This window comes from Zootermopsis nevadensis, unplaced genomic scaffold (genome assembly GCF_977971745.1).
Source record: "Zootermopsis nevadensis isolate Lab colony 2312 unplaced genomic scaffold, Znev_1.0 Znev_ptg000068l, whole genome shotgun sequence".
In the NCBI taxonomy this organism is placed as follows: domain Eukaryota; kingdom Metazoa; phylum Arthropoda; class Insecta; order Blattodea; family Termopsidae; genus Zootermopsis; species Zootermopsis nevadensis.
Genome location: NW_028259199.1, coordinates 3,607,743 through 3,751,921, shown reverse-complemented (window position 1 = coordinate 3,751,921; position 144,179 = coordinate 3,607,743). Strand labels below are relative to the sequence as shown.

The 144,179-nt window shown below is 35.8% G+C and overlaps 4 protein-coding genes across 29 annotated transcripts; 1 reads left to right on the top strand and 3 right to left on the bottom strand.

Moving 5' to 3' along the window:
* Positions 1–49,442: 49,442 nt before the first annotated feature.
* Positions 49,443–65,016, bottom strand: LOC147871085 (structural maintenance of chromosomes protein 6-like). 7 transcript variants are annotated; one of them, XM_087341350.1, is made up of 8 exons: positions 63,287–65,016; positions 59,185–59,337; positions 55,829–56,815; positions 53,494–53,653; positions 52,867–53,062; positions 52,140–52,298; positions 51,319–51,479; positions 49,443–49,954 (listed from the first exon to the last, which is right to left on the bottom strand). In XM_087341350.1, exons 4-8 carry the CDS (start codon positions 53,638–53,640, stop codon positions 49,913–49,915), a joined length of 705 nt encoding a protein of 234 aa, XP_087197476.1. In that variant the 5' UTR covers positions 53,641–53,653; positions 55,829–56,815; positions 59,185–59,337; positions 63,287–65,016; the 3' UTR covers positions 49,443–49,912. The 7 variants fall into 7 exon arrangements, with proteins under 7 accessions (XP_087197476.1, XP_087197477.1, XP_087197471.1 ...); XM_087341351.1 differs by having other exon boundaries at positions 49,443–49,703; positions 63,287–65,015; XM_087341345.1 differs by lacking the exon at positions 49,443–49,954 and having other exon boundaries at positions 51,082–51,479; positions 63,287–63,390; positions 64,448–65,016.
* Positions 65,017–75,586: 10,570 nt separating this feature from the next.
* Positions 75,587–82,834, top strand: LOC147871084 (uncharacterized). The gene is made up of 3 exons (XM_087341356.1): positions 75,587–75,875; positions 79,870–80,133; positions 81,952–82,834. Exons 1-3 carry the CDS (start codon positions 75,819–75,821, stop codon positions 82,090–82,092), a joined length of 462 nt encoding a protein of 153 aa, XP_087197482.1. The 5' UTR covers positions 75,587–75,818; the 3' UTR covers positions 82,093–82,834.
* On the bottom strand, positions 81,040–90,049 carry LOC147871083 (uncharacterized). 4 transcript variants are annotated; one of them, XM_087341353.1, is made up of 5 exons: positions 89,870–90,049; positions 85,836–89,722; positions 84,666–84,762; positions 82,680–82,754; positions 81,040–81,648 (listed from the first exon to the last, which is right to left on the bottom strand). In XM_087341353.1, exon 2 carries the CDS (start codon positions 88,250–88,252, stop codon positions 87,581–87,583), a length of 672 nt encoding a protein of 223 aa, XP_087197479.1. In that variant the 5' UTR covers positions 88,253–89,722; positions 89,870–90,049; the 3' UTR covers positions 81,040–81,648; positions 82,680–82,754; positions 84,666–84,762; positions 85,836–87,580. The 4 variants fall into 4 exon arrangements, with proteins under 4 accessions (XP_087197479.1, XP_087197481.1, XP_087197478.1 ...); XM_087341355.1 differs by lacking the exon at positions 89,870–90,049 and having other exon boundaries at positions 85,836–86,296; XM_087341352.1 differs by lacking the exon at positions 81,040–81,648 and having other exon boundaries at positions 82,119–82,754.
* Positions 90,050–95,758: 5,709 nt separating this feature from the next.
* LOC147871082 (structural maintenance of chromosomes protein 6-like) lies at positions 95,759–143,084 on the bottom strand. 17 transcript variants are annotated; one of them, XR_015532832.1, is made up of 20 exons: positions 138,531–138,866; positions 137,771–137,909; positions 133,104–133,197; positions 130,377–130,480; positions 125,653–125,805; positions 122,281–123,287; positions 119,955–120,114; positions 119,328–119,523; positions 118,612–118,770; positions 117,791–117,951; positions 115,879–115,968; positions 114,599–114,721; positions 111,128–111,288; positions 109,475–109,619; positions 108,327–108,387; positions 106,870–107,015; positions 105,458–105,643; positions 101,361–101,424; positions 100,565–100,680; positions 95,759–97,814 (listed from the first exon to the last, which is right to left on the bottom strand). XR_015532832.1 is itself a non-coding variant. In XM_087341307.1 (16 exons), exons 12-16 carry the CDS (start codon positions 119,476–119,478, stop codon positions 115,392–115,394), a joined length of 747 nt encoding a protein of 248 aa, XP_087197433.1. In that variant the 5' UTR covers positions 119,479–119,523; positions 119,955–120,114; positions 122,281–123,287; positions 125,653–125,805; positions 130,377–130,480; positions 133,104–133,197; positions 137,771–137,909; positions 138,531–138,831; positions 139,508–139,776; positions 140,551–140,714; positions 141,911–142,010; positions 142,964–143,084; the 3' UTR covers positions 114,732–115,391. The 17 variants fall into 17 exon arrangements, 11 of the variants coding, with proteins under 11 accessions (XP_087197442.1, XP_087197443.1, XP_087197444.1 ...); XR_015532827.1 differs by lacking the exon at positions 95,759–97,814 and adding an exon at positions 97,870–99,637; XR_015532828.1 differs by lacking the exon at positions 95,759–97,814 and adding an exon at positions 97,870–99,632.
* Between the last annotated feature and the right edge of the window lie 1,095 nt (positions 143,085–144,179).

Below are 144,179 nucleotides of genomic sequence, written 5' to 3'. Positions count from 1 at the left end.
GTATTTTTTTTTATATAAAACGTATATAAGATAAGACGTCTTCAAACAACCATCAAAACTCAAGTCTCTCTTTAAATAACTTTGCATTGTATATATTCACAAACAGCTTTGTTGTTGGGATAATTCCAGACGAACTCTGTAGTCGCTGCACGCCGATGTTATTTGATACAGAATTGTCTGCTATTCAGAGCTGAAAACTCGTATTATGACAATACAATACTTATGCCTGTAACTTAAATACTATTAATCGGACAAAAGTGCTACTTTAAAGAAATGAATATCTAACCCTAATGTACATTTTATAATAATTAGAAACATTTCCCTTCAACTTTATGGACCATCATTTCTGACAGTCTTTGTATTACGTGTAAATGTATGGTTGGATTATTTGTTTGATTTTTGCGTTCAGAGATGTGTGCCACTAAATGCTGTTTGTATTTTAACGTGTCTAACTAATTTAGGTAGGATAACGAGGTTCGAGAAACATCATGCTCGAAAATCTCATAAGAGTATTTTTTTTTATATAAAACGTATATAAGATAAGACGTCTTCAAACAACCATCAAAACTCAAGTCTGTCTGTAAATAACTTTGCATTGTATATATTCACACACAGCTTTGATGTTGCGATGATTCCCGACGAATTCTGTAGTCACTGCACGCCGATGTTATTTGATACAGAATTGTCTGCTATTCAGAGCTGAAAACTCGTATTATGACAATACAATATTTATTGCCTGTATTGGTCAAGTCATTTCCTACAAACATATATCAGTAGATGTATGGACTAGTTTGCTTATGACTGTGTATGGTAAAAGGAACCGGACAAAAGTGCTACTTTAAAGACATGAATATCTATCCCTAATGTACATGTTTATAATAGTTGGAAACATTTCCCTTTAACTTTATGGATCATCATTTCTAACAGTCTTTGTACGACCTGTAATTTATGTGTGGATTAATACTTTGATTTCTGCGATCTGAGCCGTGTGCCACTAAATGCTGTTTTTTATTTTAACGTGTCTAACTAAAATTGGTATGATAAAAGGTTCGAGGTACATCATGCTCGAAAATCTCAAAAGAGTATTTATTTTAATATAAAACATATATAAGATAAGACTTCTTCAAACAACCATCAAAACTCAAGTCTCTCTGTAAATAACTTTGCATTGTATATATTCACACACAGCTTTGATGTAGCGATGATTCCCGACGAACTCTGTAGTCACTGCACGCCGATGTTATTTGATACAGAATTGTCTGCTATTCAGAGCTGAAAACTCGTATTATGACAATACAATACTTATGCCTGTAACTTAAATACTATTAATCGGACAAAAGTGCTACTTTAAAGAAATGAATATCTAACCCTAATGTACATTTTATAATAATTAGAAACATTTCCCTTCAACTTTATGGATTATCATTTCTCTCAGACTTTGTACGACGTGTAAATGTATGGTTGGATTAATACTTTGATTTCTGCGTTCAGAGACGTGTGCCTCTAAATGCTGTTTGTATTTTAACGTGTGTAACTAATTTAGGTATGATAACGAGTTTCGAGATTCATGATGCTCGAAAATCTCAAAAGAGTATTTTTTTTTATATAAAATGTATATAAGATAAGACGTCTTTAAACAACCATCAAAACTCAAGTCTCTCTTTAAATAACTTTGCATTGTATATATTCACAAACAGCTTTGTTGTTGCGATAATTCCAGACGAACTCTGTAGTCGCTGCACACCGATGTTATTTGATACAGAATTGTCTGCTATTCAGAGCTGAAAACTCGTATTATGACAATACAATATTTATGCCTGTAACTTAAATACTATTAACCGGACAAAAGTGCTACTTTAAAGAAATGAATATCTAACCCTAATGTACATGTTTATAAAATTTGGAAACATTTCCCTTCAACTTTATGGATGATCATTTCTGACAATCTTTGTACGACCTGTAATATATGTGTGGATTAATACTTTGATTTCTGCGTTCAGAGCCGTGTGCTACTAAATGCTTTTTGTAATACAACGTGTCTAACTAATTTAGGCAAGATAACGAGGTTCGAGAAACATCATGCTCGAAAATCTCAAAAGAGTAGTTTTTTTAATATAAAATATATATATCAGATAAGACGTCTTCAAACAATCATCAACACTCAAGTCTGTCTGTAAATAACTTTGCATTGTATATATTCACACACAGCTTTGATGTAGCGATGATTCCCGACGAACTCTGTAGTCACTGCACGCCGATGTTATTTGATACAGAATTGTCTGCTATTCAGAGCTGAAAACTCGTATTATGACAATACAATACTTATGCCTGTAACTTAAATACTATTAATCGAACAAAAGTGCTACTTTAAAGAAATGAATATCTAACCCTAATGTACATTTTATAATAAATAGAAACATTTCCCTTCAACTTTATGGATGATCAATTCTGACAGTCTTTGTATGACATGTAAATGTATGGTTGGATTAATACTTTGATTTCTGCGTTCAGAGCCGTGTGCCACTAAATGCTGTTTGTATTTTAACGTGTCTAACTAATTTAGGTAGGATATCGAGGTTCGAGAAACATCATGCTCGAAAATCTCAAAAGAGTGGTTTTTTGTTATATAAAACGTATATAAGATACGACGTCTCAAACAACCATCAAAATTCAAGTCTGTCTGTAAATAACTTTGCATTGTATATATTCACACACAGCTTTGATGTTGCGATGATTCCCGACGAAGTCTGTAGTAGTTGCACGCCGATGTTATTTGATACAGAATTGTCTGCTATTCAGATCTGAAAACTCGTATTATGACAATACAATACATTTGCCTGTAACTTAAATACTATTAATCGGACAAAAGTGCTACTTTAAAGAAATGAATATCTAACCCTAATGTACATGTTTATAATAATTGGAAACAGTTCCCTTCAACTTTATGGATCATCATTTCAAACATTCTTTGTACGACCTGTAATGTATGTGTGGATTAATACTTTGTTTTCTGCGATCTGAGCCGTGTGCCACTAAATGCTGTTTGTATTTTAACGTGTCTAACTAATATTGGTATAATAATAGGTTCGATGTACATGATTCTCTAAAATCTCAAAAGAGTATTTTTTTTAATATAAAATATATATATGTTAAGACGTCTTTAAACAATCATCAACACTCAAGTCTGCTGTAAATAACTTTGCATTGTATATATTCACACACAGCTTTTTTGCTGCGATAATTCCCGTCGAAAACTGTGGTCGATGAATTCCGATGATCGTTGATACAGAATTGTCTGCTATTCAGAGCTGAAAACTCGTATTTTGACAATACATTACTTATGCCTGTAACTTAAATACTATTAATCGGATAATAGTGCTACTTTAAAGAAATGAATATCTATCCCTAATGTACATGTTTATAATAATTAGAAACATTTCCCTTCAACTTTATGGATTATCAATTCTGACAGTCTTTGTATGACATGTAAATGTATGGTTGGATTAATACTTTGATTTCTGCGTTCAGAGCCGTGTGCCACTGAATGCTTTTTGTAATAAACGTGTCTAACTAATTTAGGTAAGATAACGAGGTTCGAGATACATCATGCTCGAAAATCTCAAAAGAGTATTTTTTTTATATAAAACGTATATAAGATAAGACGTCTTCAAACAACCATCAAAACTCGAGTCTCTCCTTAAATAACTTAGCATTGTATATATTCACACACAGCTTTGATGTTGCGATGATTCCCGACGATATCTGTGGTCGGTGCACGCCGATGTTATTTGATACAGAATTGTCTGCTTTTCAGAGCTGAAAACTCGTATTATGACAATTCGATACTTACACCTGTAACTTAAATACTATTAATCGAACAAAAGTGCTACTTTAAAGAAATGAATATCTAAACCTAATGTACATGTTTATAATAATTAGAAACATTTCCCTTCAATTTTATGGATTATCATTTCTCTCAGACTTTGTACGACGTGTAAATGTATGGTTGGATTAATACTTTGATTTCTGCGTTCAGAGACGTGTGCCTCTAAATGCTGTTTGTATTTTAACGTGTGTAACTAATTTAGGTATGATAACGAGTTTCGAGATACATGATGCTCGAAAATCTCAAAAGAGTATTTTTTTTTATATAAAACGTATATAAGTTAAGACGTCTTCAAACAACCATCAAAACTAAAGTCTCTCTTTATATAACTTTGTATTGTATATATTCAGAAACAGCTTTGATGTTGCGATAATTCCAGACGAACTCTGTAGTCGCTGCACGCCGATGTTATTTGATACAGAATTGTCTGCTATTCAGAGCTGAAGACTCGTATTATGACAATACAATATTTATGCTTGTAACTTAAATACTATTAATCGGACAAAAATGCTACTTTAAAGAAATGAATATCTAACCCTAATGTACATGTTTATAAAATTTGGAAACATTTCCCTTCAACTTTATGGATCATCATTTCTGACAATCTTTGTACGACCTGTAATGTATGTGTGGATTAATACTTTGATTTCTGCGATCTGAGCCGTGTGCCACTAAATGCTGTTTTTTATTTTAACGTGTCTAACTAATTTAGGCAAGATAACGAGGTTCGAGAAACATCATGCTCGAAAATCACAAAAGAGTAGTTTTTTTTAATATAAAATATATATATCAGATAAGACGTCTTCAAACAATCATCAACACTCAAGTCTGTCTGTAAATAACTTTGCATTGTATATATTCACACACAGCTTTGATGTAGCGATGATTCCCGACGAACTCTGTAGTCACTGCACGCCGATGTTATTTGATACAGAATTGTCTGCTATTCAGAGCTGAAAACTCGTATTATGACAATACAATACTTATGCCTGTAACTTAAATACTATTAATCGGACAAAAGTGCTACTTTAAAGAAATGAATATCTAACCCTAATGTACATTTTATTATAATTAGAAACATTTCCCTTCAACTTTATGGATCATCATTTCTGACAGACTTTGTATTACGTGTAAATGTATGTGTGGATTAATACTTTGATTTCTGCGATCTGAGCCGTGTGCCACTAAATGCTGTTTTTTATTTTAACGTGTCTAACTAATTTAGGCAAGATAACGAGGTTCGAGAAACATCATGCTCGAAAATCTCAAAAGAGTATTTTTTTTTATATAAAACGTATATAAGATAAGACGTCTTCAAACAACCATCAAAACTCAAGTCTGTCTGTAAATAACTTTGCATTGTATATATTCACACACAGCTTTGATGTTGCGATGATTCCCGACTAACTCTGTAGTAGCTGCACGCCGATGTTATTTGATACAGAATTGAATGCTATTCAGAGCTGAAAACTCGTATTATGACAATACAATACATTTGCCTGTAACTTAAATACTATTAATCGGACAAATGTGCTACTTTAAAGAAATGAATATCTAACCCTAATGTACATGTTTATAATAATTGGAAACATTTCCCTTCAACTTTATGGATCATCATTTCAAACATTCTTTGTACGACCTGTAATGTATGTGTGGATTAATACTTTGTTTTCTGCGATCTGAGCCGTGTGCCACTAAATGCTGTTTGTATTTTAACGTGTCTAACTAATATTGGTATGATAATAGGTTCGAGGTACATGATTCTCTAAAATCTCAAAAGAGTATTTTTTTAATATAAAATATATATATGTTAAGACGTCTTCAAACAATCATCAACACTCAAGTCTGCTGTAAATAACTTTGCATTGTATATATTCACACACACCTTTTTTGCTGCGATAATTCCCGTCGAAAACTGTGGTCGATGAATTCCGATGTTCGTTGATACAGAATTGTCTGCTATTCAGAGCTGAAAACTCGTATTTTGACAATACATTACTTATGCCTGTAACTTAAATACTATTAATCGGACAATAGTGCTACTTTAAAGAAATGAATATCTATCCCTAATGTACATGTTTATAATAATTAGAAACATTTCCCTTCAACTTTATGGATGATCTATTCTGACAGTCTTTGTATGACATGTAAATGTATGGTTGGATTAATACTTTGATTTCTGCGTTCAGAGCCGTGTGCCACTAAATGCTGTTTGTATTTTAACGTGTCTAACTAATTTAGGTAGGATAACGAGGTTCGAGAAACATCATGCTCGAAAATCTCAAAAGAGTGTTGTTTTTTTTATAAAACGTATATAAGATAAGACGTCTTCAAACAACCATCAAAACTCAAGTCTGTCTGTAAATAACTTTGCATTGTATATATTCACACACAGCTTTGATGTTGCGATGATTCCCGACGAACTCTGTAGTAGCTGCACGCCGATTTTATTTGATACAGAATTGTCTGCTATTCAGATCTGAAAACTCGTATTATGACAATACAATACATTTGCCTGTAACTTAAATACTATTAATCGGACAAAGGGCTACTTTAAAGAAATGAATATCTAACCCTAATGTACATGTTTATAATAATTGGAAACAGTTCCCTTCAACTTTATGGATCATCATTTCTAACAGTCTTTGTACGACCTGTAATTTATGTGTGGATTAATACTTTGATTTCTGCGATCTGAGCCGTGTGCCACTAAATGCTGTTTTTTATTTTAACGTGTCTAACTAATATTGGTATGATAAAAGGTTCGAGGTACATCATGCTCGAAAATCTCAAAAGAGTATTTATTTTAATATAAAACATATATAAGATAAGACGTCTTCAAACAACCATCAAAACTCAAGTCTCTCTGTAAATAACTTTGCATTGTATATATTCACACACAGCTTTGATGTTGCGATGATTCCCGACGATCTCTGTTTTGGCTGCAGGCCGATGTTCGTTAATACAGAATTGTCTGATATTCAGAGCTGAAAACGCGTATTATGACAATACAATACTTATGAATGTAACTTAAATACTATTAATCGGACAAAAATGCTACTTTAAAGAAATGAATATCTAACCCTAATGTACATGTTTATAAAATTTGGAAACATTTCCCTTCAACTTTATGGATGATCATTTCTGACAATCTTTGTACGACCTGTAATGTATGTGTGGATTAAAACTTTGATTTCTGCGTTCAGAGCCGTGTGCTACTAAATGCTTTTTGTAATATAACGTGTCTAACTAATTTAGGCAAGATAACGAGGTTCGAGAAACATCATTCTCGAAAATCTCAAAAGAGTAGTTTTTTTTAATATAAAATATATATATCAGATAAGACGTCTTCAAACAATCATCAACACTCAAGTCTGTCTGTAAATAACTTTGGATTGTATATATTCACACACAGCTTTGATGTAGCGATGATTCCCGACGAACTCTGTAGTCTCTGCACGCCGATGTTATTTGATACAGAATTCTCTGCTATTTAGAGCTGAAAACTCGTATTATGACAATACAATACTTATGCCTGTAACTTAAATACTATTAATCGAACAAAAGTGCTACTTTAAAGAAATGAATATCTAACCCTAATGTACATTTTATAATAATTAGAAACATTTCCCTTCAACTTTATGGATCATCATTTCTGACAGTCTTTGTATTACGTGTAAATGTATGGTTGGATTAATAGTTTGATTTTTGCGTTCAGAGATGTGTGCCACTAAATGCTGTTTGTATTTCAACGTGTCTAACTAATTTAGGTAGGATAACGAGGTTCGAGAAACATCATGCTCGAAAATCTCAAAAGAGTATTTTTTTTTTATATAAAACGTATATAAGATAAGACGTCTTCAAACAACCATCAAAACTCAAGTCTGTCTGTAAATAACTTTGCATGTATGTGTGGATTAATACTTTGTTTTCTGCGATCTGAGCCGTGTGCCACTAAATGCTGTTTGTATTTTAACGTGTCTAACTAATATTGGTATGATAATAGGTTCGAGGTACAAGATTCTCTAAAATCTCAAAAGAGTATTTTTTTTAATATAAAATATATATATGTTAAGACGTCTTCAAACAACCATCCAAACTCAAATCTCTCTGTAAAAAACTTTGCACTGTATATATTCACACACACCTTTGATGTTGCGATGATTCCCGACGAACTCCGTGGGCGATGCATGCCGATGTTCGTTGATACAGAATTGACTGCTATTCAGAGCTGAAAACGCGTATTATGAAAATACATTACTGATACCTGTAACTCAAATACTATTAATCGGACAAAAGAGCTACTTTAAAGAAATGAATATCTAACCCTAATGTACCTGTTTATGATAATTGTAAACCTTTCCCTTCAACTTTATGGATCATCATTTCTAAAAGTCTTTGAACGACCTGTAATGTATGTGTGGATTAATACTTTGATTTCTGCGTTCAGAGCCGTGTGCTTTTAAATGCTTTTTGTAATATAACGTGTCTAACTAATTTAGGTAGGATAACGAGGTTCGAGAAACATCATGCTCGAAAATATCAAAAGAGTAGTTTTTTTTAATATAAAATATATATAAGATAAGACGTCTTCAAACAATCATCAACACTCAAGTCTGTCTGTAAATAACTTTGCATTGTATATATTCACACACAGCTTTGATGTTGCGATAATTCCCGTCGAACTCTGTAGTCACTGCACGCCGTTGTTATTTGATACAGAATTGTCTGCTATTCAGAGCTGAAAACTCGTATTATGACAATACAATACTTATGCCTGTAACTTAAATACTATTAATCGGACAAATGTGCTAATTTAAAGAAATGAATATCTAACCCTAATGTACATTTTATAATAATTAGAAACATTTCCCTTCAACTTTATGGATCATCATTTCTGACAGTCTTTGCATTACGTGTAAATGTATGGTTGGATTAATAGTTTGATTTTTGCGTTCAGAGATGTGTGCCACTAAATGCTGTTTGTATTTTTACGTGTCTAACTAATTTAGGTAGGATAACGAGGTTCGAGAAACATCATGCTCGAAAATCTCAAAAGAGTATTTTTTTTATATAAAACGTATATAAGATAAGACGTCTTCAAACAACCATCAAAACTCAAGTCTGTCTGTAAATAACTTTGCATTGTATATATCCACACACAGCTTTGATGTTGCGATGATTCCCGACTAACTCTGTAGTAGCTGCACGCCGATGTTATTTGATACAGAATTGTATGCTATTCAGAGCTGAAAACTCGTATTATGACAATACAATACATTTGCCTGTAACTTAAATACTATTAATCGGACAAAAGTGCTACTTTAAAGAAATGAATATCTAACCCTAATGTACATGTTTATAATAATTGGAAACATTTCCCTTCAACTTTATGGATCATCATTTCAAACATTCTTTGTACGACCTGTAATGTATGTGTGGATTAATACTTTGTTTTCTGCGATCTGAGCCGTGTGCCACTAAATGCTGTTTGTATTTTAACGTGTCTAACTAATATTGGTATGATAATAGGTTCGAGGTACATGATTCTCTAAAATCTCAAAAGAGTATTTTTTTAATATAAAATATATATATATGTTAAGACGTCTTCAAAAAATCATCAACACTCAAGTCTGCTGTAAATAACTTTGCATTGTATATATTCACACACAGCTTTTTTGCTGCGATAATTCCAGTCGAAAACTGTGGTCGATGAATTCCGATGTTAGTTGATACAGAATTGTCTGCTATTCAGAGCTGAAAACTCGTATTTTGACAATACATTACTTATGCCTGTAACTTAAATACTATTAATCGGATAATAGTGCTACTTTAAAGAAATGAATATCTATCCCTAATGTACATGTTTATAATAATTAGAAACATTTCCCTTCAACTTTATGGATGATCAATTCTGACAGTCTTTGTACGACCTGTAATGTATGTGTGGATTAATACTTTGATTTCTGCGATCTGAGCCGTGTGCCACTAAATGCTGTTTTTTATTTTAACGTGTCTAACTAATATTGGTATGATAAAAGGTTCGAGGTACATCATGCTCGAAAATCTCAAAAGAGTATTTATTTTAATATAAAACATATATAAGATAAGACGTCTTCAAACAACCATCAAAACTAAAGTCTCTCTTTATATAACTTTGCATTGTATATATTCAGAAACAGCTTTGATGTTGCGATAATTCCAGACGAACTCTGTAGTCGCTGCACGCCGATGTTATTTGATACAGAATTGTCTGCTATTCATAGCTGAAAACTCGTATTATGACAATACAATATTTATGCTTGTAACTTAAATACTATTAATCGGACAAAAATGCTACTTTAAAGAAATGAATATCTAACCCTAATGTACATGTTTATAAAATTTGGAAACATTTCCCTTCCACTATATGGATCATCATTTCTGACAATCTTTGTACGACCTGTAATGTATGTGTGGATTAATACTTTGATTTCTGCGATCTGAGCAGTGTGCCACTAAATGCTGTTTTTTATTTTAACGTGTCTAACTAATTTAGGCAAGATAACGAGGTTCGAGAAACATCATGCTCGAAAATCACAAAAGAGTAGTTTTTTTTAATATAAAATATATATATCAGATAAGACGTCTTCAAACAATCATCAACACTCAAGTCTGTCTGTAAATAACTTTGCATTGTATATATTCACACACAGCTTTGATGTAGCGATGATCCCCGACGAACTCTGTAGTCACTGCACGCCGATGTTATTTGATACAGAATTGTCTGCTATTCAGAGCTGAAAACTCGTATTATGACAATACAATATTTATGCCTGTAACTTAAATACTATTAATCGGACAAAAGTGCTACTTTAAAGAAATGAATATCTAACCCTAATGTACATTTTAAAATAATTAGAAACATTTCCCTTCAACTTTATGGATCATCATTTCTGACAGTCTTTGTATTACCTGTAAATGTATGGTTGGATTAATAGTTTGATTTTTGCGTTCAGAGATGTGTGCCACTAAATGCTGTTTGTATTTCAACGTGTCTAACTAATTTAGGTAGGATAACGAGGTTCGAGAAACATCATGCTCGAAAATCTCAAAAGAGTATTTTTTTTTATATAAAACGTATATAAGATAAGACGTCTTCAAACAACCATCAAAACTCAAGTCTGTCTGTAAATAACTTTGCATTGTATATATTCACACACAGCTTTGATGTTGCGATGATTCCCGACGAACTCTGTAGTAGCTGCACGCCGATGTTATTTGATACAGAATTGTCTGCTATTGAGAGCTGAAAACTCGTATTATGACAATACAATACATTTGCCTGTAACTTAAATACTATTAATCGGACTAAAGTGCTACTTTAAAGAAATGAATATCTAACCCTAATGTACATGTTTATAATAATTGGAAACATTTCCCTTCAACTTTATGGATCATCATTTCAAACATTCTTTGTACGACCTGTAATTTATGTGTGGATTAATACTTTGTTTTCTGCGATCTGAGCCGTGTGCCACTAAATGCTGTTTGTATTTTAACGTGTCTAACTAATATTGGTATGATAAAAGGTTAGAGGTACATGATTCTCTAAATTCTCAAAAGAGTATTTTTTTTAATATAAAATATATATAAGATAAGACGTCTTCAAACAATCATCAACACTAAAGTCTGCTGTAAATAACTTTGCATTTGCATTTGCTGCGATAATTCCCGTCGTACTCTGTGGTCGATGAATTCCGATGTTCGTTGATACAGAATTGTCTGCTATTCAGAGCTGAAAACTCGTATTTTGACAATACATTACTTATGCCTGTAACTTAAATACTATTAATCGGACAATAGTGCTACTTTAAAGAAATGAATATCTATCCCTAATGTACATGTTTATAATAATTAGAAACATTTCCCTTCAACTTTATGGATGATCAATTCTGACAGTCTTTGTATGACAAGTAACTGTATGGTTGGATTAATACTTTGATTTCTGCGTTCAGAGCCGTGTGCCACTAAATGCTTTTTGTAATATAACGTGTCTAACTAATTTAGGTAAGATAACGAGGTTCGAGAAACATCATGCTCGAAAATCTCAAAAGAGTATTTTTTTTTATATAAAACGTATATAAGATAAGACGTCTTCAAACAACCATCAAAACTCAAGTCTGTCTGTAAATAACTTTGCATTGTATATATTCACACACAGCTTTGATGTTGCGATGATTCCCGACGAACTCTGTAGTAGCTGCACGCCGATGTTATTTGATACAGAATTGTCTGCTATTGAGAGCTGAAAACTCGTATTATGACAATACAATACATTTGCCTGTAACTTAAATACTATTAATCGGACTAAAGTGCTACTTTAAAGAAATGAATATCTAACCCTAATGTACATGTTTATAATAATTGGAAACATTTCCCTTCAACTTTATGGATCATCATTTCAAACATTCTTTGTACGACCTGTAATTTATGTGTGGATTAATACTTTGTTTTCTGCGATCTGAGCCGTGTGCCACTAAATGCTGTTTGTATTTTAACGTGTCTAACTAATATTGGTATGATAAAAGGTTAGAGGTACATGATTCTCTAAATTCTCAAAAGAGTATTTTTTTTAATATAAAATATATATAAGATAAGACGTCTTCAAACAATCATCAACACTAAAGTCTGCTGTAAATAACTTTGCATTTGCATTTGCTGCGATAATTCCCGTCGTACTCTGTGGTCGATGAATTCCGATGTTCGTTGATACAGAATTGTCAGCTATTCAGAGCTGAAAACTCGTATTTTGACAATACATTACTTATGCCTGTAACTTAAATACTATTAATCGGACAATAGTGCTACTTTAAAGAAATGAATATCTATCCCTAATGTACATGTTTATAATAATTAGAAACATTTCCCTTCAACTTTATGGATGATCAATTCTGACAGTCTTTGTATGACAAGTAACTGTATGGTTGGATTAATACTTTGATTTCTGCGTTCAGAGCCGTGTGCCACTAAATGCTTTTTGTAATATAACGTGTCTAACTAATTTAGGTAAGATAACGAGGTTCGAGATACATCATGCTCGAAAATCTCAAAAGAGAATTTTTTTTATATAAAACGTATATACGATAAGACGTCTTCAAACAACCATCAAAACTCAAGTCTCTCTTTAAATAACTTTGCATTGTATATATTCACACACAGCTTTGATGTTTCGATGATTCCCGACGAACTCTGTAGTCACTGCACGCCGAAGTTATTTGATACAGAATTGTCTGCTATTCAGAGCTGAAAACTCGTATTATGACAATACAATACTTATGCCTGTAACTTAAATACTATTAATCGGACAAAAGTGCTACTTTAAAGAAATTCATATCTAACTCTAATGTACATGTTTATGATAATTGGAAACATTTCCCTTCAACTTTATGGATCATCATTACTAAAAGTCTTTGTACGACCTGTAATGTATGTGTGGATTAATACTTTGATTTCTGCGTTCAGAGCCGTGTGCTACTAAATGCTTTTTGTAATATAACGTGTCTAACTAATTTAGGTAGGATAACGAGGTTCGAGAAACATCATGCTCGAAAATATCAAAAGAGCAGTTTTTTTTAATATAAAATATATATAAGATAAGACGTCTTCAAACAATCATCAACACTCAAGTCTGTCTGTAAATAACTTTGCATTGTATATATTCACACACAGCTTTGTTGATTCGATAATTCCCGTCGAACTCTGTGGTCAATGCATTCCGATGTTCGTTGATACAGAATTGTCTGCTTTCAGAGCTGAAAACTCGTATTATGACAATACGATACTTACACCTGTAACTTAAATACTATTAATCGAACAAACGTGCTACTTTAAAGAAATGAATATCTAAGCCTAATGTACATGTTTATAATAACTAGAAACATTTCCCTTCAACTTTATTGATTATCATTTCTCTCAGACTTTGTACGACGTGTAAATGTATGGTTGGATTAATACTTTGATTTCTGCGTTCAGAGACGTGTGCCTCTAAATGCTGTTTGTATTTTAACGTGTGTAACTAATTTAGATATGATAACGAGTTTCGAGATTCATGATGCTCGAAAATCTCAAAAGAGTATTTTTTTTATATAAAATGTATATAAGATAAGACGTCTTCAAACAACCATCAAAACTCAAGTCTCTCTTTAAATAACTTTGCATTGTATATATTCACAAACAGCTTTGTTGTTGCGATAATTCCAGACGAACTCTGTAGTCGCTGCACGCCGATGTTATTTGATACAGAATTGTCTGCTATTCAGAGCTGAAAACTCGTATTATGACAATACAATATTTATGCCTGTAACTTAAATACTATTAACCGGACAAAAGTGCTACTTTAAAGAAATGAATATCTATCCCTAATGTACATGTTTATAATAGTTGGAAACATTTCCCTTTAACTTTATGGATCATCATTACTAACAGTCTTTGTACGACCTGTAATTTATGTGTGGATTAATACTTTGATTTCTGCGATCTGAGCCGTGTGCCACTAAATGCTGTTTTTTATTTTAACGTGTCTAACTAATATTGGTATGATAGAAGGTTCGAGGTACATCATGCTCGAAAATCTCAAAAGAGTATTTATTTTAATATAAAACATATATAAGATAAGACGTCTTCAAACAACCATAAAAACTCAAGTCTCTCTGTAAATAACTTTGCATTGTATATATTCACACACAGCTTTGATGTTGCGATGATTCCCGACGATCTCTGTGGTGGCTGCACGCCGATGTTCGTTAATACAGAATTGTCTGCTATTCAGAGCTGAAAACGCGTATTATGACAATACAATACTTATGAATGTAACTTAAATACTATTAATCGGACAAAAATGCTACTTTAAAGAAATGAATATCTAACCCTAATGTACATGTTTATAAAATTTGGAAATATTTCCCTTCAACTTTATGGATGATCATTTCTGACAATCTTTGTACGACCTGTAATGTATGTGTGGATTAATACTTTGATTTCTGCGTTCAGAGCCGTGTGCTACTAAATGCTTTTTGTAATACAACGTGTCTAACTAATTTAGGCAAGATAACGAGGTACGAGAAACATCATGCTCGAAAATCTCAAAAGAGTAGTTTTTTTAATATAAAATATATATATCAGATAAGACGTTTTCAAACAATCATCAACACTCAAGTCTGTCTGTAAATAACTTTGCATTGTATATATTCATACACAGCTTTGATGTAGCGATGATTCCCGACGAACTCTGTAGTCACTGCACGCCGATGTTATTTGATACAGAATTGTCTGCTATTCAGAGCTGAAAACTCGTATTATGACAATACAATACTTATGCCTGTAACTTAAATACTATTAATCGAACAAAAGTGCTACTTTAAAGAAATGAATATCTAACCCTAATGTACATTTTATAATAATTAGAAACATTTCCCTTTCAATTTATTGATGATCAATTCTGACAGTCTTTGTATGACATGTAAATGTATGGTTGGATTAATACTTTGATTTCTGCGTTCAGAGCCGTGTGCCACTAAATGCTGTTTGTATTTTAACGTGTCTAACTAATTTAGGTAGGATAACGAGGTTCGAGAAACATCATGCTCGAAAATCTCAAAAGAGTGTTTTTTTTTATATAAAACGTATATAAGATAAGACGTCTTCAAACAACCATCAAAATTCAAGTCTGTCTGTAAATAACTTTGCATTGTATATATTCACACACAGCTTTGATGTTGCGATGATTCCCGACGTACTCTGTAGTAGCTGCACGCCGATGTTATTTGATACAGAATTGTCTGCTATTCAGATCTGAAAACTCGTATTATGACAATACAATACATTTGCCTGTAACTTAAATACTATTAATCGGACAAAAGTGCTACTTTAAAGAAATGAATATCTAACCCTAATGTACATGTTTATAATAATTGGAAACAGTTCCCTTCAACATTATGGATCATCATTTCAAACATTCTTTGTACGACCTGTAATGTATGTGTGGATTAATACTTTGTTTTCTGCGATCTGAGCCGTGTGCCACTAAATGCTGTTTGTATTTTAACGTGTCTAACTAATATTGGTATGATAATAGGTTCGAGGTACATGATTCTCTAAAATCTCAAAAGAGTATTTTTTTTAATATAAAATATATATATGTTAAGACGTCTTCAAACAATCATCAACACTCAAGTCTGCTGTAAATAACTTTGCATTGTATATATTCACACACAGCTTTTTTGCTGCGATAATTCCCGTCGAAAACTGTGGTCGATGAATTCCGATGATCGTTGATACAGAATTGTCTGCTATTCAGAGCTGAAAACTCGTATTTTGACAATACATTACTTATGCCTGTAACTTAAATACTATTAATCGGATAATAGTGCTACTTTAAAGAAATGAATATCTATCCCTAATGTACATGTTTATAATAATTAGAAACATTTCCCTTCAACTTTATGGATGATCAATTCTGACAGTCTTTGTATGACATGTAAATGTATGGTTTTATTAATACTTTGATTTCTGCGTTCAGAGCCGTGTGCCACTGAAAGCTTTTTGTAATAAACGTGTCTAATTAATTTAGGTAAGATAACGAGGTTCAAGATACATCATGCTCGAAAATCTCAAAAGAGTATTTTTTTTTTTAAAACGTATATAAGATAAGACGTCTTCAAACAACCATCAAAACTCGAGTCTCTCCTTAAATAACTTAGCATTGTATATATTCACACACAGCTTTGATGTTGCGATGATTCCCGACGAAATCTGTGGTCGGTGCACGCCGATGTTATTTGATACAGAATTGTCTGCTTTTCAGAGCTGAAAACTCGTATTATGACAATACGATACTTACACCTGTAACTTAAATACTATTAATCGAACAAAAGTGCTACTTTAAAGAAATGAATATCTAAACCTAATGTACATGTTTATAATAATTAGAAACATTTCCCTTCAATTTTATGGATTATCATTTCTCTCAGACTTTGTACGACGTGTAAATGTTTGGTTGGATTAATACTTTGATTTCTGCGTTCAGAGACGTGTGCCTCTAAATGCTGTTTGTATTTTAACGTGTGTAACTAATTTAGGTATGATAACGAGTTTCGAGATACATGATGCTCGAAAATCTCAAAAGAGTATTTTTTTTTATATAAAACGTATATAAGATAAGACGTCTTCAAACAACCATCAAAACTAAAGTCTCTCTTTATATAACTTTGCATTGTATATATTCAGAAACAGCTTTGATGTTGCGATAATTCCAGACGAACTCTGTAGTCGCTGCACGCCGATGTTATTTGATACAGAATTGTCTGCTATTCAGAGCTGAAGACTCGTATTATGACAATACAATATTTATGCTTGTAACTTAAATACTATTAATCGGACAAAAATGCTACTTTAAAGAAATGAATATGTAACCCTAATGTACATGTTTATAAAATTTGGAAACATTTCCCTTCAACTTTATGGATCATCATTTCTGACAATCTTTGTACGACCTGTAATGTATGTGTGGATTAATACTTTGATTTCTGCGATCTGAGCCGTGTGCCACTAAATGCTGTTTTTTATTTTAACGTGTCTAACTAATTTAGGCAAGATAACGAGGTTCGAGAAACATCATGCTCGAAAATCACAAAAGAGTAGTTTTTTTTAATATAAAATATATATATCAGATAAGACGTCTTCAAACAATCATCAACACTCAAGTCTGTCTGTAAATAACGTTGCATTGTATATATTCACACACAGCTTTGATGTAGCGATGATTCCCGACGAACTCTGTAGTCACTGCACGCCGATGTTATTTGATACAGAATTGTCTCCTATTCAGAGCTGAAAACTCGTATTATGACAATACAATACTTATGCCTGTAACTTAAATACTATTAATCGGACAAAAGTGCTACTTTAAAGAAATGTATATCTAACCCTAATGTACATTTTATAATAATTAGAAACATTTCCCTTCAACTTTATGGATCATCATTTCTGACAGTCTTTGTATTACGTGTAAATGTATGGTTGGATTAATATTTTGATTTTTGCGTTCAGAGATGTGTGCCACTAAATGCTGTTTGTATTTCAACGTGTCTAACTAATTTAGGTAGGATAACGAGGTTCGAGAAACATCATGCTCGAAAATCTCAAAAGAGTATTTTTTTTATATAAAACGTATATAAGATAAGACGTCTTCAAACAACCATCAAAATTCAAGTCTGTCTGTAAATAACTTTGCATTGTATATATTCACACACAGCTTTGATGTTGCGATGATTCCCGACGAAGTCTGTAATAGTTGCACGCCGATGTTATTTGATACAGAATTGTCTGCTATTCAGATCTGAAAACTCGTATTATGACAATACAATACATTTGCCTGTAACTTAAATACTATTAATCGGACAAAAGTGCTACTTTAAAGAAATGAATATCTAACCCTAATGTACATGTTTATAATAATTGGAAACAGTTCCCTTCAACTTTATGGATCATCATTTCAAACATTCTTTGTACGACCTGTAATATATGTGTGGATTAATACTTTGTTTTCTGCGATCTGAGCCGTGTGCCACTAAATGCTGTTTGTATTTTAACGTGTCTAACTAATATTGGTATGATAATAGGTTCGAGGTACATGATTCTCTAAAATCCCAAAAGAGTATTTTTTTTAATATAAAATATATATATGTTAAGACGTCTTCAAACAATCATCAACACTCAAGTCTGCTGTAAATAACTTTGCATTGTATATATTCACACACAGCTTTTTTGCTGCGATAATTCCCGTCGAAAACTGTGGTCGATGAATTCCGATGTTCGTTGATACAGAATTGTCTGCTATTCAGAGCTGAAAACTCGTATTTTGACAATACATTACTTATGCCTGTAACTTAAATACTATTAATCGGATAATAGTGCTACTTTAAAGAAATGAATATCTATCCCTAATGTACATGTTTATAATAATTAGAAACATTTCCCTTCAACTTTATGGATGATCAATTCTGACAGTCTTTGTATGACATGTAAATGTATGGTTGGATTAATACTTTGATTTCTGCGTTCAGAGCCGTGTGCCACTGAATGCTTTTTGTAATAAACGTGTCTAACTAATTTAGGTAAGATAACGAGGTTCGAGATACATCATGCTCGAAAATCTCAAAAGAGTATTTTTTTTATATAAAACGTATATAAGATAAGACGTCTTCAAACAACCATCAAAACTCGAGTCTCTCCTTAAATAACTTAGCATTGTATATATTCACACACAGCCTTGATGTTGCGATGATTCCCGACGAAATCTGTGGTCGGTGCACGCCGATGTTATTTGATACAGAATTGTCTGCTTTTCAGAGCTGAAAACTCGTATTATGACAATACGATACTTACACCTGTAACTTAAATACTATTAATCGAACAAAAGTGCTACTTTAAAGAAATGAATATCTAAACCTAATGTACATGTTTATAATAATTAGAAACATTTCCCTTCAATTTTATGGATTATCATTTCTCTCAGACTTTGTACGACGTGTAAATGTATGGTTGGATTAATACTTTGATTTCTGCGTTCAGAGACGTGTGCCTCTAAATGCTGTTTGTATTTTAACGTGTGTAACTAATTTAGGTATGATAACGAGTTTCGAGATACATGATACTCGAAAATCTCAAAAGAGTATTTTTTTTTATATAAAACGTATATAAGATAAGACGTCTTCAAACAACCATCAAAACTAAAGTCTGTCTGTAAATAACTTTGCATTGTATATATTCACACACAGCTTTGATGTTGCGATGATTCCCGACTAACTCTGTAGTAGCTGCACGCCGATGTTATTTGATACAGAATTGTATGCTATTCAGAGCTGAAAACTCGTATTATGACAATACAATACATTTGCCTGTAACTTAAATACTATTAATCGGACAAAAGTGCTACTTTAAAGAAATGAATATCTAACCCTAATGTACATGTTTATAATAATTGGAAACATTTCCCTTCAACTTTATGGATCATCATTTCAAACATTCTTTGTACGACCTGTAATGTATGTGTGGATTAATACTTTGTTTTTTGCGATCTGAGCCGTGTCCCACTAAATGCTGTTTGTATTTTAACGTGTCTAACTAATATTGGTATGATAATAGGTTCGAGATACATGATTCTCTAAAATCTCTAAAGATTATTTTTTTTATATAAAATATATATATGTTAAGACGTCTTCAAACAATCATCAACACTCAAGTCTGCTGTAAATAACTTTGCATTGTATATATTCACACACAGCTTTTTTGCTGCGATAATTCCCGTCGAAAACTGTGGTCGATGAATTCCGATGTTCGTTGATACAGAATTGTCTGCTATTCAGAGCTGAAAACTCGTATTTTGACAATACATTACTCATGCCTGTAACTTAAATACTATTAATCGGACAATAGTGCTACTTTAAAGAAATGAATATCTAACCCTAATGTACATGTTTATAATAATTAGAAACATTTCCCTTCAACTTTATGGATGATCAATTCTGACAGTCTTTGTATGACATGTAAATGTATGGTTGGATTAATACTTTGATTTCTGCGTTCAGAGACGTGTGCCACTAAATGCTGTTTGTATTTTAACGTGTCTAACTAATTTAGGTAGGATAACGAGGTTCGAGAAACATCATGCTCGAAAATCTCAAAAGAGTGTTTTTTTTTATATAAAACGTATATAAGATAAGACGTCTTCAAACAACCATCAAAACTCAAGTCTATCTTTTTAATAACTTTGCATTGTATATATTCACACACAGCTTTGATGTTGCGATGATTCCCGACGAACTCTGTAGTAGCTGCACGCCGATGTTATTTGATACAGAATTGTCTGCTATTCAGATCTGAAAACTCGTATTATGACAATACAATACATTTGCCTGTAACTTAAATACTATTAATCGGACAATAGTGCTACTTTAAAGAAATGAATATCTAACCCTAATGTACATGTTTATAATAATTAGAAACATTTCCCTTCAACTTTATGGATGATCAATTCTGACAGTCTTTGTATGACATGTAAATGTATGGTTGGATTAATACTTTGAATTCTGCGTTCAGAGCCGTGTGCCACTGAATGCTTTTTGTAATAAACGTGTTAGGTAAGATAACGAGGTTCGAGATACATCATGCTCGAAAATCTCAAAAGAGTATTTTTTTTATATAAAACATATATAAGATAAGACGTCTTCAAACAACAATCAAAACTCGAGTCTCTCCTTAAATAACTTAGCATTGTATATATTCACACACAGCTTTGATGTTGCGATGATTCCCGACGAAATCTGTGGTCGGTGCACGCCGATGTTATTTGATACAGAATTGTCTGCTTTTCAGAGCTGAAAACTCGTATTATGACAATACGATACTTACACCTGTAACTTAAATACTATTAATCGAACAAAAGTGCTACTTTAAAGAAATGAATATCTAAACCTAATGTACATGTTTATAATAATTAGAAACATTTCCCTTCAATTTTATGGATTATCATTTCTCTCAGACTTTGTACGACGTGTAAATGTATGGTTGGATTAATACTTTGATTTCTGCGTTCAGAGACGTGTGCCTCTAAATGCTGTTTGTATTTTAACGTGTGTAACTAATTTAGGTATGATAACGAGTTTCAAGATACATGATGCACGAAAATCTCAAAAGAGTATTTTTTTTTATATAAAACGTATATAAGATAAGACGTCTTCAAACAACCATCAAAACTAAAGTCTCTCTTTATATAACTTTGCATTGTATATATTCAGAAACAGCTTTGATGTTGCGATAATTCCAGACGAACTCTGTAGTCGCTGCACGCCGATGTTATTTGATACAGAATTGTCTGCTATTCAGAGCTGAAAACTCGTATTATGACAATACAATATTTATGCTTGTAACTTAAATACTATTAATCGGACAAAAATGCTACTTTAAAGAAATGAATATCTAACCCTAATGTACATGTTTATAAAATTTGGAAACATTTCCCTTCAACTATATAGATCATCATTTCTGACAATCTTTGTACGACCTGTAATGTATGTGTGGATTAATACTTTGATTTCTGCGATCTGAGCCGTGTGCCACTAAATGCTGTTTTTTATTTTAACGTGTCTAACTAATTTAGGCAAGATAACGAGGTTCGAGAAACATCATGCTCGAAAATCACAAAAGAGTATTTTTTTTTAATATAAAATATATATATCAGATAAGACGTCTTCCAACAATCATCAACACTCAAGTCTGTCTGTAAATAACTTTGCATTGTATATATTCACACACAGCTTTGATGTAGCGATGATTCCCGACGAACTCTGTAGTCACTGCACGCCGATGTTATTTGATACAGAATTGTCTGCTATTCAGAGCTGAAAACTCGTATTATGACAATACAATACTTATGCCTGTAACTTAAATACTATTAATCGGACAAAAGTGCTACTTTAAAGAAATGAATATCTAACCCTAATGTACATTTTATAATAATTAGAAACATTTCCCTTCAACTTTATGGATCATCATTTCTGACAGTCTTTGTATTACGTGTAAATGTATGGTTGGATTAATAGTTTGATTTTTGCGTTCAGAGATGTGTGCCACTAAATGCTGTTTGTATTTCAACGTGTCTAACTAATTTAGGTAGGATAACGAGGTTCGAGAGACATCATGCTCGAAAATCTCAAAAGAGTATTTTTTTTTATATAAAACGTATATAAGATAAGACGTCTTCAAACAACCATCAAAACTCAAGTCTGTCTGTAAATAACTTTGCATTGTATATATTCACACACAGCTTTGATGTTGCGATGATTCCCGACTAACTCTGTAGTAGCTGCACGCCGATGTTATTTGATACAGAATTGTATGCTATTCAGAGCTGAAAACTCGTATTATGACAATACAATACATTTGCCTGTAACTTAAATACTATTAATCGGACAAAAGTGCTACTTTAAAGAAATGAATATCTAACCCTAATGTACATGTTTATAATAATTGGAAACATTTCCCTTCAACTTTATGGATCATCATTTCAAACATTCTTTGTACGACCTGTAATGTATGTGTGGATTAATACTTTGTTTTCTGCGATCTGAGCCGTGTGCCACTAAATGCTGTTTGTATTTTAACGTGTCTAACTAATATTGATATGATAATAGGTTCGAGGTACATGATTCTCTAAAATCTCAAAAGAGTATTTTTTTTAATATAAAATATATATATGTTAAGACGTCTTCAAACAACATCAACACTCAAGTCTGCTGTAAATAACTTTGCATTGTATATATTCACACACACCTTTTTTGCTGCGATAATTCCCGTCGAAAACTGTGGTCGATGAATTCCGATGTTCGTTGATACAGAATTGTATGCTATTCAGAGCTGAAAACTCGTATTTTGACAATACATTACTTATGCCTGTAACTTAAATACTATTAATCGGATAATAGTGCTACTTTAAAGAAATGAATATCTATCCCTAATGTACATGTTTATAATAATTAGAAACATTTCCCTTCAACTTTATGGATGATCAATTCTGACAGTCTTTGTATGACATGTAAATGTATGGTTGGATTAATACTTTGATTTCTGCGTTCAGAGCCGTGTGCCACTAAATGCTTTTTGTCATAAACGTGTCTAACTAATTTAGGTAAGATAACGAGGTTCGAGATACATCATGCTCGAAAAACTCAAAAGAGTATTTTTTTTTATATAAAACGTATATAAGATAAGACGTCTTCAAACAACCATCAAAACTCGAGTCTCTCCTTAAATAACTTAGCATTGTATATATTCACACACAGCTTTGATGTTGCGATGATTCCCGACGAAATCTGTGGTCGGTGCACGCCGATGTTATTTGATACAGAATTGTCTGCTTTTCAGAGCTGAAAACTCGTATTATGACAATACGATACTTACATCTGTAACTTAAATATTATTAATCGAACAAAAGTGCTACTTTAAAGAAATGAATATCTAAACCTAATGTACATGTTTATAATAATTAGAAACATTTCCCTTCAATTTTATGGATTATCATTTCTCTCAGACTTTGTACGACGTGTAAATGTATGGTTGGATTAAAACTTTGATTTCTGCGTTCAGAGACGTGTGCCTCTAAATGCTGTTTGTATTTTAACGTGTGTAACTAATTTAGGTATGATAACGAGTTTCGAGATACATGATGATCGAAAATCTCAAAAGAGTATTTTTTTTATATAAAACGTATATAAGATAAGACGTCTTCAAACAACCATCAAAACTAAAGTCTCTCTTTAAATAACTTTGCATTGTATATATTCAGAAACAGCTTTGATGTTGCGATAATTCCAGACGAACTCTGTAGTCGCTGCACGCCGATGTTATTTGATACAGAATTGTCTGCTATTCAGAGCTGAAAACTCGTATTATGACAATACAATATTTATGCCTGTAACTTAAATACTATTAACCAGACAAAAGTGCTACTTTAAAGAAATGAATATCTATCCCTAATGTACATGTTTATAATAGTTGGAAACATTTCCCTTTAACTTTATGGATCATCATTTCTAACAGTCTTTGTACGACCTGTAATTTATGTGTGGATTAATACTTTGATTTCTGCGATCTGAGCCGTGTGCCACTAAATGCTGTTTTTTATTTTAACGTGTCTAACTAATATTGGTATGATAAAAGGTTCGAGGTACATCATGCTCGAAAATCTCAAAAGAGTATTTATTTTAATATAAAACATATATAAGATAAGACGTCTTCAAACAACCATCAAAACTCAAGTCTCTCAGTAAATAACTTTGCATTGTATATATTCACACACAGCTTTGATGTTGCGATGATTCCCGACGATCTCTGTTTTGGCTGCAGGCCGATGTTCGTTAATACAGAATTGTCTGATATTCAGAGCTGAAAACGGGTATTATGACAATACAATACTTATGAATGTAACTTAAATACTATTAATCGGACAAAAATGCTACTTTAAAGAAATGAATATCTAACCCTAATGTACATGTTTATAAAATTTGGAAACATTTCCCTTCAACTTTATGGATGATCATTTCTGACAATCTTTGTACGACCTGTAATGTATGTGTGGATTAATACTTTGATTTCTGCGTTCAGAGCCGTGTGCTACTAAATGCTTTTTGTAATATAACGTGTCTAACTAATTTAGGCAAGATAACGAGGTTCGAGAAACATCATGCTCGAAAATCTCAAAAGAGTAGTTTTTTTTAATATAAAATATATATATCAGATAAGACGTCTTCAAACAATCATCAACACTCAAGTCTGTCTGTAAATAACTTTGCATTTTATATATTCACACACAGCTTTGATGTAGCGATGATTCCCGACGAACTCTGTAGTCTCTGCACGCCGATGTTATTTGATACAGAATTCTCTGCTATTTAGAGCTGAAAACTCGTATTATGACAATACAATACTTATGCCTGTAACTTAAATACTATTAATCGAACAAAAGTGCTACTTTAAAGAAATGAATATCTAACCCTAATGTACATTTTATAATAATTAGAAACATTTCCCTTCAACTTTATGGATCATCATTTCTGACAGTCTTTGTATTACGTGTAAATGTGTGGTTGGATTAATAGTTTGATTTTTGCATTCAGAGATGTGTGCCACTAAATGCTGTTTGTATTTCAACGTGTCTAACTAATTTAGGTAGGATAACGAGGTTCGAGAAACATCATGCTCGAAAATCTCAAAAGAGTATTTTTTTTTTATATAAAACGTATATAAGATAAGACGTCTTCAAACAACCATCAAAACTCAAGTCTGTCTGTAAATAACTTTGCATGTATGTGTGGATTAATACTTTGTTTTCTGCGATCTGAGCCGTGTGCCACTAAATGCTGTTTGTATTTTTACGTGTCTAACTAATATTGGTATGATAATAGGTTCGAGGTACAAGATTCTCTAAAATCTCAAAAGAGTATTTTTTTTAATATAAAATATATATATGTTAAGACGTCTTCAAACAATCATCAACACTCAAGTCTGCTGTAAATAACTTTGCATTGTATATATTCACACACAGCTTTTTTGCTGCGATAATTCCCGTCGAAAACTGTGGTCGATGAATTCCGATGTTTGTTGATACAGAATTGTCTGCTATTCAGAGCTGAAAACTCGTATTTTGACAATACATTACTTATGCCTGTAACTTAAATACTATTAATCGGACAATAGTGCTACTTTAAAGAAATGAATATCTATCCCTAATGTACATGTTTATAATAATTAGAAACATTTCATTTCAACTTTATGGATGATCAATTCTGACAGTCTTTGTATGACATGTAAATGTATGGTTGGATTAATACTTTGATTTCTGCGTTCAGAGCCGTGTGCCACTAAATGCTTTTTGTAATAAAACGTGTCTAACTAATTTAGGTAAGATAACGAGGTTCGAGATACATCATGCTCGAAAATCTCAAAAGAGAATTTTTTTTATATAAAACGTATATACGATAAGACGTCTTCAAACAACCATCAAAACTCAAGTCTCTCTTTAAATAACTTTGCATTGTATATATTCACACACAGCTTTGATGTTGCGATGATTCCCGACGAACTCTGTAGTCACTGCACGCCGTTGTTATTTGATACAGAATTGTCTGCTATTCAGAGCTGAAAACTCGTATTATGACAATACAATACTTATGCCTGTAACTTAAATACTATTAATCGGACAAAAGTGCTACTTTAAAGAAATGAATATCTAACCCTAATGTACATTTTATAATAATTAGAAACATTTCCCTTCAACTTTATGGATCATCATTTCTGACAGTCTTTGTATTACGTGTAAATGTATGGTTGGATTAATAGTTTGATTTCTGCGTTCAGAGATGTGTGCCACTAAATGCTGTTTGTATTTTTACGTGTCTAACTAATTTAGGTAAGATAATGAGGTTCGAGATACATCATGCTCGAAAATCTTAAAAGAGTATTTTTTTTTTATATAAAACGTATATAAGATAAGACGTCTTCAAACAACCATCCAAACTCAAATCTCTCTGTAAAAAACTTTGCACTGTATATATTCACACACACCTTTGATGTTGCGATGATTCCCGACGAACTCCGTGGTCGATGCATGCCGATGTTCGTTGATACAGAATTGACTGCTATTCAGAGCTGAACACGCGTATTATGAAAATACATTACTGATACCTGTAACTCAAATACTATTAATCGGACAAAAGAGCTACTTTAAAGAAATGAATATCTAACCCTAATGTACATGTTTATGATAATTGTAAACCTTTCCCTTCAACTTTATGGATCATCATTTCTAACAGTCTTTGAACGACCTGTAATGTATGTGTGGATTAATACTTTGATTTCTGCGTTCAGAGCCGTGTGCTTTTAAATGCTTTTTGTAATATAATGTGTCTAACTAATTTAGGTAGGATAACGAGGTTCGAGAAACATCATGCTCGAAAATATCAAAAGAGTAGTTTTTTTTAATATAAAATATATATAAGATAAGACGTCTTCAAACAATCATCAACACTCAAGTCTGTCTGTAAATAACTTTGCATTGTATATATTCACACACAGCTTTGTTGCTGCGATAATTCCCGTCGAACTCTGTGGTCAATGCATTCCGATGTTCGTTGATACAGAATTGTCTGCTAAACAGAGCTGAAAACTCGTATTATCACAATACATTACTTATGCCTGTAACTTAAATACTATTAATCTGACAAAAGTGCTACTTTAAAGAAATGAATATCTATCCCTAATGTACATGTTTATAATAATTAGAAACATTTGAATTCAACTTTATGGATCATCATTTCTGACAGTCTTTGTACGACGTGTAAATGTGTGGTTGGATTAATACTTTGATTTCTGCGTTCAGAGCTGTGTGCCACTAAATGCTTTTTGTAATAAACGTGTCTAACTAATTTAGGTAAGATAACGAGGTTCGAGATACATCATGCTCGAAAATCTCAAAAGAGTATTTTTTTTTATATAAAACGTATATAAGATAAGACGTCTTCAAACAACCATAAAAACTCGAGTCTCTCCTTAAATAACTTTGCATTGTATATATTCACACACAGCTTTGATGTTGCGATGATTCCCGACGAAATCTGTGGTCGGTGCACGCCGATGTTATTTGATACAGAATTGTCTGCTTTTCAGAGCTGAAAACTCGTATTATGACAATACGATACTTACACCTGTAACTTAAATACTATTAATCGAACAAAAGTGCTACTTTAAAGAAATGAATATCTAAACCTAATGTACATGTTTATAATAACTAGAAACATTTCCCTTCAACTTTATGGATTATCATTTCTCTCAGACTTTGTACGACGTGTAAATGTATGGTTGGATTAATACTTTGATTTCTGCGTTCAGAGACGTGTGCCTCTAAATGCTGTTTGTATTTTAACGTGTGTAACTAATTTAGGTATGATAACGAGTTTCGAGATTCATGATGCTCGAAAATCTCAAAAGAGTATTTTTTTTTATATAAAATGTATATAAGATAAGACGTCTTCAAACAACCATCAAAACTCAAGTCTCTCTTTAAATAACTTTGCATTGTATATATTCACAAACAGCTTTGTTGTTGCGATAATTCCAGACGAACTCTGTAGTCGCTGCACGCCGATGTTATTTGATACAGAATTGTCTGCTATTCAGAGCTGAAAACTCGTATTATGACAATACAATATTTATGCCTGTAACTTAAATACTATTAACCGGACAAAAGTGCTACTTTAAAGAAATGAATATCTATCCCTAATGTACATGTTTATAATAGTTTGAAACATTTCCCTTTAACTTTATGGATCATCATTTCTAACAGTCTTTGTCAGACCTGTAATTTATGTGTGGATTAATACTTTGATTTCTGCGATCTGAGCCGTGTGCCACTAAATGCTGTTTTTTATTTTAACGTGTCTAACTAATATTGGTATGATAAAAGGTTCGAGGTACATCATGCTCGAAAATCTCAAAAGAGTATTTATTTTAATATAAAACATATATAAGATAAGACGTCTTCAAACAACCATAAAAACTCAAGTCTCTCTGTAAATAACTTTGCATTGTATATATTCACACACAGCTTTGATGTTGCGATGATTCCCGACGATCTCTGTGGTGGCTGCACGCCGATGTTCGTTAATACAGAATTGTCTGCTATTCAGAGCTGAAAACGCGTATTATGACAATACAATACTTATGAATGTAACTTAAATACTATTAATCGGACAAAAATGCTACTTTAAAGAAATGAATATCTAACCCTAATGTACATGTTTATAAAATTTGGAAACATTTCCCTTCAACTTTATGGATGATCATTTCTGACAATCTTTGTACGACCTGTAATGTATGTGTGGATTAATACTTTGATTTCTGCGTTCAGAGCCGTGTGCTACTAAATGCTTTTTGTAATACAACGTGTCTAACTAATTTAGGCAAGATAACGAGGTTCGAGAAACATCATGCTCGAAAATCTCAAAAGAGTAGTTTTTTTAATATAAAATATATATATCAGATAAGACGTCTTCAAACAATCATCAACACTCAAGTCTGTCTGTAAATAACTTTGCATTGTATATATTCACACACAGCTTTGATGTAGCGATGATTCCCGACGAACTCTGTAGTCACTGCACGCCGATGTTATTTGATACAGAATTGTCTGCTATTCAGAGCTGAAAACTCGTATTATGACAATACAATACTTATGCCTGTAACTTAAATACTATTAATCGGACAAAAGTGCTACTTTAAAGAAATTCATATCTAACTCTAATGTACATGTTTATGATAATTGGAAACATTTCCCTTCAACTTTATGGATCATCATTACTAAAAGTCTTTGTACGACCTGTAATGTATGTGTGGATTAATACTTTGATTTCTGCGTTCAGAGCCGTGTGCTACTAAATGCTTTTTGTAATATAACGTGTCTAACTAATTTAGGTAGGATAACGAGGTTCGAGAAACATCATGCTCAAAAATATCAAAAGAGCAGTTTTTTTTAATATAAAATATATATAAGATAAGACGTCTTCAAACAATCATCAACACTCAAGTCTGTCTGTAAATAACTTTGCATTGTATATATTCACACACAGCTTTGTTGATTCGATAATTCCCGTCGAACTCTGTGGTCAATGCATTCCGATGTTCGTTGATACAGAATTGTCTGCTTTCAGAGCTGAAAACTCGTATTATGACAATACGATACTTACACCTGTAACTTAAATACTATTAATCGAACAAAAGTGCTACTTTAAAGAAATGAATATCTAAGCCTAATGTACATGTTTATAATAACTAGAAACATTTCCCTTCAACTTTATGGATGATCATTTCTGACAATCTTTGTACGACCTGTAATGTATGTGTGGATTAATACTTTGATTTCTGCGTTCAGAGCCGTGTGCTACTAAATGCTTTTTGTAATATAACGTGTCTAACTAATTTAGGCAAGATAACGAGGTTCGAGAAACATCATGCTCGAAAATCTCAAAAGAGTAGTTTTTTTTAATATAAAATATATATATCAGATAAGACGTCTTCAAACAACCATCAAAACTCAAGTCTGTCTTTTTAATAACTTTGCATTGTATATATTCACACACAGCTTTGATGTTGCGATGATTCCCGACGAACTCTGTAGTCACTGCACGCCGTTGTTATTTGATACAGAATTGTCTGCTATTCAGAGCTGAAAACTCGTATTATGACAATACAATACTTATGCCTGTAACTTAAATACTATTAATCGGACAAAAGTGCTAATTTAAAGAAATGAATATCTAACCCTAATGTACATTTTATAATAATTAGAAACATTTCCCTTCAACTTTATGGATCATCATTTCTGACAGTCTTTGCATTACGTGTAAATGTATGGTTGGATTAATAGTTTGATTTTTGCGTTCAGAGATGTGTGCCACTAAATGCTGTTTGTATTTTTACGTGTCTAACTAATTTAGGTAGGATAACGAGGTTCGAGAAACATCATGCTCGAAAATCTCAAAAGAGTATTTTTTTTATATAAAACGTATATAAGATAAGACGTCTTCAAACAACCATCAAAACTCAAGTCTGTCTGTAAATAACTTTGCATTGTATATATTCACACACAGCTTTGATGTTGCGATGATTCCCGACGAACTCTGTAGTAGCTGCACGCCGATGTTATTTGATACAGAATTGTCTGCTATTCAGAGCTGAAAACTCGTATTATGACAATACAATACATTTGCCTGTAACTTAAATACTATTAATCAGACTAAAGTGCTACTTTAAAGAAATGAATATCTAACCCTAATGTACATGTTTATAATAATTGGAAACATTTCCCTTCAACTTTATGGATCATCATTTCAAACATTCTTTGTACGACCTGTAATTTATGTGTGGATTAATACTTTGTTTTCTGCGATCTGAGCCGTGTGCCACTAAATGCTGTTTGTATTTTAACGTGTCTAACTAATATTGGTATGATAAAAGGTTAGAGGTACATGATTCTCTAAATTCTCAAAAGAGTATTTTTTTTAATATAAAATATATATATGATAAGACGTCTTCAAACAATCATCAACACTATAGTCTGCTGTAAATAACTTTGCATTTGCATTTGCTGCGATAATTCCCGTCGTACTCTGTGGTCGATGAATTCCGATGTTCGTTGATACAGAATTGTCTGCTATTCAGAGCTGAAAACTCGTATTTTGACAATACATTACTTATGCCTGTAACTTAAATACTATTAATCGGACAATAGTGCTACTTTAAAGAAATGAATATCTATCCCTAATGTACATGTTTATAATAATTAGAAACATTTCCCTTCAACTTTATGGATGATCAATTCTGACAGTCTTTGTATGACATGTAACTGTATGGTTGGATTAATACTTTGATTTCTGCGTTCAGAGCCGTGTGCCACTAAATGCTTTTTGTAATATAACGTGTCTAACTAATTTAGGTAAGATAACGAGGTTCGAGATACATCATGCTCGAAAATCTCAAAAGAGAATTTTTTTTATATAAAACGTATATACGATAAGACGTCTTCAAACAACCATCAAAACTCAAGTCTCTCTTTAAATAACTTTGCATTGTATATATTCACACACAGCTTTGATGTTGCGATGATTCCCGACGAACTCTGTAGTCACTGCACGCCGAAGTTATTTGATACAGAATTGTCTCCTATTCAGAGCTGAAAACTCGTATTATGACAATACAATACTTATGCCTGTAACTTAAATACTATTAATCGGACAAAAGTGCTACTTTAAAGAAATTCATATCTAACTCTAATGTACATGTTTATGATAATTGGAAACATTTCCCTTCAACTTTATGGATCATCATTACTAAAAGTCTTTGTACGACCTGTAATGTATGTGTGGATTAATACTTTGATTTCTGCGTTCAGAGCCGTGTGCTACTAAATGCTTTTTGTAATATAACGTGTCTAACTAATTTAGGTAGGATAACGAGGTTCGAGAAACATCATGCTCGAAAATATCAAAAGAGTAGTTTTTTTTAATATAAAATATATATAAGATAAGACGTCTTCAAACAATCATCAACACTCAAGTCTGTCTGTAAATAACTTTGCATTGTATATATTCACACACAGCTTTGTTGATGCGATAATTCCCGTCGAACTCTGTGGTCAATGCATTCCGATGTTCGTTGATACAGAATTGTCTGCTAAACAGAGCTGAAAACTCGTATTATGACAATACATTACTTATGCCTGTAACTTAAATACTATTAATCTGACAAAAGTGCTACTTTAAAGAAATGAATATCTATCCCTAATGTACATGTTTATAATAATTAGAAACATTTCAATTCAACTTTATGGATGAAGATTTCTGACAGTCTTTGTACGACGTGTAAATGTATGGTTGGATTAATACTTTGATTTCTGCGTTCAGAGCCGTGTGCCACTAAATGCTTTATGTAATAAACGTGTCTAACTAATTTAGGTAAGATAACGAGGTTCGAGATACATCATGCTCGAAAATCTCAAAAGAGTATTTTTTTTATATAAAACGTATATAAGATAAGACGTCTTCAAACAACCATCAAAACTCGAGTCTCTCCTTAAATAACTTTGCATTGTATATATTCACACACAGCTTTGATGTTGCGATGATTCCCGACGAAATCTGTGGTCGGTGCATGCCGATGTTATTTGATACAGAAATGTCTGCTTTTCAGAGCTGAAAACTCGTATTATGACAATACGATACTTACACCTGTAACTTAAATACTATTAATCGAACAAAAGTGCTACTTTAAAGAAATGAATATCTAAACCTAATGTACATGTTTATAATAATTAGAAACATTTCCCTTCAACTTTATGGATTATCATTTCTCTCAGACTTTGTACGACGTGTAAATGTATGGTTGGATTAATACTTTGACTTCTGCGTTCAGAGACGTGTGCCTCTAAATGCTGTTTGTATTTTAACGTGTGTAACTAATTTAGGTATGATAACGAGGTTAGAGATACATCATGCTCGAAAATCTCAAAAGAGTGTTTATTTTAATATAAAACATATATAAGATAAGACGTCTTCAAACAACCATCAAAACTTAAGTCTCTCTGTAAATAACTTTGCATTGTATATATTCACACACAGCTTTGATGTTGCGATGATTCCCGACGAACTCTGTGGTGGCTGCACGCCGATGTTCGTTAATACAGAATTGTCTGCTATTCAAAGCTGAAAACGCGTATTATGACAATACAATACTTATGAATGTAACTTAAATACTATTAATCGGACAAAAATGCTACTTTAAAGAATTGAATATCTAACCCTAATGTACATCTTTATAAAATTTGGAAACATTTCCCTTCAACTTTATGGATGATCATTTCTGACAATCTTTTTTCGACCTAAATGTATGGTTGGTTTAATACTTTGATTTCTGCGTTCTAAGCCGTGTGCCACTAAATGCTGTTTGTATTTCAACGTGTCAAACTAATATTGGTATGATAAAAGGTTCGAGGTACATCATGCACGAAAATCTCAAAAAAGTAGTTTTTTAATATAAAACATATATTAGATAAGACGTCTTCAAACAACCATGAAAACTCAAGTCTGTCTGTAAATAACTTTGCATTGTATATATTCACACACAGCTTTGATGTTGCGATGATTCCCGACGAACTCTGTAGTCGCTGCACGCCGATGTTATTTGATACAGAAATGTCTGCTATTTAGAGCTGAAAACTCGTATTATGACAATACAATACATTTGCCTGTAACTTAAATACTATTAATCGGACAAAAGAGCTACTTTAAAGAAATGAATATCTAACCCTAATGTACATGTTTATAATAATTGGAAACATTTCCCTTCAACTTTATGGATCATCATTTCTAACAATCTTTGTACGACCTGTAATGTATGTGTGGATTAATACTTTGTTTTCTGCAATCTGAGCTGTGTGCCACTAAATGCTGTTTGTATTTTAACGTGTCTAACTAATATTGGTATGATAAAAGGTTCGAGGTACATGATTCTCTAAAATCTCAAAAGAGTATTTTTTTTAATATAAAATATATATAAGATAAGACGTCTTCAAACAATCATCAACTCTCAAGTCTGCTGTAAATAACTTTGCATTGTATATATTCACACACAGCTTTGATGTTGCGAAGATTCCCGACGAACTCCGTGGTCGATGCATGCCGATGTTCGTTGATACAGAATTGTCTGCTATTCAGAGCTGAAAACTCGTATTTTGACAATACATTACTTATGCCTGTAACTTAAATACTATTAATCGGACAATAGTGCTACTTTAAAGAAATGAATATCTATCCCTAATGTACATGTTTATAATAATTGGAAACATTTCCCTTCAACTTTATGGATCATCATTTCTGACATTCTTTGTATTACGTGTAAATGTATGGTTGGATTAATACTTTGATTTCTGCGTTCAGAGATGTGTGCCACTAAATGCTGTTTGTATTTTAACGTGTCTAACTAATTTAGGTAGAATAACGAGGTTCGAGAAACATCATGCTCGAAAATCTCAAAAGAGTAGTTTTTTTAATTTAAAACATATATAAGATAAGACGTCTTCAAACAACCATCAAAACTCAAGTCTCTCTGTAAATAACTTTGCATTGTATATATTCACACACAGCTTTGATGTTGCGATGATTCCCGACGAACTCTGTAGTCGCTGCACGCCGATGTTATTTGATACAGAATTGTTTGCTATTCAGAGCTGAAAACTTGTATTATGTCAATACAATACTTATGCGTGTAACTTAAATACTATTAATCGGACAAAAGTGCTACTTTAAAGAAATGAATATCTATCCCTAATGTACATGTTTATAATATTTGGAAACATTTCCCTTCAACTTTATGGATTATCATTTCTAACAGTCTTTGTACGACTTGTAATGTATGTGTGGATTAATACTTTGATTTCTGCGATCTGAGCCGTGTGCCACTAAATGCTGTTTGTATTTTAACGTGTCTAACTAATATTGGTATGATAAAAGGTTCGAGGTACATCATGCTCGAAAATCTCAAAAGAGTATTTATATTAATATATAACATATATAAGATAAGACGTTTTCAAACAACCATCAAAACTCAAGTCTCTCTGTAAATAACTTTGCATTGTATATATTCACACACAGCTTTGATGTTGCGAAGATTCCCGACGAACTCTGTAGTCGCTGCACGCCGATGTTATTTGATACAGAATTGTGTGCTATTCAGAGCTGAATACTCGTATTATGACAATACAATACATTTGCCTGTAACTTAAATACTATTAATCGGACAAAAATGCTACTTTAAAGAAATGAATATCTATCCCTAATGTACATGTTTATAATAATTGGAAACATTTCCCTTCAACTTTATGGATCATCATTTCTAACAGTCTTTGTAAGACCTGTAATGTATGTGTGGATTAATACTTTGATTTCTGCGATCTGAGCCGTGTGCCACTAAATGCTGTTTGTATTTTAATGTGTCTAACTAATATTGGTATGATAAAAGGTTCGAGGAACATCATGCTCGAAAATCTCAAAAGAGTATTTAATTCAATATAAAACATATATAAGATAAGACGTCTTCAAACAACCATCAAAACTCAAGTCTCTCTGTAAATAACTTTGCATTGTATATATTCACACACAGCTTTGATGTTGCGATGATTCGCGACGAACTCCGTGGTCGATGCATGCCGATGTTCGTTGATACAGAATTGTCTGCTATTCTGAGCTGAAAACTCGTATTATGACAATACAATACTTATACCTGTAACTTAAATACTATTAATCGGACAAAAGTGCTAATTTAAAGAAATGAATATCTAACCCTAATGTACATGTTTATAATAATTAGAAACATTTCCCTTCAACTTTATGGATTTTCATTTCTCTCAGTCTTTGTACGATGTGTAAATGTATGGTTGGATTAATACTTTGATTTCTGCGTTCAGAGACGTGTGCCACTAAATGCTGTCAGTATTTTAACGTGTCTAACTAATTTAGGTAGGATAAATAGGTTCGAGAAACATCATGTTCGAAAACCTCAAAAGAGTAGTTTTTTTAATATAAAACATATATAAGATAAGACGTCTTCAAACAACCATCAAAACTCAAGTCTCTCTGTAAATAACTTTGCATTGTATATATTCACACACAGTTTTGATGTTGCGATGATTCCCGACGAACTCCGTGGTCTTTGCATATCGATGTTCGTTGATACAGAATTGTCTGCTATTCAGAGCTGAAAACTGTTATTATGAAAATACAATACTTATGCCTGTAACTTAAATACTATTAATCGGACAAAAGTGCTAATTTAAAGAAATGAATATCTAACCCTAATGTAAATGTTTATAATAATTAGAAACTTTTCCCTTCAACTTTATGGATCATCATTTCTGACAGTCTTCGTACGACGTGTAAATGTATGGTTGGATTAATACTTTGATTTCTGCGTTCAGAGGCGTGTGCCACTGAATGCTGTTTGTATTTTAACGATCTAACTAATTTAGGTAAGATAACGAGGTTCGAGAAACATCATGCTCGAAAATCTCAAAAGAGTAGTTTTTTTAATATAAAACATATATAAGATAAGACGTCTTCAAACAACCATCATAACTCAAGTCTCTCTGTAAATAACTTTGCATTGTATATATTCACACACAGCTTTGATGTTGCGATGATTCCCGACGAAATCTGTGGTCGGTGCACGCCGATGTTATTTGATAGAGAATTGTCAGCTTTTCAGGTCTGAAAACTCGTATTTTGACAATACAATACTTATGAATGTAACTTAAATACTATTAATCGGACAAAAGTGCTATTTTAAAGAAATGATTATCTAACCCTAATGTACATGTTTATAATAATTAGAAACATTTCCCTTCAACTTTATGGATGATCATTTCTGACAGTCTTTGTACGACGTGTAAATGTATGGTTGGATTAATACTTTGATTTCTGCGTTCAGAGCCGTGTGCCACAATATGCTGTTTGTATTTTAATGTGTCTAACTAATTTAGGTAAGATAACGAGGTTCGAGATACATCATGCTCGAAAATCTCAAAAGAGTATTTTTTTTATATAAAAGGTATATAAGATAAGACGTCTTCAAACAACCATCAAAACTCAAGTCTCTCTTTAAATAACTTTGCATTGTATATATTCACACACAGCTTTGATGTTGCGATGATTCCCTACGAACTCCGTGGTCGATGCATGCCGATGTTCGTTGATACACAATTGTCTGCTATTCAGAGCTGAAAACTCGTATTATGACAATACATTAGTTAAGAATGTAACTTAAAAACTATTAATCGGACAAAAGTGCTAATTTAAAGAAATGAATATCTATCCCTAATGTACATGTTTATAATAATTAGAAACATATCCCTTCAACTTTATGGATTATCATTTCTGACAGTCTTTGTACGACGTGTAAATGTATGGTTGGATTAATACTTTGATTTCTGCGTTCAGAGCCGTGTGCCACTAAATGCTTTATGTAATATAACGTGTCTAACTAATTTAGGTAGGATAACGAGGTTCGAGAAACATCATGCTCGAAAATCTCAAAAGAGTAGCTTTTTTAATATAAAACATATATAAGATAAGACGTCTTCAAACAACCATCAAAACTCAAGTCTCTCTATAAATAACTTTGTATTGTATATATTCACACACAGCTTTGTTGTTGCGATGATTCCCGATGAAACTCTGTAGTCGCTGCACGCTGATGTTATTTGATACAGAATTGTCTGCTATTCAGAGCTGAAAACTCGTATTATGACAATTCAATACATTTGCCTGTAACTTAAATACTATTAATCGGACAAAAGTGCTACTTTAAAGAAATGAATATCTAACCCTAACGTACATGTTTATAATAATTGGAAACATTTCCCTTCAACTTTATGGATCATCATTTCTAACAGTCTTTGTACGACGTGTAATGTATGTGTGGATTAATACTTTGTTTTCTGAGATCTGAGCCGTGTGCCACTAAATGCTGTTTGTATTTTAATGTGTCTAACTAATATTGGTATGATAAAAGGTTCGAGGTACATCTAGTTCGAATATCTCAAAAGAGTATTTTTTTTTTTTATAAAATATATATAAGATAAGACGTCTTCAAACAATCATCAACACTCAAGTCTGTCTGTAAATAACTTTGCATTGCATATATTCACACACAGCTTTGTTGCTGCGATAATTACCGTCGAACTCCGTGGTCGATGCATTCCGATGTTCGTTGTTACAGAATTGTCTGCTATTCGGAGCTGAAAACTCGTATTATGACAATACATTACTTAAGAATGTAACTTAAATACTATTAATCGGACAAAAGTGCTAATTTAAAGAAATGAATATCTAACCGTAATGTACATGTTTATAATAATTAGAAACATTTCCCTTCAACTTTAGGGATTATCATTTCTGACAGTCTTTGTACGACGTGTAAATGTATGGTTTGATTAATACTTTGATTTCTGCGTTCAGAGACGTGTGCCACTAAATGCTGTTTGTATTTTAACGTGTCTAACTAATTTAGGTAAGATAACGAGGTTCGAGATACATCATGCTCGAAAATCTCAAAAGAGTATTTTTTTTATATAAAAGGTATATAAGATAAGACGTCTTCAAACAACCATCAAAACTCAAGTCTCTCTTTAAATAACTTTGCATTGTATATATTCACACACAGCTTTGATGTTGCGATGATTCCCTACGAACTCCGTGGTCGATGCATGCCGATGTTCGTTGATACACAATTGTCTGCTATTCAGAGCTGAAAACTCTTGAATAATTGACTTTCGAATATTCTCGAAAAATTAAAATGTATCTATCCTCCAAACCCTTGGACATACATCGACATGACTCTGACATGACGATGACATATACGTTCCCTCAAAGTGACATAAGGTTTGTCTCTGAGATTCCTACAGATCGGGAGATATTTGCCTTTGAATAATTGACTTTCGAATATTCTCGAAAAATTAAAATGTATCTATCCTCCAAACCCTTGGACATACATCGACATGACTCTGACATGACGATGACATATACGTTCCCTCAAAGTGACATAAGATTTGTCTCTGAGATTCCTATAGATCGGGAGATATTTGCCTTTGAATAATTGACTTTCGAATAATCTCGAAAAATTAAAATGTCTCTATCCTCCAAACCCTTGGACATACATCGACATGACTCTGACATGACGATGACATATACGTTCCCTCAAAGTGACATAAGTTTAGTCTCTCAGATTCCTACAGATCGGGAGATATATGCTTTTGAATAATTGACTTTCGAATAATCTCGAAAAATTTAAATGTCTCTATCCTAAAATCAAATCTACATACAGTGACTTGACTCTGACATGTCGATGACATATACGTTCCCTCAAAGTGACATAAGTTTTGCCTCTCAGATTCCTACAGATCGGGAGATATTTGCCTTTGAATAATTGACTTTCGAATAATCTCGAAAAATTTAAATATCTCTATCCTCCAAACCCTTGGTCATACATTGACGTGACTCTGACATGACGATGACATGTATGTTCCCTCAAAGTGACATAAGTTTTGTCTCTCAGATTCCTACAGATCGGGAGATATTTGCCTTTGAATAATTGACTTTCGAATAATCTCGAAAAATTAAAATGTCTCTATCCTCCAAACCCTTGGACATACATTGACGTGACTCTGTTATGAAGTTGACATATACGTTCCCTCAAAGTGACAAGTTTTGTCTCTGAGATTCCTACAGATCGGGAGATATTTGCCTTTGAATAATTGACATTCGAATAATCTCGAAAAATTTAAATATCTCTATCCTCCAAACCATAGGGCATACATTGACGTGACTCTGACATGTTGATGACACATACGTTCCCTCAAAGTGACATAAGTTTTGTCTCTCAGATTCCTACAGATCGGGAGATATTTGCCTTTTCAAAAATTGAATTTCGAATAATCTCGAAAAATTAAAATCTCTCTATCCTCCAAACCCTTGGACATCCATTGACGATAACACTGACATGACGATAACATATACGGTCCCTCAAAGTGACATAAGTTTTGTCTCTCAGATTCATACAGTTCGGGAGATATTTGCCTTTTGAATAATTGACTTTCGAATAATCTCGAAAAATTAAAATGTCTCTATCCTCCAAACCCTTTGACATACATTGACGTGCCTCTGACATGACGATGACATATACGTTCCCTCAAAGTGACATAAGTTTAGTCTCTCAGATTCCTACAGATCGGGAGATATATGCTTTTGAATAATTGACTTTCGAATAATCTCGAAAAATTTAAATGTCTCTATCCTAAAAACCCTTCTACATACATTGACTTGACTCTGACATGTCGATAACATATACGTTCCCTCAAAGTGACATAAGTTTTGCCTCTCAGATTCCTACAGATCGGGAGATATTTGCCTTTGAATAATTGACTTTCGTATAATCTCGAAAAATTAAAATATCTCTATCCTACAAACCCTTGGTCATACATTGACGTGACTCTGACATGACGATGACATATACGTTCCCTCAAATTGACATAAGTTTTGCCTCTCAGATTCCTACAGATTGGGAGATATTTGCCTTTGAATAATTGACTTTCGAATAATCTTGAAAAATTTAAATGTCTCTATCGTCCAAACCCTTGGAAATACATTGACAAGACTCTAACATGACGATGACATGTATGTTCCCTCAAAGTGACATACGTTTTGTCTCTCAGATTCCTACAGATCGGGAGATATTTGCCTTTACAAAAATTGACTTTCGAATAATCTCGAAAAATTAAAATGTCTCTATCCTCCAAACCATTAGACATACATTGACGTGATTCTGACATGACGATAACATATGCGTTCCCTCAAAGTGACATAAGTTTTGTCTCTCAGATTCCTACAGATCGGGAGATATTTGCCTTTTTAAAAATTGACTTTCGATTAATCTCGAATAATTAAAATGTCTCTAACCTCCAAACCCTTGGACATACATTGACGACGACACTGACATGACGATGACATATACGGTCCCTCAAAGTGATATAAGTTTTGTCTCTCAGATTCTTATAGATCGGGAGATATTTGCATTTTCAAAAATTGTCTTTCGAATAATCTCGAAAAATTAAAATGTCTCTATCCTCCAAACTTTTGGACATACAATGACGTGACTCTGACATGACGATGACATATACGTTCCCTCAAAGTGACATTAGTTTTGTCTCTCAGATTCCTACAGATCGGGATATATTTGCCTTTGAATAATTGACTTTCGAATAATCTCGAAAAATTAAAATGTCTCTATCCTCCAAACCCTTGGACATACATTGACGTGACTCTGTTATGAAGTTGACATATACGTTCCCTCAAAGTGACAAGTTTTGTCTCTGAGATTCCTACAGATCGGGAGATATTTGCCTTTGAATAATTGACATTCGAATAATCTCGAAAAATTTAAATATCTCTATCCTCCAAACCATAGGGCATACATTGACGTGACTCTGACATGTTGATGACACATACGTTCCCTCAAAGTGACATAAGTTTTGTCTCTCAGATTCCTACAGATCGGGAGATATTTGCCTTTTCAAAAATTGAATTTCGAATAATCTCGAAAAATTGAAATCTCTCTATCCTCCAAACCCTTGGACATCCATTGACGATAACACTGACATGACGATAACATATACGGTCCCTCAAAGTGACATAAGTTTTGTCTCTCAGATTCATACAGTTCGGGAGATATTTGCCTTTTGAATAATTGACTTTCGAATAATCTCGAAAAATTAAAATGTCTCTATCCTCCAAACCCTTTGACATACATTGACGTGCCTCTGACATGACGATGACATATACGTTCCCTCAAAGTGACATAAGTTTAGTCTCTCAGATTCCTACAGATCGGGAGATATATGCTTTTGAATAATTGACTTTCGAATAATCTCGAAAAATTTAAATGTCTCTATCCTAAAAACCCTTCTACATACATTGACTTGACTCTGACATGTCGATAACATATACGTTCCCTCAAAGTGACATAAGTTTTGCCTCTCAGATTCCTACAGATCGGGAGATATTTGCCTTTGAATAATTGACTTTCGTATAATCTCGAAAAATTAAAATATCTCTATCCTACAAACCCTTGGTCATACATTGACGTGACTCTGACATGACGATGACATATACGTTCCCTCAAATTGACATAAGTTTTGCCTCTCAGATTCCTACAGATTGGGAGATATTTGCCTTTGAATAATTGACTTTCGAATAATCTTGAAAAATTTAAATGTCTCTATCGTCCAAACCCTTGGAAATACATTGACAAGACTCTAACATGACGATGACATGTATGTTCCCTCAAAGTGACATACGTTTTGTCTCTCAGATTCCTACAGATCGGGAGATATTTGCCTTTACAAAAATTGACTTTCGAATAATCTCGAAAAATTAAAATGTCTCTATCCTCCAAACCATTAGACATACATTGACGTGATTCTGACATGACGATAACATATGCGTTCCCTCAAAGTGACATAAGTTTTGTCTCTCAGATTCCTACAGATCGGGAGATATTTGCCTTTTTAAAAATTGACTTTCGATTAATCTCGAATAATTAAAATGTCTCTAACCTCCAAACCCTTGGACATACATTGACGACGACACTGACATGACGATGACATATACGGTCCCTCAAAGTGATATAAGTTTTGTCTCTCAGATTCTTATAGATCGGGAGATATTTGCATTTTCAAAAATTGTCTTTCGAATAATCTCGAAAAATTAAAATGTCTCTATCCTCCAAACTTTTGGACATACAATGACGTGACTCTGACATGACGATGACATATACGTTCCCTCAAAGTGACATTAGTTTTGTCTCTCAGATTCCTACAGATCGGGATATATTTGCCTTTGAATAATTGACTTTCGAATAATCTCGAAAAATTTAAATGTCTCTATCCTAAAAACCATTCTACATACATTGACGTGACTCTGACATGACGATGACATATACGTTCCCTCAAAGTGACATAAGTTTTGTATCTCAGATTCTTATACATCGGGAGATATTATCCTTTTCAAAAATTGACTTTCGAATAATCTCGAAAAATTAAAATTTCTCTATCCTCCAAACCTTTGGACATACATTGACGTGACTCTGACATGACGATGACATATACGTTCCCTCAAAGTGACATAAGTTTTGTTTCTCAGATTCCTACAGATCGGGAGATATTTGCATTTGAATAATTGACTTTCGAATAATCTCGAAAAATTTAAATGTATCTAACCTAAAAACCCTTCTACATACATTGCCGTGACTCTGATATGAAGTTGACATATACGTTCCCTCAAAGTGACAAGTTTTGTCTCTCAGATTCCTACAGATCGGGAGATATTTGCCTTTGAATAATTGACTTTCGAATAATCTCGAAAAATTTAAATATCTCTATCCTCCAAACCCTTGGACATACATTGCCGATAAACTGACATGACGATAACATATACGGTCCCTCAAAGTGACATAAGTTTTGTCTCTCAGATTCTTACAGATCGGGAGATATTTGCCTTTTGAATAATTGACTTTCGAATAATCTCGAAAAATTAAAATGTCTCTATCCTCCAAACCCTTTGACATACATTTACGTGACTCTGACATGACGAAGACAAATACGTTCCCTCAGAGTGACATAAGTTTAGTCTCTCAGATTCCTACAGATCGGTAGATATATGCTTTTGAATAATTGACTTTCGAATAATCTCGAAAAATTTAAATATCTCTATCCTAAAAACCCTTGGACATACATTGAATTGACTCTGACATGACGATGACATATGCGTTCCCTCAAAGTGACATAAGTTTTGTCTCTCAGATTCCTACAGATCGGGAGATATTTGCCTTTGAATAATTGACTTTCGAATAATGTCGAAAAATTTAAATGTCTCTATCCTCCAAACCCTTGGACATACATTGACGTGACTCTGACATGACGATGACATGTATGTTCCCTCAAAGTGACATAAGTTTTGTCTCTCAGATTCCTACAGATCGGGAGATATTTGCCTTTTCAAAAATTGACTTTCGAATAATCTCGAAAAATTAAAATGTCTCTATCCTTCAAACCCTTGGACATACATTGACGTGACTCTGACATGACGATGACATATACGTTCCCTCAAAGTGACATAAGTTTTGTCTCTCAGATTCCTACAGATCGGGAGATATTTGCCTTTTTAAAAATTGACTTTCGAATAATCTCGAAAAATTAAAATGTCTCTAACCTCCAAACCCTTGGGCATACATTGACGACGACACTGACATGACGATGACATATACGGTCCCTCAAAGTGATATAAGTTTTGTCTCTCAGATTCTTATAGATCGGGAGATATTTGCCTTTTCAAAAATTGTCTTTCGAATAATCTCGAAAAATTAAAATGTCTCTATCCTCCAAAGCCATGGACATTCATTGACGTGACTCTGACATGACGATGACATATACGTTCCCTCAAAGTGACATAAGGTTTGTCTCTCAGATTCCTACAGATCGGGAGATATTTGCCTTTGAATAATTGACTTTTGAATAATCTCGAAAAATTAAAATGTCTCTATCCTGCAAACCCTTGGACATACATTGACGTGACTCTGACATGACGTTGACACGTAAGTGACCTCATACTGACATGAGGTTTGTCTCTCAGATTCCTACAGATCGGGAGATATTTGCCTTTGAATAATTGACTTTCGAATAATCTCGAAAAATTTAAATGTCTCTATCCTCCAAACCCTTGGACATACATTGACGTGACTCTGACATGACGATGACATGTATGTTCCCTCAAAGTGACATAAGTTTTGTCTCTCAGATTCCTACAGATCGGGAGATATTTGCCTTTTCAAAAATTGACTTTCGAATAATCTCGAAAAATTAAAATGTCTCTATCCTCCAAACCCTTGGACATACATTGACGTGACTCTGACATGACGATGACATATACGTTCCCTCAAAGTGACATAAGTTTTGTCTCTCAGATTCCTACAGATCGGGAGATATTTGCCTTTTTAAAAATTGACTTTCGAATAATCTCGAAAAATTAAAATGTCTCTAACCTCCAAACCCTTGGACATACATTGACGACGACACTGACATGACGATGACATATACGGTCCCTCAAAGTGATATAAGTTTTGTCTCTCAGATGCTTATAGATCGGGAGATATTTGCCTTTTCAAAAATTGTCTTTCGAATAATCTCGAAAAATTAAAATGTCTCTATCCTCCAAAGCCATGGACATTCATTGACGTGACTCTGACATGACGATGACATATACGTTCCCTCAGAGTGACATAAGGTTTGTCTCTCAGATTCCTACAGATCGGGAGATATTTGCCTTTGAATAATTGACTTTTGAATAATCTCGAAAAATTAAAATGTCTCTATCCTGCAAACCCTTGGACATACATTGACGTGACTCTGACATGACGTTGACACGTAAGTGACCTCATACTGACATGAGGTTTGTCTCTCAGATTCCTACAGATCGGGAGATATTTGCCTTTGAATAATTGACTTTCGAATAATCTCGAAAAATTTAAATGTCTCTATCCTCCAAACCCTTGGACATACATTGACGTGACTCTGACATGTATGTTCCCTCAAAGTGACATAAGTTTTGTCTCTCAGATTCCTACAGATCGGGAGATATTTGCCTTTTCAAAAATTGACTTTCGAATAATCTCGAAAAATTAAAATGTCTCTATCCTCCAAACCCTTGGACATACATTGACGTGACTCTGACATGACGATGACATATACGTTCCCTCAAAGTGACATAAGTTTTGTCTCTCAGATTCCTACAGATCGGGAGATATTTGCCTTTTTAAAAATTGACTTTCGAATAATCTCGAAAAATTAAAATGTCTCTAACCTCCAAACCCTTGGACATACACTGACGACGACACTGACATGACGATGACATATACGGTCCCTCAAAGTGATATAAGTTTTGTCTCTCAGATGCTTATAGATCGGGAGATATTTGCCTTTTCAAAAATTGTCTTTCGAATAATCTCGAAAAATTAAAATGTCTCTATCCTCCAAAGCCATGGACATTCATTGACGTGACTCTGACATGACGATGACATATACGTTCCCTCAGAGTGACATAAGGTTTGTCTCTCAGATTCCTACAGATCGGGAGATATTTGCCTTTGAATAATTGACTTTTGAATAATCTCGAAAAATTAAAATGTCTCTATCCTGCAAACCCTTGGACATACATTGACGTGACTCTGACATGACGTTGACACGTAAGTGACCTCATACTGACATGAGGTTTGTCTCTCAGATTCCTACAGATCGGGAGATATTTGCCTTTTCAAAGATTGACTTTCAAATAATCTCGAAAAATTTAAATGTCTCTATCCTCCAAACCCTTGGACATACATTGACGTGACTCTGAAATGACGATGACATATACATTCCCTCAAAGTGACATAAGTTTTGATGGTTGTTTGAAGACGTCTTATCTTATATATGTTTTATATTAAAAAAAATACTTTTTTGAGATTTTCGAGCATGATGTACCTCGAACCTTTTATCATACCAATATTAGTTTGACACGTTAAAATACAAACAGCATTTAGTAGAACACGGCTCAGATCGCAGAAATCAAAGTATTAATCCACACATACATTTAGGTCGTACAAAGACTGTCAGAAATGATGATCCATAAAGTTGAAGGGAAATGTTTCCAATTATTATAAACATTTCATTAGGGTTAGATATTCATTTCTTTAAAGTAGCACTTTTGTCCGAATAATAGTATTTTAGTTACAGGCAAATGTATTGTATTGTCATAACACGAGTTTTCAGCTCTGAATAGCAGAGAATTTTGTATCAAATAACATCGGCGTGCAGCGACCACAGAGTTCGTCAGGAATCATCGCAACATCAAAGCTGTGTGTGAATATATACAATGCAAAGTTATCTACAGAGAGACATGAGTTTTGATGGTTGTTTGAAGACGTCTTATTATATATATGTTTTATATTAAAAAAACTACTCTTTTGAGATTTTCGAGTATGATGTTTCTCGAACCTCGTTATCATACCTAAATTAGTTAGACACGTTAAAATACAAACAGCATTTAGTGGCACACGGCTCAGAACGCAGAAATCAAAGTATTAATCCAACCATACATTTACACGTCGTACAAAGACTGTCAGAAATGATGATCCATAAAGTTGAAGGAAAATGTTTCCAATTATTATAAACATGTACATTAGGATTAGATATTCATTTCTTTAAAGTAGCATTTTTGTCCGATTAATAGTATTTAAGTTACAGGTATAAGTATTGTATTGTCATAATACGAGTTTTCAGCTCTGAATAGCAGACAATTCTGTATCAAATAACATCGGCGTGCAGCGACTACAGAGTTCGTCGGGAATCATCGCAACATCAAAGCTGTGTGTGAATATATACAATGCAAAGTTATTTACAGACAGACTTGAGTTTTGATGGTTGTTTGAATATGTCTTATCTTATATATGTTATATATTAAAAAAACTACTCTTTTGAGATTTTCGAGCATGATGTTTCTCGAACCACGATATCTTACTTAAATTAGTTAGACACGTTAAAATACAAACAGCATTTAGTGGCACACGTCTCTGAACGCAGAAATCAAAGTATTAATCCAACCATACATTTACACGTAATACAAAGACTGTCAGAAATGATGATCCATAAAGTAGAAGGGAAATGTTTCCAAATTTTATAAACATGTACATTAGGGTTAGATATTCATTTCTTTAAAGTAGCACTTTTGTCCGATTAATAGTATTTAAGTTACAGGCATAAGTAATGTATTGTCATAATACGCGTTTTCAGCTCTGAATAGCAGACAATTCTGTATTAACGAACATAGGCGTGCAGCCACCACAGAGTTCGTCGGGAATCATCGCAACATCAAAGCTGTGTGTGAATATATACAATGCAAAGTTATTTACAGAGAGACTTGAGTTTTGATGGTTGTTTGAAGACGTCTTATCTTATATATGTTTTATATTAAAAAATCTACCCTTTTGAGATTTTCGAGGATGATGTTTCTCGAACTTCGTTATCTTACCTAAATTAGTTAGACACGTTAAAATACAAACAGCATTTAGTGGCACACGTCTCTGAACGCAGAAATCAAAGTATTAATCCAACCATACATTTACACGTAATACAAAGACTGTCAGAAATGATGATCCATAAAGTTGAAGGGAAATGTTTCTAATTATTATAAGCATGTACATTAGGGTTCAAATTCCTATAACATTAGACAACAGCTACTACAGTCTTCAAAAACGCAAATCAAAATACCTGGTAGGGCAGGAGTACCTGAACAGCTGCATTTTCACCTTATCCAGCGAAAAATTATTAGCCACAGCTACTAGGATTCATACTACTCACGTAACAAATATCAACAATTCAGAGGAACATACTGCCTCAATATTTTCAGCCCTAAAGATGGAAGCAGGACGTTCCTCAGGAATGTTGGTATTTACATACAAATCCACATGGATTTACAACCCACAAGACCAATATTTACGGATTAACAACAACGGCTTCATGAATTCATATTTAACATCTTAAACAAATGTTTAACGAGCTAAGAAATGTATGCACAGCGTAACAGTGATGGTCCAATGTCTGTGATGTGAGTTGTCTGGAATCAGTAACAATTGATCCATAACCACTGTGCCCCTGCCAGCAGCTTCCAAAGTCTGATTTCTCACTCAAATGAAAGTAGCATTTTTTAAAAAATGTGCATTTCTCATTTATAGTACCACACCAAAGGAGTTGCACAGAAGTGGCACTTAATCATTGATTGCAAATGACACCGAGTTTATTACTTTCACTTACGCCAAAACTTGATGTAGCAACTTCCAGTACAAAATTTACAAGTGTAACTCATACTATTACAAAGATTTAACAAAATGTAAGCAAGCACGATAAATATGAAGTTGATGCAATGTTGCAATGTGTAGTCTGGCAGAGGCGCTTAATGCCTCCGAAACGTTGGTAAATTTCTACCATAACCTAGAGGACAAGTCACCTGATTTCTTGCTGCTTGCACATTACAATCTGCACAAATATAAAACATTCAAATACAATCTTATTCTTCTTCAGTATCTCGTCATCAGAAGACAGGCGGGCAAAATTATCTTAGGGTGGCTAATAAATCCTTTGAAAGGGTTACAAAGTTCAAATATTTGGGAACAACAATAACAAATCAAAATGATACTTGTGAGGAAGTTAGGAGGAGACTAAATTCCGGAAATGCTTGCTACTTCTCAGTCCAAAATATTTTGTCTTCCCGTCTGATTTCTAAGAACCTGAAAATTAAAGTATACAAAACAATAATCTTGCCTGTTGTTTTGTATGGGTGCGAAACATGGTCTCTCACTCAGAGGGAGGAACACAGATTGCAGGTGTTTGAGAATCGGGTGTTGAGGAGGATATTTGGGCCTAAGAGGGAAGACGATGGGGCGTGGAGAAAACTGCACAATGACGAGCTTAAAAATCTGTACTACTCCCCCAGTATTGTGAGGGTGATTAAGTCGAGAAGAGTGAGATGGGCGGAACATGTAGCGCGCATGGATGGGACAAGAGGTGTGCACCGGGTACTGGTTGGGAAACCTGAAGGGAAGAGACCGCTGGGGAGACCTAGACGTAGATGGGAGGATAATTTCAGGCAGGATCTATGGGAGATAGGAGTTGACGGAGACTGGATTTTGTTGGTCCGGTGGAGGGTTTTGGTTAATTCGGTGATGAACCTTTGGGTTCCGTAAGCCATCTAGTTAGTTAGTTAGTAGTTATTCTTCTTCAGTTGGTGGACCCTGGCTTCCTTACATACAATACAAAATTTCCCTGCCTTCTTTTACTTCCCCTGAGTATTACAATTTTTAATAGTAAATGAGTAGTAATTTTTCTGGAATAAACACAGCATAAAACAAACAACCATTGCAGCAGTGTAGTTACCATGTGCTTTATACACAGGAGGTCCCTGGTTCAAATTTCAGCCTGGAGACCTATTATCCTGAGACTTCCCTCAGTCCCTCCAGGCACATCCTGGGTCAGTACCTTAAATTAGGTGAGGACACACCCTTTCCCATCCATTATATATCATCTAATGCCATAAAGTCTTAACTAGTAGCTAATGACAGTGGCAAAAATAAACCACAGACAAATAAAAATATAATTTTCAAAGCAAGTGACTTCCACAAAATCCGTCACCAACGGCGTATTTCCCGAAAGGATAAACAGAAAGTGGGGATGAAGTTCGAGTTTCTCACAGAGAACAGGTGAGTATCAAAGTCATGGAAGAACATATTTCCTCCAGTATGTTCCTCCAAGACAAAAGGTACCCACATGGCATTACAACTAGCAAGATCAACATCGACAGAAAATTGGGATCTCAAGCCAAGTTAATTGTAAATTTGTCTGAATAAAATAAAACTGGTACTGCTGTTCAGTCTGATATGCATTCACTACAGCGCAGATGCAAATAAGTGCATTACACAATTTAATCATTTAAAGAGAAAATGACAGCCATCTGAATTGTAAAAAAGGTTGTAACATAAAACTCATTCTATTGTAAACATTAATCAACATTTGAACAGAATAACAACCTCTTTCTTAGAGTTTAAAATGGTAGTGACCTTTCGTTTATGTGACATCGACTCTGCACATGTCCTACCTTCCTTGCTTCCATAAAGAATTTGTACTTCTGAGAACTGCTACTGTTTAGGAATTCCCGGACATCTTCCCGATTCAGAATTGTTACAGGATTGTCAATTTGTATGTTGAATGCTGAAACAATTTTGTCCAGTTCTTCTTTTTTCCTGGAAATTACTTCACCTGCAACAGGAAACAAGTGAGAAATGATATATACACAGTAATGTAACCCACTGACCCAAATGTGATCAACTGCTACTCCAAACAAACTATTTCATTGAGACGGTCGGGACCTGCTGCCAATTTAACGTAGATGAAATGATAGGCAATGTGCCACTTACAGAAATCTTCAATATTTAAAAGCTGTAAATTTTGTAATATAGTAGAGTCAATCGAGACTATTAGTTTGAATGGAGTACAGTACATAAATTTTGTAAATCAACCTTCACCCAAGTTATTAATTCAATACATCAAGTAACGCGAGTTGAAATAAACTGAAACTTCCTATATAATGCTGTATATGGAGGAAGACCAACAGGACTCTCAGAAAAGAAGAAGCCTGATATGACACTTTTACGCAATTTCAGTAAAATGGGCCTGAAATCTGCGCATCTTTTTAAACAGCCAAAAACAGAACATATTTGAAACAAATATGATGAAACAGACATTTACACATAATCAGTGTGCATGGTAAAATGCCCTCTTAAAACACATATACAATCAGGAAGGGGACAAGTCATATTTTATTTATAAAAAACTAATTGTTTAAAGATAACAAATTTCTTGTTGAGAGCATCCAATATCTGAGATGAAGGAAAAGCAGAGGGAAAGAAAGCCCAGTACCTTCTTCTGACTTTATTTCGTATGTGCCGCGACCAGTTGCATCGAAGCGTCTCCTTACAATTATATGGTAACCATATTGTTCTCTCTCGTAATTAAGGTGACCAGTATTCTTCAATGTCACTTCGATGGTAGCAGTGACTTTACCCTTCTTTATAAATTCTGGAAGAAACAGGAACAATTCTAAAATTCTGATACACACACTTAATCTTCCTTCCAGTATCATATGAAATAAAATTAAAGTTTTGGACCAAATCCACTGTTCATTCAGTATTAGGTTAACTGAGAGGATCCTTCGCAATTCTCATGTTCTCTAATTCAGTCATTTGGGCTTGATGATATTAAACATCACGATCTTACAAAATCTACTTAATGGGTTGGTAATAAATACCATGGTATAATTTTTAACATCAGTGCAGGAATGGTAAGTCATGGTAGGAGAATATCCAGCGCACAATATCTTATCTGCCTCCTGAGTTACCAAGCTCACACACGTACACACTATGAATTATTTTATATAATCAGATTAAAGAAATTTAAAAACATAAATTATATGTACTGGGAAATTAGTTTTAAGGGAAGATAAGAGATGACAAATTTCAGTTCATAACCTGTGTAAACTGTACACTCAGACTTTGAAAAATGATAAAGTATTTCAGACTGGACTAAATTCAAGCTGGATAAGCAAAGACTAAACCTATGACCTTAGCAACTTGTTACAATATGTTACCTTTCAAAGAGGTTCCTCTCTTAATAGCTCTTGGGTTACCTCCCAAACCAAGTACAAGAGCATAAACTATCGCAGTTTTGCCACTGCCATTCCTCCCAACAATAAAATTGCCTCTTCGGTTCAGAGGAACCTCCATCGATGAATGGCACATGAAATCTTTCATGTATATTTTTTCAATGATCCCAGATTTTGGTTCCTGTAATGTCAATATTCTTTTAAAATAAAATTGCAGTAAACTCTACAAATAAGACAAACTTGTCCCTGAGCACCAGCACCATGCTAGTTCAGTTGCAACACATCAATCACATCTATAATAACCAATCTTCAGGGGCTCCTATAATGTACAAAGTTCCACACTTTTCTGTCAATTTATGACACACAGATTGAAACTTCAATCTGCAGTACAACAAAAGTGGAACTCCAAGATCCAAATTCTTAAAATGTTCACACATGAATACACGACTTAGAAGAAACCCAGGCACCAAAACAAATATTTAGTAACATGGCAACCTGGTACATATTATAATTTATGCTCTGCGTGTGTAATCATGTGCCTATAAATAAGGACTCATATACAGTATATATTCACGCATGTACGCGCGCACACACCAGTTACATAGAACTCACATTTGAGGGGTGTCCACTAGAACTGGATTCGTCTCCGTCATCATCTCTTCGGAATTTAGAGGTGCTCGGTGCATCGTCTGATTCTCGAACTCGCTCATCTCGACTGCCAGAGTTCTTTTGTTCAAGTGAAGCTCCTTTCACATTCATTTTTAAAGATGACCTACAGAATCAGAAACATGTGAGAACTACATCTTTACTTCTTAGATAATTTCATAAAAATGTAACAAACTTAATTTCACAGACTTCAACACAACTTACATGCATAATACCTTGTCTCATATAAAACGTACTTCTTGAATGAATTATCCTAGGAATAAGATAGAACTTTCTTTCTGCTGTTACGTCCTCCCTTACATCCACACTAAGTAACCACATCTAAACAATTACTCACAAAACACACAAAATATGTAGCTTAAACTCAAATTTTAAATATTTCACGATACTGTATCACATCACTACTCTCTTACACAGGCCCACCTGACTCAATTCTCATTCAGCTAGACACTAGATGTACGTAATTTTTAATAGGTCTTATTTCATAAGGAATTCAAGAATAAACAAATATGCAATTTCCACATTTACTTCTAGTCAATCAACAAAATCTGGACATGTGAAGGCCAGAGTGAGCGAGCAATTTCACATGAGATACGGGTCAAATGCCATTTTTAGATCAATGAAATCTAAAATCCTACAATGAGCTGGGTTTATGGCTTGAAATAGAAACCTAAGGAATTCACACTGAATTTCTTGGTAAACATCAATTTGGAAGGCACGTACTTGGAGGAGCTGGTAATTATATACTTCTCCGTGTTACATGAAAACCGAAAGTTTACTGGAGTTCACTCGACTCGCCACCAAAGTCAATTTCCATTTATGCCTGTGTCCTGCCAGCGGTCTCCTTACTTCAAACATGAGGTACACATTTCATATACCTCCAATGCGCGCTACATGTCTCCTCCATCAAGCCCTCCTAGATTTTATTATCGTAACAATATTTTTGAATACACTGGATACTACGTGCAGAACGGAAAGCCTTTGTGTTTGCATTTCTGTACAAAAAGTGCTCAAAATCGTTTATATCGAGGGGAAAGTATGGAATTTGACATAAACCGACCAGTCCAAAAAAGGAATATTAATTAAGAAGAAACAGAACAAGGGGGAACAAATTACAAAATATTCTATCAACTGGTTTCAAGGCACACATTTCTTTCTACTCGGATCCCAAATACATCCATCCACACTCAATTCGACTCGAATGTAGAGAAGTTTACACAGCCCTGTTTTAGTTGCAAAGAATAACAACGTACTAGGTCTCTCTTCACACACGAACATGTTTTGGTCATTTAAAATTACGTAACTTCAGTATCGCAAACCAGACAGCGTCGAATGACAGAATAATTAGTTAATAATTAACCGGAAAGTATTCAGGATGGACGGCCAGTGGCGTAGTTTAAGGTACCATCCAGGCATCTTCCTGGAGATACTGAGGAAAATCATGAAATACCTCCATCAGAAAACACGGTCTTTGGGCTGAGAACAGAGCCTCACAAATACGAAACCCGAACTGTAATTATGTGACTGCGATGATGTTCTTTGTCACTGAACAAGTAGACCTATTTTCTATACGTGTTTGAGGATTCTTACGTTAGTTAGGGAAAATTGACTGCATAAAAACGTAACAAATGGCTGCTCAGTCAATATGTTCTTGAAGAAAGGTACATTTATCATTAATTATATTACAAAAATAACGTTATATAAATCAATAATAGACTGAATCGTTTCCTTGGCTTTATAAACTCGTCATTAAAGAAAAACTAAGATGATTTTGGTAAGATCTGAGTTCCCCACGGCGACGAGTATGATGATGGGGGCACAAGGATCTGAAACGGCGGTCAATATCTACCAAACTATAAACGGCTTCCGTACAGACTAAACTTTTAGACGACTAATAGTGCCTTCCACTGACGTTAAATTGTTTCGACGGGTAAGATCGAGCGAGTTCACCCGGTGACTGCCACGACTGCACACTGGCCGGCAGAAAAGCAGCTCATTCATTACAATTGCAGTGCCTAATTGGGCACCTCCAAATACAAATTAGAGAAAAATCCGGGCCAGCCTTGTGACATATTCTGGCCTCCTGACGATAACTGACAGATACAATGACCTGAATGTTAACGCCATCCGCAAGTTAAATATGAACTCGGACACGCTGTCAAAAATGTATCCCCTTTTAAACCGTTGCTCTAACACTTTTAAGTTTTTCATTCGGGCTACTACGGCAACCGCTGCTCGTTGTTGTCCCCATTTTAAAGAAGAACAATTAGGATTCTCTTACCTCGAATGTGACTCCGATGCAGTTCGAAGAGCCTCACACAACAGTTAAATGGAGTATTCTAATAGTGACTGCGCGTGGTACGTGCAGCGCGTCCTTCGTTCGCGGATGAAAACGGCACCTGATGTGGAGGGCAGCTGCTAATACTTTAAAGGTTGCTGTGTATGCGAGTGGAAATGTATATGGATTCTGAAAGACTAAATATAATTAATTCATCAACACAAATTACAGGACAGAATTTAGCAATTAGTAAAACTCTTACTGGTGAATACCATAACATAAGTGTAAAAGTTTCAACCTGTAGTTAATATCACCTTAGCTGTACACGCAGCCACGTTGTTCACGATATCGCAGTTTAACAGCTTTCAGTAGAGGGACAAAAATGTTTGGTACTGGTGAACAGTTGTAATTACAACTACTACTTTTGCTGCAATGTCATTGACAATTAAAAAAACTGGCACAAGAACAAATATAAATAAAAGCTTTCTTACTCAGACTAGTGACAGAGTCCTCAAGCAATACGGTACGATCCCTAACTCACAAAGCAAGATGCAATCAAGCCATGGCCAGTGCATGCCTTTCAAATTCCAATGCAATGCCAAATGTAGAATGACTTTCAATAAAAGATAATCATCACAAGGCACAGAAAGTATGATCCCAAAATCCTAACAAGCTGTCTTTTTATACTAAAACACATAAGCTCCATTAGGCCCTCATGCTATTGTCATTAAAGAAAAAGTAACCATATTTATTCCTCTGTTAATTTAATAATGCTTTGTCATTTCCGAGGAACACTTATCATAAACTGGCAGGAACATTGTAAATTGTAAAGAATACAGCAATACCCAGAGGAACTGAGGAAAATAATGAAAACTGAAAAGTTTGGGTATCAGATTTGAATCCTGAGACTACGGTGAACTGGAAAGAGAGTAAAACAAAGCAGCTGTGGCATATTTCGTTGGAATGATGAGAAAACCTCAGTCTTGACACCTGTAACCAATTTCAGGATGTAAGCCACATACAGCGGTATAAATTTTTCCTATTAATTATAGTTAATACATTCATTCATCAATTTTTAAAGGCAGATATTCCTTTTTTATTGCTACATATGTAAAAATTAATTTCATACTCATTTAGAGAAAAATTATTATCGATATGGTAACATGATACATTCACATACTAAATAAAACCTACAAGTAAATATGTAATACATACACATTTAATAAAATGAACACTGCTAATTTGATACTAATTAAAACAAATTATATAAACAACAAAATTGTTATTCTTTAACCCACTGCTCCTCAGACTGTACAAGAAGAAAAACACAGTGAAATGTCACCTGTAATTTTAAACTGGGTTTAAGGCCCCACAAACTACTGTTTAAAATGTTTTAAAAATAAATTAAAATGGTGGCATTTGACATCAATATATGACGATTCACTTGTGGTTACAAGTCGATTGCTGAGGTACTAACTGAGAAGCTACAGAATTAAATATGCTATCTTGTTATTTCTGTTTCATAGAGATCCTTGTAACAGCAAAGAGCATTCTCAGATTTTTTTGTTCAATATTTGGACCAAATACGTATGCTGCAGGACCCTTGTAAGGGGGGGAGACATTTAGACAGGGGTAGGGGTGATTTGACTGAAGAGTATCAATGGGATTAGCAGAGCAAGGTTATCACCTGCCTCGAAAGAGTAGTAAACTATAGCACGTCCCACAGTACTGCAGTATGATACAGCTTGCTTTTATGATATATAAAGAGTTCAATTTCTTCCCAATAAAAAATGACAATCTCATAAACTCATGGGTATTTTAAGTATAGAGCAGAAGTCTGAACTTCACTCCCTCAAATATATACACAGAGTCATAATGATATAAACAGGGACATTTCAAACTGCCTTTAGACTGTTTTGTCTGATTTTGACATTCTGCAGGAAAACAAAATTCCTTTTAATTATTCCAAATTGTTTGAAAATTTCAAGTCAATCTTAGTTAGAGAATCCTTTCCTTAAAGTGGATGATTAGGTTAAAAATTAATCTTTGACGTACTGTTAAGCCTTAGAAGCATTTTGGACATACACTGTGCTATTTGTCTGAATATATAAACATTATAACAATATCACGACACAACAGGACCATATAGTCCTATTCAACAAACCACACACACACAAATTAATGGGACACTCAACCCTTAAAGCTTAGGAACATTTGTTCACACAGATCAACGCTTTTATCTTCCAGTAACCGAGACCTTCAACAAAATGATGGACACCAAGAGAATTCAATGGACGTCATGGTATTGGCCAAATTTTATTTTAGATTTTAATTGCATTATTCTTATTACCAGCTGCCGTACTGCCACAACAAGCTGGTTCAATTTCACTGTCAAATGAGATTACTTCATCAGAGACACTCTTCAAAATTAGATGTTCTCTATTTCGTTCCTCAAGTTTCAACTAACCGTAACTTCAATACATATGTCAGTTTCTGTAAACACATGATACAGGTCAGCATCTGTATTCAAAACTTTTAATAGTGCCCACTCTAGTCTAACTCCCCCCCATACACATTCACTGTCTCATCTACTACAAAAATCACGCAACTACAAACAATGAATGAAGTATTATTTGTTGTGGCAACATTGCGTGTTTCATCTAGCTTACATTCAGATGTCACTGAATGCACAATATCATCCCCATGTGATCTTTTGGTAAAAATAACCTTCATAGGGTTGGTAATCTTAATTTCAATTTCGGAGTTGTGTGTGTGTTTGCTTACAGTTCAAAAAAAATATATTCTAATTCATATGAAATTTAAAGTGCTTCTTCCTGGAAACCAAGAAGATATTTTAGAAAAGTCAAAAACTCAGTCCTGAATTTGAGTGCTGGTGATGGTGCTTCCTGTTGCTTGGAAACTAGACATGAAAGGACAGTGCCATGACCGAAATTGCTTTTTTCAATGAGCAGACCACAGTAAAAATGGCTGCAACTCCAAAAACAGAGATACGGGTGAGAAATGGCCAATGAATTTTGCTTACAAAACATCTTGTTCATGCTCATAAGGTTCTTTTACATGCCATAAAACTATGACATGAGACCGCCGGCTTTACTTCCCCTCTGAAGGAAGTTTTATCATCCTTAAAAGTCCACCGACCTCGGCTGGGTTTGAACCCGTGAACCTTGGGTCCAGTGGCGAACACGCTAACCACAAGTCCACTGAGGGCAACTTAAAGTACAATAGTCAAAACAAACAGGTAAGCAGATTAATACAGAGCAATCACATTATTACACATTATCAGACTTTCATCTCATCATGCTGACTTAAGAAGTAAGTAATGAATTCCCTATTTCTACCTGCTGACTCAGACGACTCCACCTTGATGTAATAGCCTCCACATCTGATTTCACTGTCTGTGACATGATGCCATCATCCACAAAATGACGTCCAATATCCTGGATCTTGGCCAGGCGAGCTTCTGGATGATTTCGAATGTAGTTTTCAAGGTCCTTCAAAAGAATTGCTAAATCATTTACTTTCACAAAACATAAATGTAGCTATGGTGACTTCGAAAGCGATCCAGGAATGACACTTTTTAGGATATAAGGCAAAAGACTGATCATTTGCAGGAATTCCATAATCTTCAAACACAACTCCATATAAATTGTTTGTTCTTTAATGTGTTTACTCATCAAGGAGACGTGCAGAAGACTGAAATAAAAATGATAACCTTGCAAGCTATCCTGAAAGACCATTTCCTCAGAACTCACTCTGATCCATAAATTTCAACAAGAGATATGAAAAAAAATATAAGCCAGTTCAGAACGTAACTGCTACATCGCTGCAAATATGGAGTCTTCTCAAAGGTTTCAAACTCAGTTATTCTGACCGAGGTTTTTTGTGGGGTCTCCTTAGTATTTTCACATAAATGCAAGAAAACTGCCCTAAAGTAGACTCTCCCCTCAAAACTACCCTACTCCTATTCATTCAGTTACGAGGGAAAAAAAATGTGTTAATGCCTGCACTCGTCATCTTCAGAGTAAATAGTCTACATGCATTATCCTCAGAAGGTAAATTTCAAATTCACTGAATATGTAACATTTGAGGTTTCCACAGTGACAAATCCAAAGACAATGATCACTGGTAAACTTATACCAGACCACAGAAGACAGCCATCTTATGTCTGGTCATCTGACTTCGGTGATTTCCCTAATCGCTTCTCTAGTTTGTCCAACCAATCCATTTCTTGGGCAACCAAAGCTGATTAAGGAAAATTCTCATATTTTATTCAATTACAGAAATTTCAAAAAAACAAAAACAGATGATAGCTGAAAATAAACTATAAACTCTTGCCTGACTTACAACATGACGTAAAGTCACCTGGTAATTAAACAATATCTTACTATTAAATAACACACGTAACATTTATGCACACTGAGTGGAAACATAGTGAGTATGCATATACTGAAAAATGTGAAATGATTCAGCATCTGTGCGTCAGTCACCAAGATCCACTTATCATCTGACTTACTCATCACCCAGATGATGGAGGCTGCAAAGCATCTCAGCAATATTATGGTAAAATTAGGATGAGCGAAGAAACATAACCAGACTTTTCACTAAGTTTGTTGAAGGAATCTGAGCAGTTGTAAGAAATGTGTGTCTTCCAAAACAATTCATCGAAGATGTCAACGGAAGCCCAGTGACACCAGAAACAAAAAGATCACAACATCAAAATGCTGATACGTTTTTCTAATTTCAACAGAAACATCCATTATAAAACTGTTAATATAAAAGTACATAAATCTAAACAGTTCTGTCAGTACAAAGTTCCTCTGTTATGGATGATGGCACAGTACAATCTGTTAAATCATTCTCCATCATTTTAAAATCGCAGGTTGTATCATTTAGAGGTTATGAATCTCGATGTAAGGTCATGTGTCATACTTGCAATTTACATTTCTTAAAAACTAGCAGAACATAAATCAAGTTCTGTATGAAATAAGCAATATTGCTATAGACATCTGCAACATTTCAGAAATATCTTTTGACAGAAGAAACAATTAGCAGACCTCAAATAGGTAAGTGGTTTCAAAAGTTCAAAAAAAAAAAAATGACTTTCATCGAAGATACTGAAATTTTACAGTCCAACAGTAAAGCAGATAAAAAGTTATACAAATTAGGGAACTTGTTTACAAATAAATCAGACATCTCACCAAATGTAAGTTAATAAGGATGGATTCTCATTCTGATACAAAATCTTAAGAACCGACATACTGCTGCAAAATTTGTGTCTCATCTGCTGACTTACAAGCGGAAGTAGAGTCAAGTCGATATGTCGAAACTCCTGGAAAACTTCAGAAAGAACCTTATTTCCTTTCCAGTGATAAAACAATGGTTCATGGGTAACCCCAAAACAAATCTTCAAAATTAACAGGTCTAGTATGATGAATCATAAAAGAGGCCAGACGAGTTCACTCAAATGCAAGGAGCACGTAGAATGCCCTCCTCTTTTGATGTAAACAGAAATCTGTATTGGGAGTTTATTTCATATATAAGTTTTTCTAAATAAAATTTTGTGATTCCTTTCTTCACTCTGTTGTTTGTGCAGAAATTTCTGACAACCATTCTGGCTGCTGTGCATTTCTTAACATATTCCTCCGCATCTAGTATTGCGCGACTTTTCGTTCTTCCAAAAACTCAATTTAGAATTCAAAGCGAAAAGGTTTCGATGACATCAATGAAATAAAGGGGACAATCAAAGACTAGATTTTCAAAATTCCACAGCAACTTACGAAATTACAGAAGCTCGGTATTTGCTGTAACAGGTTTCAAAGGGTACTTCCAGACAGAACAGCATCAAATAGCCAATAAGTACTGAGATAAAATGTCAGTAAGGAAATTTAACTTGTCACATCTCGTGACACTGGCTATTAATGAAACAATAGGAATGTGGTTCCTCACAGCAACTGCAGGATACAGAATGCCAGATCTTAAATGTAACAAAGATAATAAATAATAAATATGAGGACAACATGAAAATAAATGGTTACAACATTTAGGAAGAATGCACGAGAACAGAATTCCAAAGCCACTTTATCAACATAAACCGAAGAGGAGAACAACCCAGGAATGCCTGAAAAAAATACGTGCATGGGGCAGGCCAAAACTTAATCCATAATGTTGATGTTGATCACGATGAGACGAAACACCTTCGAAAACCAACGATGATAGATTCAAGTTTTAGATCCTTTACAGCAACACATTCATAAAAAACAGGCCAAATCTTTGGCAAGATGAGAGGACAGTATTACTTTTGACAACTTATTCCTGTCCGAAAAAACAAATAACAGTGTTCAAACGTTTACCACAAGAAAAAATCTTAAAGAAATTTCATTTTCAATCATCTGGAATAAATTCAGAGCCATGCGATTATAATAGAATTTGTCAGAATATGTAAAGTCATAAGGGGCGTAATTTAAAGCTGACCAATTCATTAAAGCTTTGTAAAAATAATTTTTTTTTTCAGCCTACTTCCCTTTCTCATCTATCTAAATGCTGCTCTACAAACACAGAAATATGGACAACTGTCCCTCCCCTAAACTCGATTGGAGGTTAATTTTTCAATTGCCCTCGTAAAATGATTTCAGTTTCCAGAGTCAGCATCAGAAGCAGGGGATTTTGAATACAATTGATTTTACTGTTCAAAAATGTGTAGGTGAGAGCCATCTGCAAATCACTGCATGGATATATAAAGAAAACAGAAAAGTAGGCTTTATGAGTTCTAACTAGATGGTTCATTATAATGAAAATCAAAGGTTCCTGAACAGCTTACTATGCTAATCATTCCACTACCAAAGGGCACAAGTGACTACTTTATTCCAGCAGAGTTATTAGGATGTCTTCCAACTACCCCTCCACACATGTGCAAATGCACAGAGGTTATATCAGTTATGGTTTCAGGTGGAGACAAACACATACGAAAAGTTAGTCGTATGATAAACAATAGATAAGTACAAGATTTTCATTTGAAAACCAAACACAAGAACACAGGAATACTTAGGAGGAAAGTACTGAAACATTAGGTGAGAATTAATTTTTCTGTAGCTTTCAGGTTGCCCATAATGTTACAGATATTGCAACACATCTACATTTCAAAATTTGGAACCTTCAACTATTTCCAATACTGAAAAAAAATTTGAAGAAGTCTTCATACTTCCTGCTGTGAGAACCTCAAATCTTACAGAAAAAAATATGTAACTAAAATCTGGCACAGAAACAAGAAGCATGTTATTTTTATTTCTAATAATTTCTTAAAAACAATGAATAACAGTTCTAAATCAAATTATTTCAGTAAACAAAATGACCACATTAACTTAGATTGTAAGAAACAGCTGACTCCCTCACGCACTGAGTTAGCGATGCACGATCACTTACAACAGCAATTTCTACACTTACCTCTAAATTCACCATATTCTTGTGAAGTTTCTTTAAGGATCTTAAACTTCCTTGCAACATTCTGAACGCAGTTGCCTCCACTGCTCCGCAAAACAGATCACTTCCTGTGAAACACAAAAATAAGGAGAAACAAAAAAGCTGTACATATAACAGAATTATGATGCCAGTTCAATAAGTTCCAATAATAAAGTTACTGCAGCAGTCGTGGGCAATGAAATGAGAAACTAGTAATTTCTTATATGAAGAAGCATCACTGGGAAACATGTAATGTGCTGCATATGACACATGCTTCACAAGTATGTCCGCTAGACAGTGCCAAAGTATAATGTGGTTAATTTTTATGTCAGTCAGGAATTTTTGTAGTCAGCAGTCAAAATGTCAACATCAGAACTTATGTAAATAAAGAACAACAAACAGTTGTTGCTGGTTCTTAATTGTAGTGAAAATAATGTTAATAAATTGAAAAATTGGTATAAATTTACACAGTTCTTTGTGTGATACATTCCTAAGAAACATGAATGTTTTGTTATAAAGATTTATAAACTTAATGACATGACTGGCTACACATGTGACAGTGAAAAATCTCACTAGGAGAGTAGCAATAAACTTTAAGACTAAAATCTTTTCTCTTCTATGGACTTATGCGGTATCAACTGTCAGTCAGAATCATACGATAATGACAGGGGAACTTTGGTAATTAGACACTAAAACTGAAATGGAGGTGTCTCAACAGCAATGATATCGAAAGGCTAGCAACATGTGAGCATACTAATCCAAGTACATGAAAACAAATTAATATGTTTTGTTAATGGAAATACGTCGCAAACAGCCTGAATAAAATTTATATAGACTCCACTCTATTTTCTGCTTTTGTCTTACTATTCTGTTAAAAAATTCACAGCTACAATAATTAATTTATAAGGGTCTAGGATAGAAATCACCAAAATTCTTCTCTCTGTAATACAGCCTCTTCCTTCAGAAACAGAAACTTGTTCAGCTGATCATAAATTTGATTATTCTTATGAGTTAAATACTCATCACTGTGATCACAAAATCCTGTTATTTATTCTGAGTCACTTCAAAGCAGAAGTCATGTATAATGTATGAAGTCCTGAAGATTATATAAATTGTATGAAATGACACGTTCGAAATTGTTCTTACTTTACGTCCTCCACACAAGGGAAAGATGACACACATAAATTCAACAAACATTCAAATAACGTCGCATTAACTTGCACGCACTCGCAATATATGACAGAAGAAATGCAGTGAACATAAAAGATATACAACAGTTACGCCATTATCTCGTACGCAGGGATGGCAACATCTGAAAAGCAGCGAACACATCCCGCCATCGCGGGAGAATAAGGGATATTCAATTATCATTCTTTGCGTACTGTAACAAACTCTGCTGCCATCTACCGACCACGGATCTGAAGTAGATCTAAGTCGGAGCACACTCCATTGCACTGCTGTTTGAAATGCTACCTGAAATACCTCACATATTGTAATATAGCTGTGTGTTGGTTGTCTTAATAACCTTCCACATTAGCCATTAAACCCCAATATTATGATGCTCAAACCTTATTACACAAGTCTTATAGCATCAAATATTCATGGCAAATGACTATTAACTTACAAAACACAGAAATACACACAGTAAGAAAACAAATTCAACAAGTCAAAAAATCAAAAAAATGCTTGAAATTGTCAAAAAAGCGCACAAAACCAAAAAAATCGAAAAATTTCACTTTAAAATTTTTTTCCGTAATTTTCAAAATGTTTTTTGGTTTTTACGATTTTCAGACAATTTCCAGCATTTTTTATTTTTTTTAAAAAAATCAAAATTTTTCAAAAAATCAAGAAATGCTGGAAATTTTGAAAGAAGCGCACAAAATCAAAAAAAAAATTTTTTTTTGTTTTTACGCTTTTCAGACAATTTCCAGCATTTTTTTTGAAAATTTTTAAAATTTCAAAACTAAAGTTGGCACCTTCCTAATTTGACACAGGGATAATTAAAAAATCTACTGTGTGTTCAGTTACAGACAAAAGCAAGAAACCGCTAGGACTCTGTGGACCACAGTTGGTGAATAGGAAAATTATGATTTTAGTCACAATATTATGTTGTTAAATTATCTCTGTTTACAACTGATCTATCTTCTGCCTGTGAAAGACTAAACAAATAACTGCTAAACTCTGAGACTACACTGGAAAATTTCCAATTGCAGGCACGTAACAGAGGAAAAGTATGTCGTATCTTTCTACACACGGTTGTGACTGTTTAAGCGGAAAGGAACTTAGCTCCCTTGGTACAGTCGAAGCAGCTTCTCTGATCTTACTGACCCTCGTTACAAATTCTGCTGCGCGATCTCCTCCAATATCCTAACAAACGAAACAAAATTCATATTAGGCAATTGCTTGAGATCCCTAACTATCTCTAGATTGCAAAATAAAATAATGAATATAAATATTTAACCAAGTGGATCGAGAAGATGGCAGTCACTCAACAGGTCAATAAATTATACGCCTTTTACGAGTTCAATCCAATCCAATACAACCTATTGTCTGTGATCCATTTCAAGTAACATCCCATCTATACCTGTTCTCCTTAAAAAGGGTTTTTCCTTCATGTTTCATGACTAAAATTTGGGTGCTTTCCCTATCTTCCTCATTTGTGCTGGTGCTCAAAAATTTTAAGTTTCGATTTATCTCATAGTAACCTTGAACCGTGCTCCAAGCCAGTCCATGGGTCCATATTCAACATATTCGGACTAGAGTCGATGAAAAGCCAGAAGATATGGCTTGAAACCCAGGAGTCTTTCATCAACATCAGTCGCCATGAAAGTCTCACTTTATACATATTTGGACTACCCCACCACACCTGGTGGAATACTATGGAACTACGTATATCCTATACAGCAGAATGCTTTAAACCTTTCTGATCATTCGATCTATTTTTCCAAAAGACTTAACAGTCGATTAATGTCAGAAACGATCGCTTATTCAACAGCTGTAAAAACATGCGTTACACTACCCTCTAAGATGAATCTTAAGAATAATATTTGGAGTCGAAACTGGACAAAAACAGATAATAGAGCATTTAATTATGAGATGCTACACACAGACATTTAAATAAATAAACAAAATCTCCAACAGAATTTCCACAAGTAGACACTTTGCCGTCATGAACAATCTTCTCCTTAGAGTCTTTCTGGAAATGTTGAAACTGTCCACGTACATCGTTTATTTTTGTAACTGTACGCTCAGTATCACCACAACCAATTTTCAATCTCTGAAGTTCTGTACATTTCTCATTCAGTCTTGCAATCTCTTTTCCCTTTCTTTTAAAACTCCTCCTCGAAAGCCTACAAAATGGCATACATTGAAGAACAGTGTCGTATGTTTTGAACTCGGCAAACGATTACAGCGCTATAAAGAATAGGTACTACCTCCATCTGCTTGTTCCAACCTTCTTTTGGCATCCTTTAACCACATCCTTAATTCAGCCACTAACTTGTACTCTTTTGATTCATTCTCACATTGCCGAGCCCCCACTTTCCTTGCCTACAGACAAAAATAAAATGCCCAATTTTCTCCTACTGATTCACTCCTACAAAAAACACGCCCTGAGATCAAACGTACGTGTCCGTGTGCATGCGTGTGATTAAGTGTGTATGTATATATTTATTTATGTACATACAGTACACAGAGTGTCTCACCTAACTTTGAAACTTCAAATATTTATCTAATTTTAACACGTACAGGAAAAATTTTCAAATAAAATGTGACACAGTGTCCAATGGGGTATACATTAATCAATAAAATATTAATTATGGAAGTGCTCTTAAGATGTTATTAAGGTTACATTCCTTTCCTTTAAATAGAAACCTTTTAATTTTTAAGCCAGATTTGAGATGAATTCATGTTTGATGATGTCACCACTCAAAGTATGAGACAAATGCATCAATACATGCCTACATTGAAAGTTGGAATGTTCATACAAAAATTTACAGTAATAACTATTCAAAATTGTAACTATTGTTATAAATACACTTTCAGATGCATTAAGGCTTTGACCGGGATGTTCTTTTGTTAAATCTTATGTGGTACCGCCTGATTCGACTTCTAATGGTTAAGTGAAGTGTTTTCTTCGCGGTACGGTCTGGATTCGTAAATATTATGAAGACGAGCTTCGACTTCAAAGGGTTAAATTAACGAGGAATTCACAGACAGCTGAGTTTAGAGGCACGTCACACAAATACAACTATTTAGAGATTTAGAGAGTTACAACTTTAATAAAATTTTATCAATTATAAAGTTAAAACAATGAAATTCCTAAATTTTTCGATACAAAATAACTACATCCTTTTCAAGAGTCCATGTGGCAGGAGAAGAGGTCAATCACCCTGATTATGTACACAGCAAGTACCTATCAAACAATGGTAAACTTCTACCAGACTACACAGTGCTACAGCCCAGAACACGGACATCTTAATTCTTTTGCGTCTGTTTGATTGTACTTTAACACGAGCCCAAATTTTTTTTACTTTTTATGGAGCCACAAACTACCTACGTCTGCAACAAATTAATCTTGTTTGGAGGGGAAAATCAATTCCATGCATTCACATTCGTCAGTGCAAGTGAGAGATGCAAGAAAACTTTTTCGAAACCTCAGACAGGTTAATAAAATGCTGTACTTCCGAACAATTCATGTATCACGTTATTGCAGGTACTGACTTCAACACCAAATCATCGATAAATTAAATTTAAATATGGGTGGAAGAGGACAAAGGAATTTGAGTGGGCATCAAACAAATATCGTATTCAGATTATTAAAATGCGATTACAGAGAACACATCTGTAATTCCTTTCTAATGCTGCCAATCCTCTTTTCATATTTGACTGTAACTCCTGCTATTAATCGACATGATATAACAACTCATGTTTACTATAAGGAACATTCCGATTTCGCCATAACTACTTTTCACAAACGTATCAAGAAAGTAAGTCAGTTTACTAGGTTTTTCAATGGATATTTCAAAATGGATGGTCCAGAAGCAAGAGCGAGCCAGGATTCAGTTTGTGCATAATGTGTTTTATATTAACTAAGAATATTTTATATTAACAAAAATTAAGCAAATAAAGTATTTTTGTGTTTACCTTTGACATTTACTTCACGGGGCCAAATTAATAAGAACCTGAGATTTTCTGTGAGTTTCATAATAATTGAGTCTCAGATGTCCATATCATTACGATATTTAAAGTAGTAATGAAACTTAGAATCCAACATCAAAGTGAGTCCCAATCACTGCCTTACCTTATGTGTAGGTCCTCGACCAAGTGGCGGCTCTCCTGTACCAGCCTGGTGAATACAACACACCATGATCTCTATGAGACTGGTTTCCTCTCAGCCATCCAATGCTTCTTCTGACGGTCCTGGTTCCTCTAGCAGCAAGTCTGTCATACACTCCCAATCTTTCATCATCTCATTTGATTTCAATGAGGGAATCCACCAGATATGCACCATGCTCATGCAGCTGTGGAAAAATTGGTTACAAAACTTATTATAACAAAGATCACTGACTTCAGAAAAATGTTCATTAGTGTGAATTTGCACTAATACGAAAAACTGAGAACATCAATACAATAAAAGTAGTGCTCTATCAAAATTTTGTGTATTAAAATGACATCAAAGTCTTTATAAACCAACCAAATACATCCACTTTCATTTAAAAGAAAGAAAAAACAACATAAAAACAGATTCTTGGTACACAGATCTGCACATACATGACAAGTAATAAATACACATGGTCAAAACTTATCACTGTACTGCTAATGTAAGAGGCTTCCTTATATCCAAGACCTTGAATTATATAATAAACCAATAAATAGCCACGTAATTAATTTGTTGTTAATGGAGGCCTTCAAGGTTATGATTTTATGAGGATTTGTAGGTGGGAACCAATGATTCATAGGAACATCCTGTCATCACCATCATCCTTCGAAGATGGGGGCAGTAGGTTGTTCCAAAACATGGTACTCACCTACAAGTCCACACGGCATCATAAAGACCACCCAAGACATCTTTAATATCATAAGAACCCCAATATTATTCTGTTATTTAACGATTCTTTGAGATGCATCTCGCAAGGTCCCAGTATTTTGTTTTGTCTTATCCAGAATGGTCTTGGAACTGAAACGAAAATGAAAGAAACCTATGGGCAGGCTGAGGACATCATAAATGAACCACATGGAGGGAAGCAGCTTAATCATGCTGAAACAAATATCAAATAAAATTATTACTTCAGGTGTGATAACTCATTCACCTAACTATGGAAAGAATATTTTTTTTCTCTACGTGTCAAAGACTAACAATTCCTTATAGCATTTAAGTGAGTCCCTTGTCACCACTCCATAGTGCAGTCTTTGGTTCGAAATAAAGATGGCCTCTAAATATGAAGACTAGTTGCAAATATGTTGAATAAACAGTCATGGACAGTTAAAAATGTCTGGTCCTTCAGTCTTCAAATAAAAGGCCTGCTGTACTAGTCGGAGCATCAATGACAGTATCTACACAGATAACCTAACCTTAAACCTCTCCAAGATCATACCTGTGGCGAGATAAGACTGAGCGAAGGAAGTAACACTACAATGAACACATTCGCACGCCTTTCCTCTTACATTACACACAAAAAACTATATTAATGCATACACATGTGAACATGTGTGGAGCAAAACAATGAAATACAGTAGCTTAGCCTATTCAGCTTACTTCAAATACGACACCCACCAATGTCTTTCGTACATTGTCATATTTTACATAAAATATATGCACACGCCACGCACATCTCTTTTAATTTGTATTATAAAAAGCATATGCACAAGATAATAAATAAAATATAAAACAACCCAATATGTGCACTATTTCTCTTTCACTCTCGGCAGACGCACAGAGCAACAGCGCCAACTGGCGGAAAAGATTTAAGTTAGTAGAACTATTTCGATGAACATGGTGCTGCCATCTAGAAGTGATACGGTAAACTTTTTTAAAATCTGCCTTTCTTGTAAAAATATATTTTTATTAGTGACCCTCATCGTAAATGACTTGAAAGTTTTTAGTCTACCACCTACTTTTAAATTTATTTCAGATTGAAACGAGATATTTAAAGTAGCATTAAAAATATAAATAAATACACATGTATTTTATTCTGTTGATAAATTTCTATAGTTTATTGGGGACTCGAACTTTTGAGGGTTTATTGTACTTATATAGTCCACTATATACTAATGTATTTAGTGTAACCTTAAAATATTTTTATGCTAAACATTTATCTTTTGTTTAAAATAAGCAATTCTTTAAGCTGTATTCACACGGCCCCTGACGTGCAGTCTCTGAAAAGCCCAGGTGCGGCAGACACCACGTAAGGCAGAGACCGAGACGGACAGAGACAGGATGTGGCATTCACCGAGGCTGGTATGCATCTCTTGGGGAGAGTTTTGAAAAAAGTTGAAAATTTCCAAAATTTTCGAAAAATCAAAAAATGCTGGAAAATGTCTGAAACGCTCAAAAAACCAAATTTCTTTGAAACATTTGAAAACATTTTGAAAGTGGAATTTTTCAAAAATTGTATGGTTTGTGCGCGTTTTGGTTAATTTCCTGCATATTTCGATTTTACTAAAATTTTCAAAATTTTGAATTTTTTTTGCTTCAAAATTATCCCCACCTGATGCCTTGCAGAACCGGACTCTGTCCCTGACGTGCACTCTCTGAAAAGCCCTGGTGCGACAATTTATCGTCCTTTCGTGTAAAAAACAAGACTCCCAGTAACCGAAGGTCCTCGCACGTCTTTGTCCTAAACAGTTGGGTAGATGTCATGAAATGGAAGTATTCATCCCAGTATTACACTCCAAACACCACAAAAAGTTGAAATTTTAAAACGAATACTTAAAAGAAATTCAGATCAATAAAGTAATAAATCACCTCAGCAGAAGATGTAATTTGGACCGTTACACTGAGAGGGGGGGGATAATGGGCATCAGATAGTTAGAATGTTCCCAGGCAATGCCCGCTCGTCCTTCTGGTAAGGATTAAAGCAAGGGTGAAGACGTTAGGGCGATAATTAGTGACAGTTTGGCAGCAGAAACGACGGAAATTTTGAATTGCTTATTACAAAACACTGAAGATATAATTTGGAAAGTTGGAGGGAGGGTAAATTTAGATAAATTAAGATAAATGAGAACCATGCAGTGTACGAAGCCGGAGATCGTCTAAATAATATTTAAAAACCCAGTCCGTACAGCGAAGAAAACACTACACTTCACCATTACGAAGATCAACTGGTTAACGCTGTTTAAAGAAATAATCGCTGTTTATTCTGATAATTAATTAACCCTTCGAAGCCGAAGATCGTCTAAATAGCATTTAAGAATCCAGTCCGTACCGCGAAGAAAACACAACGCCTCACCATTACGAAAATCAAGTGGTTAACGCTGTTTAAGAGAATAATCGCTGTTTACTCTAAGAATCATAAATAATGTCGAGACTTCAGGTTATCACAGAGGCGAGAGTGAAGATGTGTGTCTTCTGGGATGTCGTGCGTACATTTAAACACCTTTAAGACATCGGTCATTTTCTACGAGTGCCAGGCTACATGACGCAACATCCCGCATGACATGTTGGTGATTTACGGTCATCTGAAGTGCGTCTTCGTATGTAAGGAGCGATCGCTATTCAAATTACTTTGTCACTCTATTAATCACTGCCAGCCTGAGTGTGTGACTTTACATTTGTTTGAATTGTACGATTTCATGTGGACGCCTAGCCGGGAGGTAAAAAAATCTACTTACATAAAAGACTTTATCTGTGACTGCAGAAAGAGTACAAATTGTGAAATAGCCGTCTAACCAATAACTCTGCGAAATAAATGTCAACTCGAAAGTTTGTCAAGAAATTCCCCGATATTTAAGGAACTAGAATGTTCATTACAGTGTCCTCGAAAGCCAACCACCGGCCATAACCTCAAACATATAAATTTGCTCCAAGTCCTAATCCTCTTCGATCTACTTTAATATTATCCTCTAATATACTGTTCTGTAATACAAGCTGTTTCTTCCATTACCGCCTTCTACCTAAAATTCTGCATACATTTACCACGAACAGAATTGCGTGCTGCATGTATTGTTTATCTTGTTCTCCTTAACCAGAACTAATAAAAGTTATAATATTTCCAGTCTCTTCATCCAACTGAGGTCCGAATATTCTCAAAAACCTTCAGTCTGTGCCCTTCCTTCACAGACAGACAAAACAACGGATAAAGTTGCAGTTTAAACTTAAATCTTCACATTTCTGGCTAGAAGGTGATGCAGATTCACTCTTAAGTGGCACTGGGACATATCCCAGTTTTATATCCGTCGTTAAAATCCAAGTTCTTCCACCCGCTGTACCTTTATCTCCTGAGCTTTCTTTTACCAGTGTTAACGTGTTTTTAAGCAAATAGCATTTGGTTTAAACCAGCAGTCAAAACAACTGCATGCACATCCACCCCTCTACACCCCCTCCCCCACCCCCAACGCGGTCCCCAAGACACTCACCGACTCTGGTCTGCATTACGTTGCAAGTCACAGGAGTCTTCATGGACCCTGGTTCGTATCCATGTTGATGTTGACTCTATCCTGTCTTCAGAAATGAATTTGACCTTACAATGTCGATCAATTTTCTTTTTTCGTTTTCAATTTAAAATGAGAGCTGAATAAGCTGGAGATTTCCAGTTGCATAACAAACGTTGTGAAGGAAAATAATCAATTAAGTTAGTAGAATCATAACATTTTTAATTTAACAACCTGAATATCGTTATGATAATAAATAATTTAATCTTTGTTCTTCCAGTGCACTGGCTTTAAAATGCCAGTTGAGCACATAATTCATGAAGTTTATTATGCAGAAGATTAATATAATAATATACAAGCAATTAAATGGTTTATTAAATCTGCGTGCTAATATCTAAGCTACTTCATAATAACTATTAATTTGAAACTCTTTAAGCACGCGTTAGTTAAAAAGAAGAAACAGAACAATAATCCACCGTACATGAGGCTACATAGAGAGAATTTCGTGACTAGCTGATCAAAGTATAGATTCTTTAAGGATTCTGTTCCACGCACTTAATTTCCATAAGCACCAACATCGGGAATTAATTACATCAGTATGGTCTAATTACAAAAGCCATGGGTCCTTACAAGCCCCTCCTCGCCAACAGTGAGGGGTGCGGAGCACGAACTACCCCATCCCTTATCTGTGACCCTGTGACGTACATGTACTCGGAACCACAACGCTAAACAAAATTACCCCCTTCTTTCTATAATTTTGTCTTTATTTCTCATATATTTCTGTTATATTAAGAAGCGGAAGAAGGAGAAGAAATGAAAAGTTGATAAAATACAAGTCCACTTACAGGACAACGGAATTTTTATTACTGTTACAATCACCTGCTGATAAGACCGCCAAAATTGCCCTATTGGAAACAAAAGCAGGAGAATTGATAATGGTGAGGGTTGATATAAAAATAATATAATTAATAAACCATTATTATCATTAGTATTGTTCTCGAATTTTCCAGACTTACCAACAGAAATATAATGACGGAGGAATCAGAGAAACTATTAAAATATGGCGACCCGTAGAATGGCAGAAATTCGGAGTACCTGTATGTTTATCAGGACCGTTTCAAATGAATTTACATGACATCCTTGGTAAAAAAAAAAATCCGGATTGGAATGACAGAACAACAAACCTTAACTTTTGTTTAACCCTTTGAAGCACGAAGCTTATCTAAATAATATATAAGAATCTGGTCCGTACCGCGAAGTAAACACAACACCTCACCATTACAAAGATCAACTGGTTAACGCTGATTAAGGAATTGATGGCTTGTTTATTATGAAAAACATACGAAATTCAATAACTCTGCAGTTTTACGAAAGAATGCATTTGTGTTTTTGAAACAGCGTTAACCAGTTGATCTTTGCAATGGTTAAGTGTATAGGAATTGGAGTTAATTACTACTGTTAATTGTTCAGACTAACGTATCAACTAATTAATGTTGTCAATATGTTTTAACGAAGTTCTACATGAAATGTATCTTGTAAGTTGCATGTCTGTTTTATAATTTAAGACATTAAAATGCCATCACACTTTCAAAACATGCACGATATATTAAGATTCATTATGCCTAAAGATCAATCAACTGACGAAAGTCCTTGCTACGGAATTGGTACCTTCGAGAAGAGAGAAAAAACTGAACAAGTCTGTCAACTGATTTCTATTCCTTTCATGTAAACAGTCAGTGAAAGTCTATAGTACCATGTTACCATAATATAATACTCGAGTGGCTTAAAAAGCTATGTTCCCAACGTTTCGGCTAATCGAGATGTTTCTTAAACTGATTAAATATACACAGTTACGGCTATTACTATGATATAGCAAAGCGACGTAAATTACGTGGACTTGACAAACTTTAAACACATGTTAAAACATAAATATGAGATTCGTGATTAATAAAACTCTCTTGAATTGTTAGAGCAAAGACATTGTGAATCGTACAAATAATGCGTACGGAGAAATAAGAACTGCGGATATATAGAATTTTGGTTCAGAAGCCCCTCGGAATGACAGCAACTTCGTCATAGACGTGGTTTTTCCGAAAAAAAATTATCTGCGCGAAGGTATGAACACGATTTGTCAGGACAGCTTCCAAAAATAAGATCTGATTTCAGAAACGATATAAAAATTTGAACCTTGCAGTCAAATGATCCTTAACTTTCAAGAGTTTTAGGACGTTAGATACCTGTTCCTTCTACAAAACTGCAAAAATCTTACTCTTTTAATATTGTATCTGTGGTTTGACAGTTACTTGTTATCTTTGACCACTTTGTGCGTAATCATTTCTTTAGGCACTATCTAGTCTTTCGTTATTGCCAACAAAACTCCACAGATAAATAAATGAGGTAAGATGGATGCTTACGAAGGATAGGCAGTGATGTTTCAATACATCGTGACGTATTACAGCCATGAGAAAACTGCTAGGATTAGCTGGTCGCTTAACTACAGCAGGGCAATGTCCTTCGTGAGCGATAAGAAGCGAGCTGTATAAGCAGCCTTGGGTGTCATATGACATAAGGTAATCGCTTGTTGTGTCCTACGTGAGAGAAACACACGGCCTTCCTGCGCATGCGCAAGAGCTTTCTTGCGCATGCGCCTTACTGGCCAGCGCAGCGACTCACGCGAAAATATCAAAATATTTGATCTGATCGCTTCGCTGTAACCTAGGACAGCGCCACACAAACACCCAGTCTGATATTTCCGCTTCACCAACGCACTTTTCGTTTCGGTTTCTTATTTTCTTCGATAATGTTGATCATCGACATAAAGGCTGTGTCACGTGACCTGCGCGCAGCTTGTCAGAGGAGCAGTGGAGTATGTGCTCCAACAGTTGGATAACTGACTTGATATCAGAACAGGTAACCTGCTGGGAGCATGGAGGAACCAATGTCCACAAGAGATTCATCCCTGTCTTTAATTGGCATTCGTCGTGTAAGTACATGAGCATTAGGATGTATTTGATGTTTGTCTTATGAGAGACTTAAGTCTGACCATTATTATATGTGGTACTCTAAATGAATACAGTGGCATTTGTAACCTTCGTATATTTTGTGGTGTGGTGCTCTGATTTCGAATAACACCATATTTGTGGGAAGAAAAGTGATTTTTATGGACAATATTAGGATGTGGTGTGGAATAATGTCAGTCCGCATGGCTAATAGGCTAATGGTTTTGAGATATATTAACAAATATTATTAGGCGGTTGAAATGGGCAGTGAATGTCGCACAGTTAGGCGATCCAGTTGTACATGAGAGATGAATGATAAAATGGAACTTAAATAAACAGAAAGTTACGATGTGAACTGTATTCATCTGGCAAAGGGTGACAACATTTCGCTTAATTACCTCGAAGGTTGAGACTTTACGAATGAAATATTGGTTCGTTTCTCAAAACAACTTTTGCTAGAAAAGATTGTCAGTGAAACCACGGTTTCGGAGAATTAGACGTAAATACGTCTATACGGAAAGGAAGTTTATATATTGGCTTTATTCTAAATATTTCCTTTATAGATCCTTTACAATTGAGATAATTTTGATTAAGACATTGCTTATTTAACTTGAATTAGTTACGCTTAAGATGGGTCTGTGGTAGATGAATGTAATGTAAGGTAATGTTTTATAGGTAACAACAATGCCGAGTAAACAGATGTTCCTTAGGTAACCATTCTTGGTTATTTGTTGATAAACCATTGTTACACTTTTTCGTTCCACATTTTGCCGAATGACCCTTCCTTATAGACGTATTTACGTCAAAAATGTTTTGCTCACATAAATAATTACGATGAAGATGTGACCACAAATGCAACGCGCTGTATTTTAAATACTAGAGCAGGGCGCTCCTTTCGGAGTTCCTAGGGGGGGTTGGTCAAGTTTGTAAAAAGGAACCAACCTTGGTTAGTCCCGAAGGGGAGTTAGTTTAGTGTCTCATTCAAGTGTTTTAACCCCTGAGTAAGAAACTAAACTAACCACCCCGAATGGGGGGTTTAAACACTTGACCAACCCCCCGAAGTGGGTTTTTTGCGTTTTAAAATCTTGAGTAAGACGCTAAACTAACCCCCGTGTATAAACAAATATAAGGTTATATTGTTGATGACGTCATTTTTTGACGACAACGACTACTAATCCTTTCGGAGCGCTTCCTGTAATCTGATATTTTACTTCTTTACGTCGCTGATCAGAGGCCAACAGTTCTTGGTTAGTCAACTTTCTACGTCCAACCCCACCCTTGCAAGTCTTCTTTTTTATTTCCTCTTCTGTTTTTGTTGAATAGTTCTGATGTTTTAGTTCTTTACGTCGCTGTTCAGAGGCCATCTGTTCTTGATCAGTCAACATTCTACGTCCAGCAACACCATTGCTAATCTTCGTCTGTTTTTTCCTTTTCTCTTCTGTTCTTGTTGTATACGTTTTTCTATATTTATCAATGTAATTCTCCCTTCGTTTTTCTTTATTTGTTAAATAGATCTGATGGATTAGTTCTTTACGTCGCTTTTCAAAGGTCAACTGTTCTTGGTTAGTCAACTTTCTACGTCCAACCCCACCCTTTCAAATCTTCGTCTGTTTTTCTACGTGTGTTATTAATATGGTCTCTTTTAACAATGTAAGTCTTCTTTCGCTTATCCTTATTTGTTAAATAGATCTGAAGTCTTAGTTCTTTACATCCCTTTTCAGAGGCCACCTGTTCATGGTTAGTCAACTATCTACTTCCAAACCCACCCTTGCAAGTCTTCGTCTGTTTTTTCCTTTTCTCTTCTGTTCCTGTTGTATACGTTTTTCTATGTTTATCAATGTAACTCTCCCTTCGTCTTTCTTTATTTGTTAAATAGGTCTGATGGATTAGTTCTTTACGTCGCTTTTCAGAGGTCAACTGTTCTTGGTTAGTCAACTTTCTACGTCCAACCCCACCCTTGCAAGTCTTCGTTTGTTTTCTTCTGCTCTTCTGTTTTTGTTGAATAAGTTTTTCTGCGTTTATCAATGTAAATCTCCCTTCGCTTTTCTTTACTCGTTAAGTAGTTCTGATGTTTTAATTCTTTACATCGATGTTCAGAGGCCAACTGTTTTTGGTCAGACAACGTTTTACGTCCAACCCCACCCTTGCAAGTCTTCTTTTGTTTTCTTCTGCTCTTCTGTTCTTAATGAATACGTTTTTCTACGTTTATCAATGTAAGTCTTCCTTCGCTTTTCTTTATTTGTTAAATTTGTTAAATATATCTGATGTTTGAGTTTTTACGTCGCTGTTCAGAGGCAAACTGTTTTTGGTCAGACAACTTTCTACGTCCAATCCCACCCTTGCAAATCTTCGTCTGTTTTTCTACGTGTGTCGTTAATATGGTCTAGTTTATCAATGTAAGTCTTTTTTCGCTTTTCTTTATTTCTTAAATATGTCTGATGTTGTAGTTCTTTACGTCGCTGTTCAGAAGTCAACAGTTCTTGTTCAGTCCACTTTTTACGTCCAGCCCCACCCTAGCAAATCTTCGTCTTATAATCGATCATAAAGTCAGTTTTCATAATAGTTTTCGTAATCGTAATATATCGAATGCGTATCAGTTTACCTTGTTGAAGTTGTTGGAGTTTGTACTTCAAATACTTGACAACGTCTTCTTTCACTTTTCAGATGTTTTAGGCCAACTGTCAGTCAATATTCAAGAATGCGAAGTGTTCCTTCTGGAGCAGTGATAGTGCGACTGACTTGATATTTTTTTATTTCTTTGTTGTGAAGCGTTATATTTGTTTACTCGACATTGTTGTGTTCCACAACAATGCCGAGTAAACAAATATCTGTTGGCATTGTTGATGACGTCATTTGTCTGTCTAAAGAATCTAATATAGAACATATGGAATATAATTGTCAACAATGGACAAGATACGCAGCTGTGTCAATAATAGAAAACTTGTTATGCTGTCTTAATTGTTGTAAATGAACTGATTTAGTTCCCGTGATTCCCGCAACGTGAAGAGTGCTTGAAGTCGTTCAGTATTCATTATCTTTCATCCATTATGAGGGAGTTAACGTTCAATTTGTGCGGGGCATCCTTCAAGTAATAAAGAGAGAACATCCTTCGAGTACAATAACACATTTTGTGGAATTAAATAGTTCAGGTGTTCGGATACAATCCGTAGAAGACAGACGGGAATAATTTTAAATGCCCCTCGCCGTGTGGTTTAATTGCCCATGGATTAACACTCGTTTGTCTACAGGTAGAGAAGGACATTTTTAAATCGAGTATTCATAAGGAAAGTCTACATAGAGTTAGTAACAATAATGTAGACAGAGTACTGTCCACAGATGACGAGAAAATCCCTGCAAGGGGGAGTCGTGCGGTGCGGGGGGAATGTTTACTGCATGGTCGACTAGAGGGCTGCTATTGGTGGGAAGTGCGATACGTCAGAGTTTTACGCTACTACACAGACTGAAAACATCAAGCAGTTAAGAGTAGCGTGTAGTGAGTGCAACTGTACTGTGTTTTGTGGGTGTTGCGATAATATTCTGGATTAAATCGCTGTGCCACTGTGAGGTAATCTTAAATCTCTACCCATTAGAACACATGAAAGCCTGTCGTCTGTTGTTCGTTCACTGGTTGTGGAACGAATGCTTTTAGGATCGGTCGTCACTCACCGCGAAATTTCGCGCATGCGCGTATATCGAATTCCTAGCAGGGACTTTCTCCTGGTCTGTGGACTGCAGTAAATTTTGTAACAGTCAAAAGCATAAGATTCCCTCACCGTTATATTCATAAATATACTTGGACATCTGCTGATTGTGTCACACGTAATCAGATCGTGTTCTGACAAAAGACAACGCGCTAGTACGTATATTAGATGTCAGATCCTTTTGATTCTTTAATCCTTTTAAAGAAATTAATATTTAGAGCAATGACGGTACATATAAGTAGAGAAACGAAGTCTGCACACAGTTGTTTGCTTGTAGAATGCACTTCCTGTAGACCAGGCAAGTGACAGTGATACCAATAATTTGAGCGGTTCGCATAGTGATACGTCTCCCTCTAGTATCCTGCAGGATCTTCCCGCAAGCATTGGCGAACAAGAGGATAAGCCATCACAGTCGAATGAGGATCTTAACTCATCAGATGACTGTGTCTTTGTGGGCTATGTGAAGCCTCGTCATCAGAGGACACCCGAAGTCATCACGTTGCTATCGTCTGACCTAGAGGCAGATGAAGGCGAAGAGATGGTAAGTCCAGCAATGTTTGCACGCTGTGTGCTGCCAAATGTACATATTCTCTTTTACTTCCTAACCTAAAAATAGTTGAAATGAACAGAAGAGGAGAAAGTGGGTTTGGTTGCGATACTGAGAGTGCCACTGCTTTCGTTATAAAATCATTTGAGGCCAATGAACTAATGGACAGATTCTGCTAGTCCTGGCCATTCCTTAGATAGTGGTTTTTGTTTGAGTTTAATTGAGATGTGCCATATTTTTTACAATTTAGATGTAGATTAACCCTGAGTTGAGAACAGCAGACCAGCACATCCTACACAGAATGTTAGTAATGCTGACGTCTTAGGGCAACTGATTGTTACGATAGTGCTCTGAAAGATGAAATTGTGAGGTTCTCACGGCACTGAATATGAAGATGGCTGGGCTTTGGCACCACGTAGTCTGGTTGAAGTTTATCACTGCCTCCATCATCAGTGTGGCGAGTAAGCTGCACATGTCAAATTAGTTTGAGAAAGATGGATCAGTGGGGGTGTAGGGTCAGGATCGGTTGAAGGCCTGAGAGCCAATAGGAGATGAGGTCATGCCGCAGCCTGGCCAGCAGCAGGAGGACAAACATGCAAGAGCGAATGATCTGAGCAAGCCGCCACGGTGGTCTAGTGGTTAGAACGCTGGCCTTGTAATCCTGGGGTCTCGGGTTCGATTCCCGGCGGTGCCCGAATTTATAACTTGTGTTGGGCAAGGCAGTGGTCTAGGCAACACGGAGTTTTCCTCCGTGGCATCCCAACAATTACTCCATTCACACACAGAAGAAGGCAATGGCAAACCACTTCTGGATCATCTGCCAAGAACGTATATGAACAGGTCCCAGGATGGAAGGATCCTGTTCATATGGACCTGTCGTCACACAGAACACTAAATAAATAAAATAGAATAAATGTCTGTATTATACATATCTGTTGTATGGTAAACCACAATATAAGTTAAGTATGGGAACGTATAAAATTTGTCAGCAATTTCACAATTATCGCTGCCCCAGAAGGGTTTTAGCAGTAGCATCACAGTTTGTGAGAGGACACTGGAAGATGTTTGAATCACTTGTATGTTTGGTGCCGCTCCCGACATCTTTAAATTTGTACAACATGTATGTTTTTAATCCATAATGGCTTTCTGTAGTGGCATATATGGTACCTAACTAAGCCTCCCCTTGTAGTATCATCCTACATTTTATTCAATTTGGGTTTGTGTGGTTTTCTGGATTTCAGTTTCATTGCAGGGACAATGCAAGTATTGTTTTAGTTATGGGAAGACGGGAATATAAACCATTGGATTTCATGACCATTTCATCCAGCAGCACATCTTTATTGAGTATTTCAGTTTTTATATGATTGGCTACGGACTGGATGACTGGGGTTCGATCCCCGACGAGGGCAGAGGATTTTTACTCTAGCCTCTCCTCCTATCCAGTGTGTACCACGGTCCTTTCCTGGGGGTAAAGCGCGGACAGGGTGTGATGCCGACCACTCACCCCATCTAGTGACAAGGTCAAGAATGAGTAGGATCTATATTTCCACTCCCCTCAGGCGCCTACATGGCGTATTGTGGGGCAGCTTAACTTTTATAACATATATAGTATATAGCAGTGACAAGGTTGATCAATGTCATGAAACAGAATGTATCTGTGACAACCAGATTCACCTTTCCTTATTTTCTATGCTGGTTTTCAATTTGAAAAAGATTCTGTTTTTGTTTACGCTAGTAACAGGACAGGTGGAACAACCCACTTACCATTCTAGTCTTAACAGTTATTACATTTGGTTTTGTGTTTTGGTTCAGGAGTTGACCCAGATGACACGCACATACTCCAGTGATATATTTCTCTCACCAGCAAGCTCTCCATCCGGATCAGAAAACAACATAGTTCAAACACCTTACTTGAAAAGGCCACATTTGAAAACCTTACGAAGTGAATTTTAAAGGGACATAATGGTCCCTGATCAACAGAGTTTTCAACCATATTATTTTATTCATAACTTTAAGTATTTGAAGTTCAATGTTAACTACATGTTCCACCATTTTAACAATCAATATCTCTTATAATTTGCATTTATGGTTTTCATGATTCTCAGAATAAACAGCAATTATTTCCTTAAACAGCGTTATCCATCTGATCTCTGTAATGCTTTTGCTGTGAATAACAATGCTGACAATGAATTTGTTGTGGTTTCCTACCAACTTGTATTAATTGTGTTCATAACTTTTTCATCTTTGAAGAACATTATTTTATATGTGAAAATGTATTTTGCAAAACGAAAGTTTTACTTGCTTTTAACAGCTCATATACGAACACAGTTCTCTTGAAAGTTTAAACTACATTTCCAAAGAAAAATATATCTCTTAACTACAGGTCTTCCTTTTCAAACAAAATGGCTTCGCAGTCTTATGGCAGAGTTCCATGTACTGGCTCGGTACTAAAAGGGATAATGCAGTTTTTCAGTAACTATTCTCACCCTTACAACAGATATAGCTCTTTAAATCCTCCTTCTGATTGTAGTTCAACTCACAGTCATCTTGAGGTCTGCAGATTTCATGAATGGCATCCACAACATTTTGTGGTGATGGAAAACCTTTATGTGTCACTGTAAAACATAATTATCACAATTAAATCAGAAATAAATGTAACAAATAAACTTAGTGCTGCAGTATGATTACTTCAATATTCATACTCGTCCACCGATTTTACAGTTCCACTGAAGGGTTCTACATACCAGATGGCCCATTTTTAAAAATGTACATGACTATAAATTATTTTATTTTACACAACTCTGCAAACTTTATCAATCTTCTCAAAATGAGCATTACACAAGTAATACATATATCCCATACACATCTACAACTTTTATTTCAAATCTTTTTTCAATATGATATAATTTTAATTCAATACAAGGAAAAATAATTTACAACATTACGCAGAAAACCTGTAATGTAATTAAAAAATCATGCCAAGTTCCGTATTCAGAGCTGAAATCTGGACCACCAACCCAAAGCTCTTGATAAAAAAATGCCTTATTTCTGCTTAACCCCTTTGGTGCCAAATTATTTTAAAGCAATTGTACAAACTAATGATAATGAGAATGATTTGAGGTTTTCACAATGGTGAGTATGAAGATTTCCGTCTTCTGGATAATGAATTTCAGCATTGGAAACAAATTTATGGCCTGGATTATTTAAAAATAAAGTGATAGAACTTTTTCACAATTAACTTTTATGAAATAAAATGGTCTCACAATAACAAACAAAAATGAAAAAGAGAACAAATACCAATAATTGATAAGAATGGAAAAAATATTGCTCGTTTTTCATAAAAACCTCATATATATTCTGTTTTCAATGCCTGATGTATTTTGTTTCCCAGAGAATGTTCAGCGGCCTGACCACATGACCCATTAACAAAATCCATTACCATAAATCTTGGCACACCTCATCTGAGGCAAACAGAAAAGTGTCTTTTTCAGTAGGAGCCAGAGTATTATTAACAGAACCCAATACCATCTACAGAAAATACAAGGAGGCTGCACACATGGCACTACTCGCCAATCCTATCACCCGGCCTAGTTTGGATTTATCTCCTATTTGGATTCCTGTCATCTCTGAAGAAATCCAAGTTGGGCATCGAGTTTCAAATTAATATTCATGTGTATTTATTCCCACCTTTTGTGGGTTTTTTTTATCGTGTTCAATGAATTTTGATTTCTACTTCTATTCTTTTATGTCCCACGGATTGATGGTGTGTTAATGCCTTTTTATTCCGGGACTTTCACTTTTTTACTTTGTCCGGAGGTAGGGATTAGCTCTATCTAGTGGGCCCAACTGTGTAGGAACCTGAAGACGGAGATAGAGTCCCATCTCCGAAACGTCGTTTTACGTTTTATATTTACTAGATGATGGATAATATCCAAGTAAATTTTTATTCAATTGACTCTTCACCATCTTCAAGAAGTTTTAGATTTGAATTACAATATCTACAGCCTGAATACATTTCTGTGGGATTTCCAGTGTACGTTCACTGCTCATGCATGTAGAGAGGGATCCAAAATCAACTTGGGGTGTGAATTTGATAGTACTCTCACACTCTTTAACCCTAACAGATTCATCATCATGCACCATGAGACTTTCAGTTTTCTGAAGAAAAAAACACTTTAGTTCTTTGCTACAGAGTATCACAGTATCACTTTCAATAGCTGTATGTACCATAATGTTCAGAACTGAACACTTATAAATTTTACAACACATACACTGGAAGACAAAGTTACAGTGATACAAAGGGAAACTAACTTTTTAAATTAACTCTGATATGGCAAAACTTGAGACTTTCACAACGATAAGTATGAAGATGGCTGTCATCTGGGATGTCGCACTGTGTAGTCTGGTACAAGTTGATCAATGTCTCAAAGGAACGTACTGCCTCCATCACAAGTTGTATGTCTTTACATCCACATCAACATTACCAGCAGCAACAGCTTACACTTGTTAAATTAAACCAAACATACCTCTGGCAGCTCTCGAGTACTGTACAAGTTTTTCCTCCCATTAAAAGCTGGATATCGATCAGGAAAATTTATCCGCCTGAATTCTTCCTTTGCACGTCTGAAATAAGGAATTATGTATAATTACACAAAATGTTATACAGTTTCAACAGTAGTTCTAACAAAACTAGAAACATAGAGAAACATGATATATTTATAAGCATAAAAATTCAATACAACATACACAATCTGCATAACATACATGTTTATAATAGAAGCAACCTAGTCTTCTACACTGTGCAATAACATTTTAACAGCAAGATTTTTTGACATTACAAACCAAACTACTTGAGTCTTAACAATGCTAGTACCTGGAAATGTCATTAACTTCAAGAAAGCTAGATGTTACATACCATAAGTTTACATTTCAACTTATATAATTTGAATATTTATTGTTATACAAAACAATGTACATAACCTCAAAACAAAATATCTCTTATGACAAATAAACATAGTTTATATAAAGCTCATGCAATGGACCCAAACCTGTAAATGAACAGGTCAATACTCTCTCTGTTGTAAGAATTATCATACATTTAGTATTTACTGCCTTAAGATCACCTGGTATAGTAGAAATATGTCAAAACAGAAAAATGTCATGAAAGTCTGACTGAATAAAGCTGTGCAAACAGTTTATCATTAATAGTTTTATTAAATACTCACCAGGATGGAACTGTTCTTATCAGATCACTACAGTTCATACACTAACCAAAGATCCTGATTGTATCCTCCAAGTGTGGTTACAAATGCAACAAATAATGCTATAATGGAGGCAGCAGTCATTAATTCATAATCACAATGAGAAAAGACCTGATTGCAATGTACTCTTAAATGCAGCAACATTACGTTTGGTCCCCAAAGTCTTGGCTAGCTCCTAAAATTGTAATGAATTTTACCAACACTGACAATGTTGACAATAACAAACTTTAATCAAAATCTACCTGTAAGTATATAAGCAATGCATTGATTCTACCAAATTGTATAAATACAAAACATAACATTTAGCCTCCTACGTATTAACAACATACAAATTAATGTGAGAAAATTAACATCATATTATTCTGAGTTATCAGAGTAGCAAAAGGTCTTTATTACATGAAAGTCATTAAAAGTTTTAATATTATTCAAACTGACCTAAACAAGATAGACAACAGGTAAAAGCCAAGAAGAAATTCATTTTTGCTGCTAGCTACACAAATATCCATGGATGTCCAAAGTCTTTGAAGGCAGAAAAGTTCAGTATTTGTTAGATTTCACATGCAACATATCTTCAAAACATCGTAAAAACTGATTTAGTTCTTAGGAATGTTTCAAAATGAAGTTCAGAACCCGAATAACTTGACCTAAGAGAGATAAAGTGACGACTGAGAACAGAAAACTGCGTAATAAAGATTCAGAATTATTTATTTTCAACGGGCACTGATACTGTTGCAGTAACTGAATAGAAATCTGATTGGTTGTTGGATGTAATAAATACTGACACTTCAAGATATGGCTCACTTCAGTTCACAGTTGTACTAATACAGTCCTTGTTCTGTAACAACTCACTAAAGCTGACGAAACATATCCGCCATGTTGTGACGTCACAGTCAACGCCCAGTGAACGCGAATGCATGATCAGCACACAATGGAATAAAATTTTCTAGGCTTTGAAGACTTTCGATTTGTTTGCTACAGTCCAGCAAAAGAAGAGAACATAATTTATGATGGCCAGCGTCCATATTCCTGCGATTTGTGTAACAAGTCATTCATCGATCAGCATAACCTGAAGACCCATCAGCGTACGCACAGTGGTGAAAGGCTATATTCCTGTGATGTAACAAATCATTCAGTTTTCAGGGTAATCTGAAAACAACATCTGCTCATCCACAGTGGATCATGTTAAAACCTCTATATAATATTAAAGAATAACTACAGAATAAACTTTATATACTATAATCAATAAACTGAATGTTTATTTAAATTCTCATTCATCAAAACCAAAAGTAAATAAAATATTTTCAGACACACTGTGACCCCATATTCCCTTTTATTGCACCCACCTTGTCAGAGTGATGCATAAATAGGTTACCAAGAGATGGACTTTCATCATCTGAGCTTGAACTGTCATTCAGTTCAAGAGGAGGTTCACCATCATCAGTCTCTTTGTCATTCCCATAGAAACTCTTGCAGTCAACATCCAGAACTGAAGAGGTGTCTCTTAACCCTACTACAGCAGTGTTACATGAAGGATTTGAGTCACTAAAGTTGCCAATTATTTCGTATGTTTTAGACACTTCAATTTCCTTTTTAAGAATTAATTATTTTAGATCAGTAGATGTGTTATGTTCAGATCTTTGTCCAACTTCTATAACAGCAAACTGTGAAGATCTACCCACTATTTTCAAACCGCTGTCAGCATGTGAAATCTGTCTTGTTAGTTGGATCTAGAATTACATATTCAGAATCACGCCATGCAGTTAGTGATCTCTTCTGTCTTGTCGATTCTGTCCATCATCTGAAGGCAGAGTGAAGGTAGGTTATCACTTGAGGTTGCATGCATTTTCACACAGTAACCAGGATTGGACACTTTAGGTGGGGAATCATTCAATTTATCAACTGATTCTGTTTGAAGTTGAGTTAGACGGAGACATGCAGTTGGATCACTACTAGCAACTGCACTCACCCTGATAATTTCTTCATCTGATAATCGTTGAGATCGTGGTTGCTCCACATTTTCCAGTGATAATCTAGCAATTTTTTTGTTAGAGATAATTGTCAAAGTAGCACCTCCATGAACATCATGCAACATCTTCCTTGTGTCTCCTTGGACATTAGTTGATTTAACAGTTGACTCAGAATCAGTCTCTGGTGCAGACTCCTCAGCGATTTCCAACATTTCAACGGAATGGGGGCCAAACTCTTACCATTGTTTCTATGCTTCTGCTGGGGTAGACCACATGCTTAATGGGTTCCAAAGAAGAGACTACTGACTTTAAAATTCCCTTTATCTCCACTACTTGGCAAGGATCTGCCTCTGGTTTGGAGCCTACATGCTCCACCTTGGCATTACTGGTCACAAGTGTGTTCGTTGACACTTGAGAGAAGAGTATACTGTCCTTTGCCAAGCAAAATGTATCCATTTCATCTGCATCTTGAGAAGAATGTGCAGGAGATTCTAATGTTTTCACAATATCCCCTTGGTTTCGATCAGCAATAACTTCAGTTTCAGTTGCTATGCTACTTTTATCTTTTTCTTCTCCTTTATTTATAATTATTCCATCTGTTTCAGGTAATTTCACTGTTCTTATTTCATCTTGTACTGCACTCACAAAATATCTATGCTGAGTATCGTCATAAATGACAATTTCCGGATACTGCCTTACTTCTGCTGGTGGTTCAGATTCCATTCGCTCCTCAGGTTTTTCTGGTGTGTTCCCTACAAGAGGTCTACTTGCTCCTTCACCCTGAATTTTTCTAACTTCAACTTCGTCTAATAAATCTTCAAATACAGGATTCAGATAGCCCATACATTCCTGTTCTACTGCATCATGTTCGATAAATTCTAACATAAACTAGAAACGTAGAGAAACAGGACATATTTATAAGCATAAAAATTCAAAATAGCATACACAATCTGCATAACACCTTTAATCTACCAAGATCCTAACGACGCATAATAAAACAGCAAGATTTTTGAAATTACAGACCAAACTACTTGGGTCTTAACAATGCTAGTACCTGGAAATGTCATTAAATTCAAGAAAGCTAGATGTTACATACCATAAGTTTATATTTCAACTTATATAATCTGTACATAAGCTCAAATTATCTCTATCAAAATATCTCTTATGACAAACATAGTTCATACAAAGCCCATGCAATGGATCCACACATGTAAATGAATTAATGCTCAATCATATCTTTGTTGTAACAATTACTATACATTTAGTATTTACTGCCTTAAGATCACCTGGTATAGTAAAATTTCATAAATGTCTGACTGAATAAAGCTGTGCAAACAGTTTATCATTAATAGTTTCGATATTTTAATATTTTCCGTCAAATCACAATTTTAATAAGATAATAAAATATAAAATATTTAAAATATCATTTCACGTTCCGCATCGAATTTCAGTATTAAACCTCGACCCGACACAGTAATACTTCTAGATGTCTTCCGCTAGACACGTCATGTCTCTATCAACTCATCACCGACTAATATTGAACATCAGATGAACCACGCCATATAAAAAACAATACCTTCGTTCTAATATATAAGAGTAATCTGATAATAACATTTTCAATAAACTGCATAACATTGTAAATGATTGTAATTCGAGTTTTAGATTTACCAATCTAATTTATACCTGAGGACGGTTAAATATAACCGAAACATGTCGTAAGAGACGTTCCAATTTGTAAATCGATCATTCGACGCGGAAAGTGAAATGATATTTTAAATATTTTATATTTTATTAAAATTGTGATTTGACGGAAAATATTAACCTAATTCGCAATATGACGCAAATATACTACCTTATTAATAGTTTTATTAAATAATGGAACTGTTCTTATCAGATCACTACAGTTCATACGCTAACCAAAGATCCTGATTGTATCCTCCAAGTGTGGTTACAACTGCAACAATCAGTAAGCTTATGACCCTTTCAAGGCAACCTCACAATTCATTCACACCCGCAATTTCAAAACCACTTGGTCACTAGGAATCTAAAGTGTGCAACTGCAGTGCGGTGGCCACATAACCAACATTGCAACCTGTAACTCTAGCTACTTACTTCTACCTTGTTCACTGCGATAGGCTCTTACACCAATTTAAATCAACAGCTACTGAATTTCCACATGCAAGTTACAAAAACTGAGGCTGCCACCACGTGTCTGTGGGTCATCCCAACCACATCGCCTGATGAATTGTCCATCATGCACAATGATCATGTCAGCTCCCGGAGCAAAGTCTTGCTACCTCCGTAGTAATGATGCGTAACGGCTGAAGTATCCCATATGCTTGCATTCACGCCTGCCTGAAACAAAACCATGTACAGAAATAAACATCCGCATTGAGAGACCAGTATTAATTCTTACTACGAAGGCACTCTACACCACATTAATAACCTACTGGCAACTAATCCGGCCTTTCGTGCAACCAAAATATTTCCCACTTTACGTACTTCACACAGGAGAAAGATGACAAACTTCAGCTCAAATAAACTTGCAAGCCCTGGCAATATAAGAGTAAAGCTGCACTCGACTGGGCATACATCCTACCATCACGCCGTCCGAAGGAAACAATAACAGCAGAGGAGCTGCGCCATTTTCTCGCACGCAGGGACGGCAACGTCTGAAAAACAGCGAACATTTTCCGCAACCGCCGGGGCACGAGGGATATTCGATGATCATTATGTGCGCACCCTGACGAACTCTCCTGTCATCTACCGACAATTCCCCTGAGGTACATGGCCGTCAACGAACACTACACGGCACTGCCAAATCAAATGCTGCCTGAAATACCACTCCACAGATTGTAAACTTATAAGGATCTGAAACGTACTTCTGTGACTACCATTAGTGACATCTTCTCACTTAATAATGGCAGGAACTAGAGGACTGAAAATGAAGGAGAAACGAGCCTACCAACGTCGCCTATAAGAAACCAACTACCAAACACTTCCATAACCTCAAAAATCTTAAAATAATTTACGAAACCAACCACACCCAATAAAGTACAGCTCAATCAACTTAGCACGAAGCACTATGAAACAAATAACCAACAATTCGCCACTAGATCGCCTACATCCTAGCGCACATTTATCACATAACCTCTCGGTCACCGGGTTGTTACTGCACCGAGCAACCTTTGACACCCTGCTCAGATCGATACTAGACACGAATATTGAATACCTGCACGTCTACCTCCGAAACGTTGGTTGACATCTACCAGACTACACAGCGTAACAACCGAGAAGATAGAAATCTTCACACACATCGCCCTGATGATGGAGGTAGTATGACCTCCGAAACGTTGGTTGACATCTACCAGACTACACAGCGCAATAACCCAGAAGACGGAAAACTTTATACACATCGCCCTGATGATGGAGGCAGTATGACCCCCAAAACGTTGGTTGACATCTACCAGACTACACAGCGCAACAACCCAGAAAACAGAAATCTTCATACTCATCGCCCTGAAGATGTAGGCAGTATGACCTTCGAAACGTTAGTTGACATCTACCAGACTACACAGCGTAACAACCGAGAAGATAGAAATCTTCATACTCATCGCCCTGATGACGGAGGCAGTATGGCCTCTGAAACGTTGGTTAACATCTACCAGACTACACAGCGTAACAACCGAGAAGATAGAAATCTTCACACACATCGCCCTGATGATGGAGGTAGTATGACCTCCGAAACGTTGGTTGACATCTACCAGACTACACAGCGCAACAACCCAGAAGACAGAAAACGTTATACACATCGCCCTGATGATGGAGGTAGTATGACCCCCGAAACGTTGGTTGACATCTACCAGACTACACAGCGCAACAACCCAGAAAACAGAAATCTTCATACTCATCGCCCTGAAGATGGAGGCAGTATGACCTCCGAAACGTTGGTAAACATCGACCAGACTACACAGCGCAACAACCGAGAAGATAGAAATCTTCATACTCATCGCCCTGATGACGGAGGCAGTATGGCCTCTGAAACGTTGGTTAACATCTACCAGACTACACAGCGTAACAACCGAGAAAATAGAAATTTTCACACACATCGCCCTGATGATGGAGATAGTATGACCTCCGAAACGTTGGTTGACATCTACCAGACTACACAGCGCAACCCAGAAGACAGAAAACTTTATACACATCGCCCTAAAGATGGAGGCAGTATGACCCCCGAAACGTTGGTTGACATCTACCAGACTACACAGCGTAACAACCGAGAAGGTAGAAGTCTTCATACTCATCGCCCTGATGACGGAGGCAGTATGGTCTCTGAAACGTTGGTTCACATCTACCAGACTACACAGCGTAACAACCGAGAAGATAGAAATCTTCATACTCATCGCCCTGAAGATGGAGGCAGTATGACCTCCGAAACGTTGGTTGACATCTACCAGACTACACAGCGTAACAACCGAGAAGATATAAATCTTCATACTCACCACTGTGAAAACTTCAAATATCGCCCCGAAAATGGAGGCACTACGACCACCGAAACGTTAGTAAAATCTACCTGGGTACACAGCTCAACAACCCAGAAGACAGAAATCTTCATGCTCACCGCTGTGAAAACTTCAAATATCGCCCTTAAGATGGAGGCAGTATGACCCTCGAAACGTTGGTTGACATCGACCAGACTACACAGCACAACAACCCAGAAGACAGAAATCTTCATACTCATCGCCCTGAAGATGGAGGCAGTATGACCTCCGAAACGTTGGTTGACATCTACCAGACTACACAGCGTAACAACCGAGAAGATATAAATCTTCATACTCACCACTGTGAAAACTTCAAATATCGCCCTGAAGATGGAGGCACTACGACCACCGAAACGTTAGTAAAAATCTACCTGGGTACACAGCGCAACATCCCAGAAGACAGAAATCTTCATGCTCACCGCTGTGAAAACTTCAAATATCGCCCTTAAGATGGAGGCAGTATGACCCTCGAAACGTTGGTTGACATCGACCAGACTACACAGCACAACAACCCAGAAGACAGAAATCTTAATACTCACCGCTGTCAAAACTTTAAATATCGCCCTGAAGATGGAGGCAGTGTGACCTTCAAAATGTTAGTAAAGATATACCTGACTACACAGCTCAGCATCCCAGAAGACAGGAATCTTCATTCTCACCGCTGAGAAAACGTCAAATATCGCCCTGAAGATGGAGGCAGTATGGCCCCCGAAGCGTTGGTTGACATCGACCAGACTACACAGCGCTACATCCCAGAAGACAGAAATCTTCATTAAAATATATAATAAAATACAGGTCAATACACAAAACTTTATTAGGATGTTAAAATTTAAATGTTAAAATTTTAAATTTTAAATTTGCGCTATTCATCTCTATAAGGATGTTACATTTGAGCGCTTTCATTCATTTTCCACAACATGTTTCGCTGTAATACATCATCTTCAGGTGTTGTTGTTTAAAACTATTTTATATTTCAATGAATGAATAATGAATTATTGAAAGGCATGCATTGAAATATAAAATAGTTTTACACAACAACACCTGAAGATGATGTATTACATCGAAACATGTTGTGGAAAATGAATGAAAGTGCTCAAATGTAACATCCTTATAGAGATGAATAGCGCAAATTTAAAATTTAAAATTTTAACATTTAAATTTTAACATCCTAATAAAGTTTTGTGTATTGACCTGTATTTTATTATATATTTTAATCAAAAACACAAACATGACGCATGTAAACCTTGAAAGAAATCTTCATACTCAGCGCTGAGAAAACTTCAAATATCGTCCTGAAGATGGAGGCAGTGTGACCTCCGAAACGTTGTTAAACATCTACCAGACTACACAGCGCTACATCCCAGAAGACAGAAATCTTCATACTAAGCGCTGAGAAAACTTCAAATATCGCCCTGAAGATGGAGGCAGTGTGACCTCCGAACTTTACCTTTAAACCCTTTAAATCGAATGGTAAGTATACGTACCACCTGCTCCAACAATCAGTAAGACTTTGTTTTTATGGGTTTTGTGTGGTTCTCGCCGTAATCAGAGGTCAATTCCTTAAACAGCGTCAACCAGTTGATCTCTGTAATGGTGAAGAGTTGTGTTTTCTTCGCGGTAAGGACTGGATCCTTAAATATCATTCAAGGATTCATTTTCTAAGAGCATTCTGACATTCCTTTCAATCCATGAATGTACTTCAAATTCGCTACTTTTATAGAATTAAATTCTTCAAGATTATCATCATTTCCCTTCAACTGTTTACTGAGCCTGAGTTCAGTGTTATTCATGGAACAGGGCGCCATACCCTAAGCCAGATCAGTCCACTCCACACCATGTACGTTTAACGATGTCTGAATTGCGTGGAGTTCTACTCTCACGCCTTTATGGAGTGCGCTTTAGGCTGAGAGCTAAGTTTTTAATATTATCATTAATCAGTGCGTGGCTTGCGTTACGCAGTGGTGTTAAGACATCGCGAAGAATGACGTATTCTCCTTTAGAACCCTCGAGCGTCTGCTCTGGCTAAAATTTGTTTCCTTCTCTCTGGGCTTGAGGAGTTATGAAACTATGACAACTGAGAAATGTAAAGGGGAGAATAAAATTAAAATTAACCCTAAAGAAGTAGGATGTAAGCATGTGGCCCCATGGAGAGATCTCATGAACCTCTAAATTCCATAAAAGACTGGGAATTTCTTGACCTGGTCTCAAGGACTCCACTTGTCTCATTCAAAGAACATATGAACCCTGACATCTTACAGGAACATAAATTAGATTTATTGAAATCCATGGAATAATGTAGTGTACAGTATAGCTCCTACTACAGTGTACAAATGAAAGGAAGGAGGTGGGGTTGAAGATACAAAATAAATGTTCCCCAGTGAATTTCAAACCTCTCTGGCAAATAGAAGTCTCTTCGGGAAATCAAAGATCAATACCTCAAATCACTGTTTTGATTAAAGGTACAGTAAATATAGCCTCCAGCTCATTTTATGATTTGAAACATTTTATATCCTCACTTAAATAATAACAGAGTTGGGATCAAAAGTAATTCATTAAGAACAATAATAAAGACGAATTTGCCAGACTTTAAATGGCAAAGCGTGATAACTCGCCTAAGTCAAAAGCAGGAACATTTAAATAAATATTATAAAACCCACGTGATAACTGCCAGCAAAGGTCTTTAAGAATTGTTTTCCAATCCATATGAAATGGTTCTTTAACCATGCTCAAATTCGCACGAGTTACTTATCAGCAGTGGGTAAAACAATTTCGAGATGATGGAACCACCACCCTAGCAAAGAAAACAAATGCTGCCAACACAACAACTCTCTGAAAGCGACAACAGATGAGCAGAAACGTCAGATACTCGGCCGCCATCTTTCGCGTCGGTCTACTTGATCATTGATCACATGTAGCAAAAACAATTGTAGGCAGTCACTGCAATATGTCGTTGCCATGGCCGTGTCCAGTTAGGTTATGTATGGCCAGGTCATTATAATTATCTTTATTTCTCTTTATTATTCGTACGTTTAGCTGCTTTGTGATTCATATTTTCATTCTGTGTCTGTGTGTGTTGTAATTTCAAAGTCTTAAGATAGTATAATTGCGTTGTATTGTGAATCAAATATTAAATTAATTATTCGGTTTTGTCCGTCTAATCACAATTATATTTAAAATTTACAAATAAGATAATTAAAATATCATTTTATGTCCCACATCGAATAATCGATTTACATTTGGAACATTTTTACATGTTTCGGTTTCATCGAACCATCTTCAAGTGTAAAATTATATCGACAAACTTAAAACTCGATTACAATTTCGATATAATTTTACACCTGAAGATGGTTCGATGAAACCGAAACATGTTGTAAAAATGTTCCAAATGTAAATCGATTATTCGATGTGGAACATAAAATGATATTTTAATTATCTTATTTGTAAATTTTAAATATAATTGTGATTAGACGGACAAAACCGAATAATTAATTCAAAGTCTTAAATTTAGACAGCTATGTTTCAAACAGTTGTGTGGTTAGTGCACATTCCCAGTTTCACTGTAAATTTATTCAAGATCCAACATTTGATGTCTTCTTCAGTGTTTCAACATCTTGTGCGTAATGTGTAGATCTATTTGTTAGCTTATCATTTCTCTAGGTGAATACTTTGTCTCGTATTATGTGAAATTTATATAATAGTACGAATTTTACTTTATAATATATATTGTATTATTATTATTATTTTTATTATGACTTTTTCCACATCTATCGTCATCTGACTGTCTTATGGATCCATGAAATGTAAATAAATTATTATTATTATAGGAATTACTGTGCGTGATAAGTCCCTATAACTTGCATGTCACTTTGATGATGTTCACATGGCTTAAGTACACTTCTGCCATTACAATAATTTCATACAAATAGAATAGCATTAAGGTACGCCACAATATAGTCAATAAAAATATACTCTGCCACATTTCTTGATTGTGCCTTACGGAACGAACATAATTAATTTAAACTGTGTCCAGTCTGAATTAGTATCTTATACGAAGTGTTCAAACGTAGAGCTTGGATGAAAATGTAATGGTTTAAAGAAAAACGTCCATATATGGGGATTAAATGTAAGATGCTGGTATATGAGGCTGTGTACCTTGGCATTAGTGCAGTTGAGCAATGGAAGGTTAATGAGTTTCATAAAGGTGCACAACATGATAACAGTTTTATGTTCTGAAAATTAAGTGAAGAATTATCATGAGATACCATTTTGTCCTGAAAATAATTAGTATAAATTTTCAGGCATGCAGTGTTCTAATTCTGAAGTCCTGAAATTATGATATCAGAAGTCTGCAAGTTTCAGTCTGGAATCTGCCAGTGTAAGGACTCTCTCCTGTTTTGTGTGTTTGGTGCACAAGAAATGTGCTATCTAACAGAATTATGTTTAATTCATAATTTTACAGCAGGAAATTGATATGATCAAAGTAGAAAATAATATGGATGTTCTGAGTGAAGAAGATCCCATTGGTATCAACACTGACGAGGTTTACATACCATCGACATTTTCTGTAAAGAATTTTGAACCGGAAGTAAGCATTGCTGTTAGCTTTCATTTGCATGAAATGGTTACAATGAAACAACTTTTCTTCAGCTTAATAATGTTGCAGTTTTGTGCTCTGAACTGGATCACAGGTTCGAAGTGAATAGTCTATTGATTATCTTCACCTACTAAGTGATAACAATCGGACATAGTCGTAAAGAATGTCTGTTCCATTTCATGTAATGGGAGGGAATAGCATTGACTGATACATGTGTGGTGGTTCTACAGAACTGCACAGATTCACCGAAAGATGTACCTGGTTCAGATAGTGAGACGTGTCACGATGGAAATCAGGTCGTCGGTATAAACACAGAGGATGTCACAGATATATAAGTTGAGAAACACTCTGTGCCAGTAACACAGGTTGTCTTATTTTCACTGCCGAGAACATTTTTTACAAGTACACAAAGTCACTTTTGTAGGATCTGAGTTTTTCACAGAGGTGAGTCTGATGATGACTGTCTTCTAGGTTGTAGCACCGTGTAGTCTGGTAGAAGTTTACCAGCGTTTCAGAGCTCCTTGCTGCCTCCGTCGTCAGGGCGATGAGTTGGTAACCTGTCAGATTACACGGTGCTACAACCCAGAAGACGGCCATCTTCAAACACACTATTGAGTTTTTCATCTGTTGTTCTGTCTGTCCATCCAGAGCAAATGACCCACTTCTGGTGAATAGATTTTGAAGAGTGCTTTCCAAAATGTGTTCAGTGGATTATGTTTTGTTGCACATTGCTTATAGAGTACTAGTTTCAATCAGTCTTTAATTTAGGAAAGTAATTAAATATTGAGTAGATTATGAAATGTTTTAAACAGTGTTATAACCACAAGAACATTGTGTTTCTTCATCCCCTCCATTAACCCTTTGAAACCAAAGCTCATCTGAATAATTTTGAAGAATTCATTCCGTACCACAAAGAAAGCACAACTCTTCAACATTACAAAGATCAGCTGGTTAGGTTAGGTTAGGTTAGTTAGATTAGGTTAGGTTAAGTTAGGTTAGGTTAAGTTAGGTTAGTTAGGTTAAGTTAGGTTAGGTTAAGTTAGGTTAGATTAAGTTAGGTTAGGTTAGTTTAGGTTAGGTTAAGTTAGGTTAGATTAAGTTAGGTTAGGTTAGGTAAAGTTAGGTTAGGGTAAGGAAATAATTGCTGTTTGTTAAAGTAGGTGGCGCATGTAGTTACAAATGGGCTTTAAAGGGTTAAGCATTGTTTTGATAGCACATCCTGCAACTGAACATAGTTTTCAGGACAGTAGACTGATCGACACCCATTTCTTCAATACCTGTTGGAAATCTTGGGTCTGCAGAAGACTAACATCTGTAAGTATAATAATGACAACTGGTAGATGGGAACAGAACCAATATTCAAAACATTGTTTATATCAAATATAATTCAGACAACACACAATGTCCAGATTGTATCATCAGTCTGCTACTGTCATCATTGCTTAGAGAATCATCAGTTGTCCTGTTATAGACCCAGAACAGTAATGATAACTCTATCCTGCTGTGTAGGTACATAGCGTAACAAAGTTATGAAGTTCGATCTGCCAACATTCATAGATTCTGAAAATGGATCTGCAGTAAGTGACACTGATATTAGGGTAAGCTGAGTTACCAGACTGCACTTACAGTGAATCTTGCCTAGGATGATGAACCGTGTGGTTTAGTCTTTCCACTGGAATGAGGACTGTCTGTCTGTATGAGGTAGCCCTCTAGTGGCCTTTCCATCAACTTTGAGTTACAACTGACCAGATGGTCAATCCTTTACTGTCCTGTAATTTCCTCTTTCGATGGCTTGACATTCCTTTGCCTGGTCCTGGTGGACCATCTTACAGGATGGGGTTGTTAATGGTTGCGTTGCTGCAAGCAGCCTCTTTGTGGGTGGCTGGCGTGGAGTGACACGCCATCATATATTGTGGGGGGGGGGGGGGGTCTACATAACTGGGATTAAAGTTATGATGTACAGTTTTTGCTAGTAAGCCTTTATTGTAATTTTGTATAGTGGAGGTATATTGAAGGGAGAAATTATTTCCAAGTTGTTTGTATCATGTTTCAGTTGTAAATCTGTGTAACTGTATTTATTTTGGTTTTCCCTGGTAATTGTTGTCGTTGGTCCACCGCGAGCCGTAGTTGCGTTGTCTGTGCCTGTGAACTTTAACGGTGCGTGGGCTAAATACTCGATGATGATCTCTTGAGGTTGAGGCACGTTTGGGATTAGTGTCCCTTCAAGTGTAAACAGTTTTGTTTGTATGTATTATTTTATATTTCAATACAAGGTTTTAAGACTCTGAAATGCTGGTAAACTTCTACCAGATTACACAGCAAAACATCTGAAAAGGCAGTTATGTTTATTTAAGCTGATTTTGTGAAAATATATTAACAAGAGTAGCAACACTATATGCTGTTAGTCAAAATCCATCAAGACAACTGCATAACCTCACTTCCTGATACTTAAGTTCCCACACACAAATTAATTTAACTTCTTGTGTGCCAGTTTTTCTAACAAAATCTGACTGGGTCAAGAGAACTTCAGTTTGGACATTACGGCATGGAATAAGAATCTGGGAAGATGTGGCATAAGTGACATTTGCAAGTCTTCCATGCACTGGAGACACAATGCCCCTGAACCTTGTTCCTACCAGGCTGTCATTCAGGAGTCCAACCGATGCATATTGAACTCAGACCTGACAAACTAAATGCATTAGCACATTTACAATATCTCGATAATTTTATAACCTAGCATTCATGTTATGTAAATTCTTCATGTACCACACAGAATTAACAGTTTAAACTAATATGGAGGCCCATGATTCTTGCAATATTTATAAAACACACCTTCCACTAAATTCTGGTCATGTGATGGGGTTTGGTAAGTAAAGTAAAGTTTGTCCTGCTATACGCCATGTAGGCGCTTGGGTGGAGAGACGGTATAGCTCCTCTCTTCCTTGACCTCGGCACTAGATGGGGGGTGTGTGGTCAGCATCACGCTCCGGTCGGCTTTACCTCCGGGAAAGGACCCCCGGTACCCATTGTAGAGGAGGCTGGGTGGACCCCAGAGGCTAGAGGAAAAATCCTCTGCCCCCGTCGGGGATCGAACCCCGGTCGTCCAGCCCGTAGCTAGTCACTATACTGACTGAGCTATCCAAAAAAACATAATTATCACCTTGGTTTCAGACTCATTCTTTCTCCTCTTCATGTTATGTTCATCCAGAAATTTTTTCTCATTTCTTTAACAGAGTCCTCTGAGTGAACATCAACCTTTACACAGTGGAGAGAGTCCATATGCATGTAATGTGTGCAAAAAATCATTTCGTCAAAATGGTGGTCTCAGGACACATCAAGTCACGCACAGTGGAGAGAGTCCATATGCATGTAATGTGTGCAGTAAATCATTTCACTCAGAGGGGTCATATGAAGAGACATCAAAGTATATATCATTGAGACTGTTCTTATGTGTGATGAATGATCAGTGCATACGTAGTACATAGTATCCTAAATCCTATGACATGTAAGCTATTTTCCTGCCCTGAGATTCTGAATAAATGTCAACTCGTGCAGAGAATATGTTCCGATACTGGAGTAACGTCTTACCTGTTCACACAAAACAGAAGATATATTTGGGGAAAAAAAAAGATTGGCAAAAATAAACAGCTTTAAGGGTTTCAGTGAAAGTTCTGTAAGTTCTTTAGAACTATGAAACTAATATATTCATCTCAGCTTATTTGGCATGCTCTTCCAATCCTCTTTGCCTACTAAATATGAGTAGTTAGCTTAGTCCAGGAATTCTCAAATGATGTTTCATTTCGTTTTATCCTCAGCAGCAACATTTGTATATAGGCTAAGTGAGTATTTGTTTTGTGACTTTTTAATTTCTGTATTCAGTGATAGTTAATAGCAGCAAGTGGTATTGTGTGCCTTACTGAAGGAGTCAGTAATTGTCAACTGAAAACGGTCGTCTTATACCGAAGGGATTAGGAGATGTTACGTACGATGGGGAAAGTGTTATAATTTCCCAGCCCACCACTGACATAACGATGTAAACTAGCAAACAAGTAACAATATTACCTGACGTTGACGTAATCTGACAGAATCCACCAATAAATAGCCTCTGCTGCATGAGTCCCTTGAAACTTGTTTTCTGCAGGAATCAGGGCAAAGCACCACAGAGGTCAAGATGAAAACTGCAAAAAAAAAGTCAAAATTTTTTAGCACGAAAAAATTTGTTTCAAAACTGCGAAATTAATCAGGTATAAAAAACAATTTTACAACGTACTGTGACAAATCTATCTCATCTGACCTCAACAAGATCCACAAATGTTAAAGCATCCATTCCAGACAATCACCGCTGAATACCACAGTCGAGCTATAAGAAACAGGATTCATTTTTGATGCAACACTAATTCATTCAAAACATAACAGAAAAATCTTAATAACAGACTCCATGCAGCAGAGTTCTTGACAGTCATCAAGGAATTCCCAGTCTTTCATTGAACCCTAAGTTTCATTATCATGTTCACAGCTTGAGACACTCGAATCAAATACACACACTTTAGAAATCTCGAAAAAAGACTTTTAAAACAAATGCTAGGTCGGAGAAAACATAACATTAATCTATTTTAAGGGATATATTTTGTTTCATTTACGATTCATTAAGGTTACAAGAACAAGAAATAAAATTCTAGCTGGAATATTGCATGGAAGCGAGCACGCGGAAAATTTCCACTTAAAGCCGTCGTGCACAGTTAATCTACAAAATTTTTATAAACAAGGTTATACGAGAAATTCAGATTACACATCATGATATAAACTTAAATATTGCTCACAAATCAAACTGTGCGAAACACGAAGTATTTAAACATACCATAATCTTCTTTCCTTTATACTCCAACATAATACACGATCGCCCAACCTCCTGACCGGCTCCCCTGAAAAAGAAGTGAGGTTAGGATCGAATATTTCCGAAAAACCAATATTATTCTAACTTATAGCTAGTGTAAGATAACAGCATTAACATACAAAGGACGTACTTGGGACTCGGGCTTTCTTTTAGTCGACATATTTCGCCTTACGTTTCAAACCAACAACGTAGAACACACAATTTACAAACTCAATTGCTCAATGCAAAATGGGCATACAGTACAGAGTATAGAAGTTCGTAAACAATCACGAGGTACTGTAACCTGTACGAAAGACTTTCTAATGGAACGTCTGAAGAAAATCTACTCCCTCCCAAACCTGCTCCACAGTCCAGGTATTTCTTCTTTCAATTGTATGCTTTTCTTGACTGTTACGAAATGTATATGTTAATCTCTGTGTACAGAAAACCACTTTACAGCAGTTCTTATATTATGAGAAGAACACCAGATTCATAAGGAACCACTAAAGTAGACTCATGATGTAATTTATGTTCTTGACAACCAAATACGGTGCTTATGCAATTACAATCGCGGTGCCCGAATTTATAACTTGTGTTGGGCAAGGCCGTGGTTTAGGCAACACGGAGTTTTCCTCCGTGGCATCCCAACAATTACTCACAGAACAACAACACAGAAGAAGGCAATGGCAAACCACTTCTGGATCATCTGCCAAGAACGTATATGAACAGGTCCCAGTCCGAGAAAAGGAAGGAAGGATCCTGTTCATATGGACCTGTCGTCAGACAGAACACTAAATAATAATAAGATGAGGTGGTCTAGCGGTTAGAACTCTGGCCTTGTAATCCTGGGGTCTCGGGTTCGAATTTATAACTTGTGTTGGGCAAGGCCATGGTCTAGGCAACACGGAGTTTTCCTCTGTGGCATCCCAACAATTACTCCATTCACACACAGAAGAAGGCAATGGCAAACCACTTCTGGATCATCTGCCAAGAACGTATATGAACAGGTCCCAGTCCGAGAAAAGGAAGGAAGGATCCTGTTCATATGGACCTGTCGTCAGACAGAACACTACAAATAAAATACAGACGGATTAAAACAAATAATTAATATAATATTCACAATATGACGCAATTACACTATCTTATCAGACGTACGCCGCTTTCGCACTACGAAAACTCTTTTATAGAAGCTTAGCAGCAAAGAGACGTGAAAACTAAGCGAAAGGATTCATAATTCATATGACAGCCAAACAGAGGATGCGTGATATTAAAATATGACGAGAATCGAACTCGAGCCGGAGAGAAGGAAAATACGTCCCCGTGACAGAATCTAAAAATGTGAAAATCAGCGCTTCTTGTGTCTACGTGCTCTTTCGGTCGACTCTCAAGAGTCCATGTGCGTTGTTTGATCTTAGTTTACGAAAAAGATCAAGATGGCTGCCTCCATCATCAAGGCGATGAGATTCAAGGTCAACATAATTTAACCTCGCCCTGGATATCTATATTAACGTCTATACTTGAGCTTAACACACGCGGTTCAATTTGTTTGTACGAATGATTTATCATTTATTGGTTTCATTGACATAGAAATGTTAATTTTCACCGGAATTAATTTCATCCTGACTAGAGTAATTTTGTTGCTACTCTGTGCTGTGTAATCTGAGCACTTACGTGAATTAAGAATAAGCAACGAATCCGATTAGTTTAATTTCATGTTAATATTTTTGCTGTTTCTAAATGATTACAATAAACTTTCAGCCCTTCTCAACTCTTTAAATCCCAGTGGTAAATGTATATACCATCTGCTTTAATAATAACTATCTTAATTTTGTATTTATGGATATCATATGATTCTCACTTTAACCCTTTGAAGCCGAAGATCGTCTGAATATTATTTAAGAATTCAGTCCGTACCGCGAAGAAAACACTACACCTCACCATTACGAAAATCAGCTGGTTAACCCTTTGAAGCCGAAGATCGTCTGAATATTATTTACGAATCCAGACCGTACCGCGAAGAAAACACTTCACCTCACCATTAGAAGTCGAATCAGGCGGTACCACGTAAGATTTAACAAAAGAACATCCCGGTCAAAGCCTTAAACATAAAAATAAACTTTGTGGGATTTGAGGTTCTGACGGAGTTGGGTTGTCAAGCCTCTGGGGCTTGTTGGTAGATACCAATGTTTCGGAGGATCTGTTGCTTCTATCCGCAGGTCTGAAGAACTGTGAGCCCAAGCCCACATGGTGTCCAAACTCTTCTGTTATTTACCTGTACTCCGATCTTAATCTGTATGTGACAGGATTTAATCTTGTACGATGGACAGATACATCTTTCAGCTCTGTGTATGTGGACGATACTTTTTGGCTTCATCCACACACGTGCTTAATTCTCTAGCTAAGATTACAGATGCTTACAAATAAGAGAAATTCAGACCTCGGTTTATTTTATTTAATTGTTTTATTTTTTATATTCGACTTTAATGACTTTGACTGCAAGATAAACCAGTTACGCGGGAGCAGCGTGTTCGAGATTCAATAATACGTGAGGATGATGTTCATGCCCTGATCCGGGTAGAGAATCTGCCGTGTCAGATGGTTCTTGAATTATTATTTCCTGCTCGATGGAAACCCCGAACAGTTTGAAGCCCAAAATTTGTCGAAATAATATTCAAGAACGCAGTCTGTACCAGGAATGAAAGACAACACTTCACAGTTAAAAAGAGATCGGTAGTTAATGACAGTTTGTTACGAGAATCGAGAATATATATTTAAAGTTTTAAAATACATGATAGATCTGTTTTGTGTGAATTTCGGGGAAAAATATTAATGGGAGTCTATCAGCACGTTCAGTAGCCATAAATTGTAAGTGATTTATAGAAGTTTGTATTGTTCAATAAACCAGTTTCTGTGTATGGGCTTGTACACTTTTCTCTGATCCTTAATGTCAAAGCTCCTAAGGTATATTAGGTTTCCCATATTTTTCATTCAACATTTCAAGCTTTCGAGGCTCTTTAAGGTTTGATAATTGTGTTGGTTAATCAGAGCACTTGAAATACATTGTTTCTGTGTTCTAGTACCATAATGTCAGAAGAGATATAGTACATTGATCTGAATCATTAAAACAGAGATTCCTTTGAAACACAGGGAGTCAGAATGATGTTCATAAGAACATAAAACATGCTGATGATAGGAAACTTAAAACTGTTTGTCCACTTGGGTGCGAGCAGTGGTTGTCAGCTGACGTGCCACTGAGAGAAACGGACTTGTCTCCGGGAGAGCTGCGCCTAGATGCTACGTGTGTCGAGGGAGCGGGTCCCGGCTGGGAACCGGGGCCCTTGGCTAAAGGTTTCAGCGCGGTGGGGTGACCTTTAGTGGGGAGCGGTGCCGAGGAATCCAAACTTCTAACTCCCCAGAGACTAATCTTTCTCTGCCCTCCCAGCGCCTGGCCCAGAAGAGGAATGCCTTCTCGACACCAGGACATGATCAATCTGATTGACCACTCCCATACTTGGTACCTTCCAAACAAAGGACAAGTTTCTGAAGTGTCCTTCGAGCCTTATCTTGCACATTCTGTCTCCTAAAGGCTCGAAACCCTGCCACGTCCATCCCATACTTCAGCGCCTCCGTCATCATTTGGCCACGGTCAGTGTCGCGGTTCGCTTCCGAGTCCGTGAACGTTTGCCAGGGTCCATTACCAAAATGATCCATCCGAGGCTCTTTTGAGAGTATCCTAACAGTAATCGTTTTCCGGGGTGGGGTTGTTATAACCCCAAGCCCCAACCTGGAGGACCAGGGTATCGCTCTTAGTCTGGCGCATCTCCTTAGACCTGTCCGGCTTGGGTGACCCTACCATGAGCCGAAGCTCCGGCCGGCATAGCCCTTTCACACGTGAGCTGAAGTGACTGCTAGAGATAGAAATCCCAGCAAAACGCATTGGACCCTTTCAGACGAGAGCCGCGGTGAACCTGTGCGAGCGGCTTATGGCGGGGAGAGTCTCGCCTGCCCTTTCACACACGCAAAGGAACTTGAATTTGTAGGAAAAGAGGTGGTTAGAGCAAAAATTTTAATAGTAAACGTACCTACGGAACAAGTCAGCGATTTTAAGTACTAAATTAGTCCGTTCCTTAGCTATCTTCAATGCTTTCTTGTAAACGTGACTATTTCTATGTTCCTGCAATCCACACTGAACAATATCTGTATGTTGGTACTCGTGTAAATCTAAGCCGCTGTTCAAAGTCTTGTAGCACCGATGTGAGATGTTCATCCTGGAAAGATAACATAACTTGTTACCAGTTTTTCCCCCAGCTACCAAATATGACACTACGTCTCATCCAGTTCTATTGATTTGTAACTTAAAATACAAATGAAAAGGGAAAAATACAAGAGCCGAGAGGGTTTACAATGATCCGAGCTGTGCAATAAACAAATCATACTGTCGTCTACATAGGGATTTTAATTCTGTTATTATAATCATCGCTTTTCCAATTTCCATTAAGGAGTGTTGACAACTTAATATATTTCACTAAAATAATTAACACTTTAAAATAAGCACGGTACGCTTCCATGATAAGAGAAATAATCTAAAATACTTCATCCAAGTATAAAAAGTAATCAAGTATATCAAACTGCTTACATGAATATGAAATATATCTTAGTGCGAAACAATTTATATTTCACAGAATTTATTACAAACTTTTCTCGACTTACTGCGAGCAGGCAACAATTTTTTTAATAGTGGCCAGGCTCATCACTGCGTAATATCAGTCGGACTACATTTTTTCAGTCCCAAACTTTAGGGACAAACATAACCTTAGATACCCACAAATGCTCAGGTAGAATAGAAGAAATTTAATGAACAAATCAAAATTATTGTTCTCTGGCCAGAATACATTCTGTAATTAATTAGTCTTTATGGAAATATTATCTAAAAATTATACCGCTTCGACTGATTTAATTGAATGAGTTATGAAAATAATTATCGATAGTAAAAAGCATGAAAGTCCATGTTTAAATAAGCAACTTTTATTTTTGTATTATTATCATTCTTATGTCCCACTACACGCCATGTAGGCACTTGGCGTTAACCTTGACACTAGATAGGGGCAGGCAGCCCTCGGAGGAGGAAAAACCCTTTGTCCATGTTGGGGATCAAATCTATACTGACTCAGCTACCCCAGATCCCCTTTCTATCAATGAAGATTATTAATTATAAACAAGTCTGTAGTGTATCGTCCCAGCGAATTATGTTCATTCTGTGTGTGAAAGTGATGGGTAGGAATAACCAAATGTGTCTGTAGTCTTAAGTAAATGCCTGGAATTATAGGGTAGCATGCAGAATTTAAATCCAGTTATATTTTTTTCCCCTTAAAATCCATCTGCTACGTGTCGAGCTGAATCCTACCTTCAATGTGTCTATTCCTCATATTCACGGCGATTCAAATTCAGTAGATTTAAGAATACGCATGTAAAAGTGCCAGTGTAATTTACAAACCTTCTTTTTCTTTATCTGACAGCTCACGTTTTACGTAGTATAAAAGTAAGTCATGGATCCCATACTCATTCCGCTCGGACACTGCAAGCGATTTCTTAATAAACTCACTCGTCATATTTATTTCGTGGCCAAAGATTTCCCAGCACCTGCAATAAGTATAAATTTGTAAAATGAACAAACACGATTAAATCCACGTTTACGGATCACTAATTTGTGTCTGTAAGCGTATACTGTTATTCAAATCAACCAAAATTCAAATTGATTTAATTATTATAATGCAATTTAAATTGTAGTTAATAAATAAACTACAATACTGTAACAAGACACAGCAGCAATTATTCATATATATATATTTTAACTCTTAATGACAAGAAATGCAGTAGAATCTTATGATCTGTCACACCTGATATACTTAAATATAAAACAGCTTTAAATCAAGTTCAAAATTCAGTCTGAAAATTACATGTTAATGACAATAAACAAAGAATAATGACTTAACCTCAATTTTGATATTCACGTCCTCAACAAAGAGAGCAAAGTCCTGATAGTAGCATTTCATTTCATCTGGCAAGTTCTCTATACAAAGTCCAATTGCACCTGCTATGCCATTCTCTTGAGAAATACTACATTTTATTTAAATTTCTGGAACATGAAAATTTGAAACTGTTCCCATACGTGGGCACCTCTAGTGACAGGATACATATTCAAATGTCTGCACAAATACTACATATCTGTTCCTTCATTTCAGTAAATTCTGATGACAACTGTGAAATTGTAGACACATTTCTTGGAATACCCCCCAAAAGAATATAACAGGGTAAGCCTGAGAGACTTCACCAACCCTTCTGGAGTAACAAAGGAACTGACGCCAATGGCACATGGCAGAAGGGGTGGAGATCTGACTTGTTGAAACCTTTCAAATTTCATTCTGTATCATCTTCAAACAACTACCAGAAATAAACACATCATATTTTCTTGTGGAGTAACGTTCTGTAACTTCGATATAATTGTCGATGGTGAAACAAATGAAATATATCGTAACAAATGTATACTTTCACTGGTCTTATTAAAAGAAAAATGGTTTTCAGATCACGCCATACAGTATTTATAAGGAACATATTCAAAATGTAAACAAACTGATATTAAAGTGATAATTAGATATGTGCACAGGTCCAATTTGTTTTAACTCAAACCCAAATACTTAAGTAAGATGACAAACTTAAAATTCGTCAATCAAAATAAGAATCAATCTCGTTTCGTATTAACAGGCGTAACACTGTTGACATATAAGATATACGATTTGTGGAAGTAAGGAGAACCTAAGATACTCAGGTTAATACGCAAACAATTTTTTGTTGTTGCGAAGTGTTGCGAAAGAAAATCACCTATCTACAATATTTATTTTTTCATAATTACAAAACCAAAACTAATGCAACATGCATTTGTTTTGAACTCACCTTCAATTAAGTGCAATTTTTCCCTCTTCTGTGGCCCTTTCCTCAGCAAGGATCACTTCCTCTGAAAACACAGACCACAATCTTGCATTTTGGAAAACAAAATTGAATTTTCAAAGCGGAAATTAAGATGAGATTGACCGAAATTATTGCCATGACAGTAAATTTCTCTTCTATGCCACCATAAATGAGAAACATTTTGATTTACTTTCTTATTTATAGTAAATCTTTCAACTGATTTTTCCTAGCCCTGGTATTAGATCTGAAGATAACAAATTCGCCTCGTGTATGTACGTTAAATGAATTATTTGAAATAAGAGCAGTAAGAGGTGCAGAGGTAAAATAGTTTCACTGGTTATTAATATCTGTTACGTGACGTGTATATATGAAATTGTTTTCTTATTTGTCATTCAGATTGTTCCATCAGTGGAAGTAAATTTAGAAATCCTTCAGGCATTTCTGTTGCTCAAAGAAACGAACAGAGCGGAACAACAGGGGAATCCCTAAATTGGGTAGGAGAAATAACAGACCTGCATATTTTATTGTTTTATTTTGATGTCAGAAAGATAAATGAGAGGCAAAAATGACACAAGATCATGTTATAGACGGTACAGGAGCATTTTCACAGTCAGTGTAAATGAAAAATATGTAAGATGTGGTTTTATCCTGCTCTTTGATTCCATTCCATTAAAAGCGTGACAAATTTTAAATATTTGGGAGCAACGATAATAAATCGGAATGATATGAGGAAATCAGGAGGCGACTATATTCTGGAAATGCTCGACAATTTTCAGTTCGAAATATTTCGACTTCCCGTCTGATTTCTGAGAAACTAAAGATCAATATATACAAAACAATAATTTTGCCCGTTGTCTCTCTCTCTAAGGGAGGAACATAGATTGCAGGTGTCTGAGAAATTATAATTATGAAATTAATATAGTGCAAGCCATTTTTGAAAGAAGTCCTATTCCTTTACTTGTGGGACCATATCCATCAAACATTTGCTCCATGGCAGTTCACATTTTACGGTAATGTTTCATGCAGTAATCGAAACCCAAAAACTATTGCCCCCCCCCCCCCCCCCCCAACAAAGCATTCAATCATGTGAATGTAACACAAACAGTTTTATCTTTGGTGACTCTGTTAAATACCTCGTCCATCTACTGGCATCTCTGCATCATTATGTTGTTTCTACATTGTTCATAGATGGCAGGATGAGCACTTCGCAATTGATATACGATCTGTGGTTGGTAATCCGTCTTCTATCGTCAATCATTGACCGGTGTTTGCTATAATCTGCAAAGAAGTTTTAGACGAGAGCGGCTGGCATAAATGTACGTAAGGTAAGTAATTTGTGTTTAAATGCCCTCCTCAATTGGCCTGATTCTTTTAACCTTCCTTGTTTTAGTTCATATGTGCTACAATTAATTGCTTTAATTAAGGTTATTATAGGTTATAATTTAATTTGAATTCCTACTACAATTTCTTGTTCATCTGATAAAGATAATTTGGCGAAGTTTGTTTGTTACTGATCGATACGTTTCTTCGGTGCATGTGGATGCCCTCTCCAATTGAACTCTGATTAATCAGAGCCAATTTATAGCAGTTATGTTGGTGCAACTTGGAATCAGAAGACTCAAAATACAAATTGCAGTATTTAACAGTGCTTTAAAAATTTTCACGTTTTTATCTGTGACGATACAAGGGGAATTCAACCCAACATTCCTGTCCTCAGATTACATTTCAAAGTATCTGTGATAATTATGAAACATGTTCAAATTTTTTAAAAACTGGGCTGGCATTTTTAAAGCTTTGCTTGTGTCCGTAGAAACTTCTTTTTACGAAATGCTGCTTTATGATGAAGCAAAGGAAATACTCTTAAATCTCCCTTGAGTAAAAATTACGTCTGATAATTACATCTGTAACTATAAATAAAAAATCATTATACTATATCTGGGTTCAAAATAATCTGTTGAAAAAATATACTGGAAACATATTTGTGCTGAGTCAACTTCATAGCGTTTTGAAAGTCAGCTGTATATTACAAATTATATTAAAACATAGTGAAACTATTATAATATGTGTGGTAAACTTGTTTAAGTACGCACCTTAAATTCTGAATGAATCAAATGGGGGTGTACATACTCGTATTAATATTGTTTATACTTTTTCAGGTATCTTTTAAATTTATCTTAATATTTAATCTTACATGGTGGTGGCCTGCGTACAATTGCATCAGAAGATGAGATAGTAATCGAGTCTTCTGTTGTTTCAACACGTCGTGGTACTAACTTCGTCTAGCATTAAGCAGCTCAAATTATTGCTATGAATGAAATAAAGTGAGATGGGGTGCAAACCACATCTCACTATAAAAATTAGCAAGTCACAAAACGTTAAAAAGAACTCAATGAATATATGGAACAGCACTAATGTGCCTGTTCTTATCCGCAGTTTTCATCACAAGAAAGGAAACTGCTCTGAGTTGAGATTTTATATTCTCGCAATACGTACATGAGTTTGCTACCTTCATCATCAGTGTAATAAGTATGATAATGAAGGCAGCATGCTCCTCTGAAACACTGGTCAATATCTACCAGACTACACATTCGCAACATCTCCGAAGACGGTCAGCCATCTTCTTGCTCTGAATTATTACGGTACTTAAATTAATGTCCCCCTCGCTTCTCTATGAATTTCAACAAACACACTGATGTATGTAAACTAAGTGTCCTGGATAATTATGTCCATAATAATATAGATCAGCTCATGATTGTGCTCTGTATCACAATTTTCTGTTTTCATACCGTGCAACGCTTAAGTTATCCTTCAATCCCTTCTGGATCATCAGAAGCAAGTTCTAACAGGCAAGTTGCCTCCTCCACGACTCTCAGTTCTTTCAAAGCCCTTGCAAGCCGGGGCTCTAAGTTCGATGGGGATCGGAATCTCTGGAACTCGAGCTGGACTTCTGCAAAACATAATAATGCATGCCATTATAACAACCTATCAGGGTTCTCAAATTTGTAAACATGGTTATACTGTCCTCATGCAGAGAAGTGGCAAAATCTCTTATGAGCTCTGGTGAAGGGTCTGGCTAAAACAGGTATCTCGAACCTGACCATCAAGAAGAATAATCAGGCTGGCTTGCATTATAAGAGGGGCAGAAAGAGGAAAGGTTTCCTCAAGAAGGTTGACTGAAAAACTCTGTTGCTGATTCAGCCTGGGACCAATGATGGGGGCTCTGCTGTTCAAGTCAGTAAATTGCAGAGGGAAGCCGGAGATATCCAGCTGTCAGCAGCCATGGATCCACCGGCTATGCTCAGGTATGGTGGTCATCAGGACATGGGCATCACTGTGGAAGTTCACGGTCAACGGTGTAGAGTGCGGAGATAGAAACTGATGTGTTTCCTGAAGAGAAAGGCATGACACCTACCTATCTTGAGCAGCAGCACACTTATGTGTGTTCTTGAATGAGCTAAGGAATGGCTCTGTGGCGTAATTTCACGGATAAATCACTGGGAGAGAGTCAGACTGAGAGTTGTGAAGACTGGATCAATTCCAGAACTCAGAAAAATTTGTGGCATGGATCCCTGGGAAACCAGTGCAGATGGCTACCATGTTTATGAGATTACGACAGCAGAATTCAAGTCTGAGGATAGGCACAGACAAGTTCCCCAAAAAGGGGTGCACTCACCTAGCTTTGAGAGTGTACGATGATGGTATTTATGCTGTTCAGAGGCATGGACAAAGGGGGTCGGTGGCTCCTTCTTAGTTATCTGAGAATGGGGCTCTCCTTCCTACAGATTAACTAGCATCACAGCAAACTGGGCACTCATAAACTCAGTGAAAAATTGACTGCAGAGCATACAAGTATATCTCTGACACAGCAGCCATGATATTGACTGTACTTCTATAGGAAGATCCATTTATATACCTGACTCAACACCAATGGCAAGGGTGTTCTGCATACTTGCTCTGTGACTCAATCAAACTGCTGCTGTCTATGTTGGCAGACATAATTAACTACTGCAGGGAAAGGCAAATGGCCTTATTAATCACAACAAGTAACATAGAGAAGTTTGGTCACCAATCCTAGAGCACTACTGGAATACCCAGAATCCAAAAATTTACAAATATTAAATCAAGGAGAAAGGTTCACCTTCCTCAGCAATAGAATGCAGGAAATAATAGATTTTAATCCATGTGAGATAAATGGATGGTGACTCAGAACGATCTTTATCATGTCATACGCATGTCATCTTTAATCTCAAGGGAGAGAACAAGGAGTAGGTGAACTACAGAAATTCACAGACCACCTGATGGGCCTCCTATTGGGAGGAACTACAGTCGGTTTCTTGGTCACTCTGGTATTCTGGAGGGTACTGCAATAGCTGTGGAGTTTCTTCAGGAAGCCATTCTCTCTTCATATGAAAATAACCATCCCTTATCAGACCACCAAAAGGCAAGACAAAGGTTTCCTGTTGCAGAGGTCTATTTGGCACTAAAAACAAAAGATCTTCTGTCGTGGTATCAATGACACTCCACAAAATGCTCATTAAGCAATGCAGAGACACATATGGGCCTTCTTTGCTTCCTTCCAGTGAAATGCTGGAGACTGATTTCCCTGTCTCTGAAGTGTTAAATGAGGAAAAGACTGCATGGTAATAACATTCCACATGCACAATAAAAGTAAAGCCATCCCATTATACGCCATGTAGGTCACTTGGGGGGGAGAGGAGGTACAGCTCCTAATTCTTGACCTCAGCACTAGATGAGGGTGAGTGGTCAGCATCACGACCCAGTCACACCACACTCCGAGGAAGGGACCCCAGTACCCATTGGATACGAGTCTGGGTGCAGAGGCTAGAGGACAAAATTTCAGTTGTCCAGCCCTTAACTAGTCACAGCTCATTCCATATGAAGAATGACAAAGAAAAAGCTATTTAAGGCAATGCCAATTGTGATCTTCTGGGTTGTGATCCCATACGGCAAGTTTTTACCAACATTTTGGAAATGTTCATATAGTCTCCATATTCAGGGTTGATACAAAACTAGTTGTTTGACTCTGCATAGTGTTGCCTAACTGTAGAGGTTAACAATATCAACTTTCAGGTTATCACTGTAGTAAAGATGTTGACTGTGGGTATGCAAGTTACAATGCAGGGGCTGTACTGAAATACTGGATTTGTGCCCATTATAATTGTTAATGATACTGACATATTTAAGACAAGATGCAGCATACCAATTTACTGTTAATCTGAATCAAAGCACTGCTCTGAGATATATTAAGTAATTTCTTAGTAGGATTTGAGGTTCTAATGGCAGTGTGAACGAAGATAGTTATCTTCTGGGTTGAGCACTGTGTAGTCAGGTAGACATTTACCAACGTTTCAGAGGTCATACTCCATTCACGGTCCAGCTCCTATAAACAGCACCACTCACCCAACTGGCACATTCATCGCCCTGATGACAGTGGCAGTATGACCTCTGAAACGTTGGTTAACATCGACCAGACTACACAGCGCAACAACCCAGAAGACAGAAATCTTCATACTCATCGCCCTGATGATGGAGGCAGTATGACCTCTGAAACGTTGGTTAACATCGACCAGACTACTGAGCGCAACAACCCAGAAGACAGAAATCTTCAAGATACAAGCTCCTTCTTCTTCACTGTGTATTATTACCCCTGCATAGATCATCCATCCTGTAAGTAAAAATAATATATTATGATATTAAAAGGAAACACTGTCTTATAGTTAAGCAGTGTTATTCTACTGACGAAATAAGCAACAGAAACATGTGAACTATCTATTTGTTAGCTAAACAACCAAATCATGCACACAGCAAGTGCTGGCACACAATATAAAAAAAACAGACTAGAATTGTATTCTCGTGAGCCTACTGACAAGGCAACACTTTTAATGCTGCAGAAGTTAACTATTAATCTGTATTTCATGATAACAGGTACACAAACTTAGTCGGTAAACAACAAACTTTTAAAACTCTTAAAATGGCATTGCAGGGGCTGGAAAAGATTTACCACTCACAGAATAGCAAGTATAATTTATGCAATATAAAGCATTAATGTGCACACATGCAGGCACACGTATGCGCACACACAACATCCTATCCAACTTCAAACTTTTCACCAAATGTAACAGCAAAAAAGATTAAATATTCCAAGAACCCTCCAACCCAACCAGACACTGAAGATGAACGTGGTCAATACAGAGAAGAGGCTTAGTATTCTATCTTGCTCTTAGTTTATTTAGTACCTGTGTATTGTAACATCCCCATGGGACTGAATGGCGGATACGCGTTGTGCGGTGAGGAAGATAAACTGGAAGTCTGTCTTCTGTCGGGGATGGTTCGATGATCCTTTGATGATTCATCATATCCTGAAATATAAAATATTTAACTAAAGAAGCAACAAAAACCTTAAAACAAGGACTTACAAAATCACCTATGAAATGCCAATGTAAGGATAACATTTATACAAAGCCTACTCTGCTTCCTATAAATCATGTGGCCTATTTATTCGTTCTACGTGTCGTCTGGTGACGGCGTAGCTTACAGTTCTCATACAATTTACTCTGAATACCATGCATGGCACAGGTCATATTTGAGGATTATGTCTACGATACCTCAGTCTTTGTGGAAATCACTATATTAAAATTAAAATTAAAATATGGTGTATACAGTCACACGCTAAAGTTAGAAATGTATTCCGACTATGAATTTGTGACTCATGAATTCAGAGTGAAAAGCAAACTAGAAGGGATTTATGTACAATGATTCTGTCAAAATAAATACATTAACATCATCACACAATTCTGTTGGCCATACACATTTGAAAATATGCAAAATACTGGGCAAATAAATTGTAAAATATGGTACAAAAATCGATAAGGTGTAACAGATACAGCGCAGAATTGAAACAAACAAGGCAGAGTTACAAGGGAACCAGGGAGATGCTGGCAAGGTGATGAGGCTGATAAAGGCATTAAGATACTTAATCCATGAAGACGAGAAGGTATAAATGAATGAGAAACTGAAAGCCACAAACAATCATTCAAGGCAGAATTGGCACAATGCCTGTACCAAGTACCACAAACTAATTTCTAGGTAACAGAAAACAAGAACAATGGCGTATGAACAATCTCCTGTAGGCATGATGTCTTCTACATGAGGGTCATTCATAGACGACACTTTCACTTCCAATGTCTGTTTTTGGTGATCAATCTTAATTTCACCCTGCAATCAACATTTGCCAAAATCAAAGTCTCTGAGGAGACACAAACACATTACAAATTAAAAACATAGTTAACAGAACACATAAGAGGCCACAAACATCAAACATCTGATTCAGCTTTCACTGTCAAACCCCAAACACTTTTGCCTACATACGATTTAATTTACTTCTATTAATTTTTCACTTAAAATTAAATATCATCCCACCACACGTCTGACAATACGTTGGATTTGAGAGAGACTACTTGTCCATAAAACAGAAAAGTTGAGAACTACTGTTTTAGAGAAATGTTCTGATTCTTACTTTGCGTCCGCACCCTTGGAGCAAACTCTCGAAAAGGGACTTCACTTGCAAATCAATCATATCACGTGGTTCGATCATGTTTTCTAGATCCTGAAACATACAAAACAGAAACTAAATAACCACAAAAGAAACAGTTCAAATTCCTGTAACATTAGACAACAGCTACTACAGTCTTCAAAAACGCAAATCAAAATACCTGGTAGGGCAGGAGTACCTGAACAGCTGCATTTTCACCTTATCCAGCGAAAAATTATTAGCCACAGCTACTAGGATTCATACTACTCACGTAACAAATATCAACAATTCAGAGGAACATACTGCCTCGATATTTTCAGCCCTAAAGATGGAAGCAGGACGTTCCTCAGGAATGTTGGTATTTACATACAAATCCACATGGATTTACAACCCACAAGACCAATATTTACGGATTAACAACAACGGCTTCATGAATTCATATTTAACAACTTAAACAAATGTTTAACGAGCTAAGAAATGTATGCACAGCGTAACAGTGATGGTCCAATGTCTGTGATGTCAGTTGTCTGGAATCAGTAACAATTGATCCATAACCACTGTGCCCCTGCCAGCAGCTTCCAAAGTCTGATTTCTCACTCAAATGAAAGTAGCATTTTTTAAAAAATGTGCATTTCTCATTTATAGTACCACACCAAAGGAGTTGCACAGAAGTGGCACTTAATCATTGATTGCAAATGACACCGAGTTTATTACTTTCACTTACGCCAAAACTTGATGTAGCAACTTCCAGTACAAAATTTACAAGTGTAACTCATACTATTACAAAGATTTAACAAAATGTAAGCAAGCACGATAAATATGAAGTTGATGCAATGTTGCAATGTGTAGTCTGGTTGAAACTCGCCTACATCGCAAAGGCGCTTAATGCCTCCGAAACGTTGGTAAATTTCTACCATAACCTAGAGGACAAGTCACCTGATTTCTTGCTGCTTGCACATTACAATCTGCACAAATATAAAACATTCAAATACAATCTTATTCTTCTTCAGTTGGTGGACCCTGGCTTCCTTACATACAATACAAAATTTCCCTGCCTTCTGTTACTTCCCCTGAGTATTACAATTTTTAATAGTAAATGAGTAGTAATTTTTCTGGAATAAACACAGCATAAAACAAACAACCATTGCAGCAGTGTAGTTACCATGTGCTTTATACACAGGAGGTCCCTGGTTCAAATTTCAGCCTGGAGACCTATTATCCTGAGACTTCCCTCAGTCCCTCCAGGCACATCCTGGGTCAGTACCTTAAATTAGGTGAGGACAAGACAGAACTCCCTCAACACCCTTTCCCATCCATTATATATCATCTAATGCCATAAAGTCTTAACTAGTAGCTAATGACAGTGGCGAAAAATAAACCACAAACAAATAAAAATATAATTTTCAAAGCAAGTGACTTCCACAAAATCCGTCGCCAACGGCGTATTTCCCGAAAGGATAAACAGAAAGTGGGGATGAAGTTTGAGTTTCTCACAGAGAACAGGTGAGTATCAAAGTCATGGAAGAACATATTTCCTCCAGTATGTTCCTCCAAGACAAAGGTACCCACATGGCATTACAACTAGCAAGATCAACATCGACAGAAAATTGGGATCTCAAGCCAAGTTAATTGTAAATTTGTCTGAATAAAATAAAACTGGTACTGCTGTTCAGTCTGATATGCATTCACTACAGCGCAGATGCAAATAAGTGCATTACACAATTTAATCATTTAAAGAGAAAATTACAGCCATCTGAATTGTAAAAAAGGTTGTAACATAAAACTCATTCTATTGTAAACATTAATCAACATTTGAACAGAATAACAACCTCTTTCTTAGAGTTTAAAATGGTAGTGACCTTTCGTTTATGTGACATCGACTCTGCACATGTCCTACCTTCCTTGCTTCCATAAAGAATTTGTACTTCTGAGAACTGCTACTGTTTAGGAATTCCCGGACATCTTCCCGATTCAGAATTGTCACGGGATTGTCAAGTTGTATGTTGAATGCTGAAACAATTTTGTCCAGTTCTTCTTTTTTCCTGGAAATTACTTCACCTGCAACAGGAAACAAATGAGAAATGATATATACACAGTAATGTAACCCACTGACCCAAATGTGATCAACTGCTACTCCAAACAAACTATTTCATTGAGACGGTCGGGACCTGGTGCCAATTTAACGAAGATGAAAGGGTAGGCAATGTGCCACTTACAGAAATCTTCAATATTTAAAAGCTGTAAATTTTGTAATATAGTAGAGTCAATCGAGACTATTAGTTTGAATGGAGTACAGTACATAAATCTTGTAAATCAACCTTCACCCAAGTTATTAATTCAATACATCAAGTAACGTGAGTTGAAATAAACTGAAACTTCCTATATAATGCTGTATATGGAGGAAGACCAACAGGACTCTCAGAAAAGAAGAAGCCTAATATGACACTTTTACGCAATTTCAGTAAAATGGGCCTGAAATCTGCGCATCTTTTTAAACAGCCAAAAACAGAACATATTTGAAACAAATATGATGAAACAGACATTTACACATAATCAGTGTGCATGGTAAAATGCCCTCTTAAAACACATATACAATCAGGAAGGGGACAAGTCATATTTTATTTACAAAAAACTAATTGTTTAAAGATAACAAATTTCTTGTTGAGAGCATCCAATATCTGAGATGAAGGAAAAGCAGAGGGAAAGAAAGCCCAGTACCTTCTTCTGACTTTATTTCGTATGTGCCGTGACCAGTTGCATCGAAGCGTCTCCTTACAATTATATGGTCACCATATTGTTCTCTCTCGTAATTAAGGCGACCAGTATTCTTCAATGTCACTTCGATGGTAGCAGTGACTTTACCCTTCTTTATAAATTCTGGAAGAAACAGGAACAATTCTAAAATTCTGATACACACACTTAATCTTCCTTCCAATATCATATGAAATAAAATTAAAGTTTCGGACCAAATCCACTGTTCATTCAGTATTAGGTTAACTGAGAGGATCCTTCGCAATTCTCATGTTCTCTAATTCAGTCATTTGGGCTTGATGATATTAAACATCACGATCTTACAAAATTTACTTAATGGGTTGGCAATAAATACCATGGTATAATTTTTTTCATCAGTGCAGGAATGGTAAGTCATGGTAGGAGAATATCCAGCGCACAATATGCTGGATCTTCTCTGCCCCCTGAGTTACCAAGCTCACACACGTACACACTATGAATTATTTTATATAATCAGATTAAAGAAATTTAAAAACATAAATAATATGTACTGGGAAATTAGTTTTAAGGGAAGATAAGAGATGACAAATTTCAGTTCATTACCTGTGTAGACTGTACACTCAGACTTTTCAGACTGGACTAAATTCAAGCTAGATAAGCAAAGACTAAACCTATGACCTTAGCAACTTGTTACAATATGTTACCTTTCAAAGAGGTTCCTCTCTTAATAGCTCTTGGGTTACCTCCCAAACCAAGTACAAGAGCATAAACTACTGCAGTCTTGCCACTGCCATTCTTCCCAAAAACAAAATTACCTCTTCCGTTCAGACGAACCTCCAAGGATGAGTGGCACATGAAATTTGTTATGTATATTTTTTCAATGATCCCAGATTTTGGTTCCTGTAATGTCAATATTCTTTTAAAATAAAATTGCAGTAAACTCTACAAATGAGGCAAACTTGTCCCTGAGCACCAGAACCATGCTAGTTCAGTTGCAACACATCAATCACATCTATAATAATCAATCTTCAGGGGCTCCTATAATGTACAAAGTTCCACACTTTTCTGTCAATTCATGACACACAGATTGAAACTTCAATCTGCAGTACAACAAAAGTGGAACTCCAAGATCCAAATTCTTAAAATGTTCACACATGAATACACGACTTAGAAGAAACCCAGGCACCAAAACAAATATTTAGTAACATGGCAACCTGGTACATATTATAATTTATGCTCTGCGTGTGTAATCATGTGCCTATAAATAAGGACTCATATACAGTATATATTCACGCATGTACGCGCACACACACCAGTTACATAGAACTCACATTTGAGGGGTGTCCACTAGAACTGGATTCGTCTCCGTCATCATCTCTTCGGAATTTAGAGGTGCTCGGTGCATCGTCTGATTGTCGAACTCGCTCATCTCGACTGCCAGAGTTCTTTTGTTCAAGTGAAGCTCCTTTCACATTAATTTTTAAAGATGACCTACAGAATCAGAAACATGTGAGAACTACATCTTTACTTCTTAGATAATTTCATAAAAATGTAACAAACTTAATTTCACAGACTTCAACACAACTTACATGCATAATACCTTGTCTCATATAAACCGTACTTCTTGAATGAATTATCCTAGGAATAAGATAGAACTTTCTTTCTGCTGTTACGTCCTCCCTTACATCCACACTAAGTAACCACATCTAAACAATTACTCACAAAACACACAAAATATGTAGCTTAAACTCAAATTTTAAATATTTCACGATACTGTATCACATCACTACTCGCTTACACAGGCCCCCACCTGACTCAATTCTCATTCAGCTAGACACTAGATGTACGTAATTTTTAATAGGTCTTATTTCATAAGGAATTCAAGAATAAACAAATATGCAATTTCCACATTTACTTCTAGTCAATCAACAAAATCTGGACATGTGAAGGCCAGAGTGAGCGAGCAATTTCGCATGAGATACGGGTCAAATGCCATTTTTAGATCAATGAAATCTAAAATCCTACAATGAGCTGGGTTTATGGCTTGAAATAGAAATCTAAGGAATTCACACTGAACATCAATTTGGAAGGCACGTACTTGGAGGAGCTGGTAATTATATAATTCCCCGCGTTACATGAAAACCGAAAGTTTATTGGAGTTCGCTCGACTCGCCACCAAAGTCAATTTCCATTTATGCCTGTGTCCTGCCAGCGGTCTCCTTACTTCAAACATGAGGTACACATTTCATATACCTCCAATGCGCGCTACATGTCTCCTCCATCAAGCCCTCCTAGATTTTATTATCGTAACAATATTTTTGAATACACTGGATACTACGTGCAGAACGTAAAGCCTTTGTGTTTGCATTTCTGTACAAAAAAGTGCTCAAAATCGTTTATATCGAGGGGAAAGTATGGAATTTGACATAAACCGACCAGTCCAAAAAAGAAATATTAATTAACAAGAAACAGAACAAGGGGGAACAAATTACAAAATATTCTATCAACTGGTTTCAAGGCACACATTTCTTTCTACTCGGATCCCAAATACATCCATCCACACTCAATTCGACTCGAATGTAGAGAAGTTTACACAGCCCTGTTTTAGTTGCAAAGAATAACAACATACTAGGTCTCTCTTCACACACGAACATGTTTTGGTCATTTAAAATTACGTAACTTCAGTATCGCAAACCAGACAGCGTCGAATGACAGAATAATTAGTTAATAATTAACCGGAAAGTATTCAGGATGGACGGCCAGTGGCGTAGTTTAAGGTACCATCCAGGCATCTTCCTGGAGATACTGAGGAAAATCATGAAATACCTCCATCAGAAAACACGGTCTTTGGGCTGAGAACAGAGCCTCACAAATACGAAACCCGAACTGTAATTATGTGACTGCGATGATGTTCTTTGTCACTGAACAAGTAGACCTATTTTCTATACGTGTTTGAGGATTCTTACGTTAGTTAGGGAAAATTGACTGCATAAAAACGTAACAAATGGCTGCTCAGTCAATATGTTCTTGAAGAAAGGTACATTTATCATTAATTATATTACAAAAATAACGTTATATAAATCAATAATGGACTGAATCGTTTCCTTGGCTTTATAAACTCGTCATTAAAGAAAAACTAAGATGATTTTGGTAAGATCTGAGTTCCCCACGGCGACGAGTATGATGATGGGGGCACAAGGATCTGAAACGGCGGTCAATATCTACCAAACTATAAACGGCTTCCGTACAGACTAAACTTTTAGACGACTAATAGTGCCTTCCACTGACGTTAAATTGTTTCGACGGGTAAGATCGAGCGAGTTCACCCGGTGACTGCCACGACTGCACACTGGCCGGCAGAAAAGCAGCTCATTCATTACAATTGCAGTGCCTAATTGGGCACCTCCAAATACAAATTAGAGAAAAATCCGGGCCAGCCTTGTGACATATTCTGGCCTCCTGACGATAACTGACAGATACAATGACCTGAATGTTAACGCCATCCGCAAGTTAAATATGAACTCGGACACGCTGTCAAAAATGTATCCCCTTTTAAACCGTTGCTCTAACACTTTTAAGTTTTTCATTCGGGCTACTACGGCAACCGCTGCTCGTTGTTGTCCCCATTTTAAAGAAGAACAATTAGGATTCTCTTACCTCGAATGTGACTCCGATGCAGTTCGAAGAGCCTCACACAACAGTTAAATGGAGTATTCTAATTGTGACTGCGCGTGGTACGTGCAGCGCGTCCTTCGTTCGCGGATGAAAACGGCACCTGATGTGGAGGGCAGCTGCTAATACTTTAAAGGTTGCTGTGTATGCGAGTGGAAATGTATATGGATTCTGAAAGACTAAATATAATTAATTCATCAACACAAATTACAGGACAGAATTTAGCAATTAGTAAAACTCTTACTGGTGAATACCATAACATAAGTGTAAAAGTTTCAACCTGTAGTTAATATCACCTTAGCTGTACACGCAGCCACGTTGTTCACGATATCGCAGTTTAACAGCTTTCAGTAGAGGGACAAAAATGTTTGGTACTGGTGAACAGTTGTAATTACAACTAATACTTTTTCTGCAATGTCACTGACAATTAAAAAAACTGGCACAAGAACAAATATAAATAAAAGCTTTCTTACTCAGACTAGTGACAGAGTCCTCAAGCAATACGGTACGATCCCTAACTCACAAAGCAAGATGCAATCAAGCCATGGCCAGTGCATGCCTTTCAAATTCCAATGCAATGCCAAATGTAGCACGACTTTCAATAAAAGATAATCATCACAAGGCACAGAAAGTATGATCCCAAAATCCTAACAAGCTGTCTTTTTATACTAAAACACATAAGCTCCATTAGGCCCTCATGCTATTGTCATTAAAGAAAAAAGTAACCATATTTATTCCTCTGTTACTTTAAGAATGCTTTGTCATTTTCGAGGAACACTTATCATAAACTGGCAGGAACATTGTAAATTATAAATTGTAAAGAATACAGCAATACCCAGAGGAACTGAGGAAAATAATGAAAACTGAAAAGTTAGGGTATCAGATTTGAATCCTGAGACTATGGTGAACTGGAACGAGAGTAAAAGAAAGCAACTGTGGCATATTTTGTTATATAGTTCACTGGAATGATGAGAAAACCTCAGTCTTGACACCTGTAACCAATTTCAGGATGTAAGCCACATATAGCGGTATAAATTTTTCCTATTAATTATAGTTAATACATTCATTCATCAATTTTTAAAGGCAGATATTCCTTTTTTATTGCTACATATGTAAAAATTAATTTCATACTAATTTAGAGAAAGATTATTATTGATATGGTAACGTGATACATTCACATACTAAATAAAACCTACAAGTAAATATGTAATACATACACATTTAATAAAATGAACACTGCTAATTTGATACTAATTAAAACAAATTATATAAACAACAAAATTGTTATTCTTTAACCCACTGCTCCTCAGACTGTACAAGAAGAAAAACACAGTGAAATGTCACCTGTAATTTTAAACTGGGTTTAAGGCCCCACAAACTACTGTTTAAAATGTTTTAAAAATAAATTAAAATGGTGGCATTTGACATGAATATATGACGATTCACTTGTGGGTACAAGTCGATTGCTGAGGTACCAACTGAGAAGCTACAGAATTAAATATGCTATCCTGTTATTTCTGTTTCATAGAGATCCTTGTAACAGCAAAGAGCATTCTCAGATTTTTTTGTTCAATATTTGGACCAAATACGTATGCTGCAGGACCCTTGTAAGGGAGGGAGACATTTAGACAGGGGTAGGGGTGATTTGACTGAAGAGTATCAATGGGATTAGCAGAGCAAGGTATTGTATCACCTGCCTGGAAAGAGTAGTAAACTATAGCACATCCCACAGTACTGCAGTATGATACAGCTTGCTTTTATGATATATAAAGAGTTCAATTTCTTCCCAATAAAAAATGACAATCTCATAAACTCGTGGGTATTTTAAGTATAGAGCAGAAGTCTGAACTTCATTCCCTCAAATATATACACAGAGTCATAATGATATAAACAGGGGCATTTTAAACTGCCTTTAGACTGTTTTGCCCGATTTTGACATTCTGCAGGAAAACAAAATTCCTTTTAATTATTCCAAATTGTTTGAAAATTTCAAGTCAATCTTAGTTAGAGAATCCTTTCCTTAAAGTGGATGATTAGGTTAAAAATTAATCTTTGACGTACTGTTAAGCCTTAGAAGCATTTTGGACATACACTGTGCTATTTGTCTGAATATATAAACATTATAACAATATCACGACACAACAGGACCATATAGTCCTATTCAACCAACCAAACACACACAAATTAATGGGACACTCAACCCTTAAAGCTTAGGAACATTTGTTCACACAGATCAACGCTTTTATCTTCCAGTAACCGAGACCTTCAACAAAATGATGGACACCAAGAGAATTCAATGGACGTCATGGTATTGGCCAAATTTTATTTTAGATTTTAATTGCATTATTCTTATTACCAGCTGCCGTACTGCCACAACAAGCTGGTTCAATTTCACTGTCAAATGAGATTACTTCATCAGAGACACTCTTCAAAATTAGATGTTCTCTATTTCGTTCCTCAAGTTTCAACTAACCGTAACTTCAATACATATGTCAGTTTCTGTAAACACATGATACAGGTCAGCATCTGTATTCAAAACTTTTAATAGTGCCCACTCTAGTCTAACTCCCCCCCATACACATTCACTGTCTCATCTACTACAAAAATCACGCAACTACAAACAATGAATGAAGTATTATTTGTTGTGGCAACATTGCGTGTTTCATCTAGCTTACATTCAGATGTCACTGAATGCACAATATCATCCCCATGTGATCTTTTGGTAAAAATAACCTTCATAGGGTTGGTAATCTTAATTTCAATTTCGGAGTTGTGTGTGTGTTTGCTTACAGTTCAAAAAAAATATATTCTAATTCATATGAAATTTAAAGTGCTTCTTCCTGGAAACCAAGAAGATATTTTAGAAAAGTCAAAAACTCAGTCCTGAATTTGAGTGCTGGTGATGGCGATTCCTGTTGCTTGGAAACTAGGACAGTGCCATGACCGAAATTGCTTCTATCAATGAGCAGACCACAGTAAAAATGGCTGCAACTCCAAAAACAGAGATACAGGTGAGAAATGGCCAATGAATTTTGCTTACAAAACATCTTGTTCATGCTCATAAGGTTCTTTTACATGCCATAAAACTATGACATGAGACCGCCGGCTTTACTTCCCCTCTGAAGGAAGTTTTATCATCCTTAAAAGTCCACCGACCTCGGCTGGGTTTGAACCCGTGAACCTTGGGTCCAGTGGCGAACGCGCTAACCACAAGTCCACTGAGGGCAACTTAAAAGTACAATAGTCAAAACAAACAGGTAAGCAGATTAATACGGAGCAATCACATTATTACACATTATCAGACTTTCATTTCATCATGCTGACTTAAGAAGCAAGTAATGAATTCCCTATTTCTACCTGCTGACTCAGACGACTCCACCTTGATGTAATAGCCTCCACATCTGATTTCACTGTCTGTGACATGATGCCATCATCCACAAAATGACGTCCAATATCCTGGATCTTGGCCAGGCGAGCTTCTGGATGATTTCGAATGTAGTTTTCAACGTCCTTCAAAAGAATTGCTAAATCATTTACTTTCACAAAAGATAAATGTAGCTATGGTGACTTCGAAAGCGATCCAGGAATGACACTTTTTAGGATATAAGGCAAAAGACCGATCATTTGCAGGAATTCCATAATCTTCAAACACAACTCCATATAAATTGTTTGTTCTTTAATGTGTTTACTCATCAAGGAGACGTGCAGAAGACTGAAATAAGAATGATAACCTTGCAAGCTACCCTGAAAGACCATTTCCTCAGAACTCACTCTGATCCATAAATTTCAACAAGAGATATGAAAAAAAATATAAGCCAGTTCAGAACGTAACTGCTACATCGCTGCAAATATGGAGTCTTCTCAAAGGTTTCAAACTCAGTTATTCTGACCGAGGTTTTTTGTGGGGTCTCCTTAGTATTTTCACATAAATGCAAGAAAACTGCCCTAAAGTAGACTCTCCCCTCAAAACTACCCTACTCCTATTCATTCAGTTACGACGGAAAAAATGTGTTAATGCCTGCACTCATCATCTTCAGAGTAAATAGTCTACATGCATTATCCTCAGAAGGTAAATTTCAAATTCACTGAATATGTAACATTTGAGGTTTCCACAGTGACAAATCCAAAGACTGATCACTGGTAAACTTATACCAGACCACAGAAGACAGCCATCTTATGTCTGGTCATCTGACTTCGGTGATTTCCCTAATCGCTTCTCTAGTTTGTCCAACCAATCCATTTCTTGGGCAACCAAAGCTGATTAAGGAAAATTCTCATATTTTATTCAATTACAGAAATTTCAAAAAAACAAAAACAGATGATAGCTGAAAATAAACTATAAACTCTTGCCTGACTTACAACATGACGTAAAGTCACCTGGTAATTAAACAATATCTTACTATTAAATAACACACGTAACATTTATGCACACTGAGTGGAAACATAGTGAGTATGCATATACTGAAAAATGTGAAATGATTCAGCATCTGTGCATCAGTCACCAAGATCCACTTATCATCTGACTTACTCATCACCCAGATGATGGAGGCTGCAAAGCATCTCAGCAATATTATGGTAAAATTAGGATGAGCGAAGAAACATAACCAGACTTTTCAGTAAGTTTGTTGAAGGAATCTGACTGATGAAGAAATGTGTGTCTTCCAAAACAATTCATCGAAGATGTCAATGGAAGCCCAGTGACACCAGAAACGAGAAGATCACAACATCAAAATGCTGATACGTTTTTCTAATTTCAACAGAAACATCCATTATAAAACTGTTAATATAAAAGTACACATATATAAACAGTTCTGTCAGTACAAAGTTCCTCTGTTACGGATGATGGCACAGTACAATCTGTTAAATCATTCTCCATAATTTCAAAATCGCAGGTTGTATCATTTAGAGGTTATGAATCTCGATGTAAGGTCATGTGTCGTACTTGCAATTTACATTTCTTAAAAACTTGCAGAACATAAATCAAGTTCTGTATGAAATAAGCAATATTGCTATAGACATCTGCAAACATTTCAGAAATATCTTTGACAGAAGAAACAATTAGCAGACCTCAAACAGGTAAGTGGTTTCAAAAGTTCAAAAAAATAAAATGACTTTCATCGAAGATACTGAAATTTTACAGAAACCATCCGACAGTAAAGCAGATAAAAAGTTATACAAATTAGGGAACTTGTTTACAAATAAATCAGACATCTCACCAAATGTAAGTTAATAAGGATGGATTCTCATTCTGATACAAAATCGTAAGAACCGACATACTGCTGCAAAATTTGTGTCTCATCTGCTGACTTACAAGCAGAAGTAGAGTCAAGTCGATATGTCAAAACTCCTGGAAAACTTCAGAAAGAACCTTATTTCCTTTCCAGTGATAAAACAATGGTTCATGGGAACCCCAAAACAAATCTTCAAAATTAATCATAAAAAAAGGCCAGACGAGTTCGCTCAAATGCAAGGAGCACGTAGAATGTCCTCCTCTTTTGATGTAAACAGAAATCTGTATTGGGAGTTTATTTCATTTATAAGTTTTTCTAAATAAAATGTTGTGATTGCTTTCTTCACTCTGTTGTTTGTGCAGAAATTTCTGACAACCATTCCGGCTGTTGTGCATTTCTTAACATATTCCTCCGCATCTAGTATTGTGCGACTTTTTGTTCTTCCAAAAACTCAATTTAGAATTCAAAGCGAAAAGGTTCGATGACATCAATGAAATAAAGGGGACAATCAAAGACTAACTAACCAACCAGATGGCTTACCGAACCCGAAGGTTCATCACCGAATTAACCAAAGCCCTCCACCGGACCCTGTCCTGGGCCAACAAAATCCAGTTTCCTTCAACTCCTATCTCCCATAGATCCTGCCTGACATTATCCTCCCATCTACGTCTAGGTCTCCCCAGCGGTCTCTTCCCTTCAGATTTCCCAACCAGTACCCGGTGCACACCTCTTGTCCCACCCATGCGCGCTACGTGTCCCGCCCATCTCATTCTTCTCGACTTAATCACCCTCACAATACTGGGGGAGCAGTACAGATTTTTAAGCTCGTCATTATGCAGTTTTCTCCACGCCCCATCGTCTTCCCTCTTAGGCCCAAATATCCTCCTCAACACCCGATTCTCAAACGCCTGCAATCTGTGTTCCTCCCTCTGAGTGAGAGACCATGTTTCGCACCCATACAAAACAACAGGCAAGATTATTGTTTTGTATACTTTAATTTTCAGGTTCTTAGAAATCAGACGGGAAGACAAAATATTTTGGACTGAGAAGTAGCAAGCATTTCCGGAATTTAATCCCCTCCTAACTTCCTCACGAGTATCATTTTCATTTGTTATTGTTGTTCCCAAATATTTGAACTCAAAGACTAGGTTTTCAAAATTCCACAGCAGCTTATGAAATTACAGAAGCTCGGTACTTGCTGTAACAGGTTTGAAAGGGTACTTCCAGACAGAACAGCATCGAATAGCCAATAAGTACTGAGATAAAATTTCAGTATGGAAATTTAACTTGTCACATCTCGTGACACTGGCTATTAATGAAACAATAGGAATGTGATTGCTCACAGCAACTGCAGGATACAGAATGCCGGATCTTAAATGCAACAAAGATAATAAATAATAAATATGAGGACAACATGAAAATAAATGGTTACAACATTTAGGAAGAATGCACGAGAACAGAATTCCAAAGCCACTTTATCAACATAAACCGAAGAGGAGAACAACCCAGGAATGCCTGAAAAAAAAAATACAGAATAACTTTAATCCCTGTGCATGGGGCAGGCCAAAACTTAATCCATAATGTTGATGTTGATCACGATGAGACGAAACACCTTCGAAAACCAACGATGATAGATTCAAGTTTTAGATCCTTTACAGCAACACATTCATAAAAAACAGGCCAAATCTTTGGCAAGATGAGAGGACAGTATTACTTTTGACAACTTATTCCTGTCCGAAAAAACAAATAACATCGTTCAAACGTTTACCACAAGAAAAAATCTTAAAGAAATTTCATTTTCAATCATCTGGAATAAATTCAGAGCCATGCGATTATAACAGAATTTGTCAGAATATGTAAAGTCATAAGGGGCATAATTTAAAGCTGACCAATTCATTAAAGCTTTGTGAAAATAATATTTCTTTTTCAGCCTACTTCCCTTTCTCATCTATCTAAATGCTGCTCTACAAACACAGAAATATGGACAACTGTCCCTCCCCCTAAACTCGATCGGAGGTTAATTTTTCAATTGCCCTCGTAAAATGATTTCAGTTTCCAGAGTCAGCATCAGAAGCAGGGGATTTTGAATACAATTGATTTTACTGTTCAAAAATGTGTAGGTGAGAGCAATCTGCAAATCACTGCATGGCTACATAAAGAAAACAGAAAAGTAGGCTTTATGAGATGGTTCTTTATAATGAAAATCAAAGGTTCCTGAACAGCTTACTATGCTAATCATTCCACTACCAAAGGGCACAAGTGACTACTTTATTCCAGCAGAGTTATTAGGATGTCTTCCAACTACCCCTCCACACATGTGCAAATGCACAGAGGTTATATCAGTTATGGTTTCAGGTGGAGACAAACACATACGAAAAGTTAGTCGTATGATAAACAATAGATAAGTACAAGATTTTCATTTGAAAACCAAACACAAGAACACACGAATACTTAGGAGGAAAGTACTGAAACATTAGGTGAGAATTAATTTTTCTGTAGCTTTCAGGTTGCCCATAATGTTACAGATATTGCAACACATCTACATTTCAAAATTTGGAACCTTCAACTATTTCCAATACTGAAAAAAAATTTGAAGAAGTCTTCATACTTCCTGCTGTGAGAACCTCAAATCTTACAGAAAAAAATATGTAACTAAAATCTGGCACAGAAACAAGAAGCATGTTATTTTTATTTCTAATAATTTCTTAAAAACAATGAATAACAGTTCTAAATCAAACTATTTCAGTAAACAAAATGACCACATTAACTTAGATTGTAAGAAACAGCTGACTCCCTCACGCACTGAGTTAGCGATGCACGATCACTTACAACAGCAATTTCTACACTTACCTCTAAATTCACCATATTCTTGGGAAGTTTCTTTAAGGATCTTAAACTTCCTTGCAACATTCTGAACGCAGTTGCCTCCACTGCTCCGCAAAACAGATCACTTCCTGTGAAACACAAAAATAAGGAGAAACAAAAAAGCTGTACATATAACAGAATTATGATGCCAGTTCAATAAGTTCCAATAATAAAGTTACTGCAGCAGTCGTGGGCAATGAAATGAGAAACTAGTAATTTCTTATATGAAGAAGCATCACTGGGAAACATGTAATGTGCTGCATATGACACATGCTTCACAAGTATGTCCGCTAGACAGTGCCAAAGTATAATGTGGTTAATTTTTATGTCAGTCAGGAATTTTTGTAGTCAGCAGTCAAAATGTCAACATCAGAACTTATGTAAATAAAGAACAACAAACAGTTGTTGCTGGTTCTTAATTGTAGTGAAAATAATGTTAATAAATTGAAAAATTGGTATAAATTTACACAGTTCTTTGTGTGATACATTCCTAAGAAACATGAATGTTTTGTTATAAAGATTTATAAACTTAATGACATGACTGGCTACACATGTGACAGTGAAAAATCTCACTAGGAGAGTAGCAATAAACTTTAAGAGGAAAATCTTTTCTCTTCTATGGACTTATGCGGTATCAACTGTCAGTCAGAAACATACGATAATGACAGGGGAACTTTGGTAATTAGACACAGCAGTGATATCGAAAGGCTACCAAGATGTGAGCTTACTAATCCAAGTACATGAAAACAAATTAATATGTTTTGTTAATGGAAATACGTCGCAAACAGCCTGCATACAATTTATATAGACTCCACTCTATTTTCTGCTTTTGTCTTACTATTCAGTTATAGAATTCACAGCTACAATAATTAATTTATAAGGGTCTTGGATAGAAATCACCAACATTCTTCTCTCTGTAATACAACCTCTTCCTTCAGAAACAGAAACTTGTTCAGCTGATCATAAATTTGATTATTCTTATGAGTTAAATACTCATCACTGTGATCACAAAATCCTGTTATTTATTCTGAGTCACTTCAAAGCAGAGGTCATGTATAATGTCCTGAAGTTTATATAAATTGCATGAAATGACATGTTCGAAATTGTTCTTACTTTACGTCCTCCACACAAGGGAAAGATGACACACATAAATTCAACAAACGCTCAAATAACAAAACATTAACTTGCACGTCCTCGCAATATATGACAGAAGAAATGCAGTGGACACACAACAGTTAAGCCATTATCTCGTACGCAGGGATGGCAACATCTGAAAAGCAGCGAACACATCCCGCCATCGCGGGAGAATGAGGGATATTCAATTATCATTCTTTGCGTACTGTAACAAACTCTGCTGCCATCTACCGACTACGGATCTGAAGTAGATCTACGTCGAAGCACGCTCCATTGCACTGCCGTTTGAAATGCTACCTGCAATACCTCACATATTGTAATATAGCTGTGTGTTGGTTGTCTTAATAACCTTCCACATTAGCCATTAAACCCCAATATTATGATGCTCAAACCTTATTACACAAGTCTTATAGCATCAAATATTCATGGCAAATGACTATTAACTTACAAAACACAGAAATACACACAGTAAGAAAACAAATTCAACAAGTCAAAAAATCAAAAAAATGCTTGAAATTGTCAAAAAAGCGCACAAAACCAAAAAAATCGAAAAATTTCACTTTAAAAATTTGTTCCCTAATTTTCAATTTTTTTTTTTTTTGGTTTTTACGCTTTTACTGACGTGAAAACCTCACATCTTAAAGCATGTGTCAGCTCAGAGGTTTTAAAGATGGCAAAACAAACTGTAAGGCAGGTCACACACATAGAGAAAATAAATTAATATCAATGTTATCCAATTTTAAATTGTCTGTTGCAATGGTTTCCGATCAGTAAATTATAACTAACACCTCCTAGGTCCATACATGGCTTGTTCATTCAAAATGCTGTCACTCTGAACTGATATTCATCACCTTCCTTCAGATCATACAAAGAATTTAGTGTTACACAGTTCAACCAATCAGATACTTACCAAAACTAACACATAATGCTCCTCAATTACCGTATATACCAAAATTCTATAGTCGTAAGTAACTACTTGTCAAAATCAGCTATTAATATTAAAATGAGTTTAAAAACATTACAAATCAATACTCAAGTACTCCAGGTGTTGGACAATCCCCCATTCAGCCTGGACGACTTTCAAGGAGTTCTCTGCAGAGGGAATCAATGGGACGCACGACTCCATACACTTACGAACACTTTAACAGTCATTACTAACCCCGATCAATCCCCAAACAGGCTTCCTTCAAAAAGCCTGTAACTATTTATATTTCCCACCAGTAACACTTTATTGTAATGTCTCAAAATAGATTTCATCTCACTCCACTTTTCAAGTTATAACTACGTGCGTTGTAAATTCTTACCTAATACATTGACTTGGAAAGATCCTTCATCCAGACCAGAGCTGTTCCGTAACATTCTATGTCTTTCATCTGTCTTGAGTGGCTTATTTTCCACAGACCATATTACTTCTGGTGGAGGTTCACTAATAAAATCGATGTCAACGTGAAAGATCTGGCCTGCTTTGATGCGGATATCATTCAGAGGTGTCTTGATTTTAGGGGGATGTCAGTTTCATAAGTAATATTATTGACAAACGAATATTTCTCAGTGTTTAATAAGTACAGAAATACTTACAGTATCTTGCTTCAGCAATCGCAGTATCAGATGACTCGCTAGGTTCACTCTGGCCAGCTGAATTTGTTGCAATGACATGGAACGGTACAGTACCCTGAATGGTAAGTAAAATTTCTTGTTTATTTTGGTGCAGTATGTGACAAAATACACCAAAGTAAATTAGAGAAGTATAGAACTTGTACAAAAATACCATTAAAATCTGTAACTCACAAAAGAAGTAACTGTACTGATTATCTCAGAATGAAAAAATGAGTCATAGATACAGCCAAAATAAGAGATGTCAACTACGGCATCAGACTGCTTCTGTTTCATTTTTGTGAAAATAATGGACAATAACTTGTAAGATATCAATTTGTCAATTATATTATCAATATGAACAAAGTATTTACAACTTTTAATTTATTAAATTATTTTAAGATGCTGGAAGTCATCCCTCCAGCGCTCGCGTCCACCTTTGGAACGTCCCGACTCGCGTGTGAGCGCCGCGCCGCAACCCATCAATTGAGCAAATACTTAATCAGACTATTACTGACTTTTAATTTATTTAAGGAGTTACGATTAAGAGACTAATAAAATGTTAAAACATTGTATAAAAGTCCAATTGAAGCTTCGATTTCATCGATTGAAGTTTCTAAGCAGTCTCTTTGCCTAGAATAATTCTCTCTAATTTTATCCAGTGTTTTATTTGTGAATTTTGTGATATCGCCCAATAAATTATCTGGAAAAATAGCTGCCAGAACTCGATCTCGGTTTTTAAGTTTTTTGCGCATCCCTTGCCCCGAGGAAAGTGAGAGATAATGTGCCTTTTTACTTCTTCATAGCTCGAAGGTATCACCACCTTGTCGAAGGCAATCTGCCGGGTGAGGAGGCTTGCGTGCTCAAATGACCCTTAGTGCTATGCCGGCCTGAGCTTCGGCTCATGGTAGGGTCACCCAAGCCGGACAGGTCTAAGGAGATGCGCTAGACTAAGAGTGATACCCTGGTCCTCCAGGTTGGGGGTTGGGTGTAGGGCTAACAACCTTTCACCTTTAAAAAAATATGTGTTACGAAAAAATCAACCAAGCCTCGGATCAGGACGGACTCTTTGGCACGACCACAGCAATTGAAAAAGGACATGAGATTTGGTACCTGGAACATTAGGAGCCTCTATAGGGCTGGGGCACTGAAATCAGTGTGTAGGGAATTAGGGAATTATAAGTTAGACTTAGTGGCAGTGCAGGAAGTGCGATGGGAGGGGGAGGGCACGATCCCAGTGGACAATTTTACATTTTTCTATGGAAAGGGGAATGACAATCATCAGCTAGGGACGGGTTTTTTTGTTCATAGCAGAATTAGGGCAGCAGTTAAGAGAGTAGAATTTGTTAGTGACAGGTTGTCTTACGTAATTTTGGAAGGACGTTGGTGCGACATCATTGTCCTTAATGTTCATGCCCCAACTGAAGACAAAAGCGATGATATCAAGGATAGCTTTTATGAAGAATTGGAATCAGTATTTGATACATTTGGCAAGTATCACATGAAAATTCTGCTAGGAGATTTCAATGCAAAAATTGGGAGGGAGGATGTCTTCAAACCCACAATAGGCAGCGAGAGTCTCCATGCACTTAGTAATGATAATGGCGTCAGAGCAGTGACCTTTGCTACGTCAAAAGATTTAATTGTAAAAAGTACAAAATTTCCACACCGTGATGTTCATAAATACACTTGGACTTCCCCAGATGGCAGAACACACAATCAAATAGATCATGTTTTAGTAGATAAGAGAAGGCAGACAAATGTAATTGATGTGAGATCATTCAGAGGAGCAGATTGCGACACTGATCATTATCTGGTGGTAGCAAAAGTGAGGGAGCGGCTTTCAGTAAGTAGACGAACTAAACAAAATTTTGACACAGAAAGATTTGATTTGAAAAAATTAAGTGAGGGAGAGGCAAAGGAACAATATCAAGTTGAAATTTCGAATAGGTTTCAAATTTTAGAGACAAATGAGGATAATGAAAGTGTGGACATCAACAGGGAGTGGGAAAATGTCAGAAACTGCATCAAAATTTCAGCAAAAGAGAAACTAGGATACTACAGGAGAAAGCAAAATAAACCGTGGTTTGATGAAGAATGTTCAAAATTAATAGATCGAAGGAAGCAAACAAAATTTCAATGGTTGCAGAACCCAAACAAAACAAATGCGGATAATCTATGTAACGTGAGACGTGAGGCTAATAGAACCTTTAGGACTAAGAAAAGGGAATACCTGAAGGGCAAAATTGCTGAACTTGAGACAAATAATAAGGAAAAAAACATCAGAGACCTGTACAGAGGCATTAATAACTTTAAGAAAGGATATCAACCCCAGACCAATTTGGTAAAGGATGATAGTGGCAATTTGCTTGCAGATCCAATAAAAATTGTGAATAGGTGGAAAAATTTCTTTAGCGAGCTCTTAAATGTTCATAATACTGGTGATATTAGACAGATTAAAATGCATACAGCTGAACTGTTGGTGCCAGAACCTAGCTTAGATGAAGTGGAACTAGCCATTGGGAAGTTGAAAAGTTATAAATCTCCAGGAATTGATCAGATTCCGGCCGAATTAATTAAAGCAGGTGGCAAAGGGTTGCATATGAGGATCCATAAGCTTATTCAGTTAATTTGGGATAAGGAAGAGATGCCACATCAATGGAAGGAATCCATAATTATTCCTATTTATAAGAAGGGGGACAAGACTGAGTGTGGTAATTACCGAGGAATATCGCTGCTATCAACCTCATACAAAATTCTATCCAACATTCTTTTGGCAAGATTAACCCCATATGCGAATGAAACTATTGGGGATCATCAGTGTGGGTTCAGACGAAACAGATCAACGATTGATCAGATCTTTTGCATTCGTCAGATACTAGAGAAAAAATGGGAGTTCGGTGGGACTGTACATCAGTTATTTATAGATTTCAAAAAAGCCTATGACTCTGTGAAGAGAGAAGTGCTATATAATATTCTTATTGAATTTGGTATACCAAAGAAGCTAGTGGGTCTAATAAAAATGTGCTTAAATGAAACCTGCAGCAAAATTCGAGTAGGTAAATATGTATCTGAGACATTCCTCATCAAGAACGGTCTAAAACAAGGAGATGCTTTGTCTCCCTTGCTCTTTAACTTTGCGCTAGAATACGCCATCAGGAAGGTCCAAGGTAGGCAGGAGGGTTTGCAATTGAATGGGACACATCAGCTATTGGCATATGCTGATGATGTTAATTTATTGGGGGACGATATAAATACAATAAAGAGGAACGCAGAAGTTTTACTAGAGGCTGGTAGACAAGTGGGGCTGGAAGTAAATTCAGAAAAAACTAAGTACATGTTAGTATCTCGTCATCAGAAGACAGGTGGGCAAAATTATCTTAGGGTGGCTAATAAATCCTTTGAAAGGGTTACAAAGTTCAAATATTTGGGAACAACAATAACAAATCAAAATGATACTTGTGAGGAAGTTAGGAGGAGACTAAATTCCGGAAATGCTTGCTACTTCTCAGTCCAAAATATTTTGTCTTCCCGTCTGATTTCTAAGAACCTGAAAATTAAAGTATACAAAACAATAATATTGCCTGTTGTTTTGTATGGGTGCGAAACATGGTCTCTCACTCAGAGGGAGGAACACAGATTGCAGGTGTTTGAGAATCGGGTGTTGAGGAGGATATTTGGGCCTAAGAGGGAAGACGATGGGGCGTGGAGAAAACTGCACAATGACGAGCTTAAAAATCTGTACTGCTCCCCCAGTATTGTGAGGGTGATTAAGTCGAGAAGAGTGAGATGGGCGGGACATGTAGCGCGCATGGATGGGACAAGAGGTGTGCACCGGGTACTGGTTGGGAAACCTGAAGGGAAGAGACCGCTGGGGAGACCTAGACGTAGATGGGAGGATAATCTCAGGCGGGATCTATGGGAGATAGGAGTTGAAGGAAACTGGATTTTGTTGGCCCAGGACAGGGTCCGGTGGAGGGCTTTGGTTAATTCGGTGATGAACCTTCGGGTTCGGTAAGCCATCTAGTTAGTTAGTTAGTTAGTTCATAGGGGAAATTTTAGAAATTTATTCATTTTATCTTTGCCAAGATAAACATCACTTATCCCTAAGTTGGAATCTTCATCTAAACTTTCAGCCGAGTTTTCTGATTGACTATCGTGATTCTCCTCTCGTGGTTCCTCATCAGAATCCTGACTATCATCGAATTCACAATCTATAATTTCTCCTGCACTCACTTGTTCTAATAACCACTTCAACTAAACATTTGGATCAGAAGATTTTATTTTAGAAGACATTACTGGTAAACGTGACCAATAGAGACGAAATTAACCCAAACTTAAAAACAATTCACTTTAGAACACAAACACTCGCGTGTGAGCGGGCCGCCGCACTATCAGAATTCTAAAAGTAAACTGAAAAAAGCGGGTCTATAGTCGTAGCTAGAAATATTTCCTTTGAAATTCCCATTTAAGGGGGTTTCCTCTTAACATAGATAAAGCGACAGGAGAGAAAACAATTCCTAGAAAGAGTGTATCAGACTTCTACTGAAAATGCGGCGCTGCGCTCACAACGCGAGTCCTGGAGGGTTAATAACTGTATCTTGAAGAGAAAGGAATATCATCAATATGACAATTTGGTATTTTTAACTTACACTGGATTGTTAAGCATTCACCCAGTATGGACTTCCTTTTTCCTTCTTCTGAATAATACAGCCAGTAATGGGAGAACCACTATCTCATTTACGTCTACACGGTCCATGATAAGTGGCTTTCCAGGAGCATCTGGTCCGTCTAATATAGTAAATAAATTTATAAAGAAACAGATAAATTATAATCGTTTTAACACAGCACACTATGCAGAATTTAATTTACGTACTGAATATTCTGCTCCTGTAATTACAATATTTCTATCAGTGTTAGTAACATTTGTAGTTTCAACTGTTCTTAATGATGTCAGTAAAGTGCCTTCAAATTTTAATTTTGTTCAAATATTTTAAGTCGTAAACACAGACCCATTTAATGGAATAATGAAACAGAAACTTTCACTAACTTTTGTGCGTGTATGAGTGTGTTTGTCTCTCTGTCCCTCTCTCCCAGTAGTACGCACGGATATGTCATACTGTCACATTTGTATTATAAAGGAAAAAAAAGTGGAACATAACAAAGATATCCTTTAGTTCATTATTTCTTTGAAAAATATGACGGAAATAAATTAAAATTAAGAAACTGTACAAATAGCAAAATACTGCTAATCAACCAATGTAATATCAGATTACTTGTTTCTCTTTTTCTATAAAAGAAAGCACTACTTATAAACATTAAGATTTGAAGAGAACAGAAGTAAATTATATGGACTAGACAAATATATTTGATTATTATTTTATTTTCACAGAATCGTATGTGATTACATACCAAATTCATTCTTCGCAATGATGCTCTTTGCTGTCTCAAGAGGATCAGACTCTCCTATGCTACTGACAGCCTTTACTCGGAAGAGGTACTCCTTCCGATGTATTAGTCTTGTTACGTCATGAGATAGACCTGAAGCCATGCCTGCATCTGCCCATGTGCCCCTTGACACATCCATTTTCTCCACAATGTAATGCAGAATGGGGCTTCCACAATCAACCAAGTGGTACCTTACACGTAAGGCAAGCGCCCTCCTTTGTTATATTGCTAACCACTAGAGGACCTTCAGGTGGAGATGGTCGATCTGTAAACATATTATAACTTTATGATTAAGAACATTTAGATTCATGGTATATTAATTTCATTTAAAAGAAATATTCAACACCTTACTTAAGTATAAGAGTAGAATATTTATTTTAGACTGAATGCTTCACATCCATATCTCATTCCTAGGCTTGCTTCCAAAAACAAATAATTGGGTATACGTAGCCAAATAACTTCAAAAGCAAATAATTACTATTCTTAATTTAATATGGTATGAAAGTTGTCATTTTATTTCACTTATGTAACTAGTGCTTTAATTTCATAACAACAAACTGCAGCTATGTAAATTCTACACTACAACCATTGTGATTCAGTACAGGACACGAATAACAGACACTGACATTTACTTTTGTATCCAAAACACTTCACTTCAGAGAACTGCCTAAATGTAAAGTAAGCTTCCACATGAACAAGTATCCCTAATTCTATAAGCATAAGGGCAAATACACTTACATATACCACGTATCAACAAAAGTAATTTTAATGTTGATCCTGCTTTCTTGGTACTGGTACAAAAAGCAAGACCACTATTAATAACGAATCAAAATGAAAACTTAGAAATATTTTAAAGTCATAATACAATACTTTCCCATCTTTATTTCGGTTATCAGACTGACTGGCCTAAGTACACATGTGGGTTTTGAAATCACACTCGCCTAGCACAGTGACACTGGCAGAAGCTGAGGACTCCCCAGTGTGAGAGTGTAGCGCCCAGTATCATAACGAGCTGAAAACAAAATCTCAAACACAGTCTGATTGGCAAATGTCTGAATATCAGCTCGTACTTCAGGTTCAAAAGGCTTGCCATTTACGGAGCATTTGTCTTTAGGTCTTGGTGAAGCTCCAATTGGGATGGTGTAATTAATCTTCTGACCAGCTTTTACTACCATATCTTGTAGCAAAGTCTTATCAAACCATGGTGCCTCTGAAAAATAAATAAAGATTTCTTTGTGGAGATTGAATTTATGTTACATAATTGTAGTAGTGTTTTGGGACATAGATATCCCCATTATAAGGGAAGAGAAGGAGAAGGTAAAGAATATGAGGTTTTCACAGCGGTAAACATAAGGTCTATGATATACCAGGTTATAATGCCATGTAGCCTTGTAGGACAGAAGTGATATTAGACTGAAGATGGATGCGATGTGTTCCTCTAAATGTTGGTAACCACTTAAAATGACTATATAGCTTCATGGCAAAGAAAACCATGATTTTCAGAGAGGGAAAAAAATTTAAGTGATAATTTTTTAGAAGTACCACTAGTCTGTAGCTAGTTTCAAATTTATGAAAGCACAATTCAAAATTTGAACTGTGTAACATTTTTCAATGATTGTCTTCTGGGTTGTAACATCATATTGACTTGTAGGTAGATACCATTGAAGATGGCTGTCTTCTGACTCACCACCGTCAAAACCTCAAATTCTACATACATTGGTTTAGAGCTACACACTGTCTTTGTCTGAAGATTGAATCAGTATGTTTCTATGAAATGATGGTATCTATCTACACGTCGGCATGGTGTTACAACCTGGAAGGCCAAAACTGTCATCTTCACTGCCATGAGAAATTAAAATCTCACACAATATAACATTTTAATTTTAATTAACTTTTACAAATAAAACATCAATGTCTTTTTTGTTGTATATGTCAGGCATCCCAAATTTCCTATCTAAATTGCCAACATCACTCAAGTACTTACGGAATCTGGGCTTGGCAATAACTGATTTTTATGGTTCACTAAGTTCTCCCGAGCCACCTTTGTTTACTGCAATCACTCGAAATTCGTACTCTTCGCCTTCAGTGATATTTGGTGAGGTTCCTTTCGTTTTGTTTCAAGGAACCTCAGCTGCCTCCTCCCATGGACTGCTTGCAATAATATAAGGTTTTATAATTATTATTTTGTTTAGGTTTTAATTATCTATTGGCAAAGTACGTGCATATGCTAGGACAGCAAGTAAAACAGGTCACAACTGCTTCCATACACGTCTATGCCATGAAGTAATCACCGCAGATTTAAGGTATTTTACCAGCACTCACATGTAGAAAAATAGTGGTACAGACAGCTAGTTTCATGACTGAGATGTGGATCGCAATCCCCAGAAAGTTAGAGACTGTGCTTAATCATAACATTTGGTGTCCATTAGAACATCTCTAACACTGAGCATAACCTAACAAGTTACATAAAAGCCACTGTCAGAATAGTCTTAACTCTATTAACATAAAATTCCGTTTTAGGTATTACCAACTCAAATACACAATTGTTACTGTTATTGTTATGAAAATAAAAGATTGTCTCCATGCAACTGTACCCACTAAGAAGACCAATGTTGAACCCCCAGATGATACACGAGTTAACATGGATCAGCCGTGGAATGATGGTGAATCAGGAAACTTAAGAACTCTGAGAAAACCTGTCCCTGCGCCAATTTGTCAAGAATATACCCACATGGACTGCCCTTGGCATGATTCCAGGCCTCCATGATGAGAATGAATAACAAATTCCCTATATAATAGAATTCAGAGTGCCCAAGTACTTGCACTTTACTATTTAATTAATATAAATATTTCATAATCCTATTTTCTAACCCTCTTTATTATTACAAAGACATTATTGTCATTTTATATAAGAATATGTAAATTTATGAGGACTGTCATGACCATGATTTTTTTTACTACTGAACCTATTAACAGCACAAAATTGTACATGAGGTGGGATCTTGCATAGTAAATAAAAGTTGTTCTATCTGGTACATGCTAGGTATGTGTTTACTAGGAACACCACCAATCAGAGTGAAGGTATAATTCTGACATATATTAAACCACAGGATTGAAGACAAAGTCATTACTGAGCAAATATATTAAATTTTATCACTTGTGCATTCCATCACACCTCTTAAACATAAAGTTCCAGAGTTAAGTCCGCCCAGAAGTCCTATACCAGAATGGGTTTAAATTCCCTATTCTGGTATGTCAAAGGTTAACCAATGGTCATGCAAAAACAAATAATTTTCATATTATAATAATAATAATCTAAAACACGTGCTATATACAGTCATTACCCAAAACTAGTCTCTCTTCTCAATAATGTACCAGTTATAGGAGATCCTCCATCTTTCTTGGGTGGAGTCCATTCCAAATCCACATGATCCTTGTCCCAGTCTGGAAGAAGAATTATAAGAAGAAGCATTGTTATGTGAATGATATTTGGCAACGTAATTTCTTACAGAATGTTACCAGTATCATTCTGAATTAGTTACACAACATTATACAGTAAATTCTTGTTTCTCTTAGTAGCGGATGAACATTATTGCATATTGCCTGCGGGAAAACAAAGAGTGGTCTACATCAGTACTTATGCAGTTCTTTCAGAAGTGATCTTTAACATCATTATCATAACTTATGTAACCTTTAAGAATTAAGTCTACTGTATTCTGTTATTCTTGCACTACACTTGTTTTGGTTTTCTTAATGAAGTTCCATTTCTGTGATTACAAGTTTAGTTACATTGCCTCTTGAAACATAAATTAGTGGTTTGTCTATACTATATAATTGATTTACTTCAGTTTAGACTTAATCCTCAAAAGAATACTAAGAATACTCAGAATACTAAGTGACGTTTCGGAGGGCAAAGAAACGGAAATTCTATGACCCGGACAAGACCACTATGACCCTTAATTACATTACACCATTCCAAACAGCTGTAATTCTATTATATTCCTGTCCGAAGTCTCTAACATAATTTTCAATCACAACAATCCTGAACAGGCTCAAAACTGATCTCCTGAAACAGTAATCAAGAGATATGCTAGTCTGGCTTGGATTGATGCTTAATGTAATCAAACTGGAATGCATCGAAACAGAAATACAGATGACAAAAGCAGATGCCACCCAGCAGAGCTTCGGGGATTAACTATCTAGTGCATAACTGTCCTCCGATGGACGCTAGGCATTCACACCCAGATAACCTCACATATTCCCTGTTCACGAGTAGCTACATGCGGGCTCACAGTCTGTGACACAAAACTAATCTCGCTGCATCAAAGCACCGAAATCCACACCCCGTCAACGAGCAGATGTCACACTTAACACAAGTTCACGTTAAATTAACATACCTTGCACATCCTAACAAATTCCCGACGTACGAACGAAATTAGTTTCATCACGTGGCTTCCAAAACACAACACACGAAGAATAGGCCATTTTCTTTTTAGACAGGCACGCCAACCTGACAAACTGGAAAGGAACCCACGTATTGTAGACGATACAGAAGTATATAAAATTCACAAGAAATCGTAAATACATCCAGACAATTGCTTGCTACATCCATCAATAACGAAATGCATCGTGAAACACTTGCCAATCGATTTCATAACCACATATCTCGGAAAATGTAACCTATCCATTTGCGTAAAATTAGCCAAGGCTCTAAAATGTTGATGTAATTATAAAGATTTCATTATGAAGTCAAAATTCTGTGTGTATGAATTAGTATCATATACTGAAATTATTAAGAGAAGACCTCTAAGGGACTTTCATGTACATGGCATGCTGTTTAGTCATGAGCTCGTAAACAGGATATTCCACTGTCCACCACTCACATGGGAGAGAAGGCGTTAGAATGTAATGAGTGTGGTCACAAGTTTGCTAAAAGTTTAAAGTTACATATACGAACTCACATGTGATGACATGTACACATTCCTTCAGAACAAGTATAAAAGTGGATATAAAAGTTTTTTCTGTACAAAATAATGTTATACAAATTAAAACAAAAGGTTTATATTGTTGGGAAGGCACCCATCTTACACGAAAACACATATACAAATTAGTGATGAATCAATGCTTTTTTTGTGTTAACCCAATGCCACTGAAAGTAGATATGTGACTGGCAAGTAATGCATAAGGAACAGCCTATTATATCACCTTTAAGTCAAGCATTTAAAGGATCCTCATTGCAGTTCTGTATGTCAGTAAGAACATGCTGCATTAGGCTAGGCTAGCTTTGGTTAGCTGGTTCCACTTTGTTATCTTATTATCTTTATGCCAATGAAATATGTGTTACCATTTAGGGCTAAAGTTGCTACCTTAGAGGCTTTTCAAAATAACACATTTTTGCTTGCAAAACTTATGTGGTTAGGACATTTTATATACACAAAGATATACAACCAAAACCTTTTATGTGTTTATTTTGTTACTAGATTAATTGCAATAAAAATGTGTATATACAGTATTTGGTGTACAGACACATGTCCAGTAAGGTCTTATAAATTAATTGATATTAAGAGTATCAAGATTTTGGAAAGGAGTACACTTTACAATATACTGACTTTC

Bases quoted from the DNA above. Each gene is read 5' to 3' on its own strand.
- LOC147871085 (XM_087341346.1), bottom strand. From the start codon at position 53,640: ATGAATGTGAAAGGAGCTTCACTTGAACAAAAGAACTCTGGCAGTCGA. The intron at 53,063-53,493 runs GTGAGTTCTATG...TTGACATTACAG, and splicing joins CTAGTGGACACCCCTCAAAT to GAACCAAAATCTGGGATCAT. The intron at 51,480-52,139 runs GTACTGGGCTTT...TTCCTGTTGCAG, and splicing joins CGAAATAAAGTCAGAAGAAG to GTGAAGTAATTTCCAGGAAA.
- LOC147871083 (XM_087341353.1), bottom strand. From the start codon at position 88,252: ATGTTAGAATTTATCGAACATGATGCAGTAGAACAGGAATGTATGGGC.
- LOC147871084 (XM_087341356.1), top strand. From the start codon at position 75,819: ATGGAGGAACCAATGTCCACAAGAGATTCATCCCTGTCTTTAATTGGC. The intron at 75,876-79,869 runs GTAAGTACATGA...GTTTGCTTGTAG, and splicing joins CTTTAATTGGCATTCGTCGT to AATGCACTTCCTGTAGACCA. The intron at 80,134-81,951 runs GTAAGTCCAGCA...GTTTTGGTTCAG, and splicing joins CAGATGAAGGCGAAGAGATG to GAGTTGACCCAGATGACACG.
- LOC147871082 (XM_087341307.1), bottom strand. From the start codon at position 119,478: ATGTGCCACTCATCCTTGGAGGTTCGTCTGAACGGAAGAGGTAATTTT. The intron at 118,771-119,327 runs GTAACATATTGT...TGTTTCTTCCAG, and splicing joins GAGAGGAACCTCTTTGAAAG to AATTTATAAAGAAGGGTAAA. The intron at 117,952-118,611 runs GTACTGGGCTTT...TTCCTGTTGCAG, and splicing joins CGAAATAAAGTCAGAAGAAG to GTGAAGTAATTTCCAGGAAA.